Raw genomic sequence first — 144,179 nt, 5'->3', positions numbered from 1 at the left:
GCTAACATAGCTAGCAGGCCCACTGATACAAGTCTAACACCCTCAAATGTAAATGGGCGAATCAGGAGTCAGAATGACCCAAATTCAGTGGATAAATGTGGATTTTCTGCTTCATGTCCACGTTAGAAGAGAGAACAGGAATAAAAGAGCTGCACTCCAGCAATTTTGTCTTTCATTTGTGCTACACGCTGCTTAATTAACACGGTGACACTGTGTGGGGTCTGATGGAGGGAAGGGAATTTAGCAGAGCACAGCTCACCACTGAAGTGGATTCAACTCCTTATTTCATCACAAGAGCTCTTACTGTGTTAAACGATCAAACAAAACTGCTTCAAACCAACCAGATGAGAGTGTGTGTGTGTGTGTGTGTGTGTGTGTGTATTTATGTCTTTGTGAAGTTTGAATCCACCCTAGCACAGGTTTCATAGCTGTGGGGACATTTTGCATAAGGAAAAACACTTCCCCCCCCCAAGAAAAAAGCAGATTGATCAGAAAAAATATGTGCATAAAAATGTTTGCAATCACTTCTCATGTTTATAATTGTTACTTAATAGTAACATTAACAGAGTAGATTAAAATATTATTAACTTTTCCCCAAAACGAGAACAGATTATTTACAAAATAATAAGGTGTAGTTTATTTATGGTAATATTTTGTCACTAAATTACAAAAAAGTTTTCCGAAAAAGTTGGGACTCTGTGCAAAATGTAAAGAAAGACAGAATGCAATGATATGCAAATCATTTAAACCCTATATTTAATTGAGAATAGTACAAAGACAGCATATCAAATGTTGAAACTGAGAAATTTTATTGTATTTTGAACAATATATGTTTTAAAAAAGTTGTGACGGGAACATCTCACAACTAATTAGGTTAACCCCTTCAAGTGTCAGGCTTACTACATGCTAAGGCTTATTATTCAGTAACTACAGGTACTTTAAACGGGGAGTTTAATAGCTATTTGAACAGCAGATGCAGTGGATTCTTGTGTAATATTATAATATTACCACATATTACAATCTTTGCATGTATCTGCAAATAAATTGCCTTTATGTTATTAAAAACAGTGATTCAAAATTGTGAACTTCAGTATACATACATGTGTGCAGTCTGAGGTGGCCAAAAGAGACCCATAGCAAGGCTTCAATGTGAGTCAGATCATGAATATGTTCACTTAATAACCTAAATTTAGATAAATAACATAAATGAGCTATGCATACTAAAGCTTAACTAACAACAATGGAAAATACACTATTAGCTACTTTGTATTAGGAAATATTTTACTTCTAGGTCTATATTAACAGCTTACGGTAAATATATACTACGTACCATCTTATGCAAAAGTTTTGGCACCCCAAGTTAAATTACGTATTTTGTTGATTTGCTAAGTGAAAATAAGAGAACACATCTTTTACAGAAAATGCACTTCAATATGAGATTTTTCTGCAAATATTTGTGCACAAATTCTATTTATTTGTGCAATTTAACATATTGGGAAGGAATAAACATAAGACATAAAATGTTTCATAAGACGTATGCTAAAAAAATAATCTACATTTGAGCTCCACATATGAAAATCATACCAAAACATAATTAAATGGGGAAATGAAAAGATCAGAAATCTTTTACTTTTAACTGTATATTAAGCTGTATTACAGTAATATAATGTTAACATTGTACACTTTTAAATATTGTATGCAGATCTGTGTAGATTTGTATAAAGCCAAGCCCGGTCCCCGAGCGTGTGCGTGTGCGAGTGTGACGGTTCCCGTGGTGACGGGGTGACCATGTTGCGGCACGGTGACATTCCTCTCGGTGACAGTCGCCCTGGGTTACGAGACTGATACGCTGGTGCTCTGCTATATTCGGGTCTGATAAAATCTGTCCCCTCCAGGATTCCTCAGGTCAGAGAGAAGGAACAAAGGAATAAATAAGAGCATACGGATAAAAAGAGAATGAAGAAAGAGAGAGGGGGAGAAAGAGAGCAGAAAAAGAATTCAATAAAGTCAAAAACAGAGACCAAAGGCATGTGTCAGAGACATACCACACCGTTCTTCATCACTACTTTGGTTATATTGGATATATATAAAATGATATATAGTATATTAGAGTGTGTGCATGTAGACATTGGATATTGGTGGATTCAACACAAATAATAAAGCATTCATAGCACAATAAAATACAGAAATTTCATCACAAACATTGTACAACAATGGAAAAATGTGAAACAATGTGCAATGTAGCTGTAATGTAATGTAAGAGTAACAGTGAAGTATGTAAAGGGCTCATATCCTACATTTTTCTTGTTATTTTTTTCCCTGAGATATTATTCCAGGCTTATGTACCCAAAATTCAATCTTACACCATCATTTTCCAATCAATTTTAATCCTTTAGCTGTTTTTGTTAATGTCCCTTTAACACCAATTTATGTAAATGACCTCTAATCTGATTGGCTGCCATGTTTCATGCCTCGGTCAAAAAGCTTCAGAAGGTGAAACACTCCTTATATCTTCAACATTAATGGGTGGAGCTAAACTGCTTAGGTGGTGGTTTCTGTGACATCACAAAAAACATTGAATTCAAAATCGAGCTGTTTGAATAGCTGTTTATCTGGATAGTAAGCGTTTATTTGTTCAGAGAAACACTCCAATTACGGAAGATACAAATAACATTAATATAATTGGTAGTGGTTTTATGCATGTTTAACCATTTCCTGCCCTCTACTCAAGGAAGCCCAGTGTTAATTGTGGTTCATCATCCAATCTCTGCTGTATCTAATCAATATTAGATACATGTTAAAGGTTCTATATACAACATTTTAAACATTAATGTAGCAATGAACAACTATTTTCTATGTAAAGATATAGTGGAGTAATGGCATCCTGAGCAGAGAGTGAAGCCACGCCCCTCTGTGTGTGCTGTGAGTCCCACCCTGTGAAGATGTTTGCCCTCCCCACATTTTGTTTTGCCCTATCCAGTGACCGCCCACCCAGCACTGCATATGCAAGACGGCAGAGTGCAGTAGGAAACGTATTCCAAATATTCCTCCACCAAATATTTCTTGAGGGTGATGAGGCTGAAGTTGGCTCCCTATTTATATTTTCCTGTTCCACCTTAAATTTAGCAGCAATTCCATTTTGAACCTGAGGCACCTGAATGTAACTGCTGCACCATTTAAGGTGGAACAGGGAAATTTGAACATGAAGCTGGTGAAAAAGAAGCTGACTTCAGCTTCATGGAGAGTTAAAAAGCATGAAAAGGGATGAAGAGGCTGCTCTGTTTCTACTGGTCAGGTGGGCAACATTAACTTATTTTTACTGTTTCACAAAACTGATAGGTCAGTTCCGTTTTGTCTCATTTGCTAATGTTTGTGATAGCAGCTGTTTAGCTTCACAGCAGCAACTTTAGTGACAGTTTGCTAAACCACAGCCTAGCTAATGCTAGGTACATTACTTGCTATTTGGTTGTTTGCTCTAATATTATATCATTGTCTGTACAATGTTTGCGAAGGCTTTTATGGCCAAGAAGACCTAAACAAACAAGCTTGCTAGCCCAGTGTTGTTGACCTTGGCAATGTGCATCCATGAATTTGGGGGGCGGAGCTTCTGAAGGGAGGGGTGTGTTTGTCTTGCTGTTGATCAAATGGAGAAGAAATCTGGAACCAAACTTTGCTCTTCAAACCAGCTCACAAAATTTCTTTTTTTTGAAAATAAAAGATTCTTGTTTATTTTTAGTATATTGATATCTATTTGTATGTATTCTAATGATATGCAGTGTTTTTACAAGCAAAAATGCGCTTACTGTCAAGAGAAAGGTAAACAAATTTTGAACTCCAATGGTCAAATTGCATATTTTATTGATTTTCTGTGAAAATATATATATATATATATATATATATATATATATATATATATATATATATATATATATATATATGAACACATCATCTACAGAGAACACACGGAAATTAATATGGCATTTTCCTGCATATTTTAGTGCATATTTTCTATAAATTTGCTGGGTTTATCATAGTAGGAAAACAATAAAACATAAAACATCATTGCTGTCCAAAGGAAATACATAAATCTCCAAAATAGTAACTTTACAGCAGAAGGCAAAAACATTCCTAACTTTTAATGTAAGTTAATGTAAAGAGATTTTATTGCAAGCAAATTTGGGGTATTTCTATTTGCCCATTCATCATGAAATAACACAATGTAAAGGGGAGCTGTTGTATTTAATGATGTAAAAGAAATATAATCAAAAACTGGATACACTTGTTTTTTGTTTTTGTTTTGAACATCAACAATATTATAATATGCCATAATGTTTGGAAATACTACATTACGTGCAGAATCATGTTCTGTACAGGATGTGTCAGCAACATACAACCCCATTTCCAAAAAAGTTGGGATGTTGTGCAGAATGTAAATAAAAATAGAATGTAATGATATGCAAATCATGTTAACCATATTTTTTTAAATAAAATACTACAAAGACAACATATCAAATGTTGAAACTGAGAAATGTTACTGTTTTTTTGAAAAATACACACCCATTTTGAATTTGATGCCAACAACACATTTTTAAAAAGTTGGGATGGAGGCATTAATGGTGCCTTTACAGATGTGCACGCCACCCATGCCATGTCCATTTAATCACCGCTATACCATCATGAATACTGGCTTTTGAACTGTACGCTGATAAAAAGCTGAGTGGTTTTTAGCCCAGAGGACACAGTGTCCATGATTTCCAAAAAGAATTCGAAATTTTGATTTGTCAAACCACAGGACACTTTTTCTGTTCCCCTCAATCCATTTTAAATCAGCTTGGACCCAGAAAAGGTGGCAACATTTCTGGATCCTGTTTATATATAGTTTCCTTTTGGTGTTTTAGAGTTTTAACTTGCATTTAAGGATGCAGTGATGAACTGTGTTCACAGACAGTGGTTTTAAGAAGTGTTCCTGAGCCCATGCAGTGATTTCCACTTGAGAATCATCTCTGTTTTTGATGCAGTGCTGCCTAAGGGCCCAAAGATCGTGACCAGCAAATACTGTTTTTTGGCCTTGTCCCTTACATACAGAGATTTCTCCAGATTCTCTGAATCTTTTAATGATATTATGTACCGTAGATGATGAAAAGCAAAGGTTCTTTGCTGTTTTACGTTGAGAAATGTTATTCTTGAATTGTTGCACTATTTGATCGTACAGTCTTTCACAGAGTGGTGAACCCCTCCTCATCTTTACTTCAGAAAGACTCTCTGAGATGCTCTTTTATACCCAATCATGTTACTGACCTGTTGCCAATCAACCACCAGGTGTTTCTTTTAGCATTACACAACTTTACCAGCCTTTTGTTGCCTCAACACCAGCCTTTTGCCCCCAAGCTGTCCCTACTTTTTTGGAACGTGTTGTTGGCATCAAATTCAAAATGGGCAAATATTTTTCAATAAACAATAAAATTTCTCAGTTTCAACAATTGATATGTTGTCTTTGTACTATTTTCAATAAATAAATATAAAAAAATAAAATAAATATATGGTTTAAATGATTTGCGCATCATTGCATTTTGTTTTTATTGACATTTTACACACATCCCAAATTTTTGGGAAAGGAGTTTTAGGTCATTTTATGTCACCAGGGGCGTACAAACTGTTGCATACAACTGTATATTTTACTATATCAAGATGTTGTTTCATGTTCATATTCCATTAAATTTGATAATATAACCCACCAATCTTCATCATAGACTAAATAGCACAGCTCTGAAAGGCTAATAACATTGTTTATCACTAATTTTGCATATTATTGAAATGAAATAGCAGCTATTTTAAAAATAAACATGTAACTGTCCTGGTAAAGTACTTGGCACAGATCAATACGACCCATCAACAGTGAATGCACTGCTAAGTAGTGAACAGAGCACAAATGCAGTCAAAGTAAAGCATCAGCAGAGAGAGAGAGAGACGGAGGAGAGCGAGAGATGGACAGATAGAGCTGAAGGAGAGCAGCAGCTGAGCAGTGTGTGCCCGGCGGGTGTGTGTAGAGGTTAAGTGTGGCTCTTGTTAGTAAATGGTGTGTGTGTGTGTGCGTGTGTGTGTGTGTGTGTGTGTGTGTGTGTGTGTGTGAGATCATTAGCTGCAGCTGAAGGTCAGAGTGTGTGTAAGTGTGTGTAACTCTGACAGACAGAGATAAGAGCTCGTTATCACAGGAGCTTTAATAAGAACCTGCACGTCACCACGGCCTGAAGATACAACCACCAAATTCAGCCTGTGCTGTCTAATTAACCCTTTAAAGCCAACCTGAAAACTTCAACGGATCTCTTTAGTTTGTGTTTCTGCTCATTTCATCATTTCATATCAGTTAAATGACCATTAAAATGAAGGGAAGAACTGTTCAGAGTGGTTTGGTGTGAAATGGTTCCGGTGAACCAATGGTGAACATACTGACTTGGTAAGTTTCTTTAGAACGGAACATTTCACACCAAACCACTCAGAACGACTCTGCTGACATGATTTAATGATGCCATTTTTAAATTACATCAGTTTAATGAATTTTGAAGTTAATTATTCACTCAACGATTCAATGATGTCATCAGTCATACTTGTTCTAAATGAGCTAATGTGCTAATCTACAGTGCTGCTTAAAACCTTAAAAACACTTAACTAGCTTTTATTATTGTTCTTACTTTTACTGTAATGTGACTTTACATTATTTTTATATTAATTATTGTGTCTTTATTCTTCTTATGTTTTTAATTGGCATTGCTCTCTTTTTATAGTAATTTAATCTCATTGTTTTTCTTATCTTACTTTTGTTTCGTTTGCATGTTGAGCTGCATTTTAAATGTATGAACATGTGTAATACTGAACTAGTTCAAAGTCAGAGCTAAAAACACTTTTAACTGATCTTAAACTTGAAAACCCTGAAACCCCTTTGCTCTGAGTGACTCTAAACCTTAATTTTGTTTATTTTCTTAAAATTAATTATTCAACATTTCTTTTTGTCACTTCCAAAACAATCATAACTCTATCAAACTTTACCAAATGTTTCAGTAGTGACTGTTTCAGTTGTGACAATTTTAGCTCATTTGGAGCTCAAAAACTCTGCCAGTACATGACCAGTAAACACAGGTTTGAAAAGCTGTTTACACAGAAAATCATCATATTTTTCATTAAAACACTAAAAAGTGCTGAACTGCAGAAAATGTGTCAATTTCTAATGTTCCACACTGATTTTCAGAGTTTGGACACATTTACTTCAAAACAACGGGATCTAACTGCTCTCCATGTGGCCATGACGGACAGAGATGCAGCCTCACTTCCTGCTCTAAAATGCAGGGGCGTGGCTAAAATAAGGCTCCACCCACAGACTAAAACTCTATCTTTCAGTAGTGACATGAAAACACAGAACAGCATTTTTTAAACATTTTTTTCATTTAAAATGTAAACTCCAGATCTTTCAACTTCACTTTAAAAGAAATCAAAAAGAGCTTTTCAAAAACAACATTGAAAAAAAGGCAAGTATTATTTTCAGAAGTGTAAATTTAGGGAAAGACTCCTCCCAGTAAGAAAGAACCCTGTAAATGTACATGTTTAGCTTATTACTATCTCTTTAGTGCCTAAATAGGTTTAAATAGATCAGAACATAATGCTTGTACATATATATTTATAACATTATATTATATTATATTATATTTATTTATTCATTTATTTATTTATTTAATATATTATTTATTTATTTACCGTAGGACCATAGTTGGAACTAATTCAGTAGTTCATAAAGTTTATCATTATTATTATTATTATTATTATTATTATTAATGCAGACAATGGCACGGCAATGGAGCAATGGATAATTCAGGCAGCGGCAGTGTAACGCTATCACCACAACAATGTTTACATGGCTGCATTTCGCTGTAGGTCACGTACTGTCACTGTTTACAGCAATTCTGCTTACATTTTAATGCCAACATGTAAACACAGTATAAGGCATGTAGAGGTCAGTCACAAAAATGTGGTATCTGCACTTTCCACACAGTTTCTCCTCTCGTTTCCGTGAGCTACGAGTCAGAAATAATTCGCATAAACATACAGCACAATTCTGGCATCTCCAGAGATAACCGTGACATCTAAGGGTTAAACAGTTTCCCTTTAAATGAAAGCATGTTTACTGTATTAGCTGCCTATTTCAAATCGTTTATTGGTCGGGTTTGTTTATTTAAAAGCGTAAATCGGAACTGTCACGTCGAGCGTTTTGACCTGTCATGAAATGCATTAACCTTTCCAAAGATAATGAAGTTTTCAATCCCTCTCTCTCTCTCTTTCTCTCTCTCCCCGAGACGAAATGAAATGCCAAGTGATCTGAGAGCTGGTGGTGTCTTCTATCGCCCACACATACTCGCTCTTACTGCGGGCCGTGATCATCTCCCTTCAGTCATGAATACACGGATCAAGCAGATACGCAGAACCTCAGATATTCAGGATTTCCAAATCTGAGCAGCTGCCCGCGGCGATGGAGCAAGGGTCATTCGTCAGTGACCTCCGTTCTGTTGACCTCCACTTCAACATGAAAAGAGCGATTTTTACTTTTGCTGCTTCTGCATGATCTCTGGAGAGGAAACGATTTGCATTCATTAGCAAAAAAATACAAAACTAGCAGCTTGAGAACAAAATACTCACTGGCCACTTTATTAGAAACACATACTTTGTACTTCCAATCACTGTCCACTTTATTAGAAACACCCACCTTGTGCTTCCACTAATTGGCCACTTTATTAGAAACACCCACCTTGTGCTTCCACTCACTGGCCACTTTATTAGAAACACCTACTTTGTACTTCCAGTAACAGGCCATTTTATTAGAAACAGCTACCTTGTGCTTCCACTAACTGGCCACTTTATTGGAAACACCTACCTTGTTCTTTCACTCAGTGGCCACTTTATTACAAACACCTACTTTGTGCTTCCAATCATTGGCCACTTTATAAGAAACACATTGTGCTTCCACTGGCCACTTCATTAGAAGTGTTTCTGTTATTTTGTCCACCTTATATATACACAGCGCTGGAATCTGCACTTTTACACACTCGGTGGTGAGCAGTGGCTCCTGGGATGGATATCACTCTGCAGGATTTGTGTGAATTGATTGGCTTTTCCTGCACCTCCGATCAATGTCCAGGGGAAATTAAGCTGTATTCTTTGAATAAACTCAACAAAAACACAGCAGGCACCAAATAACGCAAAAACAGCCAAACCCCAGATGAGCCGGTGTGAAAATAGCTTTCAGAGTCCCAGTTTTGTAGCAGCTTGTGTGGAGGGGTATAATTTCCCCTACCAGCAGTGATTTCTGCTTTCAGTCAGATCCCACTTTCTTCTCACACAGTGAGATAACAGTCATTTGGAGTTTTTATAATGATCACTGAAACTGTAAGCGATGAATGTTTCACTCGTTCGCCCTGAGAGTGAGTGTTTATTCAATGTGATGGTGTCTCATCTGTGTTCTATAGCAGTAACAGCTAAACTACATTTGTGCTGAGTGTGTATTGTGTTAAAGTTAACATGTTAATAACGTGTTAATGTGAATTATTAACACATTCTCCTAATTTGATCCTTCGACTTGTCTGTAGTACTTTGGGCTGAAGCCCAGCTGCAGTGCTGTATAAGCTCTGATAGAATCTGTGATTGTAGTTCTCGTTCAAATACAGCATTTAAAGGCTTTTAAAGCGAAACCTTCAGCTCCTTCAGCAGACTCACTGGACAGATGCTCGCAGGAGAACTATGGATAAATCAACCAGTAGCAAACTAACAAAAGCACTAGCAGCTTGGTGGAGCTCCAGTTCCCCTTGAGATCCTCCACTGTAAAAGGAACCCATGAGCTGAATGAACAAGTGCAAGAGGCTACACAGAGGAGCTGAACCACTGACTGTATATATGGCATACATGATACATGTACTCATTGACTATATACATATATGTGTTTGATATAGACACTCATTTATTTTACCTATGATATATGATTTATACACTCATTTACTGCATGAATAGTATATATGATATATCAACACAAGGAATATTAGATATATCAACTAGATTAATTTCTCCTGCCAAGATACCATTTTTTTGCAGTCATTGAAATCTACCAGTGTGGAAAAGGTTACAAAGCCATTGCTAAGGCTCTGGGATCCAGAGAACCACAGTGAGAGCCATTATCCACAAATGGAAAAAACCTAGAACAGTGATGAACCTTCCCCGGAGTGACCGGCCTACCAAAGTTTCACCAGGAGCGCATAGACGACTCAACCAAGAGGTCACAAAAGAACCCAGATGAATGTCTAAAAAGCTGCAGGCCTCACTTGCCTCAGTGAAAATCAATGTACATGATTCCACAATAAGAAAGACACTGGGCAGAGATGGCATCCATGGAAGAGCTCGTCTTATGTTTGCCAGTCTAGATGAGCTCCAAGAATTTTGGGGTAATATTCTGTAGACTGATGAGTCAAAGGTGGAACTTTTTGGAAGACATGGGTCCCATTACATCTGGCCTGAAGCTAACACTGCATTCCACCATAAGAACATCATACCCACAGTCAAACATGGTGGTGGTAGTGTGATGGTCTGGGGCTGCTTTGCTTCTACAGGACCTGGATGACTTGTCATAACTGATGGAACCATGAATTTTGCTCTCTATCAGAAAATCCTGAAGGAGAATGTCAGACAGTCAATTTGTGACCTTAAGCTCTAGTGTAGTTGGGTTATGCAGCATGACAATGATCTGAAGCACACAAGCAAGTCCATCTCTGAATGTTTCAAAAGAAAAGTTCTGACTTGAAACCCATTCGAATGTTGTGGCAAAACCTTCAAAGGGCACATATATTTTCTAAGCTGCTTATCCTTCTGGGTCGCTGGAGCCTGTCCCAGCAGTCACTGGGCAGAAGGCAGGAAACACCCTGGACAGGTCACCGGTCCATCACACGGCAGACACACAGATATGCACATTCACACACACACTCACACTCAGGGTCAATTTAGCGTGTCCAATTGGCCTGACTGCATGTCTTTGGACTGTGGGAAGAAACCAGAGCACCCGGAGGAAACCCACGCAGACATGGGGAGAACAAGCAAACTCCACAAAATTCCTCCACAGGATGTAAAAGACTCATCGCAAAGTTATCGCAAACGTTTAACCATAGTTGCTACTGCCAAGGGCGGCACAACAAGGTATTAGCTATATATTCGCTTTTGTTGGAAGAAAACCTTGTTTCTCCAAAATGGTAACTTTACAGGGGAAGGAAAAAACCTACTTTACTTTTAATGTAAGTCAATAGAGCCAGAACTTTTTCACAAGTCATTTTGTGTGTTTTTTTTAGTCTATTCTTCATGAAATTAACACACAATGTAAAGAGCAACAGGCTTTTTCACATTATGTCAAAAACTGAAAATCGACAAAAATATATATATAGGTATATACACAGGATGGCACGGTGGCGCAGTGGGTAGCGCTGTCACCTCACAGCAAGAAGGGCCTGGGTTTGATTCCCGGCCGGGCGACCGGGGTCCTTTCTGTGTGGAGTTTGCATGTTCTCCCCGTGTCTGCGTGGGTTTCCTCTGGGTTCTCCGGTCCAAAAACATGCAGTCAGGCCAATTGGACATGCTGAATTGCCCCTAGGTGTGAATGTGTGTATGACTGTATATGTCTGTCTGTCTGCCCTGTGATGGACTGGCGACCTGTCCAGGGTGTATCCTGCCTTTTGCCCAATGACAGCTGGGATAGGCTCCAGCACCCCACCGCGACCCAGAAGGATAAGCGGTTTAGATAATGTATGTGTGTATGTATGTATATATACCAATCAGGCATAATATTATGACTGCCTCCTTGTTTCTACGCTCATTGTCTATTTTATCAGCTCCACTTACTATATAGGTGCACTTTGTGGATATTTTGGTTGGTGGACTATTCTCAGTCCAGCAGTGACACTGAGGTGCTTAAAAACTCCAGCAGCACTGCTGTGTCTGATCCACTCAGGCTAGCACAACACACACTAACACACCACCACCACGTCAGTGTTACTGCAGTGCTGAGAATGATCCACCACCCAAATAGTACCTGCTCTGTGAGGGTCCATGGGGGTCCTGACCACTGACGAGTAAGCAAAGAAACAGATGGACTACAGTCTGTAATTGTAGAACTACAAAGTAAAGTAAATATAGTAAGTGGAGCTGATAAAATGGACAATGAGCGTAGAAACAAGAAAGTGGTCATGATGTTATGCCTGATCAGTGTATACGCATGGCTTTAGTGAGCACGGCAGGAGAATCACTCCTCCTTGAGCCAGCAACAGAGATTTGAGTCCCATTCATACCAGTGGGAAATTCTGACCAGTTCACCGAACTTTAGCAATTATGCCCCTCTTTACGATTACAGAGAACTTTTGCCCATTTTTTGTAATTGCGCATTATGAGCATTAAAACACATTGCGCATCATGAGCATTAAAACACATTTTCCGCTGAGCTGAACTTAAGAAAAAGCTGTTTTGTTTCGGGTTTGTTCAGTTCGCTGCCCGGTCTTTCATCACAGACTACTGCTGTTGCCCTGAGAGACGGGGGCCGGGTGAAGCGGTTGTCGCAAGACTGAAGGCTAGAGCGCCCTGACAGGACAAACACAGGCAAGGAATGTTTACACTTGAACTTAGAATGCTCAGAAAAAGAACTTACAAGTAGAATGAACTGGAGTAAATAGGAAAAGAGTGCAACATGGCATACCAGCCAAACGTATGTATTTGTTCCTGTTTGTTCCCATTTCTCCTATCAGTGTGCTCTGGCCTTTATGCTGCGTTCATGTTTGCTTTTAAAAAAGTCATTCCACACCTCATAGCTGGACGTGGTCAATGGCGGCATCAAACTACACAAAAGTGGGTGTGGTGATCGTGATGCCAGCAAAAATGGATGATTATCAAAGGGGAGGTTTAAAATGTTGATTGTTTATTTCTGGTGATAGGCAGGAGGCGCTCTGCACTCTTCTGTTCTTGTTGTGTAATACTGGGTTCACCTGGAATTCAACAATAAGCTGCTGCAGACAATGGTAAAATTTGGGAAAACTGAACCCCCTTATGGATTGTTCCGCTGTGAATTGCGAAATGCTTCCACTTGCGGTGGCAGAATTTTCCGTCATGGCTCAGCTGAAAACAGTGGCATCTTCAGTGATATTTAGAGTTCCCTCTAAAGCCTGACTGCTGGTGTTAACTTACTTGCAGTCTACCAGACATTGACATAGCTTACTAGCTAGCTAGCAGTAGCTAACACAAATGCTACTAGCTAAAGTTACTTCAGCCCACAGTATTAGCTGCAGACAGGCTGTTCATCACTGTTCATGGGCATTAGCTAGCAAACCAGCTAACATTAACATTAGCTATTTGGCTATGTCAGGTACACAGTTTGGAATGAAATGTGGTGTGCAAAATAATTAGCTGTCAAACAGACAAAGAATACACTCTTTAAAAAAAAGATGGTTCTTCAAGGGTTCTTTAGTAAAGACAATGGTTCCATATAGAACCATGAACACTCAAAGTGATGGAAAATGTGTTGTATATGGTTCTATATAGAATCTTTAAGAAAAGGGTTCTATAAAGCACCAAAAAATTTCTGCTATTGTTACGATGTCAAGCTTGTATACAATAGAAGAACTCTTTTTGGTCTTATATATAACAACATGCTAATTTGTGATCATTTTAAGCTTCCATTACTTGTTAGCTACATTACTGGGCTAACTACAAGGGGGAAACTGTGCGAAATATGCTTTTCGGTAAATCTTTCCTTTAAAAAGCAGACATTTTCCATTTTTAGTCCACAGTATGAACACTGAACACAGCGGCCACTGATGGACTGTTTTGATGGTGGTGTAGAAAGTTTCTGCTAAAAGCTCTCATGCTAACAGGCCTCTACACGCTGGGCCACTGTGGGGACGGACGTTGGGCTTTCAGACAGATGAAAAGCTGTCTGGCTCGGTGTACGTGTAATAGTAGTAGTAATGATCTCTCTCCAGTGTAATGGAGTTCTCTCTCAGATAATTACCGCAGAAAATGGAAGCAATTAATTAATTACAGAAATTATCCCATCTCTTCTGATAAGAACCCTCAAAACACACACATACTGTGAACATACACATACACACACACACACACACACTGCAGCACTTCACGGCTACAGCATTTTTGAGTTGTGCTGGTCAAAAAGAAAAAGTGAACTAAATCTCCACAAATTAGTTTCTCAGTCGCTAATGCTTTGAACTTTTTAATGGAAGTAGAGAAAGTAAACTTCTCCTGATGGAACTCTAAAGCCAGGGGAATTAAAATTACTTTCAGTCTAAAACCTTAAAGCTATAGTTCAGCATTTAACAGGTTTCCCTATAAATGTAGTCGATCAACCAAGACATGTTTGGTGTCTGGAGTTTAGCTTTTTTAGTTTTAAAAAATATTAACATCACCAGCTAGCATGGTGCTAACAACTTACCTTAAACTGTGTGGAAGTGTAAGGAAATCTCTAATAGACTTGATAATGTGTGCAAAATTCAGGCTCCAAGATGGCTACTACTGTTTTTTAGCTATGCTAACATACTTTAGGCCATTTTTATAGAGTTTCATACAGTGTCAGAAATCATATAATCAAATCTATTAGAGATACTGAACATCATACAGTTTGAGATGAGCAAGGAATGACTCATGCAGTTAGCACTATGCTAACTTCAAACTTAGCTACATTAGCCTCATAGTTCCAGTGCTAAAACTAAAGAAACAAACAACAATGCAATGTTTTATACCGCAACATTACTTTATTTGATTTTTGATATGAACTCACTCCACCAGTCACTGTTGTCTCTGTGGTTGGTGTAGCAACTGCTAAGCTATCCTGAGGATTGTGCAACTTATAACAAACGTCAAAAGGATTGTAGTTTATCCTCTGCATCTCCAACTCAGTCATGAAAATCAGAGCTGTGATAAGAGCTCATAAAGGTTCAGCTCCTGAATGAGGTGGAGAAACTCTCCGCTTTTTGTTAGCATTTGCAAAAAAAGGAAAGTAGCCGTCCCAAAGTTTTGTGAGAGTTTTTTCACTTGAAAACACTCTGTGTTATGAAGTCAGCACAAATCAGACGTACACAGATTAAAAAAAAAAACAAAAAAACAAGGTTTAAGGTTACTGGACAATTTGGGATTGTTACAAAGAGCATAGTCAGAACAGGCCAGGGTCAGTACCAGAGAGCAGGATAACCAAAACAAGAGGGACATCCAGAGATAAACCAAGAACCAGTCCAAGATCGAAAACCAAGAGAGCAAAAAGTACACGGGCAAACACGAAAGGGCAGGTCAAAAACACAAGAATACAGGTCATACACAGAAACAGACCACTCAGTACACAACAGAAGAAGTTATCAATACTTCACAATGAACTGAACTAAAGCCCGGGCTTTTATAGCATTGGAATGAATGTTCATTGGTAGACGACAATAGGTGGTGAGTCATGTGGTCTCCCACCGGCTCATGGGAGTTGAAGTCCTCTAGATCAGGGGTGTCTAATCTTATCCACAAAGGGCCGGTGTGGCTGCAAGTTTTCATTCCAGCAAAGCAGGAGATCACCTGATCACTCATTTGATGAATGGAACCAACTGATTAAACAAGTGGAATCAGGTGAGCTCCGGCTTGTTTTGAGTGAAAACCTGTAGCCACACTGGCCCTTTGTAGATAAGATTGGACACCCTTGCTCTAGACAGTGCATGGACTCAACTGATCCTGCAGGGGAAAGTGAACAGGCAAAGGAGGTGTCCTCGGCAGGAAGTGAAACTCTGCTGTTTGTTCTTTTTTTTATTATTATTCTTTTTTTTTTTACTACACTAAAATTCAAATATATAAATAATTGTGTCATGTCAGGTGTGCATATTTCTGGCAGACAACTGCATGTCACTAAATATCAATTTGTCTTTAGTTAATCATGTGGCTAAAAAGACAAGAAGTGGAAAGTAATCAGATCATATTCGCTGAAGGTACCTTTACAGGAGAAGTGAAAAATATATTTCAATTTTAATGTAAGTCAATGGAACCAGACATTTTCCCAAGTAATTTTGGGCTTTTTCTTTTGGTCCATTCATCATGAAATTTACACACAATGTAAAAGACAATAGGTATTTTTAAATTACGACAAAAACTGAAACATGATAAAAATGTAGATACAAGGTTTTGTTCCGACAGCAGTGTTATGTTACTTTAATATAGTAATCTTTTGGATTAGGTTATAAATTACATTTTTAACGATTCAGTCAGTAGTCTGTACCAGATTACTTTAAAAAACCGTACATTTTTTCTTTAAGGTCTTTAATGTCTTTGTAGTTGTTACTGTCAGCATTAACTTCTGCTCTAATGACACTTCCCATGTTAATTTCTGACCCTCTGACTGTTGCTGTCCGTAATGGATGCTCTGCCTGATTATATGCAGGAGAAATCACTGGAGTATAGACTAATGCATGAGCTAAAATATGGGCTAATATACAGAGTAATATATGAGTGGAGAGACTTAGTGTAATTCCCAGTGTGATCATGGTGTTTAGAAAGCAGTAAAATATGTTGCTCATAAAAACACTGAGAGTCGTCCACCGAGCTGTAAAAGCAGGCAATTATTACAGCTCTAATAAAACCCCAGTGTGTGTGCTCACTCCTCAAACCGCCTCTGTTCATATCAGAAAACCACAACACATACACACCTACACACAAACACACACACACACACACACACACACACACACACACACACACACACACACAAACAACACTATAATCAGCCACCATAAAATCACTCCAACAGCAAAACCACCAGCGCACACCTGATACACCGCAGTGCTACTTTACAGATGACTAATTACGTCTGTCAAACTGAACGAGATTATTTACTACACTCTGAAAAAGATGGTTCTTCAAGGGTCTTTAGTAAAGAAAATGGTTCTATACAGAAGCATAAACACTCAAAGAACCCTTTGCATTGTTAAAAGGTTCCTTGCATGGTGAATCGTTCTTCAGTTTGATGAGGAATGTGTTATATATAGTTCTATATAGCACCAAAAAAGCGTTCTTCTATTGCTACAAGCTTGACATCATAACAATAGAAGAACCCTTTTTGGTGCTATACAGAACCTTTTTCAAAAAGATTTTGTATAGAACCATCTACAGCACATTCTCCATCAATCTGATGAACACTTTCATGATTTAAAGAACATTTATTCATGCAGTGGGTTTTTTTGAGTGCTTATGTTTCTGTATAGAACCATTTTCTTTACTAAAGAACCCTTGAAGAACCATCTTTTGTAAGAGTGTGCAACACATTCTCCGTCAATCTGAAGAACCATTTCACCATGCAAAGAACCATTCAAGCATGGTGCTCTGAGTGGTCTTGGCTCTATACAGTACCATTGGCTTTTTTACTAGAGAACCCTTGAAGAACCATCTTTTTTGAGAGTGTAGAAGAACGCTTTTTGGTGCTTTATAGAACCATTTCAAAAAGGTTCTATATGACGGTATTCTATGGTTCTATAGAACCATGTACAACACATTCTCTATCAATCTGGGGAACCATTTCACCATGCAAAGAACCATTTAAGCATGAAATGATTCTATATAGAAGTCATGGTTCTCAACAGAACCATTTATTTTATTAATAAGAACCATCTTTTCTAAAAGAGTACATTACTAATGAGTTTACTCATTACTTTACTTCTAAGATGCTTTAAAACCCAATTACACTGGCATCCCTTAGAAGGTACAAGGAACGACAACCAGTAATTCACTATTTATTGTTAAGAAACAGTCACTGTAAACATAATTTAAAAGGTGTTAATAAGCACAAAAGCTGCCTCTAATTAGGATAATTATGTATATAATTATGCTTATCACAGTTTTATGGTTCAGCAATGGGTAACAATGCGTTAACTGCATTACACCTGTGGCATTTTAAACATCTGAATAAAAATAGGTTTGTTTGTTTTTAACCTTCTGTGGTCTGAGGTCATTTTCTCAATGTGTCCTTCTTAAACTCTCCTTTTAAGGCTGTTCATATAACATGATCCTCATATGTTTCATATCAAAATGCTCAGTTATCTTCATCACTACTTCCCAAAACCGCTGCAGCAACTTCAGCAGCTGTAAACTCTCTGCACACCATTTCACATGTGTCTCCGATATGGACTGAATGAAGAATGAAGGGTTTCCGGTGTGATGGGTCAGTCCTTAGTGATTTCCTCAGAGTCTATTGATCAGTTTCACACAGAATGTAGACGGACACATGAATCCAGCAGTTCCACATGGTGAGAGGCAGATGACGTGTATCTCATGCCCCTCTTCATAGGCTCATAACTCCGGATGTGAGTCATGTATGATCTTGTGATAAGATGGAATAGAAAGGGCGACTCTACAGATTCAGGAAATGTTTGAACTGGATTTCTGTGCTGGATCATCACAGAGATACAGAAACCGATGTAGAAACATAGAATTTTGTGCATTGGTGAGTTTGTGGACCCTAGAGAGTTAAGATCAACAGGGGTAGATAACTGATTGGGCCGGTGGGGCCAGTTCCCATGGGCCTCTGCCTGCCAGGGGTCTCTGCCTAGCAGGGGGCTTGGGGGAGCTTAAATCACAAGGCTAATAATTATTAAAAATGTACAAATGACTACATAAATGAAATAAAACAAGAAATGTTATCAGTGTTAACAGATATGTCAACTGTTACAATGTAGTCATTATAGGATATTATACATTAATCATTAATAGGGCCAATTCTGTTCATTCTCACAACAAAATCAATGAAAATTTGCTTTGCTGAATTTGCTCTGCTGATAGCACATAAACAGCACAGCTTTTTGGGTATTTTTGATAAATATTGATTGATTGGTTGATTGATTTATTGATTGATTAATTGATTGATTGTCATCAGTCAGTGTACAACCTGCCCTGTACTGACTCAGTATTAGGAGCATTGATGAGTTCAGGTTTTGAGTTCACCTGCTGATCCAGAGTTTCTTCTGAAATGAAGGTGTTAATAATGAGTCTGTGCTGCAGTTACAGCCTCTACTCTTCTGGGAAGGCTTTACACTAGATGTTGAACATTGCTGTTAGGATTTGAGCATTAGTGAGGTCAGTACTGATGTTGGATGGTCAGTTCTGGATCACTCCAACTCATCCCAAATGTATTGGATGGAGCTCCATCACTCCAGAGAACACAGTTCTACTGCTCCACAGCCCAGTGCCTGGGGGATTTATACCCCTCTAGCCCACAGGGCATTGGGCATGGTGTCCTTAGGCTCATGTGCAGTCACCCCAGATCGTCCCATTCTATTGGTTTATGCTTTTGTTATGGCCGAGTTCGAAGGTGTTAATCCACAGTGAGGCCAAATACAACATACAAACACCACTGGGCCAAGATATTGCATGAAAATATATAAGTATATTGACATATATGTCTTTTTCTTTGCAAGTTAGCTTCCCCTTTATGTATCAGGGTCACATACTAAAGTTTGGTGGTCTCTATAGTCCCTCCAGATCAAAAAACTCTCTCTTAATTAACAGATTACAGCTCCGATCACTGTAGGCAATGATTCATTTGGTTGTCTCTTAAAATGTACACTTTAATCAATAATTCATGTCAGTTTTTGGGCACTTTATTCAAATTAGGTGTCCAGGGAAATAATAATATACATTCGCTGAGAGACGGACAGACAGAACTATGCAGAAAGAAGAAAATGCAGAAGAAGAAAAATATGCTTCATTTTTATTCAGGCACCAAGGGGCAGCCCACATTAAGGCTTTTTGGTCAGAACCCTGATTAAATCCTCTTGGGTTGAGATGGATGAATCATTGGCTCTGATGGGGTCCCTCAGCAGTTACATAACAAATCAGAAATCATATTTAGCCCAACAACATGCAGCAGCATTGATTAAGTCTCTAACGCACATCTCCAACAAAACACTGGAACATTTTCAGCTTGCCAAGCCAACGGCTGATGTGCTTTGAACTCAAATTGCATAACCTGCACTGCTGTCAGAGCTCAAAACACAACGCTTTCAGATTTTTAGCAAAATATTTCCATTAAAGAACATTTCCAATAAACCTCTGCTTCATAGAAAACACAGATGAGTCAATCTCATCTTTCAACACTTTTGGAAAAGTTTTGGGGGATTGTGTGTTGCAGTTGTTGAGGTTTTGTTAGTGTGTTTTGTGTTTAGGCTTTCTTTTCGGGGCAAAGGCATTTTACTATGGTGATTTTTTGATGATTTTACTGTGCTTGTAGTTTACATTTCAACCTTGTATAAGTAGGGATGAAACTGCCTTTTCACCATTTGCCCCCTCTGGTTTATCATTATCATGGATGATGTCATTGTTTCTGACTGTCCGTCACGATCAATTATTCATCACACGTCACTCAAGTGTCAGCAAACCAAAAATGGAATTGATTTCCAATGATGGAGCAGAAGCTGATTTTGGTCTCAGCTGTTCTTCAGTACTAAAATGGTGGATAATTATGCTGCAGCCGCTACAGAAACTCCGTCAGAATACACAGCCTCATCTCCGCTGGACTCCAGCAGTTTAGAGGCAAACATTTATTACTGGTGATGGTTTCTTGGACTTGTGCTGGCAAATGTGCAGTGGTGGATCTCTGGTTTGCATTACATTCTTATGTTCAGCGTAAATGGGAAATCATAACACATTTAAATGTGATTTATTACAGAAATGAGTGATTCATTATGTAGTTACTTATAAGTAATGGTATATAAGATATGGTACAAATGTGTCCCATTATACTACACTATACTATACATACTATTCAATTTAAATACCCCCAAAAATGATATAAAGAGTGAAATTCATTATATACATGCAGTCTTATGCAAAAGTTTGGGTGCCCCAGTCAAATTGTTGACTTTTTAAGCGTAAATATATGAACACATTCTCTCCATTTTAATGACAATTGCTGTTTATTTGCTAAGTCTAGTATAACTGGCCTGCCTGCAGACCAGACCTGTCACCCATTGACAACATTTAGCGCATTATGACACAAAAAACACGACACCACACCCTGAAATGTTGAGCAGCTGAAATCTCATATCAAGAGATTTCACTTTTTGAAATGTGCTGCTGGATCAAATTTAAAATTTGCATATATTTTTTAAAATTAAAAAAAAATTCTCAGTTTAAACATTTCATATGTTGTCTTTGAACTATTTTCTATTGAATATTTGGTTTAAATGATTGTCACATCAGAGCATTCTTTTATTTATTTACATTTTGCACATGTCCCATTTTTGGAAATGGGGTTGTATATAGAACTGTGAACTCTTGAAGAACCATTTGCATGTTTAAATGGTGCTTTGCATGGTTGAAATGGTTCTTCAGATTGATGGCGAATGTGTTGTATATCTATGTGGGTTCTGTCTATATACAACACTTTCTCCATCAATCTGAAGAACTATTTTACCATGCAAAGAACCTTTTAAGCATGCAAATCGTTCTTAGAGTAGTCAAGGTTCTATGTAGAACCACTGTCTTTATTAAAGAACCCTTGAAAAAACATTTTTTTAACAGTATACACAAACCCACACACATCATAAGTGGACTGATAAATATTAAACATAATAAAAATAGGATATGCACCCTCCAAAAAGACTTTAAAACGTGAATGAGTGGGTGTGTCCATCTGGAGCAGTAGGAAAATTTAAAATATCATGACCATTATTATGCAAGAAGGTAAATTGTAGTTTACCATGATGATTATATTATTGCTAGTGTTATTGTTATTATTTTAATTGGGTAATTGTGGCAGCCCTAAACTTAACCAAATATTTGCTCTTTTCAAAAAGCTCCAGAGTCTCAACCACCACCCCCCACCCAGCCCCCACACGCACAGACCGAGACCCCCCACCCCGCTGTCCCCTGTGGGCTCTGGTTGATTGAGCTGTGTGCGGGTGGATGGCTGATTGGGCAATAGCCAGATTCACACCAGAGACATTTCCCAATGATAGAGCATAATAGACTTAACACGAGAGAGAGAGAGTGAAAGAGCGAGAGAGGGAGACACACAATTGCTTTTAATACCCTCCTGACCCCTATCAGTAAGCTGACATTTAGTAAGACAGAACTCTATTACTCTGTTACTTCCAAAAAGGAGAGAAAAGAGCAACTGGACATAAAGCTATTAGACCCCACCGTTACGGGCAGACATACGGCCCCCACGTTCAATATCTACAGACAGACCAGCACCTATTAGACTCCGATGCTGCACACAGGCTTTGTGATCTGGACTACAGCGCCAGTGATTACTCTATTACACTCAATTACTGCTTACGTGTGAGTTAAATTTACTTTCTGGATGGATCAGCAGGGATTAGCTGCCAATGTTTATGATGATGGTGCATGTTTGAAGTTATCCAACTGCTTTCTCTTATAGTCAAAAACAGAGCCTGATGGACATGCCTATTTACGTTGTAGTGCTGGGCATTCGGGCGTATTGAAAATAGTTGCCGCTGTCAAGTTACGCATTAAGCATAAACTCACATGCAGAGACATGCACATACGCAGTCTACATACAGTTAAACTTAAAATCAGTTAAGCATAAAATCTTGAGTGGCCTGCATACCATACTGTAATCTTTGCATTGTGAAATAGTAATTCAGACTGGTGGAGTGTGGTGTGTATGGCTCTATATATAGAAACTTTTTGGAAAGGGTTCTAAATAGCACCAAAAACGGTTCTGCTAGTGTTATGATGTCAAGCTTGTCTAGCCTAATCCATTCCTTATAGGTGCCTGATTAGTTGCTTATACAAGTCTGATTAGTTCCTTATATGAGACTGATTAGGGTGGCATGGTGGCGCAGTGGGTAGTGCTGTCGCCTCACAGCAAGAATGGCCTGGGGTCGATTCCCGGGTGACCAGGGTCATTTCTGTGTGGAGTTTGCCTGTTCTCCCCGTGTCTGCGTGGGTTTCCTCCCACAGTCCAAAAACATGCAGTCAGGCTGATTGGACATGCTAAATTGCCCCTAGGTGTGTGTGTGACTGTGTATGTCTGTCTGTCTGCCCTGCGATGGACTGGCGACCTGTCCAGGGTGTATCCTGCCTTCCGCCCAATGACAGCTGGGATAGGCTCCAGCACCCCACCGCGACCCAGAAGGATAAGTGGTTTAGATGATGTATGTATGAGACCGATTAGTTCCTTATACAGGGTCTGATTAGTTCCTTTTTTGGGGTCTAATTGGTTCCTTGTATGAGTCTGATTAGTCCTTATACGGGTGTAATTAGTTCCTTATATGAGTCTGATTAGTTCCTTATAGGGGTCTGATTAGCCCTTATATGGGGTCTGATTAGCTCCTTTCACAGGTCTGATTAGTTCCTTATACGAGTCTTATTAGTTCCTTATAGGCGTCTGATTAGTTCCTTATTGGGGTCTGATTAGTTCCTTATACGGGGTCTGATTAATTCCTTATACAGGGTCTGATTTTTTCCTTATACAGGTCTGATTAGTTCCTTAAACGGGTCTGAATAGTTCCTTATAGGGGTTTGATTAGCTCCTTTTAGGGGTCTTATTAGTTCCTTATACTGGTATGATTAGTTCCTTATATGAGTCTTATTTGTTCCTTATAGGCATCTGATTAGTTTCTTATAGGCATCTGATTAGTTCCTTATAAGGGTCTGATTAGTTCCTTTTATGGGGTCTGATTAGTTCTTTATACAGGTCTGATTAGTTCCTTATATGAGACCGATTAGTTCCTTATAGGGGTCTGATTAGTTCCTTATACAGGTCTGATAGTACCTTATACAGGGTCTGATTAGTTCCTTATACAGGGTCTGATTAGTTCCTCATAAGGGTCTCATACGGGATCTGATTAGTTCTTTATACAGGTCTGATTAGTTTCTTATACGGGCCTGATTAGTTCCTTATGGGGTCTGATTAGTTCCTTATATGTGCCTGATTACTTCCTTATGGGCATTTCATTAGTTCCTTATAGGGGTCTGATTAGTTCCTTATACGAGCCTGATTAGTTCCTTGTACAGGCCTATTTTATGTCAGCTCTTCTAGTGTAAGCTAGCTAAGAAGTGTTTGTCTAGAACATTTTCAGTGTGCTTATCACAGTCAGTGCTGCAGTGAAAACGGAGAATGGGATGATACGTTCCTCCAGTGCAGTCAGTCTCAGTGACGGTGATGGAGAGATAAACAGAGGCTTAGCAACAGTAGCTGAGGGAACGCACTAGTGGGCGGAGCATAGACAGATCAATTTTCCGTCTGTCCCTGAATAGTGCCACACCCACCATCTTCAGAGTATTATAGGATTCCTTAAAACACACACACACACACACACACACACACACACACACACACACACACACACACAAATAGGGAGGAGACAAGCTGAATGGATAACACGCTCTGTATCGATTCCAGCTCTATCTGGCACTCTCATTAACTTTCTCTCTTTCTTTCTTTCTCTCTCTCTCTCTCTCTCTCTCCCTCCCTCCATTCCTCCTCCTCTCTTTCTGTCTATGACCCACTGGACCTGACATTTACAGATTTCTGCACCTGCTCCCTTCGCATCTCTCTCTCTTCCCTTTCTTTTTTTTCATCTTTTCTCTTTCTTTTTCTTTCTTTCTCTCATTTTCTCTCTAATTTCTGTCTTTCTTTTCTCTCCATCTCCTTTCTTTTTATCTTTCCTCTTTGTCTCTCCTTTCTCCCCTCTCCTCTTCACTTTCTTCTCTTTCTTTTCACTCTCTCTGCTCCCTTTCCATACCTTGTTCTCTCTCTCTTTCTCTCTAATTTCTATTTCTCTTTTAACTCTCTCTCCCCCTTCCACTCACTCTCTCTTTTCTGTCTCTCTCTGTTTGAATCTCCCTTTTTCTTTTCCTCATCTCTGCTTTTCTGTCTTTCTCGTTTCTCTCACGCGCCTCTTTGTCTGTCTCCTTTGTCTTTTCACTCTCTTCCTTCTCTCACTCTTTTCCCTCTGTTTTTTCTTTTCCTCTCTTCTCTCTGGATCACTTTCTCTCTTCTTTTTTCTTTATTTTTTTCTCTCTCTCTCCCTCCCACCCTGCATTCCCTCTTTTCTTCTTTTTTTCTCTTTCCTCTCTCTCTCTCTCTCTCTCTCTCTCTCTCTCTCTCTCTCTCTCTCTCTCTCTCTCTCTCTCTCTCTTTGTCTTCCTCTCTCTGTTTATTTTCATTTGGGAGTTCATTAATATAGCTGTGTAATTGTGTTAGAAGTGCTGTTGTCTGAAAGTTTCAAAATATATTAAAATGATTTATTGCGGGCGTGTAAATAATATAAAATACAACAATTTAATATTTTTCATTGCTGAATGGCTTTCTCAGTTATTTTAGAATAACTGAACAGCTCTCTTCATCTTTCTGGATGCATTTTATATTCCTTCATTGTTTCACCATCATTTTGGTGAATCTGCAGCAGCTCTGATTTTGTATTATTGAAAACATTAACTGTGTTTACGTGCACACAGCAGCCTGATTAAGCTCTCAGACACAGGACTGAACGAAGCTGTATATGTATACATAAGCTCAAAACAGCTCAGTTTATATCACAATACCTGTATCATTGATGTGACTACATCTCAGTGTCCAAGTAAATCATTTCCCAAAAATAATCTAATAAATACATTTTATTATAGAGTTAGAGTTGTGATTTTAGAGTTGTGGTTAGAATGGTTCTCTTTACCATGCCAGGTGTTCCGACCTCAGGAGAACCATGAAAACCAGCATAGTTAAATAACTGAAACAGGAAATTAAAAGACTTGATAACACTCACAATATTTAAGATAGTAAATGCACACAGATATAAATGCAGATATAAAAATGCACATCAGTTGTGATTTTGAAAAATCATTTGTCATTGACGCACATACATTTAGAAGCAGTTATTCATTCAACCTAATGAGAAACTGTAGAACAGACTCAGTTTATATCACAATACCTACATTTAGAGTCAGTTATTCATTCAACCTAATGAGAAACTGTAGAATAGACTTAGTTTACATCACAATACCTACATTTAGAGTCAGTTATTCATTCAACCTAATGAGAAACTGTAGAACAGACACAGTTTATATCACAATACCTACATTTAGAGCCAGTTATTCATTCAACCTAATGAGAGACTGTAGAACAGACTCAGTTTATATCACAATACCTACATTTAGAGTCAGTTATTTATTCAGCCTAATGAGAAACTGTAGAACAGACTCAGTTTATATCACAATACCTACATTTAGAGTCAGTTATTCATTCAACCTAATGAGAAACTGTAGAACAGACTCAGTTCATATCACAATACCTACATTTAGAGTCAGTTATTCATTCAACCTAATGAGAAACTGTAGAACAGACTCAGTTTATATCACAATACCTACATTTAGAGTCAGTTATTGTGTGAGTAGTCACTGTTAGGATAGACAGGGTTGAGTTGTATTGTTGTGTAATCTCATATTCGCCCAAATAAACAAACAATCAGGTGTACATAAACCCACACACATACACACTCACATGAAGGCATGTTCTCACACACACACAACTCCAGTATCACTATGGTGATGTATTTCTGCTGTTAAACTCTCCGTATGGCTTTAGGAATGCTGCACTGTGCACGGACCCTCTGAAGAACAGACCTCTGAGTCTTTTCAGAGAAAAGAGCAAAGTGAATGAATGAATGAATCCTAACAACAAACACACATACAGATCTATGTAGAAAAACATTTATTTGAGTGTTTAAAGAGATAGATCAACAGCCATACTTTCGTCGATGTTTACAGATAACAGAGAATCATAAAGTCTCAAAAACCACAAAGACAAGTGATTACTTAAAGGAGAAAGCTTATTTCTTTACAGTGGTGCTGATAGGAACCAGGGGTAACCATGACTACAACACACATATAGACATTTTATTTACCCTCCAAAACCACCGGTGAACCTACACGTGTCTTCTGAGTTTTATATGGAATGTTAATGATGGGAGAATAGTGGAAAATCTGGAATAATACGTTTTCTTTGGGCACTATTTTGCCTCAGCATGTATCCCTCCACCATGAATGGAGTTTAAGTTTTCAAAACTATCATGAAACAGCGTCTCAGACATCAGGCAGCGTATTCACAACCATTTCATGTAACAACTTTCTGTGAGGGAGCTTTTAGAGGTGGATGTCTGGTTCCTATCACCACCACTGTGAACAATTCTGACTTCGTAAGTTTCTGTAGAACAGAGCGTTTCACACCAAACCACTCTGAATGACTCTGTTCACGTCTTTACTATTTAATTATAGAACTAAAATAAAGAAAATGGTGGAATTCCCCTTTAAAAGGTCCTACAGTCAGCAGCAATAATCTCATCTGTCCTTTAATTATACATTTCACTTAATAATTACCCTCTCTCTTTCTCCGTCTCCCTCTCTCTCTTTCTCTGTCTCTCTCCAAATTTCTCTCTTTTTCGCTTCCAGAAATATATTGCAATATATATCTTGCAACAGAGAAAGAACAAAATAAAGAAAGAACAAAAGAACAGAAAAAGAAAAAAGAGAAAGAATGAAGGAGGTGCATGAGTTTGTAAATGTCAGGCCCACTGCATCAGAGAAACAGAAGAACAGAGATAGATAGATAGATTGAGAGAGAGAGAGAGAGAGAGAGAGAGAGAGAGAGAGAGAGAGAGAGAGAGAGAGAGAGAGAGAGAGAGAAAGAGCAGAAAAAAGACAAAGAGAACAGACAAAAAGCAGAACAGTGATACTGTGAGAAAGGGAGAAAACAGAGAGATAGAAAGGGACAGAGATATATGGAGACAGAAAGAGAGAGAGAGAGAGAGAGAAATGAAAGAGGGAGAGAGAGAGAAACCAAGAGTGAAAGAGCAGGAAAGGGAGAGAAAAGAGAGATAGAGTTAAACGGAAACAGAGAGAGTGAGAGACAGAGGACAGAGAGAGATACAGAGAGAGAGAGAGAGAGAGAGAGAGAGTATAGAAGGAGAAACAGAGAAAGAGAATAGGGAAAGAACGAGAGAGAGAGAGAGAGAGAGAGAGAGAGAGAGAGAGAGAGAGAACAGTGGGACTGTGAGAAAGGGAGAAAACAGATAGATAGAAAGGGAGAGAGATATATGTAGACAAAAAGAGAGAGAGGGAGAGAAGGTAATGTTCTTTATCTAATGAGACAGGCAGCAGATGTGAATTATTCCTCTATATTTATCATGTCTTTCGTAAAACTGCACACCGACACTGATTTATCCACAAAACGCTTCAGCTTTGCTATGCTCTTTTCTCCTTTTGCTCTCTTTTTCTCCTCTCTCTCTCTAAAGTAGCACAGAACGTCTCCTGACTGTTTCCACTTTCAATAAGGAATTGACACAGCTAAGTTACCGGCAGTCTGCAGTCTGATCCACCCGTTACCGGCCCGGATCATCCACTGGGTTCTATAGCTGTGTGCCCAGGGGCCTGGGCCACTAGAGGACCCACACAAGCAATTATGAGAACATCTAAACAGCTATTTTGACTTACAATGGGAACTTCACTACACACTTAAAAAAGATGGTTCTTCGAGGGCTCTTTGGTAAAGAAAATGGTTCTGTATAGAATCATGAACCCTTAAAGAACTCTTTGCATGCTTAAATGATTCTTTGCAACAGTGAAATCGTTCTTCAGATTGATGGGAAATGTGTTGTATCTGATTCTATATGGCATCAAAAACAGTTCTGCTGTTGTAACAAGCTTGACATCCTAACAATAGAAGAATGCTTTTTGGTGCAATATAGAACCCTTTTTCAAAATGTTCCATATAGAACCATGTTCTTGAAGAACCACCTTTTTTAATAGTGCATGCTTTAGGCTACTCTCTTCGAAAAAGATGGTTCATCAAGGGTTCTTTATTAAAGACACATGGTTCTATATAGAACCATAAACACTCATAAAGAACCCTTTCCATACTTAAATGGTTTGCATGGTGAAAGTGTTTTTTAGTGTTCTGCTATTGTAACAAGCTTAACAATAGAAGAATGCTTTTTGGTGCTATACAGAACCCTTTTCCAAAATGTTCTATATAGAACCATGTTCTACGGATTCTCCTTCAATCTGAAGAACACTTTTATGTAGCAAAGAACCCTTTAATCATGCAAATGGTTCTTTGAGTGCTCATGGTTCTAAACAGAACCGTTTTCTTTACTAAAGAACCCTTGAAGAGCCATCTTTTTTGAGAGTGTACTAATTTCCAAATTTGTCATTGTTTTTGGGTCAGTCATAATCTGAATGCTCTCCTCATCTTTCCTGACCATCCAATTCATTTTTTTCCCTGTCACACTATCTGATATTACCTTAGTCAAGCTTTCAGGTTTTTAGCAGCCAGCTAATGTTCCTGTGAATGTACATTAAATTTGAAGCTCTTGATATTTGAAAGATTTGCTTGGAGGATCTGTAAAAGTGAGATCTGATGCTAACAGTAGAGGGCGCTCATTTCCAAAGCCAAGTACAAAATGTTAGTCACTCGAGTTAAAGGAAAAAGTTGCTTCATTGTTGTTGGTGGTGATCTGTGTCATCAAAGGTAAGATATAAATGGAAAAAAAAATTCCACACCTGCTGTGGCTTTTTCAAGGGTTCTTTAATAAAGACAAATTAAACCTAGAGAAGAAACACTCAAAGAACCATTTGCATGCTTAAATGGTTCTTTGCGTGGTGAAATGGTTTGTGCTGTGCTGTATATGGTTCTACATATAACCTTTTAGGAAGGATTCTATATAGCACCAAAAAGGACGTTGCTACTGTAACAAGCCTGATCGTAACAATATCATCGTAATAATTTTGATGCTATATAGAACAATATACAACACACTTTCCTTCAATCTGAAGAACATTTCACCATGCAAGAAACTTTCTATACATACAAAAGGCTCTTTGAGTGTTCATGGCTCTATATAGAACCATTTGTTTTTACTAAAGACCCCTTAAAGGCCCATCCTTTTAAAGATTGTAAGATGACGTAAAATTTGTTGCTTTTTTCTGTTTCATGTACATTTCAGCTGTGAGATTTTAGTCTATGTCATCTTCACTGGAGTAAATGTGTTGCTTGTCGAGAGTGGACGCATGCTTTATAGTGGGGTGGGGAACTCCTGGTGGGCTGGATTCCTTGGTGATTTTCCTGCTCAAGCACACAGGATTCAGCTCATCAAGTAATTTGCAGGTTTAGTTTGGAATTCAGCGAACTGTGCTGGACTCCATCCTCAGTTCCCACCCCAGGTTTATAAGCAAGTGTTGCATTTGTTATTGGGTTTGTGTTAACCTGTGTTCTCTTTAAGCTGGGGTTACACTACATGACTTTTACTCCAATTTTAGCCCCGATTCTCAGACTGGCCGAGTCTGTGCTCGTCAGCCGTAGTCTGAAAAATTAACAGTTGGAGAGAGAATTGAGTGTGTGAGGAGCGCAGACTCAGATTTTTGGCCTCCTGATCGCGCTTCAGACTAGTCGGAATTTATCAAACATGCTTGGTTTGACCCGTGTAATCTAGTATAAATTGGTCAATCTGAATGGACTCCTGCAACAGCCAATGAAAACTGAGAGTGCCAAAGAAGAAAATACAGCAAATAAACAAAGAAAATAGCTCTCATGTGTGGAGTGAACCTTTTTAATGAGCTGGGTTTAAGGTACAATCAAGTTTATGTACATTTAAAACTCTAAAAAATACCAAACTGTTCACATTTTTAAATCCATGAGCCATGCTGGTGAGGCTATCACCATGGTAACGTTTCCATGTCTGTATACCACCATCAGTCATGTACTGCTATGAGACACGGAATGGAGCACAATCGTTAACACAAACAAAACAAGCTAGCTAGCAAAAGGCTATCATGAGCTAATGAAAGTAATGTTTATTAATGTGTTCTCCACTCACACAGCTCATATCTACATGCTTAATAACTTCAACACGCTTATATACCAACATCAGCTACTCAAACTGCAGTCTGAAACTGCCAAAAACTACTACACTGGACAGAGCCTGAAGCTTTGTGTGGTTCAGTTTTATGATGTCAGTAACAGTAACAGCAGTGTTAGCATGTAGCAATATTCATATTTCAGGTGAAGATATCCATACAGCAAAACGCTGTTCATTTTTCCCATAGAGATGACCAGCGTACATCTGGACTTCTAACACAGACATGACGGCAACTACACAACGATGCACTCACTCAGTTCAGAGGGGTGTGTGATGTGGTCTGAATACAGATACTTCATTTCTGCGATGTATGCAAGAAAAGAACTGAGAGGGGCGACACTTCTGACAACAAGGACACAAGAGTGTGTGTGTGATTGGCTAATAATGCCTTTCTGCTCTCTTTTGTGCTCCCTTCACTCTGAGGGTCTCTGACTGACAGAATATTGTTCCTCTCTCTCTCTCTCTCTCTCTTTCTTTTTCTCTCTGATAGCATCACTGCCCTTCTTTTCAGCTGTACACCTGAGACACACCAGTGCACCTGCTCTGAGTCTGTTTTTCAGCATCTGCCACAAACAGTCCCAAACAATACTCTCTTCTCAGTGTGCTGATTAATGAATAATGAAATTCTACTGACACAACTGAATTTTAGTTAAATGATATTGAATCAAATCGTTAATACAATTATCATTATCATATCTGATTCCACATAGGTTTCATACAGGTTTACTGTTAAATAAGGATCCACTTCAGGAAAACATGTATCATATATTTATATTAGAAGTTAATACTGTAAAAATGCTCTGTAAAAAGGTCAATCTTGCAAAAATAATGGAAAATTTAAGGACAAATTATTTAAAGAAAGTGTAAAATTCTTTAAAAAACGTTTTTTTCTGGATATGCAAATAATCGTGCTAATAATAAAACCTCAAGACACTACCATTACCACTACCACCACATAGCTATTTTTCAAAAAGTCTCTGGGTTTCTTCACCAAACACTGTCATTTTACATCAAACACCATCCTTCTCCACCAAACAACATCTGTCTCCAACCAAACACCATCATTCTCCACCAAACACCATCATTCTCCACTAAACATCATTTTCCAACCAAGCACTACCCTTCTCCTACTAAACACCATCATTCTACATCAAACACCATCATTCCCCAACCAAACGCTGTCAATCTCCAACCAAACAGCATCGTTCTACATCAAACACCAGCGTTTTCCACCCAAACACTGTCATTCTACAACTAAACACCATCATTCTCCATCAAACACCATTATTCTCTACCAAACAACATTCTCCAACCAAACACCATCATTCTACAACCAAACACCGTCATTCTCCAACCAGTATCATTCTACATCAAACACTAACATTGTCCACCAATCACATACGTTCTTCACCAAACACCAGGATCCACCATTCAAACATCATATTTCTCCAACCAAACACTGTCATTGTTTCAACATCAAACGCTAACACTGTCGACTGAACACCATCATTCTCCAACCAAACACCGGCAATTGTCCCACCACACTCTGCCATTCTCCAAGCAAACACCGCCATTTTTCAACCACACACTGCCATCTCCAACCAAACCCTGCCATTCTCCAACCAAACAGTGTCATTCTACACTGTCCACTAAACACCAGCATTCTTCAAACACCAGCATTCTCCAATCACAGTCCATCATTTTCCATCTAACAATAACATTATCCAGCTGAACTCCTACAAAGTTTATGATGTAGAGAAGTAAATGATTTATCTGCTGTTTGAGTTTTTCTCCAGCGGTCAGAGATTTGTCCTTCAGCCCGACTATTGTAGCTCACATATGAGAGGTCAAAGGTCAAACTAGAGGTTAAATACCTTGCTCAGGGGTACAGCAGCCATCTGCTGGGACCGGACACATGACCTCGGAGTCGTGTCCAGGTTCTCCGATCTCTAGGTAATACGTACTGCAATATGCACGCATGGAAAACACAATTCACTTAATTTATTTCTCTGATTATCTCACACACTGGCTAAATTGTCCATTAGCAGCTCTGAGAAAAGTGGAGCAAAATTGAAAATAATTGAAAATTGTTCTAGGCAGCACCAAAAAGGGTTCGTTTTGAGCTTGACATTGTAGCAATAACAGAGCCTTTTGTGGTGCTATAGAACCATACACAACACATTCTTCATCAATCTGAAGAACAATCAGTATGCAAATTGTTCCTCTTTGGGTGTTCATGATTCTATATAGAACCATTTTCCTTAAACAACCCTTGAAGAACCATCTTTTTAAAGGGTGTAATAAAGGCAATGAGCCACAAGCTCTATGTAGAACCATTTGCATGCTTACATGGTTTTTTGCATGGTGAAATCGTTCTTAAGGTTGAAGAAGAACGTGCTGTATGTGATTCAATATTGCACCTAATTGAAAACAGTTCTATATACTACCACAAAGTGTTCTTCTATTGTTACAAGCTTGACATCATAAAAATAATAGAATCCTTTTTGGTGCTATAGACCTATACACAACACATCCTCCATCAATCTGAAGAACCATTTCAGTATGCAACAAACCCTTTCATTATGCAAGGTCTTCTTTGAGTGTTCATGATCCTATATAGAACCATTTTCTTTATTAAAGAACCCTTGATTAACCATCATCTTTAAGAGTGTAATAAAGGCAATGAGACATAAGCTCTACGTAGAACCATTTGCATGCTTAAATGGTTCTTTGCATGGTGAAATTGTTCTTCAGGTTGATGGAGAACGTGTTGTATATGATTCTACATAGCACCTAATTTAAAATAGTTCTATATAGCACAAAAAAGGGCTCTTCTATTGTTACAAACTTGACATTGTAACAATAACAGAACCCTTTTTGTTGTTATATAGAACCATATACAACACATTCTCCATCCATCTGAAGAACCAGTTTACCATGCAAAGAAGCAAGCAAATGGTTCTTTGAGTGTTTATGGTTCTATGTGCCCTTACTAAAGAACCCTTGAGGTGCCATCTTTTCTAAGAGTGTATTAAAGGCAATGATTTTATTTAAAACCTTGCTTAATGCTTAAATGTTTCCTTGCATGGTGAACAGGTTCTTCAGGTTGATGGGGAATGTGCTGTATATGGTTCTATATAACATAAATGGTTCCATGTAGTGCCTGCTCCTACCTAAGTGTGTAGCAGTTAGCTCACAAGCTTGTTGGCTTACATTAGCCTAGCTAGCTAAATTAACGTTGTGCTCTTACATAAATATAACGTTAAATTTGACCAAACGTCTGTCGTTTCTGTTCCAGGTTTGTTTTTTTTTCAGTAAGGAACTGATGGAAAGACTAGTGTTTGGTTGTCTTGTCTACATTTGTAAGCACAGCGGTTCAGTTTGAACTTCTCACCCTTAGCGTGAGGTAACAAGCGCTGGGGGAATAAGGCTGATACTCAGGCTATTAAAGCACCTCTACTGCCACAATCCATAGAACTGTAACTGTGATCTCATTTATTGATTGTACCATTGAAATATTTTCTTTGTGTTTAGTGCTCCAACCCCCAGTGCATTCTTCTCCCTCTGAGTGTGTCAGACTCGTCCGACTGTAAAATAATTAGACAGGCCCAATGCGCTCCACTATCTCTCTGATTGGTTGACTGCTCCTGGAAAAAGCTATTAAGTTTTTGAGGGGTTTTAATTTGAAGGGGGAGTGAAACAGTGTCTATATCGGACTGTTAGAGAGAGAGAGATGTAGAGAGAGACATGTAGAGAGAGAGGGGTACAGGTTCCTCTTCAGGCCAGAGGCCTTTATGCCTGTTCTAATCAGTTCCGTAATTAGCTTCATTCTTTTCCTGATAAAAATTAATGTGCATGACTGAGGATCATGTTTTCCTCTGAACTGAACTAACCCAGCCTCGGTTAACTGGGGTCCATCTGAAAGAAAGAGCCCGAGTTAAAGGAATAAAAATATGGCAGAATATAAAATTTCCTCAAAGCCACACAGCAAGCTATAAACCCTTATGGACACGTATGTTTATATATTTGAAATACTTTGGAAAACACTAAAATGTATTTAAGAAGGTTTTGCCATATTAACCAAATATATTTTAAAATGCACTTATTTTAAAATGTACGGGGAAATATTACACATAGAAATGTACCATACAAAAATAAATGTGTTTATCAAACCCATTTAAAAATGTATGAAAATATCCAAAATCCTGTCTGATGCACTTTAGTGTTTGACACCTTTAGAAATTTGTATTTGTATTCCAGTGTCTTAATTTTAAATATGATCAAATGAACCTTTAACATGACAAAAGCGAGTGTTGTGGGTATTGATACTCTGTGAAAATGCAGTTATGATTTAATATCCTGTTTATTTGGAATACATTGTGTGTGATTGTCTTACTGCATACATACATAGTTAATGTAAAGTACAGTGCAGATCAGAGTAGTATATATGTATCTTCTCTTAATACTATTGTTTTTGTATTTTAATATTGACATATAAAGCATTAGGTATCATTAAAATATGATTGATTATTATATTTGTATTGTCTTATGCATGAAATCTGTGACATATCAGCATCAATGGGGTTTCAGTATCAGGCCAAAATCAGCAGAAAACGGATCTGATCATGGGTTTGACTCACCGGTGATGCCACAGCCGTCTGTCTGGGAGGATCTGTGACTCTAGCAAATGCAGGCATCTGTTAGCTGACAGAAGATAACTAGCAGTTAGCATCTGTTAACTGATGTGACAGAATTAGTGGTTAGTATCTGGTAGACGACGTGACAGAATTAGCAGTTAGCATCTGCATTAGCTGACAGAACAGAACTAGCAGTTAGCAACTGTTAACTGATATGACAGAAGTACAGGTTAGCATCTGTTAGATCATGTGACAATTAGCAGCTTGCATTTGTTAGATGAAGGGATACAATTAGCAGTTAGCATTTGTTAGCTGATGTGACAGAACTAGCAGTTAGCATCTGTTTGTGGATGTGAGAAAATTAGCAGTTAGCATCTGTTAGCGGATATGACAGAAATAGCTGTTAGTGTCTGTTAACTCATGTGACAGAATTAGTAGTTAGCATCCATTAGATGATGTGAGAATTAGCAACTGGCATCTGTTAACTGACATGCCAGAACTAGCAGTTAGCATCTGTTTGCGGGTGTGACAGAATAAGCAGTTAGCCTCTGATAGCTGACAGAACTAGCAGTTAGCATCTGTTGATGTGACAGAATTAGTGGATAGCATCTGTTAGCAGATGTGACACAATTAGCAGTTAGTGTTCTCTTCCAAGCGTGTTGAGCTCCAATGATGTGACACATGCTAACATTTGACCCTCCCAGCTTGGTAGCATCATGTGTGGGGGGAAAGACCTGAGCTGGCGGAGGGAACTGAACATAATTAAGTTAAAAAAAAACAAAAAAACAAAAAAGCACAGCTGTGATTATTGCTTTTCTGCATTTGTCTGTACTTTAGTCCTTGTTTATCAGTAGCAGTGTGTACAGTGTCTGAAACCACGCAATGCTAGTTGGTGTACATAATCTTCCATTACTTGTCAGCTACATTAGCCTCTTAGCTCAAGTTCAAAATTGAAGAAGCACCAAACATGTCTTGACTGATCAACTACATTTGGGATACATTTGGGAAAACTGGCCACATCTGCTTTTCCTTTAAGACTGTCATCCTAGAATGTGTTCAGAACTGCTAGGTGAAGAATGCTATGAATGTGTTTGCTAATGTGCTATGTGGATGTACAACTGGGACAGCAATCCCAGTGAGCTGTCTGACAAATTTGTAGTCTACAACAAAACCAAAAGTGCTGTGAGAATTAATTTGGTGTGTTTTAAAAGCTCTGAAAATGGGCTGGAATTGAACGTCAAACTCACTTACGCAGAACAATAAAGGGAATAAAAGGGAAGGCGTTTTGAAAACAGTCCTGAAAAATATGCACACTCGAAGGGCATGAATTAATTACGGATTGTGTCTGCATAAAATCTGCGATATTGTGCGAGTGACTGAGTGAATGTGTGTAGAATGAAATCAGAGTTTGTTCTGATAAGGGGGCTCATTAGAGACGGACACACTCCACCGATCCAGTTCATTAAATAAACCCGCGAGTTAAATAAGAGCAAGATGACTCATACGCGTACACACAAAGCTCTGTCTTTACCACACATCAGCCCATATAGACGAGTCAGAGTCCAGTCTAGGCCTACACCCGCTGATGGTTTACCGCAGTTAATGTGGTTAGAAACTCATTTACCGCCAGTTTAAAATAACACCTTTATTGTACTGAACATAAACGGGATCGTTCTGTACACAATGCTGTTGAACTGCAGGCAGATGCCTGTACAAAAAACCTGTGTTACTTTACCCACTAAACATTATCATTCTCCAACACACACCAACTTGCTCCAAAAACTGTAAACACACTTCAACAGAAACCATCATTCTCCACCACACACCATTATTCTCTTACAAATGCCAACTTTCTCCAAAACTATAAACACTGAAAAAAACATCATTCTCCACCAAACACCATCATTCTTTGACAGAAAACATCATTCACCCCCAAACACCATTATTCTTTGACAGAAAACAGCTGTTCAGCTTTCTCCCAAAACCATAAAAAATCAACAAAAAACATCGTTCTTCAAAAAACTCCATCAATCCACCAAACTCTAGCATCCTCTAACCAAAACAATCAATATTCAATACCATCATTCTCCACCAAAGACCAACATCCCCTTGCAAACACCACCATTCTTCACCAAACACCAGTACTCTTCAACAAACACCAATACTCTTTAATACCACCATTCTTCAGCAAACACCAATACTCTTCAACAAATACCACCATTCTTCATCAAATACCAATACTCTTCAACAAACACCACCATCCTTCAGCAAACACCAATACTCTTCAACAAATACCACCATTCTTCAACAAACACCAATACTCTTTAACACCACCATTCTTTACCAAACACCAGTATACATTAACAAACACCACAATTCTTCACCAAACACCAATACTCTTCAACAAATACCACCATTCTTCACCAAACAGCATCATTCTCTAACACCCCCCATTTTCTACTTCCATTCTAACACCCTGATTCTCCACCAAACACCAGCATTATCCATGTTACTGTAAACATTTTAGAACATTCTCAGACCAATCGTCAGGTTTCAGATGTCGGACAAAACGGCTTCAGGTCTCAGGAGAAAAAAGCCAACTTTCAACTCTCATACAGTTTAAATCACTGTCTCAAAATGATCAGAGCACATTATTATTATTAGTAGTAAGAGCACGTTAGTAAGTACATCTGCTGATGCTACTGGACACATCTGTTCCTGGACACATCAGCAATGATAGTAATAATAATAACAATAATAATAATAATAATAATAATAGCATTAGTAAAAATTTCGTACTGTAGTTTCAAGACTGTGAACGTGGGATTGATTTGAATAAGAGGATTCTGTTACTGCACAGGCCAAGTCAAGCTTTTTATGCTATTTGTTGTAAGAAGGTGCTTTCAGAAGTGAGCCGAAACTCCTTCTGAAAGCAGCAGGGAGCTTCCAGTGCAGATACAGAAGCGACTTTAAACTTGAACACCTCTTTTTACTTCTTTAACCACCACCATCAAAGGCCTCATTCATGAGGGAAGTCAGGCCAAATGATCCTCCATCAGCTCTAGGCAGTCGAGTTTAAGCAAAGGAGCTTGAGTCAGGCCGATAATGGGAGTGATATAAGACCTCATATGAAAGGAGGGATGGATGGGAGATTGGTTTCAGTTGATTCTGGTGAATTGAACTGTGACTGGGCCTTAGATGTTGGTGCAGCTGCATCACTCGCATCCTCTCCTCCATGTGTGACGGGCCAGTTAGTAAAAGATGGGGCTTACTATCCCAAGGCCTTTCCACAAAGATCAAACACCAACAAATTCCCAACTTTCTGAAGCTCATAACACACTAACTTCAAGATTCAACCAAAATAAACTCTTCATTCTCCAACAATTGACAATATTATTCACCAAAACCCACCATTCTCCACTAAACATGAATGTCCTCTAACTGTTGGATCTACAGCAGATGTGTAAAGAGTTCTATCTGGGCCACAGCTCCACAGAGATTAGCATTTCCCCTCTGCTAACATTCAGAGTTCAATTTAAGGCCTTGTTAATTAGCTAACAAGTTGAATCAGTTAGCACCTGGACAGAACTCAGTTTGACACCTCTGGTCTACATTGTTCCAGAAAAAAAGAACTGATAAGCCAAATGAACCAGTGTGAATGAGGAGAACATTCTAGAGAAGGAGTGTCAAATGCTACAAGGAGAAGATTAGCTAGATTAGTGGACTGGAGTCATGTAGCCTGCATTTCTTCAGAGTTCAGAAAATTCCAATCAGTGAGATTTTACAAAAACTAAAAAGTATCTACCAAAACTGCCAAAGCTCTTTAATAATAATCTCATACACAGATATAGAGCTGAAGTAGCTTCTTCACCAGCTTCTCATTTGAATTTTTTGTTCTACCTTAAATGGAGCTGCCGTTACACTGAGGTGCCTTAATTATAAAATACATTTCAAAAGCTGGCAAACATGAAGCAACATCAGCTTACCTCAATAAATGTGTTAATTTACCTCAATAAATATATTAATTTACCTCAATGAATGTATTACTTTACCTCAATAAATGCTCCTTAATCAACAAACCCCTCAAACTTTCTCTTGGAGGTGTTTAATGAGAACAGCTGTTGGCTGATCTAACGCTGCATCCCAAACCACACACTTCTGTACTTCACCTACTACACTAATGAGTGCACTTCTAATGGGATATGCACTAATTTTAGACACTATTTATTGAGCTAGTCTGCGGTTTGGGACAGAGCGCTAGTAACACAGCGGGAAATCTCAGCCATTTAGATTTTCAGCTTTCATTTGTTATCACTACAGCAACAAATAAAATCAAATCAAGGTGGTACACTCAAATATAGCACTTAATATGCTTTAAAAATGAGATTTGAGAAAGTGATAAAAAAAAAAAAAACGTTTTACTGCCTTTGCTGGATCACTTATGTCTTTATCTCATTACAAACAGACACAGCACTGCAGAGTGAACTTGATGTTACTGACCAAAATCGTGGCAGCGCGGTTGTGATGTCATCGGAATACTATCAGTTGCGGGTTTCCCATCGACCTCTGAATAGCAAAATTTGAAAATTTGTATAGAGAAATTAAAAAATATTGATGCTTGGATGAGGTGGAAAAGTTGATTTATTGATAAAGGAGAAATGTAAAAAACTGTAATGGAAACAGATTTTTTGAATCAGAGTTGATGTAGCAGGAACAAAAGTCAAAAGTCTGCTCCAGTGATGTTCCTGGGAATTAATCTATCTCTGGGAATATGCTCATAACCACAGCTTATGGAAGTTAATTCTTGTTTTTTCTTTCCAACTTTCTGGAAATCCGCATTACATTTGTGGAACATTTGAGCAGAAACCTGCTAAAGACACTAAGCTTGCTGTCTGCGTGTGCCGCGTGGTTCTGGCTAAAAGGACCACTGTTCTCCTACACGCTATGTGGACTCAGGTGAGGAGCTCGTAATCGAGGGAAGATGGGGTGGAAAGGTGTGTGTGCGCACGTTATCAGCAGAGACACACAGCTTGCATTTGTTTGTCTCAGCTAATTTGGTTGAGAAAATTCTATTCATCAGCTCTAATTCCCCCAGTGCATTGTGGGTGGTGAGATTATCCTGACGGACACCAAACATCTGCAGGACAATAACTCAACCGGAGAGAGGGAGATGGAGAGAAAAGGGAAAAAGAGAGAGAGAGAGAGGTTTTGATGGATCTCTGTGCTCTTGTTTGAGTTGCTACTCGAGCGTGTGGTGGGGTGTAGGGGGTGGGGGTTGTGAGGGGGGGGTCGTGGGGGGGTAGGAGTCTGCTAATGGATAGAAGGCCTTTTTCAGACAGATGAATTCCCCTCGCTGTCACTCACTATTGCAGTAGAGAACCGGTGAAGCTGCTAAAGTCCCAAAACCCCCCCAACACCTGCTGCTCTCCATCTGCTCAGTGCCACCATCACACACACGTTCACCTTCACACACATACACACACACATGCACCCACACACACACATGCACACACACCAACGTTGTGCTCTGGTAAACTCACACACTATAGTCAAACAGCCTGTCAATAATCATCACTCCGCTATTCTGTCACCTCTCACAGTCGTTCTGCAATATCACTTGCTGATTCACTCTGTCTCTCTGTAACCTCAAAACTTACTCATTCAGCCGTTCTGTAACCTCAGTCACTCAGTCAGTCAGTCTGTAACATCATTCACTTACTCAGTCATTCTGTAACATCATTCACTCTTTCACTCATTCTGTAGCTTTACTCATTCACTCAGTCATTCTGTAACATCACTCACTCAATTACTCAGTCATTCTGTAACCTCACTACATCAGTCAGTTCTATAATCTAACTCACTCACTCACTTACTCATTCAGTCATTCTATAACTTCACTCACTCATTCACTGAGTCATTCTGTAACCTCCCTCATTCATTTAGTCAGTCAGTCTGTAACCTCATGCACTGACTCATTCTGTAGCTTTACTCATTTACTGTCATTCTGTAACCTCACTCACTTGATCACTCAGTCATTCTGTAACCTCACTACCTCAGTCAGTCAATCTATAACCTCACTCACTCACTCACTTATTCACTCAACCTCATTCACCCAGTCATTCTGTAACCTCCTCATTCACTCAGCCATTCTGTAACCTTACTGACTCAGTTCACTCACTCAGTCATTCTGTTACCTTACTCACTCATTCACTCATTCTGCAAACTCACTTATTCATTATTTAACCTCACTTACTCATTTTGTAACCTTACTCATTTACACATACTATAACTTCACTCATGCATTCATTCTGTAACCTTACTGACTCACTCTGTACGGTCTCTGTAGTGCTGTTATCACAGTTAGGCTGGTATTACAGCTGTAATCAGTCTGAGTAAAATATGTTCAGGAGTAAAATGTGAAACACTTAATTGAAATCAGACTTAATTACTACTCGAGTGCAGTATCTAAGCAACGCTGTAATTTTTCCACCATTGTTTTTCTCCCAAACGATTAGCCGCACAATGTTCTTAATGAGCTGGTAATCTGCGAAGCGCGGCGAGGAAGTCATCGCTTCTCCGTTTGGAGCGACACCCCACTTCCTCGGAGGAGGACGCCTTCATCCGCCTGATTCAATCAGACTGCTGCTTTGATATGGTTTGAAGCTGTTGTCATGGCAACCGCAGTCTCGGGTGGTTTGGGGGTGGGGGGCAAAGGCTCAGCCACGGAGAAACCAAAAAACGAACCAAACGGCGGAGGACAGACGGAGAGACGTCTCGCTCTGAGGGAAATAAATAAATAAATAAACACCCTATTTACAGTGAGACTTCGGAAAGCACAAAGCTGAAAAAGCAAGTCCTGTTTTAAAGGTCTGAACATTTAATTACAGATATTTTTCATTTTACTTTTTTGTTCAGTTACAAACAAAGACCAGGTGATCAGCGCCTTCAGCCAGCCTTGATTACCTGGACCAGGTGTTCATTAGGGCTGGAACTGAACTCTACAGCAGCTGAATGTCTGATTAGTACTACTCCTACTACTCCTACTTTTACTACTCATACTACTGCTACCACTACTACTCCTACTACTCCTACTTTTACTACTCATACTACTGCTACCACTACTACTCCTACTACTCCTACTTCTTTTACTACTACCATTTCTACTTTTTCTACTACCCTTACTACTACTACTCCTATTACTATTACTACTCTTACTATTACTACTGCTACTACTACTATCACTACTCCTACTACTACTCTTACTACTACTACTACTACTCTTACTACTACTACTCCTATCACTATTACTACTCCTACTACTATCACTACTCCTACTACTACTACTCTTACTACTACTACTCCTATTACTATTACTACTGCTACTACTATCACTACTCCTACTACTACTCTTACTACTACTACTCCTATTACTATTACTACTGCTACTACTACTATTACTACTCCTACTACTATCACTACTCCTACTACTACTACTCTTACTACTACTACTCCTATTACTATTACTACTGCTACTACAACTATTACTACTCCTGCTTCCTCTACTATTCCTACTACTCCTACTACTACTACTACTACCCTCATCCTCCTCCTACTGCTGCTACTGCTACTACTACTACTAATAATAAAAATAATAATACTACTAATAATGATATTTGTTGAATGAACTGCAAACTACAAATGCTTAAAATAATGAGCCTCACTTTTCTGTGTTTTTGTTATACTGTACATGTAATCATACCAATAAAGATTTAATGAAATAAAGAGAGAGATATATCATTTTATTTTTGCTAGTTTTCTTTCAGCTGCATTTCCAGAAGGTTGGATTTTCTGTAACAGCTTTGATTTGTAAAAAGCCTGCATGTCTTCATAGATTCATCTGCTCACTAAAATAATAAAGAAACAACTGTTTCTCAGCGTTTTGGCCAGAATTGTTCTGGACTGAATGACACACCAGCTCAAACACAGCTTAGTATAAAGTAACAACAAACGGAGCAGCAGTTAATTCATAGTGTAGCAATGACGTCATGTAATCCTGCTGAAATCATGTTGGTGGGCAACTTGAATTTTACTCGGCAGCGCAGTGGAGATATATTATGAGATAATAAAATCATAACCATTTAGCGAAGGCCGGAAAAGTTTTGGTCTTGGTCTAAAGCTCATTTTTAAAGCGCAATAAACTATTTTGTATTTTAAATTATATATTTTATTTCATTTGTTGTTGCAGTGACAGCAAATTAAAGCTGCAATCTAAGTGGCTGAGATTTCCTGCTGTGTTATTAGTTCCATGCCTCAAACCGCATACTAGCTCATACTGTAATCATTTTAGTGAGTTTATTTCATGTGAACTGTTTTTATTTACTGTCAGCTCAGTTTTGTCCTACAAAGGTTTTATAAAAAATAAAAGTGTATTTGATATATCATCTAGTTTTCTTTACTAATCTTTGGTTGGTCTCACTTTATTTGGATAGTCCACTATAGTCCCTTATAGATTATCTACAGACGGTTAAACTGTTAACTAACTGTCTGTTGAAACTCGGTTGATTCTAAACAGTGGTGGGGTTAGGGTTAGGATTTGGACCAGGGTGAGGGTTAGGTTTAGGTTTTGGGTTGAGGTTAAGGTTAAGGTTAAGATTAGAGCCAGTTTTAGAGTTAAAGAAAATTATGGTCAGTTTGGTAGATATTTTGTTAAATGTTACTTGAAAGTAAATTAAGAATCTTCAAAGCATCTAAAGTGGACTATCCAAATAAAGTGTTACCATCTTTTTTAAAGGATCCACATACTGCTCTAGGAAAAGTTGTTTATGTATGTTATTGCTGTAAAATCAGCAATATTTTTTGACATTTTTATTAATTATAATGAGCAAAAGTGCTAAACCAGTCTACATCTGCACTAGAAATCTACAGTTCATATAGTCTTGTGAAATGACTATAACAAAGCTTAGACCATAAGATTAGCAAAAAAGTGCTGATAACTGCCGCACATGGCAACAGTGGAGTGACTGGTGTGCAGCTGCATTTAGCCAGGGAGCTAACTTATCAGTTAACTTGCCTACCACAAACATTTCTGTGTTTATTTGGCATTACATTTTGAAGGCAACACTCTTAGCCACTGCTAAAATTTGCATTTTCTCCATGTTGGATCTTCAGTGCTGCTATACGAAGACCCCCTTCTTCAGAAGTCAGCAGAGCAAAGCAGCTGTACTACTGGCTGAGGTTGGGGTACTTGTTAGCCTACATTCTACGGAGAAAGTTTTCTAAGCTTATACCAAACCAATTAGCATGGTGCTAACTTCATACCTACACATACAGGTGTTCAGTATCTCTAATAGACGTGACACTGTATAACTCACTGTTATCTGTAAACATGAGTACATTAGCGTAGGTTAAAACAGTATTAGCCATGCTTGGAGCATGAACTCTGTTGTCCATGTTCATAAATAACAGTATGTCCTACAGTGACAGAAACCACAAATCACCTGCACCAGGTAACAGACACCTGCATATATGCACATTACCTGGCTCAGGTGTGCTGGAGCTGGACTGGCTCCGCCCACTCACTCACTTATGGTTCAAATCTGGCGATGATCCACACCAACGTTTACACATATCACACTGCTCCACTGTCTACCTCATGCACCATGATGACTGAGTACATAATTAATTAATTAGTGACAATCAATTAAGCAGCTAACTAATTACTCTTGCTAACTCAATCAGGGACTGTAAATGAAAGTTGGAGCTTATTAAACTGTTTAAACTGAGTTTATTAGAGTTCTTCTCTAATCTATTTTCACGCCTCAGTTCACAGCTAATTAATAAAATATTACATCTATTTTTTCACCGCGTGTCAGTGCTGTGAACATAAAGGGGAATCTAGGAGGTGTGGTGACACTGCAAGGGCTGATGGGTAAATAGCTCTCTCATTCTGTCAGCAAACTCATCTGACCCACAAGGTCATGTGTGTGTGCGTGTGAACTCTAGCTGTATGTGCTAAGCATGATGTAACCATATTGCTAAATGAAACTACTTTACTTCTAAGTTGGAGCAACAGCAAAATCCATACTTTCGTCCATGTTCATAGATAACAGTGTGTCATACAATGTCAGAAACCACAAATCACCTGCACCAGGTAACAGACACCTGTATATATGCCGATTACCTGGCTCAGGTGTGCTGGACTGGCTCCGCCCACTCACTCACTTATGGTTCATATCTGGTGTTGATCCCCACCAATGTTTACACATATCACACTGCTCCACTGTCTACCTCATGCACCATGATGACTGAGTACATAACTAATTAATTAGCGACATAAACTGTCTCTGGGGCCGTACCCCTCTTATCACTGGGGTGGTACCCTCAAGGGTCCATCTCAGTACCTTCAGTCAGGGAACATAATTGTTTCATAATCCATTGAAATGATATTGTCTAAGTTTTGACTCCAGTATTGACTCCACACACCCTGACTCGTCTGCCAGGCTTTTTATTCTATTGTTCTGTTTTAAAACATTAGGTCAGGAAAAGGTAAAAACTGAAATGGAATTAAATGTTGGAAGTGTGCCAGTACCGGTGCAGTGATCTAGAAAGGTTAAATGGGTCAACAATGAGGAATCAGAATCTAACACGTTACAAATCATCTCAATGGTAATGAAAATGATAAACAGTGATTAAAGTGCTGTCAGCACAGAGGCATTCAAACAGTTTGAGCAGCAGTGGATCAACAGTGAGAATATCAGCCATGTGTAACTGCTGTACAGTTTCTACAAAGAACATCAGACAGGTTTATAATCTCTGTTCATGTGGAGCTTTAAAGCATCCAAGAACTTCTGCACTGCAGGTCTGACAGCTCCTGAAAACACGGCTTGATACACAGAGCACAGCAAAACAGAGGCCGAAAGGAAAGTCCCTGCAAGAGCTGCAGCCATCTATGCACTCAGTTTATCAAAAGATGAAAACATTCACAAACCACAGACACAGAGCAAAAACCACTAACAATAATGGAGTTCAGTGTGTTGGATGATCAGCTGTTCTCTGTGGTCAAAAATTTCGTGGCTCATTTTGTAGCTACATACTGTATAAGGGAGTTTATTTCATGTAGACTGTGTTTTTTTTTATTGTCAGCTCAGTTTTGGCCCATTAAAAGCAGGTTTAATAAAAATAAAAGTGTTTTTTATTTGTTACTGTAGCATGGCCTGTGCTCAGGAAAGACACTGGAGGCAGGGTTGAGCATTGCAGCAGCCATTTTATCTTTTATCTGACTTTTACACCTGACCTACTACCTAGCTCTTAGGTTTAGTATGTTTAATCGAAAGCATGAATAAATTACATTAGAAAAAGTCTGTTTTCAACTGGCTTAAATTGCAGTTTTGGTTTCAGCTAGGAATTTTTCATTGCTTCATTAATATTTACATAAAAGATTTGGTGACTATTGACTTCTAGTGTTAGCTACATTAGCCTCATAGCTCCAATGCTAATTTAAAGATGCAAACATTTAGGCACCAAACAAGTCTTGGCAGATCCACTAAGTCTGGGCTAAATGGAAAACTGAGTAAATGTGATTTTTTTGTTAAACTTTTCCTTTACGGGTTACCACTGGGCTTCAGAATCAACAGTTCCAGACACTCTTTACTCTGCCCGTTAGACAGCAAACCACATTCAACTGTGTTAATTCATAATTCAACCATTCTCGCTATCTCTCCTATGAACTGCTACCTCTCTCTCTCTCTCTCTCTCTCTGTGTCTCTCGCTCATTAATTGTGCAGCAGTTTGGAGGGTGACAGGCCCTTTTTGTCTTCATTACTCTGAGAGAATCCAATACAGCCTGTAAAATAGATCCATTTATGTTTTCACTTTGCGGAGTGTGTGCTGGATTATAGTTGGGGTCAGGGCTGCTGCAGGCCGATGATTAAAGAGCCCGTCAGCAAGGTGTTCACACCACCTTACAGCAGGCCCACACGCACACCGTCCATCCTGCAGAGAGAGAGAGAAAGAGAGAGAGAGAGAGGGAGCCAGAGCTCTACTAGCTCTACACAAATACAGGTTAAAGAAAATAGAGGACTGTGTAAAAGATGTGAAAGGCTGGATGTTACGTAACTTCCTCCTTCTAAACAGCAACAAAACAGAGGTTCTTCTTCTGGGTCCAAAAGTGGCAAGAAATAAATTACCAGATTTACTTTTAAATCTTGCTGACTTTCCAGTTATACCTGGTTCAGCAGCAAAAAACCTTGGCATCATAATTGATCCAGATTTATCATTTGATCAACACATAGGCAATATCACTAGGACAGCTTTTTTACATCTTCGCAACATTGCCAAAATAAGAAATGCCTTATCGCTGCATGATGCAGAAACATTAGTACATGCCTTTATTACTTCAAGGCTAGACTATTGTAACGCATTACTGTCAGGATGCACCAGCAGGAATTTAAGTAAACTTCAATTAGTTCAAAATGCTGCAGCCAGGGTTCTCACTAAAACCAGAAAATTTGATCATATCAGTCCAGTTCTATCATCACTTCACTGGCTGCCTGTTAAATTCTGTATCGATTACAAAATTCTTTTATTGACGTATAAAGCCCTACGTGGGCTCGCTCCTGAGTACCTGCAAGACCTTATTTCCCATTATGAGCCACCACGATTACTCAGATCACAGAGTGCTGGCTTTTTAACAGTTCAAAAATTCAGAAGGTTTCAGCTGGGGGAAGAGCCTTTTCTTATAAAGCCCCCAAACTCTGGAATGATCTTCCAGAAAATGTTCGGGACTCAGACTCAGTCGCAATCTTCAAATCTAGGCTGAAAACTCACTTGTTTAGTTTAGCTTTTGGTAGTTAATGTTCCCCCTTAGATAAAGGCAGCAGATCCAGGGGTCCATGGACGCAGGGAATTATAGTAAACTGAGACGCTGGTGCTGTTGTCCCGCCGCTCGCACGCGATCACTCAGGTTTGTGGACGGTGGAGTGGAGGGATGCCAGATTGTTTCAGGGTGCTCCCGTGTCTGTGTGCCCTTTTGGTTCTCTCCTTTTAGTTAAGCTGTTATAGTCAGATTTACCGGAGTCATTAGCCACACTCTGGAAATGTTCACATTCTCTGTTTTACATACACTCAAACAAAATAAAACTAATTCCATCTCCCTTCCTTTTTCCGAGTAAACGACTACCCACCTGCCGGACGGACACTGATGGATGATTGTCTGTGGAGCTCTCCTGCTATCCGCTTCAGACCAGTTGCCCACGCCCCAGTCGCCGCCACTTGCCCAGCTACCGCCACTTGACTTGGACTAGCTGCACACTCCCACTCTACACTGAAGTTTTTCATGGACTCCTAACTACTACTACTACTACTACTACTATTAATATCAGGAGTATAATAATTTTGTAGGTAGTTTGACCAGAGGAGGATGGGTCCCCCCATGTGAGCCTTGGTTCCTCCCAAGGTTTCTTCCTCAGCTCTGAGGGAGTTTTTCCTTGCCACTGTCGCCCCTGGCTTGCTCACTTGGAGGATTTACATTTCATGTTAAAACTTTGTCTTTAATGGATTTCTGTGAAGCTGCTTTGTGACAACATCAGTTGTAAAAAGTGCTATACAAATAAATTTGATTTGATTTGATTTGATACTAGCACAACCATGCAATAACACAAAAAATATACACATTGTCCATTTCATCAGCTTCACTGACCATATAGGAGCCCAGTGCAGTTCTACAGTTACAGACTGTAGTCTGTTTCTCTGCACCCTGTATTTCAATGGTCAGGACCCCACAGGAGCCCCACAGAGCAGGTATTATTTGGGTGGTGGGTCATTCTCAGCACTGCAATGACACTGACATGGTGGTGGTGTGTTAGTGTGTGTTGTGCTGATGCGAGTGGATCAGACACAGCAATTTTTAAACACCTCAGTGTCGCTGCTGAACTGAGAACCAAAAACATCCAGCAAACAGCCTCCTGTGGGCAGCGTCCTGTGACCATTGTTGAAGGACTAGAGGATGACCGCCACAGACTGTGCAGCAGCAGATGAGCTATCGTCTCTGACTTTACATCTACAAGGTGGATCAACAAGGTAGGAGTGTCTAATAGAGTGGACAGTGAGTAGACTGTGAAAACACCAGCAGCACTGCTGTGTCTGATCCACCCGCACCAGAGCAACGCACACTAACACACCACCACCATGTCAGTGTCACTGCAGTGCTGAGAATGACCCACCACCCAAACAATACCTGCTCTGTGGGGGTCCTGTGGGGGTCCTGACCATTGAGGAACAGGGTAACAAAGTATGCAGAGAAACAGATGGACTACAGTCTGTAACTGTAGAACTACCATGTGAAACCATGTGGTCATTGGAGCTGAGTGTAGATATAAGGAGCTGGGTTTAGTGTTGTGGTTAAACAGTGTACATTTTGAGCTCTGTGCTGTCAAAAAAGTGTGCTGAATCAGGCTAAAACTTCTGAATTCTGAAACTTTACCTTCTTTGTTTCCTCCGTTAGGTTCTCCGCAGTGACGAGTGCGCTCCTCCACATCAGCATAAGAAGAGAGAGGCAGTATAAATGTGTAAACGCATTGTGTGCCATGTGGGAAGGTCGAGCAGAAGCATTTCAGCTTTTAGTGAATAACGCCGTTCTCCCAGCGGGTTTTAAGGTGAGAGTTAAAACAGCAGTATGTGGGTGTGAATATAAACACGGTGGGTTTTTTTTGTTTGTGGGTGTTGGGGAATATAAAATCAGTCGAGCCAAATGTCGAACGTTTCCCACAACGTTGTGTATTCCAGGGAAAATACATCAGCTGAAAATTGATTTTCCGGCTGCAGGGGAGCATCCAGGTGTTTGTCGACGTTAGCTGGAGGCTCAGAGCGTCTCAGCGGAGGGTGTGTGGAGCTCTGTGTGCTGCTGTTCGGCGTTGGTGTTTCCTCCTGTAATCTGAAGCAGAGCAGGACCTAGGAGAAAACACCCAGACCCTGAGGAAGTGACCTGTGACCCTTTTATAAATATATATATATATATAAATATATGTGTGTACATACATATATATGCGTGTGTGTGTACACTCTTAGGAAAAAAGGTTTCTACATAGTCCCAAAAAAGGGTTATTTGACTTGTAACAATAGTGGAACCCTTTTTGGTGCTATGTAGAACCCTTTTCAAAAACCATATACAGTACATTCTCCATCAATCTAAAGAACCATTTCATGACACAAAGATGCAGTTAATCATGCAATGAGTTCTTGGAATGTTTATAATTCTATATAGAATAATTATCTTTACTTAGGAACCCTTAAAGAACTATATACCAGAGTGTGGGCTAAGACAGAGATGGTGAGTGAAACAAGGTGAAAAAAACGAGAAAAATGTATATATATATATATATATATATATATATATATATATATATATATATATATATATATATATATATATACATATAGTGAGAGAGAGAAACAGAGAGAGAGATAGAGCAAGAGGGAAATGACGCTGACGTCACTATAGTCATTGTGAAGTGAAGCCACTTGCCTGCCATAAAATGAATGCTTCCCCGTGGATGCAAAGTTATCATTTCATCAAAAAAGTGCATTTAGAGCAAAAATGCTGAGGTGAACTGAAACAATTCCCAATTTATAGGCCATGAAAAGACATTTAAGATGTAAGTACCTGTGCAGAAGTCTGTGCAATGGCATTTTTACCAGTGTTCATCTTCACAACATACTCAGGAAACATACTTGTCCCAAACATTAATCAGCCAAAGTCCAAAGTCAAATAAAAGAGAATTTATTGTTTTTCCAAATCTGATGGAATTTCCACCTCGAATTATAAAACACACACCCAAATAAATGAAGTCTGTTGTGCTTAAAATAGGAAACATCTCATATTGAGTTTGGGCAACTTTTTTGAGTTCTTGTATTTGCAGATTGTTTTAGCTTCTGGATCGTATATTTGCATAATGGGCATGTCTTTCCCCTTGTTTCACTTACCATCTCTGTCCTAGGCCATACTTTTAAAAGATATGGCTCTTCAAGGGTTCTTTAGCAAAGATAATGCCATAAACACTCAAAGAACCATTTGCATGCTTTAATGGCTCTGTGCATCATGAAATGTTGAAGGGTTCTGCTGTTGTTGTGATGTCAGGATTGTAACAGTAGCAGAACCCTTTTTGGTGCTGTTTAGAACCACATACAACACATTCTCCATCCGTCTGAAGAGCCATGCAATAACCAGGGGCATGGTTCTGTACAGAACTGTTTGGCATGGTACAATATAGAGCTCGTGAGGAACCATAATTCTTTAAGAGTGTATCTTCTCTTGGGCGTAAATACTATTGGAAAAATTGGCCAACAGTATTTGGAATACTATTACATATTGGCCAAGAAAGAGTTCTGTGTTCTCTGTGTTTTGTCACTGAATGTGGCTCTAAACTGATTGGACACTGCAGTGACCATTTTTAAAAACAGCTCTAGCAATAAAAGACCAACATAAGTAAATTAACACTAGGAAATTTGCGATCTCCCAGCGATGGGCCATCACACTATAAAGCCGTGGATGTTTATGAAAGGCCATTCTCCAAAGGTTGAGGAGAAAAATATTTTTTTTGTTCTCTATTTCTGGAAGCAGTGTGACACAATAATGACTTATTCCCTCTAAATATTAATAATCATTAAGTAATTTCATTCTTGAAGTGCGGTACTGCATTCTTTTGACATAGTCTGTCAGAATTTTCTCTGCACAGCTCAAAATCTTGAGAAAATAAGTGATTATTTCTGAACACTACTTAAATATTTGGACAGAATCAGTCTTTATTTCAGGACCCGTTTTCAGTGTGGTGAAGCTGGCAGAAGAAAGAGAAAAAATACTGTTTTTAATCCTCCACCAGGCAGGAATGGGCTTCCATAGAGGTGCTTGTATCTTTGACAGTCTCTCTCTCTCTCTCTCTCTCTCTCTCTCTCTCTCTCTCTCTCCCTCTCTCTCTCTCTCTGAGAGGATGGGGTCGTTTTAGATCATCTTTCTCCTCCTCCTGTAGAGATTCTCTGCTCTGTTCGGCTCTTATGAGCTCTCGGCGGTGTGGAGTGAGACACGGCTGCTTCGCTCTGTCGGACGGTTGCTAGGCTAAATCCTGCATCAATGCTTCCTTTATGGTCGTTCTGGCTCTGACCACTGACCGGCCACAACAGGCGCCAAAACACACACACACACACACACACACACACACACACACACACACACACACACTAATCCTCTGAGTCCTTTTCTCTCTTCAGTTTACTCAATAACTCTCCCTCTCTCTCTTATATAGTCACACATACTCTCTCTCTCTTTTTCTCTTACTCTTTCTCATACTGTCTCTGCTCTACTCCTTTTGTGATCTCTTTTTCTTCTGCCTCTTTTTCTCTCATTTTCTCATACTCTTTTTTTTCTCTCATACTCTTTTTAGTGTTGAGAGTTTATCTGCATCTGAATGATTGTTAACAGAGAAAACCTCACTGGGAACTTTGGCCAGGAAATCATCATGCTGTTTTATTTTTATTTATTTATTTATTTAATTATGGCCACTTTATTAGAAACACATACCTTTTACTTCCACTAACTGGCTACTATATTGGAAACATCCTTCTTGTGCTTCCACTAAGTGGCTACTTTATTAGAAACACCTATCTTGTGCTTTCACTAACTGGCCACTTTATTAGAAACACCTACCTTGTGCTTCCACTCACTGGCCACTTTATTAGAAACATCCTTCTTGTGCTTCCACTCACTGGCCACTTTATTAGAAACACCTACCTTGTGCTTTCACTCACTGGCCACTTTATTAGAAACACTTACGTTATAGCTCCACTGAGTAAGTGTACAGTTTCAGACAGTTGAGTCAGATGTGTATTGAAATGTGAACATATGGATTACACCTGTTAATACAGACACTCTGTAATATTAGAAACATTATTAGCTCTGCTGTGTTTATGTAGCTGAGCCTGCAGTCTACTTGAAGAGCAAAGGTCACTCACCCACTAGTCTTACATTTAAAGGTCATGATATAATTTAATGTAATCTCTCATTTTTAATATTAGAAAGCAGGATTACACGTTCTACATAAGCCGCAATGCGTTAGCGAGCGTGAACATCTCAGTACAGAAATCATGATACAGATGAGGAAGGGTTTAAATCTGATTCCTTTATGTATGTATTTATATTAATTTTTCAATGCTGTGTTTACCATCAATAATGGAGTATTAAAGATATGAGAATAAGGGAAGACAAGAAAGACAAGTTCCAAAACATTGTTGCTAATATTAAAACTGATTTCAGGGAGCTGTAAATTAACTATAACTGATAATACCAGCTGATATAAATGTATATTTTATTGTATGCAGTACTTTACTGACTGATAATGATGCTCAGTTCTCAATTATGACACTTTTTAAATCAAGAAAACAGCAGAGGTTCTGAAGTTCCACCTTAAATTCTGTGCCATCGTAAATTTAATGATATGTTAGTTGAAGTTCCACCTTAAATTCTGTGCCATGTTGAATTTGGTGCTATGTTAATTGAAGTTCCACCTTAAATTCTGTGCCATCTTAAATTTAGTGCTATGTTAACTGAAATTCCACCTTAAATTCTATGCCACCTTAATTTTAGTGCTGTTTATTGAAGTTCCACCTTAAATTCTGTTCCACCTTAAATTTAGTGATATGTTAACAGCAGTTCCACCTTAAATTTAATGCTATGTTAATTGAAGTTCCACCTTAAATTCTGTTCGACCTTAAATTTAGTGCTATGGTAATAGCGGTTCCACCTTAAATTTAATGCTATGTTAATTGAAGTTCCACCTTAAATTCTGTGCCATCATAAATTTAGTGCCATGTTAATGGAAGTTCCACCTTAAATTCTGTGCCATCTCAAATTTAGTGATATGTTAGTAGAAGTTCCACCTTAAATTCTGTGCCATCTCAAATTTAGTGACATTTTAATTGAAGTTCCACCTTAAATTCTGTGCCATGTTAATTTGGTGCTATGATAATTGAAGTTCCACCTTAAATTTAATGCTATGTAATGATAATTCCACCTTAAATTCTGTTCCACCTTAAATTTAGTGATATATTAATAACAGTTCCACGTTAAATGTAATGTTTTGTAATGATAATTCCACCTTAAGTTCTGTTCCAACTTAAATATTGTGATTATTAATAGCAGTTCCACCTTAATATCAGTGTCAGTGTAAACTCAGTGCTACCTTAAAAGAAGTTCCACCTTGAAATTCAGTGCTACCTAAGTGCAATTCCACCTGAAAAGCAGTTCCACCTTAAAAAATCATTATGTGTGCTGATACTGCTGATAATTAGGCTGAGAGCATGTGAGATATTGGGCTCCATGCGCGAGTTTGTATGGGTGTGTGAGAGAGGTGGCCATTGTGACATCACATGTGGCATGCTGCCAACATTCCGCCCATTCATTCCCTATGGGAAAAAAAACGTCCGTTTATCGTCCGCTGTATGAAAACCGTACATTGGATTGCTTAGAAAAGCACAAGCACACTATTCAGGTATAGGATCTACAATCCTGCAAAATTTCGTGGCTCTACGTTGAAAAATGTAGGAGGAGAAACTGTTTAAATTTTGAGTGCGGAATAAAAATAATAAGAAGATTACGAAGAACAGTAAGTTGGCTTTTTCAAGCCAACTTAATTATATTTATTTTATTAAAGCTAATTACTTTAATTTTGTCATCACCAAAACAATCATAACTTTACCCAAACTTTACCAAATGTTTCAGTAGTGACAATTTTAGCTCATTTTCAGCTCAAAAACACAGCCAGTACATGATCAGCAAACACAGCTTTGAACAGCTGTTCACACATAAAAACACTAAAAAGTTCTTAACTGCAAAAAATATGACAATTTCTAATGTTCCCGATTTTCAGACTTTGGGACACATTTACTTCAAAACAATGAAATCTAATTGCTCACCATGTGGCCATGAAGGACAGGGATGCAGCCTCACTTCCTGCTCTAAAATGCAGGGGCGTGGCTAAAAGAAGGCTCCGCCTACATACCAAAACTCTGTGTCATGACTGATATGAAAACGTGGGACAGAGAGAGAGAGAGAGAGAGAGAGAGAGAGAGAGAGAGAGAGAGAGAGACAGACCTGGAGAGAAAGGAAAGGAGAGAGAGAACAACAAGAGACCCAGAAAGAAAGAAAGAGAGAGAGAGATAGAAAGAAAAAGAGAGAGGTAAGAGAGAAAGACAGTGGAACAGGAGAGAAAGAAAGAAAGAAGGAAAGAGAGAAAGTGAGAAAGCAAAGAGGTGCAAAGAGTAGAGTGCAAAAGAGAAAGAAAGAAAGACAGTGGAAGAGACGAAAAAGAGATAGAGGGGAGACAGAAAGAGAAATAGCATGAAGAGAGAGCAAGACAGGGGAAAAAGAGCAAAAGAAAGAGAAGAGAGAGTATCTGAGTCTCTCTCTCTCTCTCTCTCTCTCAGTTTGTAGTGTCATTCAGTTCTATAAAGTGATTCAGTTACACACTCAGACGAGCCGCTGCTGAAATGTGACGTTTCCATGGCGATGACTTGAGCGACGGGAAACCCAGTCAGGTGTGTTAGATCAGATATCTCACACACAAACACACACACACAAACACACACACACACACACACACAAACAGTGCGAATAATGTGAAATAATTATAAAATTACATATAAATGATTATATAATGTAAACATGCAGAACAATAACAATAACTACAGGTGTCTAAGGATTAAGGCTGATATAAATCAAATATAAAAACAATTAACAACAATTAACAATTATGTAATAATATTTGTTATTACGTAGCATTATAAACATTATGTAATTTACTATGTACAAATCATGTAATTACAAACAAAAAATTGTCTAATTTTGCCTAGTAATAATAACTCTAGACTTCTCAAAACTTGTCGTGATGTAAAATAAAAATGTGCTTAATTATGTGATTAAACTATGTAATTATCATGTAGTTACATTTAAATAATATAATAATATTATAATGCAATAAAATATAAAGCACAAGACTTCTTTTTTTGTGAACATTTTTCTTTTTATTTTCAATACTAAACAGAAACAAAATATACAATGACAACACAAATACAAATAAATGCATCATGAAAATAAAATAACCACTTTCTACTATGCAACATATGAGGGGGCATCCAACACTGAACTGGTCAAACCAGCAAACATTTTACGCTGTTTCTCATTGTGCTGTAGTTGTGAATTGTTATTCAAAAGCAAATAAATTGGTTGAAGGGGAATGTCCTTTTCTATAAGTTTAGAAAGTATAGCAGTCACCCTCTTCCAAAATAAGTAGACCCCTGGACAATCCCAAACCATATGTTTCAAAGAACCAGGAACCCCTAAAGAGCAAAACTCACAGTTAAGATTTGATGTCAATTTAGTATGAAATCTTGATAGTGGCGTCCAGTATGCCCTATGGCAGACCTTAAAGTGAATCATTTGGTGATTAGGATTTTTTGATGCCTTAAAGATATTTCTCCAAGCCACCTCCCAACTCACAGACTCAGCTTCAATTACCAAATCCTTTTCCCACTGGTTTTGTGTACTAAGACCAGAATCGTATATTCCTTGCAGCCATGAGTATATGTATGAAACAAAGCCCTTGGAAGGGCACTTCAGTATCTGTTCTATAACTGGATGAGTTACCAGTCCTGATCTCCAAGGAACCCCATATGCTCGGAGCGCCGATCATAGCCTCAAATACAGAAAAAATGATGTTCCTGGAATATCAAACAAGAGACAAAGGTCTTGAAAACTGTGAAGCCCATCTGAAAGCACAAGACTTCTAAGGATTAACAGAGATGTGAATTAAATTTGTATGTAAATGTATACAATTAAACTATGTAATAATTGTGATATTACATTTGTTTAGCAAAATATTTATGCTAGACATCTAATGGTTTATTTCTAACATTGAGGTAAATAAGTTAGAGCTATTAATTAATAAACTAAATAATAATTTTGAAATTACATTTAAATAATTACAGTATAAGTAAAAAGCCAGTCTGATCACTGCAGGTGTGTGTGTGTGTGTGTGTGTGTGTGTGTGTGTGTGTGTGTGTGTGTGTATGTGATCGATCAGTGTGTCTGAAGCCCATTAGATCACCTGTCTGCTCATCTCAGCCAAACACGACTACTGACCATCACTGAGGACAGATCAATACAGAACTGACCCTCAAACCAGAACAGCAAGGACAGAGAGAGAGAAAGGGGGAGAGGAGAGAGAGAGAGTTCAGAGAAAGAAAAAAGATAGAGAGAAAGGGAGAGAGAGAGAGAGAGAATGAGAGACAGAGAGAGAGAAAGAGAGAGATACAAAAAAGAGTGAGATTCAGAGAGAAAAAGGAAGAGAGAGAAAGATAAACAAAGAGAGAGAGAGTCAGAGAAAGAGAGGGAGAGACAGAGAGAGTCATAGAGAGAGAGAGAGAGAAAAGATACAGAAAGAGAGAAAGAGAGATGCAAAGAGAGTGAGAGAGGGAGGAGAAAGGTACAGAGATAAGAAAGAAAAGAATAAGAAAGAAAGCACAGAATCGAGATAACAAAAGCAACAAAAGCTATAGAAAGAAAGAAAGGAAGACAAGAAGAGAGCAAAAACAAGGGGGAGAGAAAAAGAAAATAGAAGGGCAGAGCAGGAGAGAAAGGATGAGAAAGAAATGAGAAAGAGAGAGAGAGAGAGAGAGAGAGAGAGAGAGAGAGAGAGAGAGAGAGAGAGAAACTCCACAGGTGTGTGAGGGTTTGTGTTCACAGGTAAACTGTCTACACTCGATCAGTTCAACTTCAGTCTGTGAGTCTCTGTAACATCAATGAGATCATTACCTTTTTAAATAAACACTGAAAACCCACTGCAGTATTTACAGTCCATACTAAACACTCTGACACTGCGGCCAAAACACCAGCACTGAGGAACACACGCTGATCTTATTTCACTCAGATGAACCAGAGTCTCCTTACTGACACCTCACACTCTTCAATACACCCTCACCACCACGCTCACTCGTTCACATTCTGCTGGAGAAGAAAGAACATTTCATATGTCTGAATCAAAGCGGAGCTTTGACTAATTAAAACACAGTGTGTTAAGGAGTTATGGCTTTTTTCAGCAAAAGTGCGAAAACCCACAAAAAAAGTGTTTTAATTTCCACTTAGCAGAGAAAACCTCCCACTCAGACCCAAATCACTGAGATAACACATCTACAGCAAACGTCCACACATCCGCGTCCAAAAACATACGTTCAGACACAAAAACATGAGAAAAAAGCATACGCTCACAGATAAAAACATAAAATCACGGATAAAAACATACGCTCTCAGACAAAACACACGCTCACAGACACAAACACTCGCAGACAAAAACAAACACTCACTGACAAAAATATACACAGACACAAACACTCACAGACAAAAACAAACACTCACATACAAAAACATAGACTGGCAGACAAATACATAGACAGATACAAACACTCAGACAAAAATATATACTCAGACAAAAACAAACACTCATAGACAAAAACTCACATACAAAAACAGACTCGCAGACAAAAACAGACTTACAGACACAGTCACAGACAAAAACAGTCACAGACAAGAACAAACACTCACAGACACTCAGACAAAAACATACATTCACAGACAAAAACATACTCACAGACAAAATCACTCCCAGGCAAAAACAAACACTCACCGACAAAATCAATCACATACACACTCACAGACAAAAACATACACTCACAGACAAAACAAACACTCAGACACAAACTCACAGACAAACACACAGACAAAATCAATCTCATACATAAACACTCAGACAAAACATACACTCAGTCAAAAACAAACACTCAGACACACTCACAGACACAAACACTCACAGACACAAACATACTCATAGACAAAAACATACACTCACAGACACAAACGCTCATAGACAAAATAAGAACATTTAACACCTCCAGCTAGAACACCCATCACTTTCAGCTAGTACATCCAACACCCTCCACCAGAACTTCCTAAACCTTCAGTTAGAGCATCCAACACTTTCAGCTAGTACATCCAAAACCTTCAGCTAGAACTTCCATCACCAACAGCCAGAACATCCAACACCTTCAGCCAGAACATCCAACACCTCCAGCTAGAACTTCCAAGACTTTCAGCCAGAACATCCAACACCTTCAACCACAACATCCAACACCTTCAGCTAGTACATCCAAAACCTCAGGCAGAAATTCCAACACCTTCAGCGAGTACATCCAACACCTTCACTCAGAACATCCAACACCTTCAGCCAGAATATCCAACAACCTCAACCAGAACATCTAACACCTTCAGCTAAAACATTCAACACCTTTGGCCAGAACATCCAAGACTTTCAGCCAGAACATCCAATAACTTCAGCTGGATGTTCCAACACCTTCAGCTAGAAGTTCCAACACGTTCAGCCAGAACCTCTAACACCTTCAGCCAGAACATCCAACACCTTCAGCCAGAACTTCCAACACCTTTGACCAGAACATCCAACACCTTCAGCCAGAAGGTTCTACACAGTCAGCAAGAACAGCCAACATTCTCTGCAAGAACTTCCAACACCTTTAGTCAGAACATCCAACACCTTTAGCCAGAACACCCAACACCTTCAACGAGTACATCCAACACTTTCAGCTTAAACCTCCAACACATTCAGCTAAAACATCTAACACCTTCAGCTAGAACATCCAACAACTACAGCTAGTACATCCAACACCTTCAGCCAGAACTTCCTAAACATTCAGCTAGAACTTCCAACTTCTTCAGCCAGAACATCCCTCATCTTCAGCTAGTACATCCAACACCTTCAGCTAGAACATCCAACTCTTTCAGCTAGGATGTTCTAGCTTGGATGTTCTAGCTTAAGGTGTTAGATGCTCTGGCTGAAGCTTCCTCAAGTGTAAAATGCTGTCCGTCATCTATAGCAGGGCTGTGTGTGTTTAGGAAAGAGAACTGCTATCATGGTAAACAACGCTGCGTCCTGTCCAGCTGCTAACAGCTAACAGACTGCTTCAGCTAACAGCATGCTAATCTCCAATGAGGCAGCCGCTGTAATTTCCACGTCATTTCCAGAGCGCAGGTAAAGTAGAGCTCTGTGTAATTGGGGCTCCATTTGTCGTCTGTGTCCCCGCGGTGCACTGGGATAAATATAGTTCACTGCAGGGGTGGAAGGTGACTCACCGATAATTGTCGGATGCAAAAAGCTTGCGGTAATTGGTTTCTGGGAGAACCATTCCGCACGGCTTTAAATCGAGTTAGAAACCAGATCCATCTCTGTAACGACTTTGCAGAGAAACGGAAAAATATTAACATATTGCCTCGGCAGCAGAAACCCCGAGCTCAGCCTTTATCCTTCATCTGGCTGCACTGCTTTTAATGGACACGTTAATCAGACGCACCAGACGCCGCAAATTCAACATTAATAGAACAGGAAATAGCATTTATTCCAGTAATTAGCCGTTAGCATCCACCCACAGCTAAGGATGGAAGAAGCTAATGACTGGGCCCGTTTCCAGTTGTAGCATGCTAGGCCTGTCAGCTATAAGCAGAAGGAGGACAAAGTCTACTGACTTGTGACAGACTTTATTTTTCCTCTACATTTTAAATTCAATTTTGTCGGAGTAGCACTTTTCACAGTAGGTGCTGTCACTCGGCTGCTTTACAGCACTCAGAGCTCCACGCTGCAAGATAGTAGCATGAAAAAAAGGTGAAAACACAACCTATTCTGCCCTCACTAGCACAGAACTGAGAGAATAGTGCTTAGCATTGGTCATAAGCAGGGTTGGGATGTAACTTATAACTATATAATTTATATCTGCAAGTATTGGGAAAATGCATTCAAAATACAGAAAGTACACATTCAGAATACAGTTAGCCTTACATTTTTAGGAAAATACAACAATCTTTAAAAGAAACACCAATATTTGGTTAACCGTTTTAGAATCAGCACATGGCATGTAGCAAACATGCTTATTAGACAAAATCTAACAAGGACCTCAGTTAATGGCTTCTCTAAATGGAACATAGAAGTTCCAACTAAAGCCTGAGTAGACTGATAAATCAATGTGATCAGTTATTAATCTCAGCGTTACTGAGCTCTGCTAAAGCCTGAGTAGACTGAAAAATCAATGTGATCAGTTATTAATCTCAGCGTTACTGAGCTCTGCTAAAGCCTGAGTAGACTGATAAATCAATGTGATCAGTTATTAATCTCAGCGTTACTGAGCTCTGCTAAAGACTGAGTACACTGATAAATCAATGTGATCAGTTATTAATCTCAGCGTTACTGAACTCTGCTAAAGCCTGAGTAGACTGAAAAATCAATGTGATCAGTTATTAATCTCAGCGTTACTGAGCTCTGCTAAAGCCTGAGTAGACTGATAAATCAATGTGATCAGTTATTAATCTCAGCGTTACTGAGCTCTGCTAAAGACTGAGTACACTGATAAATCAATGTGATCAGTTATTAATCTCAGCGTTACTGAACTCTGCTAAAGCCTGAGTAGACTGATAAATCAATGTGATCAGTTATTAATCTCAGCGTTACTGAGCTCTGCTAAAGCCTGAGTAGACTGAAAAATCAATGTGATCAGTTATTAATCTCAGCATTACTGAGCTCTGCTAAAGCCTGAGTAGACTGATAAATCAATGTGATGATCAATTATTAATCTCAGTGTTACTGAGCTCTGCTAAAGCCTGAGTAGACTGATAAATCAATGTGATCAGTTATTAATCTCAGTGTTACTGAGCTCTGCTAAAGCCTGAGTAGACTGCTAAATCAATGTGATCAGTTATTAATCTCAGCGTTACTGAGCTCTGCTAAAGCCTGAGTAGACTGACAAATCAATGTGATCAGTTATTAATCTCAGCGTTACTGAGCTCTGCTATAGCCTGAGTAGACTGACAAATCAATGTGATCAGTTATTAATCTCAGTGTTACTGAGCTCTGCTAAAGCCTGAGTAGACTGATAAATCAATGTGATCAGTTATTAATCTCAGTGTTACTGAGCTCTGCTAAAGCCTGAGTAGACTGCTAAATCAATGTGATCAGTTATTAATCTCAGCGTTACTGAGCTCTGCTAAAGCCTGAGTAGACTGACAAATCAATGTGATCAGTTATTAATCTCAGCGTTACTGAGCTCTGCTATAGCCTGAGTAGACTGACAAATCAATGTGATCAGTTATTAATCTCAGTGTTACTGAGCTCTGCTAAAGCCTGAGTAGACTGACAAATCAATGTGATCAGTTATTAATCTCAGCATTACTGAGCTCTGCTAAAGCCTGAGTAGACTGACAAATCAATGTGATCAGTTATTAATCTCAGTGTTACTGAGCTCTGCTAAAGCCTGAGTAGACTGATAAATCAATGTGATGATCAATTATTAATCTCAGTGTTACTGAGCTCTGCTAAAGCCTGAGTAGACTGATAAATCAATGTGATGATCAGTTATTAATCTCAGTGTTACTGAGCTCTGCTAAAGCTTGAATAGATTTATGGTCACCCGCAAAACCAGTACATGTTGTGTTTTGAATGCTTGTACGCTGGTCAGCTGCAAAATTAACTGGAAATTAATATGCTGGTCAACATTAAAACTAACATATGTGGTTTGGATGTTGGTATACTGGTCAACCAGCATGAACATGCTGAGTGACCAGCTGAACCAGCACCAGACCAGCACTAGGCCAGCATAAACCAGTATAACTCAGCTTGAAATGCATGCTGGTCTATGGTGTTTTTTTTTTTCAGCAGGAATATGTCAAGTTTTGTTCAAACTCCTTCGTCATTATAGTCTAAATATTCAGTTTATTTCCATGTAATTTGAATTTTTCCGGCATTTGAAGCCCACTTAGAATGTTTGTGTGGTTTTGTCATAAAATAATTTGTCATAATTAATTTTTACATGCCCATTTTCCAACCTCTCTTCATCCCTTAGAAAAAAACAGCCTGCTGTTACTGTTTCATTAGGACAGATATATGTAAATGAGCTCTGTTCTGATTGGCTGCCCTCATTCAAAAAGCTATCTGGGCTGAAACACTCCTTAGAACTTCAGCTTGCAATTGAACTTACATACATATATGTACTTTTTGCTTCATTTTTGAATATGTTGTGGAGTTTTAATAATCTTGAATGTAACAAACATTTACTGAAAGAATAAATTATGGAAATTAAGGACAGTCAGTGTGAAGTGAAACACTCCTGCTAGCCAGCTATGATGCTAATTTGCATCTAATAAACAGAGCTAGCCTAAACTATTTGGGGACAATTTCTCTCTCTCTTTCTCTCTCTCTCTCCGTCTTGGGCTGTTGACTCTCTGTAGGCTGCCCAGGTGTGCGTAGCAGGGGTCCTGCTAAGAACAGCATGTGCTAACACTGTTAGCCTGAGAAGCTGCCATTCAGAGCTGCTAGCATTCAGGTGCTGCAGCATTCTCCACAGTACAGTCATTCATGCAGGACTCTAGTTGTAGAAATCAAAAGCATGAAGCAGTAACTATGCCAGAGTAACATTACTTTCAAGTGTAAAAGTCAGGCTAGCATTTCTTCAGAGAGTGCTGCGTGTCTGAACTCCTTTAGCCATGATCTTTAGATTCACCTCTTCAGGCTGATGATTCTGCTGCTGCACAGACTCTAACTATTTAATCACAGACACTGCTTCACCTGCCTCACCATATACTGAGCTCTTCTCATATTCATGATCAGCTCTAACAATCACTGACGTTTATGGTTTCTCACTGTCATGCACTCCTAACAGCAGCCACTGGTTTCACTGCTGACAGTAACTCAGAGATCTGTTTCTCAGTGTTACTCTGACTGGCCTCTATCAGTTATCATTGGTTAATCTAAACACATATGTCCAGTCTGTCTAGTTTAGGCTAAAAAAATAGAATATAAACAAGAATGCGGAATTTTTTTTGCTCTGCTTTAAGCTTTGTCTCAGCTATAGCCACTTTTCTCGCATCTCTGGCAGGAAACTTTTACTCAAAAGTCGAACAATTTCTTGTAAAATGTCTCTCAGTGTACTTTTTACAAGGCTGAAGTCAGCTTCTCATTCATCGGCTTCTTGTTCAAATTTTCCCATTGCACCTTAAGTGGTGCCTGAGCTGCCAGAATGTAACTGCTGCGCCATTTAAGTTTTTCAAATTACCATGTTTTTCTGCTCAAAGTGCTCACTGCAGGGTTATGTTGCTTCCACTAAAACAACAACAGTAACAACAATGGCCACGTCCATCAAGCTTGAAGCAAAAACAAACTTGTTTCAGTTTTGCAGGCTCCTTAGCTGACTATTAGGAAGAACAAATGAATAAACTTTGTCATACGGAGGGGAGGAGCCTTTGTGTCAGTATTTCACAGCTGCTAACTTTACACTGAAGGTAGCTCACACTTTAAAGTTGGTGCTGCAGACGCTTTCAGTGGAATAGTTTTCATTCACTTAAAAAAAATTTGAGAGAGCGAGTGCTCAGCGGTGAGTAGATGTTTGCTCACAGGAGCTGGCAGCAGTTTAGAAAGTCCACAGTGGCGTTATGGGCCATGACTATGCTGCATGGCCCCCTGCTGGTATGTGTGGGTGTACCCTTACAACTAGGTTATTGGTTGCAAGCTGTTTCAACATCTCCAGCCAACATGGCTAATCTAGTGCTGAGTCCAAAATGATCTAATCACTAAATCCTACTGGAAAATCTCTATATAGTCACTATAGTACACTATTATAGGGAACAGAATTGGTGATTGTGGTAAATACTTTCAGACACTGCACCATACAGGTGCTCATTACTGTGCAACATTGCTCTGTTGCATAAATGCTATAAACATCCTGCAGTCAGTGCGCTATAATTGACTGTACACAAGAGAAGAGCTGACTCACATCTGTAACAGGTCTGCAGAGCTCTGTAGAGATGCTTCCATTGTAGCTGAGCTCTCTAATCCTACTCAAGGAAGATGCACATGAATCTTGAAACTAAACATAGCAAAGCATTATAGGTGTCCACTATCCACTAGGGTACATCGTTTGTATGCTACTTATTGTGGTGCATTGTGGGATTGTTTGAGTCCACTGAAAATTCTGCACTATGTTTTCAGACACCACTACGAAATGGTGGAACACCAAAATAGCGCACTATATAATGAACAGGATGCAGTTCTGGACACAGCTTAGCTTTTTGATTACAGGTATTTTCACCTATCCACCGTTTTATCACTCCGCTGTAAACCTCCGCTGATGTTATTGTGCTCTGTTAGCTGTGAGATTCTTACATGGAGAATTTATATCCTTTATTCAGCTTGGATTCCCACATTGTTGTGAGTTTGGTTCTCCAACCATTCTGGGCAAATCCTCAAATTTCAGTCTTGGCAACTATGACAAAGATGAATTGACATACCTTTCCGATATTTGCTTTACCTGGCGTTTGCGTCCTTCGATTTTTTTGTAAAAGCACCTATTTGTCCATTCATCATGAAATGTCCACAGCTAAATGTAAAGGACAGCTGGCATTTTCAAATTAGGCAAAAAAGCTTTAGCTCAGACTGTGACCATATAAGTATATTCACTTTAATTGCTAATGCACTTAAATACTTTAAGTTGCACTCATAGCTTGTATAATATCCATAGAAAAGCACTGACCAACCGAATGGAGCAGCTGCACATGAGCCTAAGGTCTCCATGCCTAATGCCAAGAGTGAGCTAGAGGGGTACAAAGCCCCCCAGCATTGGGCTGTGGAGCAGTGGAACTGCGTTCTCTGGAGTGATGGAGCTCCATCAAATATCTTTGGGATGAGTCGGAGTGATCCAGAACTGACCATCCAACATCAGTACCTGACCTCACTAATGCTCAATCAAATCCTCACAGCAATGTTCAACATCAAGTGTAAAGCCTTCCCAGAAGAGTAGAGGCTGTTACTGCAGCACAAACTCACTATTAACACCTTCATTTCAGAAGAAACACTACAAACCTCTGGACATGCAGAGTACATAGCTAAAATATATGAATCTGATTTAAATTGCTAATAAGCAACATAGTTGGGATACTCACTCATTTTCATGGTGATTGGCTAAGTAATTCTAGAATTTCTTCACGTTTTGACTTGCGCAGACTCGCTTTTTCCACTGTGGACATCCTTTGTATTACGATGTGATGCTACATTTGGACCTTCACTTGATCTCAGGACAAATTGTTAGACTCTTTATATTTAGGTCAGAGGTCCTGTGGTACCCCTGTGCTGAATATTTTGGTGCTTTCATACCTCTAACATCTTATCCTGAATGGGATATTTATTCATATATGTATTTGTATTCTATACTTCACTGATGTTCTCTCAGGGTTTGTCTATTTGTTGTTTTTCCTGTCCTCCTGTTGGTATTTGTGTTGTAGTGTAATTACCTGAGCTTCACCACAAGCATTTAAATGTACACGTGTCCTTGACAAACTGTGCATATGATAAACAAAATACTTTGACTTTTCTGACTTTGATTCAACTAAACAGCTAATTAACAAGCCCTTCCTGAGCTGAAGTGGTGTGTTGGAGCAGAAAAACATTGAAATGTTCAGGATGGGGGCATCTAGGGCCAGGGTTGGGAGACACTACTTTCTGTTCTGAAGGTACTGTAGATAAGCATGCATGTCAGGAGTAAGAGCTGTGAGAATCCAGCTCTTACTGGATTACAGAGAAGGGAACAGTGGTAAAAATGAATTTCAATCACTGACTTCTTTGTTCTACCTTTGGTGGAGCATACAAAGGAGATTTCCCTTCACAACGAAGAACACAGCGTCTTCTCCGCACGGCTACAACACTGAACACACTCTTCTTCCTCTGCTATCTGCTGTGCACTGTGTGAGGACGTGCCAAGCTCGCCAGTGGGCGGGTAATAAGGACTGCGTTGCGAGATGTTGTCATCTTGTAAAAATGGAAAATGGCTGGAATTCTAATGAGGCGTTTCAGGCAGCTGAGAAAAGTTTCTCCCTCTGTAGGGAACTTTACAGACTGTTTATGTGTCATACATCCCTTCGGTTCAGACTTCTGGTAGACTCCGATTCCCAGAAACCTCTGGGAGAACACATGAATGTGACGTTATCTGAATCCACCTATCGATGATCTGGCTCTCTGGATTACTGACTCTGGTTGCCTGTTTTCTGATCTGGTTAGGTTAGTTTATGAGCCCAGGCTTTAGTCATTCTTTGCGAGGTATTGCTTCTGTTTAGAGGTACTAAGCGTTATTTCTCGTGTGTTTGTTTTCCCTTCGGCATGACATCACACTATATAGTCTATGCCATTTTGAGAACCAAATCAGGGAGTTACTGCACTGCATGATGCCTTCAATTTGCTGTGTTTTATGAATGATTCACCTGCAAGAGGCGACAGAAGCCGAAAATGACGAGAGACACACAAGCCTTTAATTCAGTGTTTTCAAACTCCAGGCTTGGAGCCCCTGCACTGTATAGGTTAGTGTTTTTTCTGCTGTTCACACCTCGTTCAGCTCAAGAAGGGAATAATAAGCTAATAATATCAGGTGTTTTAACCAGGGAAATAACAATTATGCAGTGCAGGGGTTGCAGTACTGAAGCTGGGAACTCTAACTGCACTAGTAAACTTACAAAATCACGTCTGCCGAAACACAACATAGTTTTCAGACCCACGACATTCAGGCTTATATTTAACGTTTATGTTTCTCCATTCAAATGTGATTTAAATCTCCAGAAACAGAGAGTAAAGTTATACCTGGCTGTTTGCCGCTCAACTGTTCATCTCTTGGCTGTTAACATTAGCAAAGTTTATCTAAAGACTACCATTGTTCACACCTGTGTTAATGAGCTGATGTCGTTACCCTCCTATGATGACAGAGTTTTTTCTCCTCTTTATGCAACACCATGGGATCGTTTACCCACGCTGACGTGAAGAGCCGGTGGGCTTCTGTGCTTTTAAATGCTTTGAGTGACTCTCCAGAACAGGGAGAAGGGTTGAGTATGAGATGAATATAAACATCAGGAAAACACAAATATGGACAGTTTAAGTGGGACCAGGAGTTCAGGGGAAGCTGTTGCACCCTATTTAATCGACTTTGTCGGGGTAACGTTTTTTTCTCTTCCAAAGTAAGGTCAGTAATTTTAGCCATCTTTCACCTCTAGTTATGTTCATGTGGAGCAGCAAAGCCAGAAATGTGGTCCCAAATTTAGTGGCCACAATAGAAAAATCACATGACTGAAACCCGAGGATATACTCTGTTTTTTGACTTTGCCTTTATGCCTGTTCCCTTTTGGATGTGGTTGCCTGATCCTGTTTGCTATGTTTGCCTATTTTTGTATTTTGTCTTTGTTAGATTTGACCTTTGTCTGTTTACTGACTATGACTTCAGGTCACAAACTGTCTAGTAAAGCTTCTTGTGCTGTTTTTATCTGCGAGCGTCTGACTGATTCTGTCCCGTTACAACATGCACAAAATGGAGTTATGGAATAACTGAAGTTTGGGGGGAGGAACATGCTTGAAACCCCTCCTCCTACCAATCTAACGCTTCACATTACCTTCCCTCTTCTGTGACGAAGTTCTCGCAATCCCCACCACCTCCCTATCTCCTACCTGTTCCTCAGTCCTATTACAGTCCTACCTCACTTACAAGGGGGGTCCGGCCTTCTAGCTATAAGCAGAAGCCGCCCAGAACTCCAGCCCAAGTTCTCTCCCCTCCATCAGTCAGTCTTCCTTCACTACCACCACATGTCAAAGGCATGGTCCGAACTCACAAAAACACACTAAGGAAAAGGGGAAAACTGGAAAAGTATAGTAGGTCCTCTTTAAAAAAATGATTAAAAACTGGTGAATAAAAGGCCAAGTTCAGCCTTGTAGAAGTTCAGACACAAAACAGAATTTAGCACCATTTTATGGACCCATGAGGTCAGCATTGGAGAGCACTACTGACATTATTTACTTATTTACTTATTATTTATTTAAATCCGGTTGGTTCTGACTGCTGACAACCAAATGGACAGCGTTCCTCCAGAACATGCAGTCTTCTGTTTGGGTATTCAGGCTTCTGAATGACTGGTTCACAATCCCTCTGATTGTCCATCCATCTTGTAGCTGGTCGTCCTCTTCCTCTTTTACCTTCAACTCTTCCAGGCAGAATGGTCTTTTATTTTGCACTAATTTCAGATTTACTTTGGATGTTAAAAACGGGTCTTATTAAAAAGTAAAGAGAAATCATACAATAATGCCACTTATATCTGACAAAAATATGTTTACGAAAGCATCTAAAACGTTTTTTTTGTGAAAAATATATATACCATGAAATCAACATTTGTCCCTTCCAGTCAATGCTAATCTATTGCTTGCTTTCTGGTTATTGCAACCAACAGCACAGTCATGTGAAATGCGAGGATTTCTCCCACTCCAGCTATAGAAGTGATGAATTTGGTCCCAACTCACAGACAAAGCACTTCAGCCCAAACTAGCCAAAGGGAAAAAAGGCCTCTCCTGTTGATCCCAGCTGCTTTGAAGAAAAGTAAAGCAGAAAGCAGTGAGTTATAAATCTACAGCAGGTGTGTTTCTTTCAGTTTGGTTCATGTGCAGGTCTACAGGAAACCTGCGGATCAGCGCTGAGAGACAGCAGAGCGCTGGAAATATGATCTCCACCAGACCAGTGAGAGCAAGAGAGAGAGAGACCCTCAGTCTGCTAGCTGTCTCCTGCTCTGTTGGCTGTGTGATTCAGCAGGAGAGAGAAAGAAGCTTAGGACATCAAAGCGTGATACACCGCCCCATTCCCTCACACACACACACACACACACACACTCTAATTCTCTTTCTCAATCTTTCTTCCTTCCCTCGTCCCTCCCTTCCTCTCTGTCTCTGTCTCCCTCATTCTCCCCATCAGCCCTTTGCTGTTATCTTGCTCTGCTGGATAAGTGAGATTGCCCTTCAGATTGGGTAATGAAGCCACTTCATCAACACCCTTTATGCCCGTCACACACACACACACACTGAGATGGAGATAGAGACGGTGATGAGGAGGACGAACAGCCGCTTCCGAAGCAAACGTCCTTTTGTTTTCCTATATTTGTTCATTTCCACAGACATGTTCCAGAAAACATGTCCTCCAAAATCATTGAGAAGGTCCTTGAGTAACTTTATGAACAGTGAACTTTATAAACAGTACAGCCCAATGAGACATTAAACGGGAGAACACACTTGTAAATGTGTTTTATTATTAAAAAATAACCAAGAAATGCTTTTTGGTCACGGTGGATTGAAGATTAATGACACTGAAACAGTAACAATAAAGTAAACAGTAGAGCTAAGAGCAACACATACAGCATCTTTTGTAAGTCACTCTGGATAAGAGCATCTGCTAAATGCTAGAAATGTAAATGTAAACTACAGTAATACTACAGCTAATGCTAAAACATAGTAACATAGCCAACACCAATGCTAACACTAGGGCTAAGAGTAGCATTAGAGCTTACACTATAGAAAACAGTGACATTACTACCGACACTACAGCTAACTCCAGGGATAGCTGACAGTAGGGATCATGCTAACATTATAGCTAACACTTGAGCTAATGCTAACCATACAGCTAACAGTAGAGCTAACAGTAAACTTTGAGCTAACACCTAACAATACAGCCAACACTACATCTAACCCCAGATTGCAAGCATATCAGTTTGCTGGCTTGATAAGGTTGGCACCCTACTGATTGTATGCCACTGCTAGTCCACCCTCGGACCACCCAGATTACTGTCCTGCATGCAAGGTCTAGTAGACAAATGTTACAAACAAATAAGGGAAAAAATTAATGACTAGGCCTAATATAAAATGATTTTGTTGAAAATGTTGGTGCTGACACTGTGCTGGATTAAAATATTCCATTTACAATGTAAGTGAACTAACTAACACTAGAGCTAACAGTAAAAAAACAGCTAAAATTATGCTGACAGTAAAATTATTGCTAACACTAGGGCTAACAGTAGCATTACAGATAACACTACAGCTAACAGTAACATTACAACCAACATTAGTGCAAACAATAACATTAAAGCTAACACTAGGGCTAACAGTGTTACATTACATTACATTACATTACATAACACTAAAGCAAACTGTAAGATTACAGATAACACTACAGCTAAGAGTAACATTTCAGCTAACACTAAAGCCAATAGCAAACCTGTCTGTATCCTAAAATCTAATACCCCATAAATTCAAATTTAGTGTATCATACAGTGTAATACATTGTTATGTTAAATTAAGTCAGGTATGGATTTGAAACATGAGATGAAGGTTGGATCAGGTTGGAATTTGTGGGTTTGATCTAAATATTTCAGGCCTCATTAAAGTGCTAATCCAAACTCCTGTAACCTGCTGGTCTGCTGGTTGTAGTGGAAGAGCTGATAAGTCATGTGATCTGGAATTGTTCTCCCTGCCAGCTCTCTGTAGTGCTTCAGTAAACCCTGACCAATGGGGAGCAGCACAGTCTGTGATTGACACTTGAGGGAGGAGCCATATGGCCAGGGCTGGGATAACAGGGATACAAGAACTGACAAACTGAAGAACTGAAGAACTGAAGCGTACGGTGGCACAGATTGCACGCACATGCACACACACACACACACACACACACACACACACAGGCACAGACTGCCAAAGCTCGGTCCAGAAAGAACTGGCAGATTCCACAGAGCCGTCAGATCCTGGAAACCCCCACTCTCACACTCCTCACACACAGCGCCTCCTAATTAACCTTCTCAATCAGCCCATCAGAGACCTGGAGGAGCAGGTGAGGGGTAAGAAGGGAGGGGTTAAACAGAGGGGCATAAGATTCAGGATTAATAGTGGGGTATTAATAAATTGTTAACATAAACAGAGTTATGTACAGTAAAAGCATGAGAAATACTGACTGCAATAAAGTTAAAAATACTTCTTCCATGAGTGTAAAAAATTGCTGCAAAAATCTACAAAATATGATTTTCTCAAAATTAAGACTTATTATGTCAAAATAATGACTAATTTTCTGATCGATTTTAAAGATGCAGTATGTAAAATCTGGTGACATCTAGTGGTGACACTGCAGATTGCAGCCAGCTGAATCTCCTCCCTCACCCCACCCTTTCCAAGAGTGTAGTAGAACCTATAGTGGTCGTCAGGTTTTCTGCCGTTGCCTGTCCTGATTTTGTTTTACTTCTTCATGTTTTCTCTTCTTTAACAGTAAGGATTCACCCTCCCTCGCTTTTTCTTGTGCTAAATAATAAGTCTGATCCTCCATTTTGTCAAAATTTGGGTTCTCAAACTTCTCACAACACAGAATGCTTATTCAGCGCCGAGAGCAACCACTGATTCTTATTTATTCTACATCTTCTAACCAGAGCTACAGCGCCACCAAATTCAAGCTGCCACTTCAGCGTAAAAGCGTGAAAAGCTCCCTCTAGAGCCAGTGTTTGGTTTGTCTGTTCTGGGCTACTGTAGAAACATGGCGGCACAACATGGCTGCCTGTGTTGGAAGTGGAGCCGCTCCCTATGTAGATACGAAGGGCTCATTCTAAGATAACGAAAACACATTTCGTAGTTACGGGTGATTATACACTAATGAAAACATAGTTTTGTTTACTGTTTTCAGTTTTTGCTAACAGATCCTTTTAAATCTCACACACTGCGCCTTTAATTTATATCCTTGAATAATGATTTATTTTTCTTTAAATTTTGAAAATTTTGTCACGAAATGATGATGAATAATCCCAAAATAATTACTTACTCTGGAAATTTAATTAGTTGACCTAGCAAAACAAAATATAGAAGAAAAGTTCGACGTTGTAAGTAGTTTATTTTGAGGTTCTTAGTCAAATATTTGATTTACTTGGTGGGAATATGCTTGCATACTTTTTGGATCCTCTTGGTCTAAAAAAATATGAAACACTAAAGCTCCAAAGTGAGAGGAGTGACCACTCAAATAAAATGAACCCCTTAAAACCCCTTATGACATACTAAGGCTTATTCAGTAACTACAGGGACTTCAATGCAAACTGGCTGAGTTATTCTTAGCTTACAGAAGTGTATAATTAAACTTTGGGCCCGCCGGCAGTTCCTGACCATTTAAGGGGTTAAACATGAACTTATGATGGAAATGGAACAGAGAGAACAAATACCAGATCTATCAAAACTGGAATTCAGTGCACTGAACTGTGTAAGAGGAAGTGGTTACTACACACCCCTGAATATGAGTGATTATTATAGCTCCATATAAACAAATAAATAGTGTTTATAATTACCAAAAATAAAGGCTGGGGGCAGTTTGGGGGAGGTGGGCTTGCTGAGAGCGCCTGTAAGAACAGATTTTCTGAAATATTTTCTCACTTTTACACCCCCACAGAACTGTCACATTTCCTCCCTCTCTCTCTCTCTCTCTCTCTCTCTCTCTCTCTCTCTCATTCGCTCTCAGTCTTCTCTACTGCTCCACTTACCCTAAATGTGTCCGATCAGCCAAGATGTGTGGTTTGCGTCTTTAGCTTTAGCTCTGGAGCCATGAGGCTAATGTAGCTAACAAGTAATGGAGGCTTATTAGCATCAACAGTTGGTGCTAACTGCATGCTCAAATCTTTAATAGCCTTGATTATGTAGTTTCTGACATTGTATGACTCACTGCTATCTATACACATGGACTCAAGTACATTAGCATAAAGCTAAAAACAGTAGCAGCAGCCTGAATCCTAAATTCTGTCTGCATTTAGTCCATTTTTATAGATAACAGTGAGTCATACAGTGTCTGACCACATAATCAAGACTATTAGAGATACTGAACACAGACATGCAGTTAGCACCATCCCAGACAGCGAGCATATATCGGTCCGCTGGCTTGATAAGGTCGGCAGCCCGCTGACTGTCTGTCACTGCTGGTCCACCCTCGGACCACCCAGATTACTGTCCTGCATACAAGCTGCAACTAGTTTTATTCTCCTTTAACAGATTTTAAATGCACATAGACTTTTATTTTAGAAAATAAACTAAGACAAATATTACAAACAACTAAAAGAAAAAAAAATAATGACTAGGCCTATATTTGCTATACTAATTTACAAAGTATACCTAAAGGAAGGAGAAATGAGTAAATTGGACTGTGAGTGGAAAATGAGCAATGATAAGTGGAATTTTGTCTAATTCTCTGCTTAAACGCCGGTAGGCCACCTGGAAAATGCAGAGCCAAAAATTGTTCGCAGTGGTGGTGACAGAAACCAGACGTCCACCACTAAAAGCTCCCTTACAGAAAGTTATTACATGAAATGGTCATGAATACACTGCCTGATGTCTGAGACAATGACTATGTTTACATGCACTCAATAATCTGATCACATTCAGATTTCTGCAGTTATCTGATTATTCAAATTGTCATGTAAACAGCACACTCTGATTTCTTAGATCGGAGTAAGGTCTAGAAATCCAATTAAGAAATCCGATAAAGAGAGCTTTTTAGCTCAGTAATCAGATTTCTCAGCACATGTATACTTTAACTCAGATTGCTTTCGGATTTGTCAGTCATTTGCTCATGTGTGAATACAGACCGCAGTACCAGGAATAAGCAAGTAGCATTGATAGATGGCAGCAAAACAGTTTTGGAGCGACGCTGAAACCAAACACATGCTAGATGATGTTATGTTCATATTTTAGGGAGAGTGGCATGATGTTTATAGAAAAAACCTGCAGCATGAAGTTTGAGTTTTACGTTACGTTTACATCTTATTCTGTGAGTTGCAAGGCAGAAATCCAATTACTGTCTGAAAATCGGAGTTTCTGCAGTTATCAGATTATTAAGTGCATGTAAACGCACTTCTTTCCTTATGACAGTTTTGAGAAGATTTTGGTCTTAAATTCATTTATGGTGGAGGGATACATAATATGCAGTGTGCTGTCAGGCAAATAGTCCCCAAAGAAATCATATCAACATTCTATATAAAACTCAGAAGACTCGTGTAGGTTCACTGGTGGTTTAGGGTAGTAAATAAAATGTCTATATTTGTGCCGTAGTCCTGGTCACCCCTGGTTCCTATCACCACCACTGTAAAGACATCTAAACTATTTCACACCAAACCACTCTGAATCACTTTGTTTACATTTTAAACACTGAATTTATGCAGAGGGTTTTCTTTTTTTTGTACACCACGTCCTCCTTCTTCCCTCCCTGCAGCTGATGCATATCTACCTCCGCTGCACGTATGATCTCTTTCACACACTGTCGAGCTGAAATCGTCTCTTATGAAGGTGTTTTGGCAGGCAGTGCTGGTCCAGACCCACCACACAGGATCCAGCTACACGAGCCAAAAAACCACAACCTGGACCAAACAGACACACACACAGTCCTTCCTGGCAGAGATTTCCCTCTCTCCATCACTGGAGCTGACAGAGAGAGAGAGAGAGAGATGATGTAAGATGTTGAGGTTAGGGCATCTCTCCACAGTCGAGAACCCGTTTATGTGTAACGCTTTGGGATGTTTTTGTGTTGTTGTTGTCGTTTGCCATTATGCAAATGAGTTTGGGGAGCTGATGCTTTCGTCTTGCGTGTCACTCGTCACAGAGGGAGTTACGGATGATCTTAAAAAGTGGTAAAATAAATAAAAGGACATGCTAGCATCTGCGCATTGCTCCCTTTGTAAAAGAAAAATGTATTTAAGTATATATTTTTTAAAATCTATTTTAAAAAGTCTATTTCACATGAGAAGTACATACATTTAACATTTACACTTTAAACATACTTTAATGCATAGTACATTATTATTTTGGAACAACTTTATGACAACAAATGTGTATGTAAAATGTAATTAAGTCATGGTTAAATATAATTTAATGCATTTACTTGTACCTTTGAGTGCTTTTCTTAAACAACTTAAGTAGCATTTAAGTATATAAGTATGTTAGAAGTAGATTTAAGTATGTAATGTGTAGCCATGTTACAACACTTGGAATATATTGTAAATGCACTACTGGATGATACACATCAGTACTATTTGAGTTCTCCTGCGAATTAAATTCACTTAAATGCATTTTAAATGAAACTGAATGAATAACTGACTCTAAATGTAGGTATTGTGATATAAACTGAGTCTGTTCTACAGTTTCTCATTAGATTGAATGAATAACTGACTCTAAATGTAGGTATTGCGATATAAACTGAGTCTGTTCTACAGTTTCTCATTAGGCTGAATGAATAACTGACTCTAAATGTAGGTATTGCGATATAAACTGAGTCTGTTCTACAGTTTCTCATTAGGCTGAATGAATAACTGACTCTAAATGTAGGTATTGCGATATAAACTGAGTCTGTTCTACAGTTTCTCATTAGGCTGAATGAATAACTGACTCTAAATGTAGGTTTTGCGATATAAACTGAGTCTGTTCTACAGTTTCTCATTAGGTTGAATGAATAACTGACTCTAAATGTAGGTTTTGCGATATAAACTGAGTCTGTTCTACAGTTTCTCATTAGGCTGAATGAATAACTGACTCTAAATGTAGGTATTGCGATATAAACTGAGTCTGTTCTACAGTTTCTCATTAGGCTGAATGAATAACTGACTCTAAATGTAGGTATTGCGATATAAACTGAGTCTGTTCTACAGTTTCTCATTAGGTTGAATGAATAACTGGCTTTAAATGCAGGTATTGTGATATAAACTGAGTCTGTTACCAGCGTAAATTTTATCATAAGAGCAGCTCTGAAAGAGCACATTTGTGGGTGGAGCCTGGAGAGGTCAGCTGTGTCCTCCACGCTCATCAACAGTTGCGTTAGAGGACCGAACAGCGGCTGTGGAGCGTTCAGCTCGCTGCTTTCCTCCCTCAGATGTTTTTCTGGGCGTTTGGTGGGGAAGCTGACAGATTGCAGCTCCTGGTTGGTGTTGGAGATGAGAGGGTGGGTGGGGGGGGAGCAGATGGTCTGTGTGAGGGAGAAAGTGTGGTGTGCTAGCATGTGTGTTAGCATCGTGTTGTGTGCTAGCTTGTGTGATAGCAATTTTATTGTTTGTGAATTAGTGTGTCTGTTGGTGCTTTTAGTGTGTGACAGTGTGCTAGCATGTGCTGTTCTAGCACTGTGTGTTAGCACTGCGTGTCACCTTGTGTTTGTTATCATGCTAGCATTTACATGCACTTAATAAGCTGATCATTATCAGATTTCTGCAATTATCTCATAATTAAGTGATCGTGTAAACAGCACACTGATTTCTTAGATCAAGATTAAGGTCTATAAATCTGAATAAGAAATCTGATAAAGAGGCTGGATCTGAGCTCAGTAATGGGGTTTTTCAGTGTATGTAAACCCTCACTCTGATTTCTTTCGTTTCTCTTAGTCTGAGCATGTGTGAAAACAGAGTGCTGTCCTGCAAACAGCAAGCAGCTTTTAACACAGCACCCATGAGAGTGCACAGCACTTTTGGAGCGAAGCTGAAACCAAATACATACTCGACGAAATTAAGGATTTATATATTCTTCATCTTCTAGATGATGTATGTTCATATTTTCCACTAAAGTGACTTGATATTTTTTAAAAAAAGCCACTCATGTTATTTGAGTTTTACGTTACGTTTACGTCACATCTTAATCTGTGAGTTTATTGGCTGGTTGTAAAGTAGAAATCTGATTACTGTCTGACTCACGTAGATCCGGAGTTTCTTCATTATCTGATCTGATGAACACATGCTGAACCAGTTACTGACGCAATCTGATTTTCTGCAGTTATCAGATTATTAAGTGTAAACACACTGAACCAGTTACTGAAGTAATCTGATTTTCTGCAGTTATCAGATTATTAAGTGTAAACACACTGAACCAGTTACTGACACAATCTGATTTTCTGTAGTTATCGGATTATTAAGTGCATTTAAACACACTCATTGTGTTTACATGATTCACCCAGTCACAATGAAGTCAAAAGGAGTGTTTCAGCCCAGACTGTTTTTTTGAAAAAGACAAAATAACAAGGCAGCCAATCAGAACAGAGCTCCTTTAGATACATCAGTCTTAAAGATACAGCAACAAAAAAGCGTGTTTAAGGGATGAAAAGAAGTTGGAAAATGGTCATGTATGAAAAATCAAATTGTTAGCATGTGAGTGCTAGCATGTGTATGTCAGAGTGTGTTAGTATGTGTATTAGCATATGTATGATAATGTGCTCACACTGGTGTGTGTTTATTAGCATGTATTTATTAGCATCTGTGTGCTAGAATGCGTGTTAGCAGGTGTATGTCAGCACTGTGTGTGTATGTGTGTGTATAAGTGTGTTGGTGTGTTAGCACTATGTTTTAGCTGTGTTAGCATTTGTATATGTTAAGTTGAGTGATGCCGGCAGAGTCTCTGGCTGGCAGCCTGATGCTCATTCTGTTTCACTCTGGGGGTACAATGCCAAATAGAAGGTCAAGAAGGAGATGAACAATGACCTTGTGTCCAAACTCACATCAGAGCAAATTTATTAGCATAAGCGTATTAAGTTACTGTAACTGCAGGCTCGTTATAGTTATTTTTTTAAGATTTACTTAAAATCTAATATGTATGGTCTAAAATGTACCATGTGCATTATATGCATGTACGTCACACATGTCCACTCACTGTCCACTCTATTAGACACTCCTACCTCATTAGTCCACCTTGTAGAAGTAAAGTCAGAGACAATAGCTCATCTGCTAGCTCATCCTCTAGTCCTTCATCAGTGGTCACAGGACGCTGCCCACAGGATGCTGTTGGCTGGATGTTTTTGGTTCTCAGTCCAGCAGCTACACTGAAAAACTCCAGCGGTACTGCTGTGTCTGATCCACTCACACCAGCACAACACACACTAACACACCACCACCATGTCACTGCAGTGCTGAGAATGACCTACCACCTACCCTAAGAACAGGGTAACAAAGTATGCAGAGAAACAGATGGACTACAGTCTGTAACTGTAGAACTACAAAGTGAAACTATACGGTCAGTGGAGCTGATAAAATGGACAATTAGTGTAGCTAGTAGGAGGTGGGCTTAATGAAGTGGCCGGTTGGTGTATATGTAAATGCCCATATGTAATAGCATCATGCTCCACAGGCCCCATATTAACATTCGCTGAGCATTTTATTAGGAACGCCTGTTCACCCACTAGTTCATGCAATTATCTAATCAGCCAATCATGTGGCAACAGTGCAGCACATAAATTCTTCAGGTAATGTTCACATCAACCATCGGAATGAGGGAAAATGTGATATCAGTGATTTTGATTGTGGTGTGATCAGACGGGCTGATCTGAGTAGTTTTATAACTGCTGATCTCCTGAGATTTTCACACTCAGTAGCTCTAGAATCACTCAGAATGGAGCAATAAAGAAAAACATATTCAGTGAGTGTCAGTCCTACAGATGGAAACATCTTGTTGATGAGAGAGGTCAGTGGAGAATGTCCAGACTGGTTGGAGCTGACAGAAAGGCTTCAGTAACTCAGATAACCACTCTGTATGATTGTGGTGAGCAAAAAAGCATCTCAGAATGCACAACACATCAAACCTTGAGGTGGATGGGCTACAACAGCAAAAGACTATGTCGGGTTCTACTTCTCTCAGCCAAGAATAGAAAGCTGAGGCCACAGTGGACACAGGCCCACCAAAACTGGACAGTTGAAGATTGGAGAAACGTAGGCTGATCTAATGAATATCTATTTCTGCTGGGACACACAGATTGTAAGATCAGAATTTGACACCAACAGCAGGAATCCATGGAACCAACCTGCCTTGTGTCAGCAGTCCAGGCTGGTGGAGATGGTGTAATGGGGTGAGGAATGTTTTCTTGGCCCTTTAATACCGATCAATCATCGCTTTAATGCCACAGCCTGTTTGAGTGTTGTTGCTGACAGTGTGCACCGCCTCATGGACACAATTTACCATCTTCTAATGGTTACTTCCGGCATGATAATGCACCATGTCACAAAGCAAAGGTAGCTCAAACTGGTTTAATGAACATGACAGTGAGTTCAGTGTTCTTCAGTGGTCTTCACAGTCAATCTGAATCCAATAGAACGCCTTTAGGTTGTGGTGGAAAGGGAGATTCTGAAAAATCTGCAGGAATAGTGTGGTGCGCTTATGTCAACATGAGCCAGAATCTGAAAAGAATGTTTCCAATATTGGGTGGAATCCATGCACTGAACAACTACCGTTTTTGGTGCTACACAGAACCTTTTTCAAAAAGATCCTATATAAAACCATCTACAGCACAACCTCTATCAATCTGAAGACCGATTTTATGATGCAGAGGGTTCTTTGAATGTTCATGGTTCTATATAGAACCATTGTCTTTATCAAAGAACCTTTGAAGAACCATCATTTGTATGTTTGTGTGTGTGTGTGTGTGTGTGTACAAATATATATCTATGTTCATATAATATGCTATTGCTCTCTCCATCTGTTTCTTTCTTCTTCTCTTTCTTCTCTCTCTTTTTCAACCTCGCCCCATGCTTACCTTTCCTCCCATCCATCAATCTTCATATCTTCCACACCACCACAAACCCCTCCTGTTCTCCTCTCCATCCATCCATCTGCCCCCACACTGTTCCTCTTTCTGCCCATTGCTGACCCACTGCTTTCTTCCTCTCTCTCTCTCTCTCTCTCTCTCTCTCTCTCCCTCCCTCTCTCTCTCTCCCCCTCTCTCTCTCTTCATGAATACAGAACACAGGATCAGCTCTTGTATTTGCTGTCTCAAAATACAAGCCTGTCGTTCTCTTCCTGGAAATCAAATGACCACAGATACATAACAAGCCTGGATTTACTGCCATCTCTCTTCATGCACGGTGCATTCAGCCAATCCAGACGCCTCTCAGCTCCTCAGTGAGTTTGTAGCAAATACATACATCACTGTAGAGCCGCTGTCGGCCGGGACGTGACGAGACTGGCACCGTCTTCCTCTCGTCTCTCGCCTCCGAAGGCCTGACGCTCCGTCTGTTTGAAGAAATCTTCACCGCTCCTCAGAGATCAGTGGGAAATAATTCAGTGTAAATGTTTACACCGCTCTGTGTTGATCTCAGAAAGATGTTCACTCTTGGCAGCATTCGACCATCAATAAACAGCATGGTGAAGTATACTGACTGTCGCACGTTAAACAGAGAACATAGCGTAACCTTGTGCGTAATAACATCACAACATTACACATACACTCTTAAAAAAATATATGGTTCTTCAAGGGTTCTTTAGTACAGGCAATGGATCTATATAGAACCATGAACACTCAAAAAAACATTTGCATGCTTAAATGGCTAATTGGAGGTCAAACTAATTAGCTTTCACAGTCAGTGACGTATCTAGAACTTCCCGAAGGACTAGAGTGACATTTTTCTCACAAAATTGGTCTCAATTTAAATCAAAGTGTGATTGGTTGATTCCTCTATCACTTCCTAATTATGTTGCTAGTTAATCTAATGTGAAAGGCCTTCGGTTCAGCTCCTGAAGTCCTGACCAATGGGAAAGCAGCTTGGCTGTATCTGCCTCTATACTGCAGAGAGAACAATCCTGATTGTATCATTTTCTGTTGGGGCGTTTCAGGGTTTTAACCACTTTGTTTCCAACCAAAACAGTAAAAAAAGAGTTTTACTATAATACTTACAGAGTTCAAATACAAGACCCATAATTATTCTATTAAATAGAAGTTAACTGAACATTCAGTTATGGGTTTTTAGTTCCCAGACGATATTATAATACAATACTATAAAAACAATATTGCAATTTTTTTTAGATCTGTTTATGATCTTTTTAAAGATCTGAATATTTTTCAGGTTTTTCATTTGTTGTAATATAATAACAAACATGAGTAGTGCTTACTGTGCAGTTCTTACATTTTTTATTTTATGCTTCTGTTTTTATGCTGCTTTTAATTTATAGTAGGTCTGCCACTGTAAATGAAGCTGCAGTCTCAGTTGAGTATCACTGTATAATTGAAAGGCTGAACTGAATTAAATCAGGGTGGTATGTATATACAGCTCATCTGATAAACTTTATGTATCTATGAACGCAAATTAATTTGGCAACAAAAAAAAAAAACACGTACAGCTAATCACATTATCACATTATTAACAAACGATGATAATCACACAGAACGCCTACAGACAAGCTCCTCCGAGGGAGAATGAATTTCCAGAAAGCAATTACGCTGAGTTCATTCTTTTTCTTTCCACAGGAGTGGAAACATTATAGTTGGCTGGCTGATTTTCTCATCATTAGTGATACGTAATGGACAAACCAACTTATAGAGAACATCACAGAGGTTCATTAGGCCACTTTCCAACTCCTAGACAAACACATACCCACTGTCCTCTTAATTAGAAACACCCACCTTGTACTTCCACTCACTGGCCACTTTATTAGAAACACCCACCTTGCACTTCCACTAACTGGCCACTTTATTAGAAACACCCACCTTGCGCTTCCACTAACTGGCCACTCTATTAGAAACAACCACTTTGTGCTTCAACTAACTGGCAATTTATTAGAAACACCCACCTTGTACTTCCACTCACTGGCCACTTTATTAGAAACACCCACCTTGCGCTTCCACTAACTGGCCACTTGATTAGAAACACCCACCTTGCGCTTCCACTAACTGGCCACTTTATTAGAAACACTTACCTAACACAAATGTGCATCAACAGATGAGCTACAGTCTCCAGCTGTACACCAGCTAGGTGGAGCTACAAGGGAGGTATTTTTGATAAAATGATGTCATTATATAATAAATATACTGTATGTAACATTTTTTTCTGTCATAAGAAAATCATATCTTCAACATGTTAACTTTATAAAAGGAAGAAAAAAATGCCTTACTGTCCATTAATGTAGCTCAGGGTCCAATTTTGTGAAATCTTCATACAACGTAAAGGGTATTTTTATAACAGGCACAAATATATTCTATCAAGTCTCGTAGGATTATACATCTATATGTTACATATCCATATCATATGATTGCATATTAATATCAGACAGATGTAGCTGCATTGTCTTTCCTTTATTTCCCTTTGTGAGCTCCTCTCCCCCATTACACTCGCTCACGATTAGAGTCATAACCTTTCAGAAATATCTGACATTTACATTACAGTTCATATTTACATCAAACAGTCTGAATCTCCCCATGTTATTATGACATTTCATATGTGCTTGATGGATTCCTTTAAATATTTAATGAAGGCGCCGGAAGGGGGACTCGAGTCTCTTTGTCTGTGACGATTTTGACGGCTAATGCTAATATTCCTCCCTGCAGTCCGCACCAGGCTCCTCATTTATCAAATCTGCCCAAACGTCTCTCTAAATTCCAGCCACACATGGAACTCATCCTGTTTCAGAAGGGCAGGACGAAGGAGAGCGCTTCTGAGAGATGTTTTATTTCTCTGTTAGATTAGTTTTGATATGAAGCTAGCTCGTACTCTGCAGAGCTTATGCAGACTGAAGGGAATAAATTAGATCTGTAAACATCCTCTTTTTATAGCAAAACTGAAACGAGCTGGAGGAAAGACGAGATGTCCCCTACCCCCTACAGCGTCGTTCTCGTGCTTAATTTTTTACATCAGAAGAATATTTGATGATTAACTTGATTAATTCCCACCATCATCCCTCCAGCAGTACTTTGTCCTGTAATACTCATCAGAACAGAATGACTGGAGTTTATTAGTCTGTATGAGGCCACATAGAGGCCCAGTACAAGTTTCAGCTTTCAAGTTTCAATTCTTTGTCATGTCAGTCAGCGACAAATTTTCACAGTCTGAAGCGATTTTCCAGTTTGGTTGCTGAATCGGAAGCGACTGATGGCGCAGATGATCTGTAGTGTGAGAGAAGAAAAGAGTGAATCTTTAGCCATCCGATCAGAGTGATGAAAGACCCTCAGATATTATCAAACATGTTTGATATTTATGACTCATAACGTTCATGAGTCCTGCAGTTTGAGGCTGAATGGGTGGGGCTAAACTGCTGTGGACTGAATGGGTGGGGCTAAACTGCTGTACGCTGAATGGGTGGGGCTAAACTGCTCTAGGCAGAATGAGTTGGACTAAACTGCTTAGGCTGAATGGGCAGGACTAAACTTCTTTAGGCAAAATGGGTGGGGCTAAACTGCTCTAGGCTAAATAGGTGGAGCTAAACTGCTGTAGGCTGAATGGGTGGGACTAAACTGCTTAGGCTGAATGGGTTGGACTAAACTGTTGTAGCCTGAATGAGTGGGACTAAACAGTTGTATGCTGAACGGGTGGGGCTAAACTGCTTAGGCTGAATGGGTGGGGTTAAACCGCTGTAGGCTGAATGGGTGGGGCTAAACCGCTGTAGGCTGAATGGGTGGGGCTAAACTGCTTAGGCTGAATGGGTGGGACTAAACTGTTGTGGGCTGAATGGGTGGGGCTAAACAGTTGTAGGCTGAATGGGTGGGGCTAAATCGCTGTAGGCTGAACGGGCGTGGCTAAACCGCTGTAGGCTGAATGGGTGTGGCTAAACCGCTGTAGGCTGAATGGGTGAGGCTAAACTGCTTAGGCTGAATGGGTGAGACTAAACTGTTGTAGGCTGAATGGGCGGGGCTAAACTGTTCTAGGCTGAATGGGTGGGGCTAAACTACTGTAGGCTGAATGGGTAGGGCTAAAATTCTATAGGCTGAATGGGTGTGGCTAAACTGCTGTAGCTTGAATTGATGAGATTAAACTACTATAGTCTAAGTAGGTGTTGCAAAACTATGGCATCCTCAATAGGAGGGGCCTAAATCCTATAAGACGTATGGGCGGGGCTAAACTGCTTTAGGCCAAATGGGCGGGGCTAAGCTGCCATAGGCTGATTTGGTGGGTCTGAAGTCAAGCTCTTTTTTGACAGAAGTGGAAAAGTTCTGTAGTTTTATTTTCCAAGACATGGTCCTTTACGATGCACCCGCTGAAACTTCTGTAGGGAACCAAAAGTGATTCTTCTTTGGCATCGCTCCAAAAAACCCTTTCGGCACCTTTATGTTTAAGAGTGTGAATTTCCATTCTAGTTGTTATTTCAGTCACCAGTAGAAACCCGAGTGAGCGAGCCTTTCTCAATTCTCCCGAATTCTCCTAATAGGTTTCCTAAAATAAACGCACAAGGTTTCTGCGTAATTGTCCCGTTCCTCCATCCCTCGCTTCGTTCCTGGAAGCTGCTGTCATTAAGTCATTACGGATTCTGAGTAGAACTCTTCCTCCAATCCTTCAGCGCCAGCTGTGCGCTCCAGTAATGTGCAGAAATTAGCTTTCTCTCTTCATGAATTATTCCCCCTTTCTGCTCCGTCTTCCTCTCCGAGTTGGCCAGAAAAAGGAGAGATAAAATGAAAATGCTAAAAAAGTGTTTGCTAGCATCTGCTCTGTGCAAATGTTAACTCCACAAATGGAGACGTCACCTGCTCATTCAGAGTTAACCCTTAAAAGTCACTGTCATGGCACCAAAATCAAGCTGTAGTTTTATATGAATTATTTCAGGCTCATAGCTCATAGAAACAAGAGGAGAAACTGTGTGGAAAGTGCAGATTCTAAACGATCAGTCCAGACCATGTTTGTGTTTGAATGTAGAATGTAGATCTTTCATTATGATTTGACTCTGGTGGGAAGTTAGAAGGAGACTTAAAATTGTTTGAATGGAAGTCTAATGTAACTGTAATTAGTTGCACATCCAGCACCCAATTACAATGCAATTCTGGTGTAAGTTAAAGTGTACAGCAAAACAACAATGACACTGACAATTAAGGGTTAAAGGTGCAGTAAGCAGACCATGTCCCAACTATAAACTACAATCTTGTGCAAAAGTTTGGGCGCCCCCGGTCAAAGTAGATGTTGTGTTGATTTTCTAATTGCAAAGTGAACGCGTCCTACAGACAGCAAACATTTTTGTGCTGAAGTTTGTGCTTTACTTTTCTTCCAATATGTTACATTGAACAGATACATAATACTTGTACATTAAAATCTGCAGACAGCAGATTTATAAGGCGTAAAAACCCTGGTAAACAGGGGATGATAATCTCAACATGAATGGCCAACAGCTCCTTCATTTCTGAATTGTGCACAACAGTACACTCTCGTAAAATCTAGCAAAACTCAAAATCTAAAAACACAAATCTTCTACTTCGCGGGTTGTGTAGAATGTTGCGTGAGGAAGCTCAAATATTAATATTAAATTTTAAGATGCGATGATAATGAGGATGAGATGTTAAGATGAGATGTTACTGGCATTAAATAAGACATAATAACCCAAAACTAAACAGCTCTTGGGCATTTTACACATCTTTGTTTATAAACATCTGCATTTGTTCTCTACCGTTTGAATTACCTGATTGACTATAACTGCCATAAACACTTGAACTGAACCTGCGTCACAGTTCGCATGACTCACCTGGGCAGGTGGGAAGTGTTGTTTGATATTGCACACAGCATATTTTTCATTAAATTATGACTTTTTTACCCAAATGAATGGGGTGCAAATGTTTGTGCACCCATTTTATGTCATGTTGATAGAAGTCCATTAGTGACACCCTATTAACCATGTCGGGAACCATCACAACCACTTATCGATAGCTTTACAACTACCTGGGATACCATAGTAACTGTTCAGCAACACCCTAGCAACCACCTAGTAACTGCTTAAGATGTGCAATGCCCTAGCAACCATTAGGGATACCATAGCAACCACTTACCAACACCCTAGGAACCAACTGGGATATCATAGCAACAGCATAGCCAGCTTTAAGCTGTACAATCACTGATTTTGCATATCATTGCATACTGTTTTTATTTACATTTTGCGCAGCATCCCAAATTTTTTGGAAACAGGGCTGTTGACTGTACAGCAAAGTTATAATAACATATCTTGAGGCAGTTAAATTGATAAAAATGTAAATAAATAATTACAGTATTTTGTTTAACATTTTATTCTGTTTTTGTTCAGAGAGTTCTTAAAATATTAAATAGTGGTACTTAAATTAACCAGTGATAACCGATGACTGCTGTTAGAGGCCTCACAGAGTGAGAATGAGGAATAGATCTGTGTAAAGCCATGATGTCGGTTAGAAGCGCATCACAGCGAGGATGAGAGTTTAGTCCATTAAAAACAGTGACGACTGAGCAAAGTCTATAATGAGAACAAGTTAGTATGAATATGTACTCGGTACAGTTTGAGGAAGGTAAATAATGTCTAGGATTGAATACAGTAAAAGATCCACTCCAGCATCAAAACACTGCAAAATATACAGCCATATAAGGACCAAACCCCTACCTACTCTCCCCCCCAGACCACACAAAAACACAGATATATCATCTCCCATTAGAGGACAACAGCATGTCAACTCAGCCCAAACCTGTAAACAACAGAGAACAAATACACCCAGCAGACGCACAAATCACACAGTAAACACACACCATCCTCCCAACATGGTCATACACACACACACACACACACACACACAGGACCAATAACCATCTCCAAACAAAAAACACCGTAAAACAGCCAGTGACCAGAGAGAGGAAGAATATGCTTCCAACAGGACCGTTCTCAGCCATACGGTGGACAGTCACTGGGGGCAGTGGTATGATGATGGCGGGGCTGAGGTGTTTTACAAGGGCTTTTTCTGAAAGAGTTCATATCAGTTCATGCCAGTGTGTGAAAATGCCATTATAGACAAATTCTAATATTGTGTGTAATAATAAGTCTGTGTATAATAATGTTTAGACCGGTTTCATCTCTGCTGTGTAGCTTAAGCCACTTCTTATCCACGTTTATACTGCATGGTTCCGGTTCGACCTTTTTTGGTTCTTCAGACAAACCTGGTACCTGGTGCTATTTAGGTACCTTAGATACCAAAAGGTGACATAAAAGCACTGCAGCCTGCTGAGTAGTCAGAGAAAATCGCTAAACACATATGCTAATGTTAGCTAAGAGGTTAGCATAGTGACTTGTGTCACCTTTGAGCACCAGAATTTTCTTGTCGTCTGAATTCTGATGTAGATTTGTCCCAAGCTCACTTGTTTTATGTCTTGCTGCCATCAGCCTGTTCTGAACAAAATTCATCTCCTTCACGTCACAGCAGTTTTATTTGACATCACTATGACAACCAGCTACATTGAGTGGAACAATATCTGCAGTGGAAAACAAAGTATCTGGTACCAAAAGTGAGTAGAGTCAAGTGAAGTTGAGCCATACCATGCAGTGGAAAAGCTTCTTTTGTCAACGGCTCTGGCGCTTTTTTTGGTTAAAAGTAAGGGGAGTCGAAAAGTCCATTGGCAGGACTCATGAGTCAGAGTCGACTCCAGTAAACCCAGAGTTGTGTATCACTATCAATAATTTTTCTAAGGCATGTGATTTGATGATTGCTAACCGAAGGGTTTCCAGTATAATGGGTCAGTCCTTAGAGATGTCCTGAGTGTCCACTGGTCAGTTTCACGAGATGGACACACGAATCCAGCAGTTCCACATGGTGAGAGGCAGATGATGTGGGTCTCAGCTCCTCTTCATAGCCTCATAACTCCGGATGTGAGTCACGTACGATCTCGTGATAAGATGGAATGGAAAGGGCGACTCTACAGATTCAGGAAATGTTTGAACTGGAATTCTGTGTTGGATTATCACAAAGAGGGAGAAACAGATACAGAAACGCACAGTTTGACGCACAGGTGAGTGGAAGCAAGCTTTTTTAAGCTTTTATTTTCTGGCAGGAGTCGGACTTTGAATCAGTGTAAGATATCAGATTATTAAGGTTAAACCAGGAGTGACTAAAGTTAATTTCTTCCTCATCAGCTTCTTATCCGAACTTTCTGTTCCACCTGCACCATTTAATGGAAAAATCATATAAAGACCTGTTGACTAGGAAGCCAACTTGTTGCCACAGTGTTTGTGACTATCGCAATAGGCCCTTTTCAAATTTTCACATTTTTTCTGCTGGAAGTTCTCGTTGCAGGGTAACGCTGCTTCCGCTAAAGCAATAACAAAAAGAATGAGGAGTAAAGTGTGTACGGCTTACTCAAGTGTTCAAGCTTGAAGCAAAAAACAGCCTTAACTCAGTTTCTGTGGTTTTCAGCTGATCATGAGCAGAAGAAAATGAGCTTGTGCAGTTAATAAAGGAATAAACTTTGTCATACCGAGTAAAACAACCTCTATGTCAGTATTTCAGTGCTGCTGACTAATGTTAATGTGCAGTTTGTGCTGTAAAGTTCTTGCTGCAGCCGCTTTCAGAGGAACAGTTTTCATTTTCTCCTCAAAAGCTGTCAGTATCTGAGAAAGTGAGTGCTCAGTGGAGAGTAGATGTTTGTTCACTGGAGCTGGTGTTTGTGTAAAACGTCTACAGTGGTGCTATGGATGCTGACGACCTGGCGGGCCCCCTGTGGGTACATGCACATGTTTAGCTTTTTGCCAACTATTTTACTATTAGTGAGCTGTTTCAACATCTCCAGCTAACATAGCTAATCTAGCCTTTTAATTATAGTTATTTTCATATCCATTGTTTTATCATCCCATAGACGTTAGCTGACGTTACTGTACTCTAACAGCTGTGAAGGAGTTTTCCAAGAAGCATTTATATCCTTTATTTAGTTTGGATTCCACATTGTTGTGCGTTTGGTTCTCCAACAGTTCTGGACATGTCCTTGAATTTCAATCTTGGTAACTATGACAAAGATAAAGTGACACACCTTTCTGTGGTGGCTGAAGTGATATGAACGCCTGCATTTCTGAGGTTAATAACTGTCCATAAGACAATAGTAGAACTTGTTTTACCAATGTTTATACACTTCAGTTTCTTGTGAAAAGGGTCTATTTGGTCAATCATCCAAATATTATCTGCATTTAAGTATAGCAGTGTGGCGAGGTGGCTATGATACACAATAAATCTTATTTCTCTTCTTTCTTGGCGCACACATGTGCACAGGACAATGACATACTGCACGCCAGTGCCCGGGGGGCAGATGGTGTGTGTGTGTTTGTGTGTGTGTGTGTTTGTGGTTCAGATGGTCGCTGGATGCTGATCTGCTCTGACCTTCACTTTCCATCTCTGATGCACAGCCAGTGAGAGGCGGAGTTTTCTTTCAGTGTAGTCACACACTGAACAGCAGTGCTTTGAATTTATTACAAATGTGCCACTTTATTGAACAAAACACAGTTCTTATCAATTCAATCATGTACACTAGCATAAAAGTAAAACATTTGGTTGCAGATAAATGTATAAAGTGATGCTAAAGTGCTCAACTTCAACTTCACAGGTTTCAAATCATCAGTAGAACCTTTCTCGACAAATGAAGAAATGTGCCCAGAATGATGAACAGATCTGTAAGAGATTCTAAAATGACTGTAAAGCAATTAGAATTAGTTATAATAAAATTAACTTCCAGAATTCATCATATTTGAATGGAGGAGATCAAATCTCAAGCTGGATAAATTGACAAAATTAATGTAAAATGTCATTTAATTCACTTCTTGTACAAGTCTAAAAATACATTTTGGTGAGTATAATAGTTAAATTTACATTGTATTATTTATTATTGTATGTAAAATAACAAAAATATTACTATACACTTTTTAATGCTAGTGTAAGTACCATTTTTTTGCATGCACACACACACAAAACACACACACACACTCATGCACACACACACACACCTAGTATTATGACCCTCCTGTGTCTCAGGGCACAAAGTCCTCTGAGACGGACAAGACAGGTGCTCCATGGCAACAGAGCAGGACCATGAGGACCATCTTCTCACCTCCATCATCCATCTGTCCTTTACTGTGTGCTCTTTTCTTATTCTGTTTTTCTGTTATTCTTCTCTTGCTTTTTTCTCTTCTCTTGTCTTTTCTTCTCTTCTCTTGTCTTCTCTTCCTTTCTCTTCTCTTCTCTTTTGTTCTCTTCTCTTCTCTTCTCTTCGTTCCTTGCTCTTCTCTTCTCTTCTCTTCTCTTCCTTTTGTCTCTTCTCTTCTCTTGTCTTCTTTCCTTTCTCTTATCTTCCTTTTTTCTCTTCTCTTCTCTTCCTTTTATTCTCTTCTCTTGTCTTGTCTTCTTTCCTTTCTCTTCTCTTCCTTTTTTCTCTTCTCTTCTCTTCTCTTCTCTTCTCTTCTCCTTCATCATCCCTGTCCCTTTTCTTCATCTTTCCTCTCTGCTCCTTTCGTTTTCTACGTGTTTCTTCTCTCCTCTCCTCTCCCCTCTTCCTCTTTTCATTCTTCTATTCCCTCATTTTGTTTTACCCTCTCCTCTCCTCCTCTATTCTCCTCTCCCCTTCTCTCCCCTCCTCTCCTCTCCAGTTTTTCATCCCTCTATCCTCTCCAGTATGTATTATTCTCCTAGTGTGTGGATTTGATTATCATATTTTTCTTCTTCACAGTCACTAAAATCCATCTGTTGAGTCGTCTGTGTGTGTGTGTGTTGTGTATGTCCGGTCCAGTTCGAGTCCCCGGTGTGTTTCTAGGCTCTGTACCCTCATAAACACTGGGTCACTTTAATTAAAGGGTGAATGGACAGTGTCTCTGCGGGTTCTCCTCTCAGGCGACGGCTGGCCGCTGCACTGGCCGATTGGATAATCCTGGCAGAGGAAGCAGCAGCAGGTGGCTGAGTTAAAATTCAGAAATGAATCCGAACCCCATCGGCCTGCGGAGAACAGAGATGGAGGGCTCTCTGCGGACACTACAGCCGTTAAACACACACTCACATAAAAATGGAGAAGGGGAGAAAGAACAGAGAGAATGAGAGAGAGGAGGGAGACACAATAATTCAGCAGAGGTACTCACACTGCAGCAGGTCCAAGTGACTGTGAGGGCTGACCATTCAAGGTCAAATTTAACCCACTTAGACCTACATTAAAGTGCAAGACCAGGGGGCTTCACAGTGGGGCAACCATCTAACAACTGTCCAACAACTGAAACGTAATCACGGTGAAATTATTCCATTTATTGTGTTCAATAACTATGCGAATGCAAGTTATGTTAAAACTTTATTGCTTTGGGCTCTTGTTATTTTGTCTTGTTCATTTAAAAGGTTGCTGGTAACCAAACCAAAAGCATCTGCTGTGGCAATGATCAGTCTTTTTGAGATCTTCTTTTAAGAGCCCTCATCGATGGTAATCATACATAAGGACTTTTCTAAAAACTGTGACTGGCCATCATTTCTGTTCTGCTACAAAGCTTAATATTGGTTAGTCAGTGGACTTTGATGAACATTAATTGCAATTTAATTTGTAGATGCTCCTTTAACTTTCAATTTGTTTCACATTTCACAGAAATCAACAGTTATTAAGTTATTTAAGTTAAAAAAGCTACTAATTTCACACAAATTATGATAATATGTGCCTTTTGCACCCACCATGTCAGAGGTATTGAGGACAGAAATCATTCATGCGAAAATTAAACCAACTTCATGAGACTTCACTTTTATAGTTTGGGACTTATACACTCTTAAAAAAGACGGTTCTTCAAAAGTTATTTAGTAAAGACAATGATTGTGAATGAAACCATGATCACTAAAAGAACCATATGTATGCTTAAAGGGTCTTTGCATCATAAATTGATCTTCTGATTGATGGAGAATGTGTTGCATATGCTTCTACAAAACACCAAAAAGGGTTCTGCTACTGATATCATGTCAAGCTAGAAACAATAGAAGACCCTTTTTTAGTGCTATAGAGAAGCATACACACAATAACTGACCACCCTGCTGGTCTAAGCTGGTCTATGCTGGTTTATGTTGGACTGCTGCTGGTTTAACTGGTCACCCAGAATGGCCACCTGGCTGAAAAGCATACCAGCATCCAAAACAGCATATGTTGGTTCTGCTGGTAACCAGCTGTGCTGTTCTTTAGATAACATTAGCTACATAAATGTATCATTGTATTGCAGATAAACTGTTAAGCAGCCTGCTAACATGCTAGCGAGCCAATTTATTCCAGCTAAGTGATCTGTGAGGCTACATATATTGAGGTATAAAAATGACTATATTTTCCTTTTAGATAATGCTAGTTGCATATTTTTTCATGAGGGAAGATGAAAGTAGCCTAAAGATGGCTTTACGTGGTAAAACTTTCATTCAACTTCATTTGCAACTTGCTTGAAACCTACATGAAACGACAATGTACTAGAATGGTGGTTTCAAGTAGGTTTCAAATAAATGTTTCCATGAATCCTCCTCTCAGGCGACGACTGCCCACTGCACTGGCCTGCTAACATGCTAGCAAGCCAGCTTATTCCAGCAAAGTGATCTGTAAGGCTACGTTCTCTGAACTAAGCTATAAAGATGGCTGTATTTTACTTATAGATAATGCTAGTTGCATATATTCGTGATGAAAATAGCCTAAAGCTGGCTTTACGTGGTGAAACTTTCATGCAACTTAATATGCAACTTGCTTGAAACCACATTGCACTAGAATTGTACAATATAAAGCATCCTGCAACTCATTTGAAACTTTGTGGAACAATTTCATGAAACAGCCATTTAAAACGCCAGTAACACATCACAGCAAACGTTCAAACAATTGATTTTATCGGACCATTGGACAAGAAAATGAAAGCCGGTTTATTGGGCAGTTGGGAAAGAGTGGAGGGTCAGTTCACACGAAAGTCCAGTGCTTGATTGATATTCCATCCCTGCTGAGGTTCCTGAAAGCTGTGCAGGTTCAGACGGACGGTACAGGCCGCGCAGCTTCGTCAGGATACAGCGACTCGCATTTTTCATCGCAACCTCTCACGCACCATCACTCAGCCCGCATCAGCATCCTTTTCAAAGAGAAATGAGTCCATAAAAAGGAGACGGGACGCGAGTGCACAGACAGACGGGGGGGGTTGGGGGTTGAATAAAGTGCCTTGCTCCGGAGCGCCACAAAAGACACCGTCGTTTGTTTTTATGAAGGAATGCAAACTCAGGCAGGACGGTTAGTCGTTAGTGGGCGGGGCATGACTAATTGATCTGTCTGTAATCTGATTAAATATCATCAATGTTTGATTGACTGGCTGTCGGAGCGGCTCGTGGCGGCTGAATGCACAAACGCACAGCAGATCCGTCTCAGTCAGGACCGCAGTGAGTGTGCGGTGGGTAAACAGAGTGAGGGAGATAAAGGAGAGGAGCTGGACGGATTGCAGTGGCTGAGATGATGGACAGATAGGAGAATGATTGAGGGGCGATGCGTTTGTGTATGTGTGTGGCGAGGATGTCACTGTGTGAGTGAAGGCATATAAATATACGTATATGTGTGTTATAGGAGTGTGAATTTAAATTACAGTGAACAAAATCATAAACATGTAATTTATTTCTTATAACACGCAGTTCTTGCATTTTTGTGCTAGTTTAAAGAGAACTTATCAGGCAAAACCAAAATCTGCTCACTTTTCTGACATAAGAGTTTCATATTTAGAAATTAAGCAACAAAAACATCCAGGTTTGGATTGATTGCTTTTGTGATGTCACAAAAACCAAGACATCTGTACATGTCTGCTCAACTGGTGGATTCGTGTGTCCATCTACATTCTGCGAGAAACTGACCAATGGACACTCAGGAAATCACTAAGGACTGACCCATCACGCCGGAAACCCTTCATTCTTCATTCAGTCCACATCGGAGACTCATGTGAAATGGTGTGCAGAGTTTACAGCTGCTGAAGTTGCTGCAGTGGTTTTGGAAAATAGTGATGAAGATAACGGAGCATTTTGATATGAAACATATGAGTATCATGTTATATGAAGAGCCTTTAAAGGAGAGTTTAAGAAGATATGAACAAATCGAGTGAATGACCTCAGACCACAGAGGGTTAAAGGTAGACCTCAGGGCCAGGTGTGATGTAGTGATGAGAACGTCTGCGGACAACAACTCTGGGCTAAATGTGGGTGAGAACACACTGAGTATGACATTTTAAACCAATGCATCGGCTCAGGGAGGCAGAGCTCAAAGTAGGGGGCGCTGGTGTGCTGATCAACATTGTCAGATGGACAATGAGCTTGTCTTTAGCACATGGATGTCATAAAAGTTAGCGTGGCTAAAAAAGAGCCCCAGGAACTGCACCTAAGCATGTAGACATAAGTCATGTATGCAGAGAATAAACACCGACTGACATTTAAAAGCTAGCGCCAACTACGTCCGGCAGAGTACAGAGTAAAGAATATACTGTTTGAATGTATTATGAGCTTCAAATGTTGTGTTTAAGCTGAAACAGTGTGTGAAAGTGAAATTAAACCACTGTTACTGATGCTGTGTGGGGAAAAAACAGAGGATACTCAGAAGTGAATGCTTGTACGTGAAACAATGAATCAAAGTGCGCTGTTGCACATTCATGATAACATAGCAACAAGTTAAAAAAAGTCCATGAAATGAGTATCTCATGCTTTATTTTATGTTTTATGCGTTATCAGAGCACCTTCAGAGCTATCATGTGTCAGTATTTATTCATAGCAGAATAGTTTTTTTCCTGTTGGAAGTATGATAATCAAATTTTATTCATTTAAATACAGACGATAATGGATGTTTGAATGACAATAATAGTAAAAAATGGCCATTCCCAATGCTACTTACACTGCCGTTATAAAATGAGGCTATTCTCTGTGTGTTCTCTAGAGAGCGCCGTTTTCTTATGTTTCTCTTTTTCTTGATTTTGTTTATCTCCTCGTTCGCCCTCTCTCATAGCTGACCGCCAATGCCGATTCAATGCGCTCAGCCAGAAAACAAGGACTGACGAGAGCCAATGGTGCCGTACTACAACTACATGCACCTACTATGGCCAAGTGGGCCAGTAGGCAGTCATCGACGCTCACCGACGTCTTGGCACCATCCAACAGCCAACAGTCAGCTTGGTGTGTCCTGGCCTGTGCATGCAGTGAAAATAAACATGGCCTCTCACAAGAGAGAAACACACTGTAAAAAGTGGTTCGTCAGTTCAACCTTAAAAAATTACTTCATGTAGTAACAAGTAAATTAACTAGTTTTATTCAACCTAAATAAACTAAATCAGTGTAATTGAATAAAAGCAGTTCAATGACTTGTTACTACGTGAAATATATTTTTTTTAAGTTGGACTGATGAGCCACTTTTTACAATGCAGTTCCATTAGCGACTGATAGCGTTTCACTAGCTAGCTTATTCTGTTGTGTTATTATTGTGTTATTATTATTCTCGTGTTATTGATTGCACTCCAGATATTAAAGGAGCTCGAGTCAGAGGAGTTTGGGGGTGGAGTTTAGAGGAGGTGGACCCTTGTTTATGGTGGACGTCCAGTAGTTTAAGGTGTCGTTCCCAGATGTGTACCCTCGCTACGAGGTCACATCTGGTCCTGCAAAACTAACCACACGACTAAATATGAGGTCAGCGACTGTGTGCTGTGTTTAAAATGTGTTTTTTTTATCTCTGGTCATGATACACTCTTTGGTAAAGACAGTGGTTCTATATAGAACCATGATCACTCAAAATAAACATTTGCATGCTTAAATGGTTCTTTGCATGGTGAAATGGTTCCTCAGATTGATGGAGAATGAGTTGTATATTGTTCTATATAGAACATCAAGCAACAGAAGAACCTGTTGGTTGCTATATAGAACACTTTCTGCATTAAGCTAAAGAACCCAATCTAAAGATGTTGTTTGAGTGTTCATGGTTCTAAATAGATCCAATGTCTTGACTAAAGAACCCTTGAAGACCCATTATTTTAAGAGTGTAGCTATTGTGAGTTAGATGGTCGATGGTGGTCACCAGCGGCGTCACTGTGTTATGCTGCTTGCTAGCAGCTCCACCTCAACCTGCAACAGGGAAAATCCAATTCCGGCTGGTGTGTGGAGGAAGATGGATACATCTGTCAGGAACAAATGTGTGTGGAGCTCAAACACACTGTGTGTGAGCTGCAGTCAGAAGTAATATCCCCTGTGTGTGTGTGTGTGTGTGTGTGTGTGTGTGTGTGTGTGTGTGTGTGAGAGAGAGACGGGTCAGAGCGTGTAATCTGATTCTGAGGGTTTCCGCTGTTCAAGAGCCGCAATATAGACCTCAGCATGAATGAGAATGAACATGTGTGTGTGTGTGTGTGTGTGTGTGTGTGTATGTGTGCGTGTGTGGCTGTATAGTGCTGGGTTTTAAACCTTAAATGAGAAATGTAATACTTAAGTTCCTTTTCCTCCGTTTTCATTGGCTCATAAACAGTGGAACAGCTAGACATTTAAGAGCTCCTGTGCAAAAACTAATGTCAAATATGACTTCCAGTTAATAAAACACAATAATGTAATTTGCTTGTTTATTATTGTTAGGTTTCAAACAAGTTGTTGCTCTCAAACAGAGATGTTCAAGTCACTTCATGAAAGAGTAAAACCATTAAAAAAGTTTGACACGGATTCAAACAATGAGTTTCATTATGGAAAACCCTTCAGTCTGAAAGACAGAAATTAAGCGCTACCAGCAGTAAACGCAGAGTTTAAAGAAAATAAGGAAACCTGAAACAATATGCGCGTATGCTAGCTAGCTAGCTTACAACTATATACGCTAACCAACCATTTCAAAACAAACTGAAAATGGCTTCTTGTTCTTCTCATTCTGGTATGTGTACATGTGGCAGAACGTAACTGCTGCATTATTTAAGGTGGATTGGAAAATTTAAAAAAAGAAGTTGGCAGATAAAAAGCCAGTATTAGCTTGGTCTGAAACAGTCGGTTAGTCTGTGGTTTACATAGCAAGTAAGCTAGCTAGCTAGCTAGATTTGCGGTGCAACCAGATTTAGTAAAAGGACAGTTTGAAACTAACTAGTGTAACTGAGGGCTCAGTAAAGACTTTACACACAAACCCAAGTATGATCTTATGCACACCTGGTGCAACCCAGCCCAATCATGTAAGCTACTCAGTGCATAAGTAGTTTTTTCTCAGCTGCTGCTTTCGTATTTCAAGTTTAAGGGCCTCTTTTTATTGCTGTCATTATTTAACTGCAGTAATGATACCTTTACTAGCGGGGGGGTTTAACACACCTCTAATCTAATTTTCAGTTTACCTACATGTCTACTAATGGTTTATGAAGTATAAGTGAAAAGACTTTTATTGCAAGACTTTTTGTCACGTTTTACTTATTATTCCAGTCCTACGCTCATGCACGCCGTTAGTTCTGGCTCAGTGAATGGTGAGCGAGTCTGCGGAGACTTGCTGTCACACATCGGCTTCCAAAAAAAACAAAAAAATTTTATGAGTCATGATCATCAGACAGAGACAGATAACAAATATTATTATTATTATTATTATTACACAAATCATTTATTTGAATAGAATAAGATGCATTATCTGCTATCCTGCTATGAGAAAGGAAGATTCTTTGATCTTTTCTCAGTGTGTTTATGACAGTAACACTGTAAACACGACTGTCCTTCTGTTCTTATGTGTATATTAACAATAATACAGTAATGTACAGAACAGGATTAGTGACCTGAACTGTATTCTCTTTAAATCTCTCTCTCTTTCACTCTCTCTCTCTCTCTCTCTCTCTTGTTTCTTTCTTCTTTCTTTCTCACACACCCTCTTTTGTCTCCTCTGTTCTCTCTGTCTTTGTTCTGTTCTTTTTTCTGTATGTTGAATAAGGAGTCACTCATCATTGTGTCCGTGCTGCAGGTTCATTAGGAGACGCAGGCGGCATCCTGATTATCTGACAATGAGATTCCAGAGACATAACGCTGCCTCCTCTCTCTCTCTCTCTCTCTCGCTCTTTTTCTCTTTTTCTCCTCCTTGCTCTCTCTGTCTCTCTCTCTTTCCCTCTCTCCATCTCTCTATCCCCCTTTCCCTCTCCTTCTCTCTCACTCCCCTTGTGCTTCCTCCTTTCTCTATCTCCCTCCTTCACTCTTTCACCCTCCTTTTCACCTCCTCTCTCTCTTTATCTCTCCTTCTGTCTCTCCTTCTTTTTGTTTTCTTCTCTCTCTCTCACTCTTTCTCCACTCTCTCTTTATCTCTCTCTCCTTCTTTTTGTTTTCTTCTCTCTCTCTCTCACTCTCTCTTTCTCCACTATCTCTCTATCTCTCTCTCCTTCTTTTTGTTTTCTTCTCTCTCTCTCAGTCTCTCTTTCTCCACTCTCTCTTTATCTCTCACTCCTTCTTTTTGTTTTCTTCTAACCTCCCTCCTCTCTCTCTCTCTCTCTCTCTGATCTGTATTGTTACTGTGTGGTCAGTACTGATGAAAGGCTGTAAGTGAGTAGTGTGTGTTTGTGGGCGTTAAAGGTCAACAGGTCGTGTATTAAAGGTCAGAAAAGGATACAAAGCTGCAGGAGTCTCTCTCTCTCTCTCTCTCCCTCTCTCCCTCTCCCTCTCCCTCTCTCTCTCATATATGCTTAGTATGTGTAGAGGACGATCAGGTCAATGAAATTCTGTTGGTGGAGGAGCTGCCCTCTCCAAACCCCCCACCAGCCCCCCACTGTGTGTCCTTCACTGCAAACAATTAGAGCTGTCCTGAACAGCAGGACGAGACACACACACACACACACACACACACACACACACACAACCAGTCTTGGCCCCTCAGCACACAAACCAAACAGCTTCTCTCAAACCTCCACCCACACAGGACAACATCAGCTGCCCCATTCACCTGCAGCCTGATAATCTGCTAACAACCCGACTAAATCGGAATAGAATATGTCCATGTAAACACCTCAGTCGGAATAGTCTAGTTCGACTGAGGCCATTCGGAATACAGTTTCTATCTGATTGATCAAGATGAGTAATCCTGTAAATAATCTGTTAAATAGAAGAATAATAACCGTGCAAACGCCTGTATTTGATTACATTCCCAATCAGAAAGTTTAAGTACATTCTGTGCTTGTTCGTTCACATCATAGTGAAAGTTTATAATGTTCAACATTGTGGGAGCAGAAACTGGTCTGCAGAGGAAATGAAGGTTAAAGGACTTAAAACTCATCAGCAGGACGGACGACCACAAAGCTCACAATAACGAGCTGATCAGACGAGAACATGAGCAAATCAACGAGACGAACTACAGAACAAATTAAACACAAACTGAAAACTCAGTAACTCACTGCTGCTCATCTCACTCTGACTGGCCTCACGTGATGCTGGTTGTCATGCTACATCTACACTATGTGGTACGCTATGTATGTGTGTAATTTTGGAGCAGATTGGTTGTACTGTGCTTGTAAACAGAGATTTTCATCAGATTCTTGAGTATAGTGAGATATAAACACCTCAGTCTGAATCTGTAATCAGAATAAATTCAATTATATATGAGAAAATCTTTGTATGTATACACAGTCACTGACAGTGCATCAAAACCAGGGCTGGAGTGGCAACTCAAAAATAATCTATTACAAATTACTAATTACTTCTGTTGGAAAGAAACAGCCAATCACAATAAACAACATGTAGCTTGTAAATGTAGGGTTATATCATAGTTCCTACATTTAGAGTCAGTTATTCATTGAACCAAATGAGAAACTGTAGAACAGACTCGGTTTATATCACAGTACCTACATTTAGAGTCAGTTATTCATTCAACCTAATGAGAAACTGTAGAACAGACTCGGTTTATATCACAATACCTACATTTAGAGCCAGTTATTCATTCAACCTAATGAGAAACTGTAGAACAGACTCGGTTTATATCACAATACCTGCATTTAGAGTCAGTTATTCATTCAACCTAATGAGAAACTGTAGAACAGACTTGGTTTATATCACAATACCTACATTTAGAGTCAGTTATTCATTCAACCTAATGAGAAACTGTAGAACAGACTCGGTTTATATCACAATACCTACATTTAGAGGCAGTTAATCATTCAGCCTAATGAGAAACTGTAGAACAGACTCGGTTTATATCACAATACCTACATTTAGAGTCAGTTATTCATTCAACCTAATGAGAAACTGTAGAACAGACTCAGTTTATATCACAATACCTGCATTTAGAGTCAGTTATTCATTCAACCTAATGAGAAACTGTAGAACAGACTCAGTTTATATCACAATACCTACATTTAGAGTCAGTTATTCATTCAACCTAATGAGAAACTGTAGAACAGACTTGGTTTATATCACAATACCTATATTCAGAGTCAGTCAGAGTCAGATCAGTGTGAGATCATAACTGAAGCCTGTAAGATCTCAAACAAAGGAAGAAACACACACATACACACCCACACCCACGCACGCACGCACACACACACACACACCTGTGTGAACAGTAGAATACTCAGATCAGTGCAGACTTTATTAAATGTCAGCGTTCCTCTCTCTTTCTCTCTGACGGAGAGATTACGTCCCACTGCTGATCCGCAGGACAGTGTGTGTGTGTGTGTGTGTGTGTGTGTGTGTGTGTGTGTGTGTGTGTGTATGTGTGTGTTTGTGTATCAGCCCAAACCACAGGTGTGTTTTTAATACCCTCTTTTGAGTTTGCAGAAGAGAATTCGTCTCTATTTGTCCCTCCACTCCAATTTCACTTCAAAACACATTCAATTACGTCTGTGTGTTTCACACACACACACACACACACACACACGCACACACACACACACACACACACTCATACACACACTCGTGCTGTTCCTCACCCCTCCGGTTGGAGCAGATGCCCGTTATTTCCTACAAAACCCTATTACTGAATTCATCAAAAATTAAGCAGCACACAGAGAGACGGACTGCAGGAGGCAGAGAGAGAGAGAGAGAGAGAGAGAGAGAGAGAGAGAGAGAGAGAAACATATGAATCACTGTTTTATACTCTTCCACAGTCTTTGGCTCAGATCTCTTTAAAACGCTGACAAACCTCTCTGAATTTTGGTGGGAGACCGCGGTCAGGAGATGTGGTAATGTGGCCAGAAGCTCACGCTGCTTGACCTTCTATAACAATGTTAAATGTCCATGTAAAATTGTCCCGTGTTGGGTTGTTCCCCGTGTCGCCCTGCCGTATTGAAATGGATAATGAATTTTGTGAATCCCCCCCCCTAACATATCACTGTCCAAACAAAACCTTTAGACTGAAGCTAATGGGAAGTAGTGCTGAAGTAGTATAGTGACTCTTTTGCTCCCATCATCATTAAATGTTCACACAAAGTAAAGAAAAGCTGGAGTTTCAAATTATGTAAAAATTCAAAAAGGACAGAAATGGAGATGAGAGGTTTTTGTTCTGACGGCGATGATATTATACACAAACACACCGCTGTTTCCTGCTGTTCCACAGAGCAGACTTTTACACAAACACACACTGACACCGGACCACCCTCCCCCATCCTCCCAACCCCCCACAGTCCCCCCGATGATGAATATTAGCAATAAAGCTTATAGATCTGCAGCAGCGTCGCTCTTTTTCTCATTTACACTCACGACAGAGACGAATACTCATACTGTACTCATACAGAACACAGCAATAACTCCTCCTCTCCTCCACTCCTCCTCACATTATCTTCTCTTATGTAAACCTCCTTTCCTTCTTTCCACTCCTCCTCCCTTCTCCTCCACTCCTCCTCTCCTTCTTTCGTCCTTACATTATCTTCTCCTCTTGTATAAACCTTCTCTTCTCTTTTCCACGCCTCCACCCTTCTCCTCCTCTTTCATTCATCCTTACATTGTCTTCTCCTCTCATCTAAACCTCCTCTCCTCCTTTCAACTCCTCCACCCTTCTCCTCCTCTCTTTCGTTCATCCTTACATTATCTTCTCCTCTCGTCTAAACCTCCTCTCTTCCTTTCTACTCCTCTGTCCTCCTCCTCCACTCTTCTTTTCATCTTTACATTATCTTCTTCTCTTATCTAAACCTTCTCTCCTCCTCTCCTTCTTTCCACTCCTCCACCTTCTTCTCCACTCCTCCTTTCATCCTCACATTATCTTCTTCTCTCGTCTAAACTTCCTCTCCTCCTTTCCACTCCTCCACCCTTCTCCTCCGCTCCTCCTCTCCTCCTTTCATCCTTATATCTTCTCCTCTTGTCTAAACCTCCTCTTCTCCTTTCCACTCCTCCACCTTTCTCCTCCACTCCTCCTTTCATCCTTACATCATCTTCTCCTCTTGTCTAAACCTCCTCTCCTCCCTTTTACTTCTCTCTCCTCCTCCTCCTCCACTCGTCTAGTCCTCTTTTCATCCTTACATTATCCTCTCCTCTTGTCTAAACCTCCTCTCCTCCTTTCTACTCCTCCACATTTCTCCTCTTCTACTCCTTTCATCCTTACATTATCTTCTTCTCTCATATAAACCTTCTCTCCTCCTTTCCAATCCTCCACCCTTCTCCTCCACTTCTTCACTCCTTCTTTCTTTGGTATATTTTCTTCTCCTCTTGTCTAAACCTCCTCTCCTCCTTTCTACCCCTCCACATTTCTCCTTTTCTTCTCCTCTCCTCCTTTTGTCCTTCCATTATCTTCTCCTCTTGTCTAAACCTCCTCTCCTTCTTTCCACTCCTCCACCCTTCTCATTTTCTTCTGTCCTCAGTCGTTCTCTTCTCCTCTTAATATTCTTAATATTCTTCTTCTCCTCTGCTTCTTCTCTCTCCTGTCTTCTCCTCCTCCTCCTCCTCTCATCCACCACTACTCTCTTGCACTCTTCTATTTGTCTCCTCCTTTTTTTCTCTCAACTTTTTCTTTCCACCACTCACTCACTCCTACTCTTGTTCTTTCTTCCACTCTTTTTCTCCTTTCAATGATTCCTCTCATCCACTCTTTTCTTTCTCCCATCCACTTCTCCTGTTCTTTACTCCTATTTGCTGTCCTCCTCTCCTCTCCTCTCCTCTCCTCTCCTCTCCTCTCTCCTTTCATCTCCACTCCTTTTCTTCTCCTCCTCTCTCCTCTCCCTTGCCCTCCTCTTCTATCCTCTTTCTCTACTGTTCCTCTTCTCTCTTCTCCTTCTCTCCGCTTTTCCTGTCTTCTCTTCTTCTCTGCTCCTCCTCCTTTTCTTCAGTCCAGAGAAATTTAAATCACTGTAACCTGACGAAAATAAGAGAAACTTCAAACTTTACTTCTTAATGTTGTCCTCGAGATAACGTTCAATATCTGATCTTCAAAGCACTGTAGATCAGCGGAGAAACATTACAATGAAGCCATTAGAGCATGATGTGGACTTTCCAACAAGCCCTGGATTGCAATGGTAGTCCTCAGGAAACAAGAGATACGGACCCTGGAATTTTGCAAATTTGTATCCAACTTAGACGCACCCTGAGTGGCTTTGCCGAGACGCTCACCTGCGCTGGAGCTCTAAAAAGCCAGAGAAATTTAGAGCACCATAAGCGAAAATACCAGTAACCAACTTTTAACTTTACAGGATTACAGGGCGTTATGTGCTCCCTCTTCAACCACACAGGACTTTTACTTTAGTCTTCAAGATAATGTTTAATATCTGATATTTAAAGCTCTTTAGATCAGTGGAGAAATGATAGAACAAAGCCAAACTTTGCAGGTCAGTACAGCGAGAACCAGAGATACAGACCCTGAAATCATCAGGCTCCTCACCTGCTGAGGTGTTCATCTTGTTAATGTCATAATCACATGATCAGTCTTTGAACTCCTCCTGTCCTTCACTCCTCCTCTCTTCTTTCCTCTCCTCCTCTTATATTCTTCTCTTTACTCAATAAACTAAATCATGCTACAGTATGGACAGTAACTCTTGTTTCTAAGCTCCTTTTCTTCATCTGTTTGGAAGGAAATGGTTCTTTTCCTTTTCAAGTTACCAAAAAAAGGAGAAAAAGGTGGAGAAGGGGAAATCCCCCATCAGGATATAACATTATTAAACCATATTTCATCTCAGTGCTAACATTAAAGTTGCATGTTTTGGAGGTTTGGTGCATTATTTACTTTGCTTAGTTTCTGTAAACAGAACATAAATGTCAGGTATTTGCGGCCGAGCCTGTGGGGCACATGCACACCAGTGCAGCTGCTGGACTGAGCGCTCATTTATCTACAGCGGCTGCAGAAATGCTGGCCGTCTGACAGCTAATCTCAATACTGAATGAGGCCTGTCCAACACACACACATTCCTCAACTGATGGTGGGAGAGAACTCGTTAACTGGAGGGAAAGAGGCAGGAGCAGGAATAGAAACAGGAAGTGGGGAACAGGATATAGAAAGAGGGGCAGATGCAGAGTATATGTAAGTATATACATGAGAAAGTATGTATGTGAATAAGTATGTATGTACATAAGTATATATACGTACATGAGTATGTGAGTATGTGCGCGTCACGTACATAAGTATGTGAGTATGTAAATGAGTTAGTATGTAAGTGTGTAAGTATATACATGAGAAAGTATGTATGTACATGAGTGTGTATACACAGGTAAGTACGTATGTAAGTATGTAAGTACATGATTATGTGTATATATACACGTGTGTATCTGAATGAGTGAGTGAATAAATATGTACCTATAGCAGTAATTCAGTATGTATGTAAGTCAGTATTTAAATGAGTATGTAAATGTGTACGTTTCTCCTCCTACTGTAGTTCTGTCACTGATGTGTCCCTCAAGACTGCATTTCCCATGAGGCCGTGCTGCATCAGCAGGGCAGCTAGAAGTGCTGAAGCAGGAGACAGCAGGTCACACACACAAATGCACACACATACACACACACACACACACACACACACACACACACACACACACAGTACACAAGTTAAACAGAACACAGCAACAGTAACTATGGAAACTTCATAAAGGGTGGGGCTCAGAAAAAATGATCATCTTCACTGGCAGATGTTCAGGACTCACACACACACACACACACACACACTGCTCATACACATGTGGAGAAGCCATCAGTGATAGCTCATCTCTCTCTCTCTCTCTCTCTCTCAAGTCACTTGCTGATCTTTGGAGACCATCACATGCCCCAAGCACACACACCCACACACACACACTGCCTGCGTTTGCTGAGACACTGGAAAAGAACTGTTCATCTCGCAGACAGCAGAACTCATCTTTAATTCAGTGCACTGTCACACACACACACACACACACAAAGATAGAGAGAGAGAGAGAGAGAGAGAGAGAGAGACGACCCCCCTCAGTTTGTCTGTAAAGGAGTGGAGGTGTTGTTTACCTGTGGGCCTCTCACTGCTCCATCACAAACACCCTCTAACACCCTCTCTCTCTCTTTCTCTCTCTTTCTCTCTCCCTCTGAGAGACACATCAGTACGTCCTAACTCATTTATGATTATGGATACAATTTGTAGTATTTCTCCTGAGCGTCTTTAGAAAAACTTTCACAAAAAACGCTCACAAAATGACCATCATATCGGGTGGATGAGTGGATATGGACAGATATATAGACGGACAGATATATTGACAGACAGACAGACAGATAGATAAATAGACAGACAGACAGATAGATAGACAGACAGACAGACAGACAGACAGACAGACAGATAGATAGATAGATAGATAGATAGATACATAGGCGGACAGACAGACAGATATATAGACAGACAAACAGACACACAGATAGATAGATAGATAGATAGATAGATAGATAGATAGACAAACAGACAGATAAATTGATAGACAGACAGACAGAGAGACAGACAGATAAATTGATAGACAGACAGAGAGACAGACAGATAGATAGAAAGAAGAACTGACAGAGAAAGACAAACAGACAGACAGATAGAGAAGAGAAAAAAGACACTGTGCTTTTGCCAAGGCCTCAGCAGATGGCTATATTTAGCGAGACTGAATGGAGCTGGAAAAGTGGAAGCTGACCTCCTCCCTCTCTCCATTCCTCACTCTCTCCATCCCTTACCTTCTCCATCCCTCTCTCCATCCCTCCCTCTCTCATCTCTCTCTCCATCCCTCCCTCATTCACTCACTCCTTCACTGTAACATCATACGCTGAGGTGAATTAAGCTCTACCATAAATGATACAGAGCAGGAGGCTGAGGCTGAGCTGAGTGCGCTTCTGTGTGTATATTTGTGTCTTTGTGTGTCTGATTCACGGTTCTTCAAGGTTTCTTTAATAAAGATAATGATTCTATATATTTCCATGCTTAAATGGTTCTCTGCATGGGGAAATGGTTCTTCAGATTGATGGAGAATGGGTTGTATGTGGTTCTTTATAGCACCAAAAAGGGTTCTGTTATTGTTACAATGTCAAGTTTGTAACAATAGCACCTAATACCTTTTTGGTGCTATAAAGAACCCTTCTCAAAAAGCTTCTGTATAAAATTAAGACCACTGGAAAGAATAAAACATGAAACCAACAAAATGTCTTAGTTGCCTTCAGATGGTAGGATGATGTGACTGTGTAGTGTGGCTATTTTACTCAACTTCACATATTTGAACAGTGTATTATTGCAGTAAATGACGCCAGCTGTGTTTTGTATTGTTTATTTTGTGGGCGGAGTCAGTACAAAACTAAAGCACAGTGTAATAGAAAGGAAGGTGGAATAGTTGCAGCATTTATTCATATTAACATGCGTGTAAAATAGGTACATCCTCTTTTGTACCGCATTGCCATCTGCATAAATTAATAGTATTTTTGAAAATAAATCAAGCATTTTTTTCAGGCTGTTAAATGAACTCACCTGTTGTTTAAGTTGGGTAATATTAAACCCCGTGTGGGTAAGTAAACATTCACCATCGTTAGCTTGGTGCTAACATAACAATGAAAACCCCTTAGACAGGCAAGCAGAAATTAGCATTTTTTGCAGCAGTGGTCATTTCTGGTTTGAATAGGCAAAGAAAGCATATTCCATAGCCTCATTTATTACAGTTTGTGATACGTCATGCGTGCCTATAGCAGAGTTGAACCAGAAGGGGCGCTGCAGATGCTGAACTTACAGTTCTGGTGTTATGTAGTCAGTTTAAAAACCTAGTGCTAAAACTTTAACAAGACTGATGTTATTTATTATGGCAAAGCAATAAATTTCACTTTTCAATGAAAATATCAGCTTTATGGTGTGATTTGGTTTTGGTAGAGCACAGCAGCTTTTACCCACACACACATACAGACACAGAAGACCATGGAAACACCACACACACACAACAATACACAGTATGTGTGTTGAGTGTGTGTGTGTGGTCTAACATGAAGGCGTTATTTATCCCGATAGCGTCTTCTTTTTTATCACATGGGGTTGACGTTAGCGTCTGGCACCAGCTCAGATGAGTCCTGAGGGATGTTTTCTTTTCCATCATTAATTCAGTCTCAGTGATTAAAAACTTTCCACTCAAGGGCTGTTGTTTCCCTTTGGCCGGGGGGTCGCAGGGATCAGGGTGTTACCCCCCTGTGCCATGCTGGACGGCGAGGGATGCATGATCTACAATCAGCTTTATCCCTGCACTGATCTAAGAGAGGTGTGCTTCATTGCTGTCCATAAACAAAAAAAAACAAGCATCTTCATTTTTGTTTTTCTACATCTTTTGAACACAACAGCTGCCCTTCATATTTTGTGAAAAATTCTTGATGAAATGACCAACAGAAACACTCCAAAACTGCTTGGAATCAGTTCTGTTTACATTCACTTACATTATAAGTAAAGAAGGTTTTTGCCCTTCTCTGTAAGGTTACCATTTTCATGCCAAATCATGCCAAGTCAAGTCAAGTTAAAGTTTGTTTATATAGCACTTTTTACAAGGTGTCGTCACAAAGCAGCTGTATAGAAAATCCAGGTCTGAGCCCCACCGAGCATCGCCAAGGGCTACAGCAGCAAGAAAAACTCCTTCGGAGCAAGAGGAAAAAACCTTGGGCCTCATTAACCAGCCGTTCTTAAGAAGAAACTTCTTCTTACAATCTTACAAAGTTTTCACAAAGATTCTGACATTCACCAATGTTTTCTTCTTCGGGATTTGTTCTTAGGTAAGAACAGAATCTGCACACACTCAAGAGCACAAAGGTGAGAACAGTTCTGCGCTTCAAGAACACGTCATGAATCTGACGTAGACTTTTTCTTTGGATCTTTCTCAAGAACACATTTAAGTCAGACTTAGAGGGATACTGGTAAATGAGGCCCAGTCTTTGTCCACACCAACAGCATTTTTGAAAATCTCTCCATCCACACAACAATACAAAACACTCACATGAACATGCCAGCACAGTAGAGTGTGATAATACCTGTCATACCCCTTGAAAAGAACATATGTGAGCATGTGCACTTCACAAAATATAGCATGTGAACCTAAAGTAGAGCTTTTCGAACAAAGTGATGGTGACATCACAAACACAGTAGGCTTTAAATTGCAGATTGCAAATTGCAGACACTCCATAATTCAATATTCTACACAGATTGAAAGTCTGATTCCTGCCAGAAAATAAAAGCTTAATAAAGTGAAAGCAGGCCTACCGCTTGCTTACATAGGGTTCTTGAGATTGCTGTGGTCAAGTTCACACTATATTTAAAAGGACTGATCACAACATTCTGACCTGAAAAAGTTAAGCTAATTTCAGTTGTAATCATGCAAACATAAACCTAATAATCAGCCATATTCTGCATGCAACAAAATATCCAACCTTTCTCAAGAACACACTTTAGAACAAACTTAGGAGGATATTGGTGGATAAGGGCCCTTGAGAGGAAACAAGACTCAAAAGGAAGCCCAGTCCTTCTCTGATCAACACTGGATATTAAAAAATAACTCAATAAGAGCAATATAAACAGAAGATTTTACAATTAATATAAAAGACTGAATATACAGAAAAAGAAAAAAGAAACCGGCCTGTCATTTTACAGAAGTGATTAGATTAACCAATGATAACGGATGTTTGATTGAGGCTGATAAGAGTCGCACTGAGAAACAGATCTAAGAGAATCAGTCACTGTTAGCAGTGAAACTAGTGGCTGCTGTTAGGAGCGATTCACAGTGAAGAACCATGAATGTCAGTGACTGTTGGAAGCCAATCATGAATATGAGAAGAGCTCAGTGTGTTGTGAGGCAGGTGAAGCAGTGTCTGTGATTAAATAGTTAAGATTCTGGGCGGCAGCAGAATCAACAGGAGGGTCAGTGCTGTACAGGTGAGGCTTTCTCCACAGCACCATGGGGTTTGGGGGTTGGGGTTTTATTGGATGTTGTGCAGGTATACAATATAGACTCACTAGGAAACCACTGTGAACCTGTTTACACCTCGCATTAGCTGGATTACATTTACACCTTTCCTTAAAATGCATGACTAGAAGAGAAAAAGCACATCAACGCATGCATCATTTCCATTTTGTGTACTCCCCTGTTACGATATGAATCAACAGTTTTGGTTTGGACACTTTTGTTGGTCCAAAGTGAGAGAAGCTCTCGGTTCCTCTTGAGATCCTCCACTGTGACAAGAATCCACAAGCAAAAAAAAACAAGAGCAAAAGGTATAGATGTATATGATGTATACACTCACTGCCTGTATATATGATATATATGATGTATACACTCATTGACTGTACACTGATCAGGGATAACATTATGACCACCTCCTTGTTTCTACGCTCATTGTCCATTTTATCAGCTCCACTTACTATATAGGTGCACTTTGTAGTTCTACAGTTACAGACTGTAGTCCATCTGTTTCTCTGCATAGCCCCCTTTTACCCTGTTCTTCAGTGGTCAGGACCCCCATGGACCCTCACAGGGCAGGTACTATTTGGGTTGTGGATCATTCTCAGCACTGCAGTAACACTGACGTGGTGGTGGTGTGTTCGTGCGTGTTGCGCTGGTCTGAGTGGATCAGACACAGCAGTGCTGCTGGAGTTTTAAACACTGTGTGCAGAGAAACAGATGGACTACAGTCTGTAACTGTAGAACTACAAAGTGCACCTATATAGTAAGTGGAGCTGATAAAATGGACAATGAGCATAGAAACAAGGAGGTGGTCATAATGTTATGCCTGATCGGTGTGTATTCATTCATTCACTGTATATATGATATATATGATATGTATGATATGTACACTGATTCACTGAATTTGATATATATGATATGTACACTCATTGTATATATGTTATATTTGATGCATACACTTAGTGATTGTATGATAAATATGGTATATACACTCGTTGGTTGGAACATGCAGATACTGTACACTGATGAAAATTGAAAACTGCGAAATCATGTGATTTTCATATCCAGGTTCAGTGATCACACGATCAAAATAATGTTACTGAATTACTGAAGTAATGAACACATTCTGATGAAGCTTATTTTGTAGCTTATTTTGTTTAATTTGAGCAAATAAACAAATGTGAGTAACTGCGATTAACTATGCAAAATTCAGACAATTAATCACAAATTATTATTTAATAGTTTGATGCATGTTTCATTATTGAATCTAGTTATTGAACTTTGGCAATATTGCTTGTATAGCAGAAACCAAACTTAACAGAGAGACAGAGAGAGGAAAATACTGAAAAAAGACAATAGAAGGTAATGAAGGTAAATGAAGGTAAAAATCTGCATGTTTGCTCATCCTGTATGACACTGTAACTCCACACTGCTCTCCTTCTGCAGAATCTGCAGGCAAAGGGGTTTACCCTGCCATTCTATCCCATTATAAGCACTCAGAGTAACCCGTACAGGCCGCTTTGGGTGAGCTCAGTCAGCACCTCCGGGACTGTGTGTGTGGATTCACAGCCAGGACCTACAAATACAGCACAACACTACGATCACTACCTTTATTAGTGCTGCTTTTCTGGAGTGTACAAATTTAATTATAGCCAACACTCAGGAGGAGCTTCAGCCAACACTGCAGCAACCTGGAGAGAGAGAGACAGAGAGAGAGAGTTGTATTTTGGCAGTGCATAATGTATAGCATTGAACGAGAATAAAATGCTCCATTCTAAAGAAACTTAGCGAGTCAAAATTGTTTATAGTGGTGGTGATAGGAACCAGACGTCCACCTCTAAAAGCTCCCTCACAGAAAGTTATTACATAAAACGGTTATGAATTCACTGCCTGATGCCTGAGACTTTGTTTTACAATAGTTTTGAGAAGATTTTGGTCTTAAAATCCATTCAAGGTGGAGGGATACATGCAGAGACAAAATAGTCCCCAAACATCAACACTACATACAAAACTCATAAGTACTTATATCAATCCAATAACATTTTTAGTCACAAGAATACAGCTTAAAACATTGTCCAGGGTGGATATTTTTTCATTTTATTAGATGCAGAATATGGCTAATGATTAGCTTAATGTGTGCTCAGCTATATTGGGGTTACAACTGAATTTAGCTTTACTTTTTTTGTTAAAATGTAGTATAGAGGGGTCAGAATGTTGTGCTCAGCTCTTTTAAACATGGTGTCAACTTGAGTGGAAACAACCACAGCAATCTAAAGAACGCTATGTAAACAAGCAGTAGGCCTGCTTTCACTTTCTTGAGCTTTTATTTTCTGGCAGGAATCAGACTTTGAATCTGTGTGGAATATCGAATTATGGGGCATCTGACACCCTGCAAATTAAAGCCTTCTGTGTTTGTAACATTTCCATTACTTTGTTCGAAAAGCTCTGCTTCAAATTTGCATGGTATATTCTGTGCAGTGCACATGCTCACATATGTTCTTCTCGAGGAGTTTGAGAGGTATTATCACCTCTATTGTGCTGGCATGTTCAAAGTGGTTTTGTATTGTTTTGTGTACAGACGAAGACTAATATCCCCCTAAGTTTGGGCCTCATTTACCAACCGTTCTTGAGAAGAAATTTCTTCTTAAAACCCACAGCTTTTACGAAGATTCTGACATTCACCAGTGTTTTCTTATTTGAGGTTTGTTCTTAGGTAAGAACAGAACCTACACACACTCTAGAGCACAAAGTTAAGAACAGTTCTGTACTTCTGTACAATTACTTTGTCTTAGGACCTTTCTCAAGAACACATTTAAGAACAAACTTAGGAAGATACTGGAGAATGAGGCCCATTGTTCTTAAATGTGTTCTTGTGGCCACCATATTAGGGACCGAATTTCTGGCTTCGTTTCTCTGCACGAATGTAACTAGAGGTGAAAGATGGCTAAAATTACTCGCTTACTTTGGAATAGAAAAAACGTTACTTTGACAAAGACGATAAAATAGGCTGCGATTCTTAAACAGTTTCCCCCTGAACTCCTGGTCCTGGAAAGCTACCAGATTTGTGTTTTCCTGACATTTATATTTATCTCATACTCAACCCTTCTCCCTATTCTGGAAAGTCTCTCAAAGCATTTAAAAGCACAGAAGCCCACCAGCTGTTCACGTCAGCGTGGGTAAACGATCCCATGGTGTTGCATAAAGAGGAGAAAAAACTCTGTCATCATAGGAGGGTAACGACATCAGCTCATTAACACAGGTGTGAACAATGGTAGCCTTTAGTTAACTTTTGCTAATGATAACAGCCAAGAGGTAAACAGTTGTCCCCCTAACGGAGCTGCAAACACAGTTTGCAAATACAGTGTGATGTCACGTGATACGAGAGGATAAAGTAACACTAAATGCAGTAATACACAAAATAACTGCCTTACATGTTGAAACAAAATGGGCTGATTATACAAGCAATGCATCACAACCCGATGGACAAAAGAAATCAATTTATTACGATTAATAAAGGGGAAAAAAAATTATTCCATGTAACAGTATCTATGAAAGAACACATCTGTGGCTGGAGTTTGGACCCATACAGTCACATGACACTTAGGGTCCAGGTCACTCTTGGCACTACAGCATGCAGTAATGTAATCGACATTAGCCGGTGTAATCCAGGCTGGAAGTGAGCCTGCTTTAATGATGATATCAGCAGGAAAAGGGTGAAGCACTTTCGGGTTTTCCTAAGTGGACTGATCAGTATTCCTTAAGGCACTCTGCTCCCCATGCATAAATAATTCAGAGGATTCATTAAGCACGTCTGATGTATGGTAATATTGTGTTTGTTCAAGTATGAAAATATCAGGGTAATTACTCTTCAGAATAATTTGTTATTGATCTAAATCTGTGCAAGAACACGAACAGAAGCATACTGCTAAATTTATGGTTATTATGATTATGGTAATCATAAGAGATAGAGGTCATTCTGTGCGGGCGTGTAAACTACAGAGCTCACACGTTCAAGTGCAGATACGTACAGTATTTCAGGGGGTCCTGTGTTGTCTGGCTGCTAACTCACTCACCATGGGCAGGGCTGATGCTTCACTGGCAACAAAATGTCTGTTTCTCCTTTGTAAAGTCTCTGTTCTAGTGTGGTGATGCGCTCTTCCTCACAGTCACTGAGATCTTACTCATCTCCTCTTCTGTCTTCAGTGTGAGAAATGAGGAACAGTCACTCTTTACACCAAACTCCTGGGAAACTGGGTGAGTTTTCAGATGTTTCAGAAGTTTTTCAGAGGAATCCGGGCAGAGTTACAGGTTCTAGACCAGTGATCGGCAACATGTGGCTCCTTTTACTGCTTGTTTATTGCACGTGGCTACTTTACTGCTTGTTGCGGCTCCACAGCAGAATTAGATTTTTAGGTAAAAATAAACGCTGGAGTTAAGGTAGAACTGCTAATTCAACCTTTAACCCTGAAGGTTGGTGTTTAGACTGCTGGTCACCATGGCAACACAGACAACAATCTGGCCTAGCTAGTAGCTAACAAAAAGGCAAAGAGAAAATTTTAAGATGAACATCAATAATTTAGAGACGAATGGACTTATTTGCATTGATAATCACTCCAGATGGTTTCCTGATACATTTAATCTGCAACAAAAAACTGCCAGCTTCCTGTTCAAATTTTCCTGCTCCACCTTAAATAGTGCAGCAGTTACATTCTCACATGTCAGGCACCATTTCAGGTGAACTGGGCAAAATTCGAACACGAAGCTGGCGAATGAGAAGCTGACTTCAACTTCGTAAAAAGTCAAACATTGAGAGACATTTTACAAGAAAATTCTACTTTTGCGAAAAGGTTTCCTGCCGGAGATGTGAGAAAAGCAGCTGTAGCTGAGCAAAAGCTTAAAGCAGAGCAACATAGGTCTGCATTTTCATTTATATTATATTTTTTAGCCTATACTAGTACATTCACACATACTGAGGCATATTTACAGCAAACATGGTAAAATGAACATTAAATGTTGTGGTTCTCAAGGTAGTTTTATTTTTACTGAAATGACAAAATGACTCTTCTTAACATTTGTGTTGGGCCCCTGTTCTAAACTATGAAGGACCTACTGGGTGAACCAGTCTGCTACAGCGCCACCCTGAGGCAGAGCAGTGCTGCAGCTCTAGTTAGTTCAGCATACCAAAGACAGAAGCCCTGTTTCCTGAGTGAAGCAGCTAAAAAATAACTTTACCTTGAATTTGTTTTTTTTTTTCACTAACTGATAGCATAATATCATAATTGTCAGAGTCACCCTAGAATTTTGAGTCATTTAGGGGGTCTAAGAAGTTAATTTCTAGCAGGATTGATCACTGTAATGGTCTCCTAACTGGACTCCCAAGAAAGACAATCAAACCCATCCAAATGATTTAAAATGAAGCTGCCAGAGTCTTACTAGGAGTAAAATTCTTAAATCCTGGCTACCAGTCTGTTCCAGAATAGACTTTAAGGTGCTGTTACTGCTCTATAACTGTCTTAATGGTGCAGGAGAAGCATATTTATCTGATCTGCTTCAGCGATATGAGCTGAGCAGAACTCTCAGATCATTAGGAACTAGTTACTTAGTCCGGTCGAAGGTGAAGACTAAACATGGAGAAGCAGCATTTAGCTACTACGCTGCTCTTAAATAGACCCAGTTGAAGAGCCCAACACTGGACACTTTAAATCGAGCCTAAAAACGTTTCTATTAGAGCAGCTTTCAGCTCAGTTTAAACACTGTTAGTGTTTCTAGCCACTTTTCCCCTGTAATGGCACTTTAAATTTTCATATTTAGTTTGATCTTAATTATCCTACTTCAATTTCTAATTTGATTTTTAATTTAATGATTTTCTCTTTTAAATCTATTGTTTTAATCATGTTTTAATTTCTATTCTCGTTTACTTTTTTAAACAACTCTGTATTTTTTCATTTGTAAAGCACTCTGAATGACAACAGTGTATGATATATATATATATATATATATATATAATAATAATATATAAATAAAACTTACCTTGCCTAGGGGGCCCCGCATCCCCCAGGGCCCCCTGTATTTCTCACCTTGGTAATCTGCTACAATCAATAAATTAAATCTCTCAAATTGTAATGTGAATACTGATCACTGCCTGTAAAGACTAATCTCACTACTCAGTACTTTACTTCTGAGTTACTCTCCAAATCTCAAACACATCTGTACCAGCTGTACAAACACAACAGTCCTTTCAGTGCTTTACAAACAGCCAATCACAGTAAATGTCACTTAACTCAATTTTAGTAGCCATTAAATGCAATTTCTGCCTGTTTTGAAGCTCCTTTATTTGAACTGTACAATTTCAATAACGCTGAATAAAAACATTGTCACTGTCCAAAGAAAATACACATATTTACAAAACAGTAACTTTACAGGAGAAGACAAAACTGCTGTTTACTTTTAATGTAAGTTACTGTTAAGATAGGGAGCAGTTTTGGAGCTTTTCTATTCACCTTTTCATCATGAGATTTTCACACAGTGTAAATACTTCTAAAAGATCATTCTTCAAGGGTTCTTTGGTAAAGGCAATTGTATTTATATAGAACCGTTTGCATGCTTAAAGCGTTCTTTGCATGGTGAAATGCTTCTTAAGATCGATGAAAAATGTGTTGTATATGGTTCTATATAGATCCTTTTTGAAAATGGTTCTATAAAGTACCAAAAAAGGGTTCTTCTATTGTTAAAAGCTTGACATTATAATAATAGTAGACCCCTTTTTGGTGCTATATAGAACCATATACAACACATTTTCCGTCAGTCTGAAGAACATTTCACCATACAAAGAATCATTTAAGCATAGAGTTGGTTTTTTGAGTGTTGATGGTTGTACATAGAACTAACATCTTTACTAAAGAACCCTTGAAGAACCATCTTTTTCATGAGCAAATTAATTTTTTGAGTGCTTTCAATACATAACAAAAGAGTTCTTCTATTATGATTAGCTTGGTATCATAACAATAGAAAAACACTTTTTGGTGCTTTATAGAACCCTTTTCAAAAAGGTTCTAGAGAGAATCATCTACAGCACATTCTCCATCAATCTGAAGAAAATTTTATGATAGAAAAAAACCCCTTTAATCATGCAAAGGGTTCTTTGAGTGTTCGCAGTTCTGTATAGAATCACTTTCTTTATGAAATAACTCTTGAAGTACCATCATTTTCAAGAGTGTAGAGCCATTTTTGGTGTTATATAGAACCCTTTTCAAAAAGGTACTGTATAGAAACATATACAACACATTCGCCAAAAAACTAAAGAATCATTTCACCATGCAGAGATTCTTTTAATCATGCAAATGGTTCTTTGCTTGTTTATGGTTGTATATAGAACCATTGTCTTTACTAAAGAACTCTTGAAGAACTATCTTTTTAAAATTGTAGCTGTTTACTGGTGTGCGTCACTTACTGGGCAGTAAATTCTACTTATCAATTTCATGACTGTCATCAATAATTAGCAATAAATCTATAAATCCTACTGCAATGTTAAGTTTGATTTGTTTGCTGTCAATCAATTGACTGTCATATAAAAGTTTATTCCTCAAAAATATTTTTGCTTATTTTACATTTATGTTAAAAAGTGTGTGTTCTTTGCACTGGAAGTTAATCTGTGCATCTGACTTAAAAAATGAAAATCAATGGTATGTTAGGAATGTGTTCACACTGTGAAAAATGTACTGCTGTATAATTATAATGTGTTCTGTAGTGAGAAATGTTTAATAGGCTGATATATAAAAGCAGAGAGAGAGAGAACCGGCAAACAGAGAAATGAGAAAGGCTTTCCGGGTCCACACAGACCTGAATCCATTAAAAGCGATGTGAATCGGGCCGGTTTGGGGAAACGCTGTTTCCCGAAGCTGCAGGCTGATGTGGCACTGGTCTAATTAACAGAGTTCGATAGTGACCGCTGCTCGCATCTGCTGATAAATAGCACCGCATTTATCTCAAAGCTATTTTTACCTAATTAAATCAACAGAGCCATTGACTTTCCTCTCCTGCTTGAACACCAGGTTCGATTGAACTGTGGCGGCTGATGCAGCAGTCTGGAGGCGGAGGGAGGCGGGGCAAGAGATAGAAGGCAGAGCAGTTTAATTCAGTTCACTTTTATTCACATTGCTTTTTACATCAGATGTCACAAAGAAAAACTCATTAAGAGCACGATGAAGAACGACTGAGAGGAACCAAGACTAAAACAACTCTCTAGGAGCATGAAGAAGAACCACTAACAGGAACCAGGACTCCAATGATGAAACTCCTTAAGAGCAAGAGGAAGAATGACTGAGGGGCCCAAAACTGGAGAAAAGTCCCTAAGAACATGAGGAGGAACCACTAACAGAAATCAAGACTCAAAAGGAGAAATTCCTTAAAAGCGTGGCAAAGAACCACTGAAGGGAACCAAGGCTCAAAAGGAGAAACACTCTAAGAACATGACGAAGAACTTCTGATGGGAACCGAGACTCAAAAGGAGAACCTCCCTAAGAGCATGAGGAGGAAACCAGACAGGAACCCAGAGTTAAAAAGGGAAAGTCCCTAGGAGCATGAGAAAGAACCACTAACAGGAACCAGGACTCAATAGGAGAAATTCCTTAAAAGCATGGTGGGAAGCATGGGAAGAACCACTGAAGGGAACCGAGACTAAAAAAAAAATAAAACCTCCCTAGGAACATATGGAAGACCCAAGAAGAACCCAGAGTCAGAACAAGAAACTTCCTAAGAGCATTAGGAAGAACCACTGAAAGGACCCAAAACTGGAGAGACTCCCTAAGAGCATGAGAAGGAACCACTGAGAGGAACCAAAACTGGAGAAACTCCCTAAGAACATGAAGAAGAACCACCGAAAGGACCCAAAATTGGAGAAACTCCCTATAAGCGTGAGGAAGAACCACTGAGAGGAACAAAGACTCAAAAGGAGAAACTCCTTAAGAGCATGAGAAAGAACCACTGAAAGGAACCAAAACTGGAGAAACTCCCTAAGAGCATGAGGAAGAACCACTGAAAAGAACCAAAACCAGAGAAACTCCCTAAGAGCATGAAGAAGAACCACTAAAAAGAACCAAAACTGGAGAAACCCTCTAAGAGCATAAGAAAGAACCACTGAAAGGAACCAAAACTCAAAAGGAGAAACTCCATAAGAGCATGAAGAAGAACCACTAAAAAGAACCAAAACTCAAAAAGAGAAAGTGCCCAAAATATTATTCACTCCAGGCTCCGCCCACAAATGTGTTCTTTTGTATGTACTATTGTGAAATTGCATAAGCTGAACAGAATGTTGTAAGTGGTAATGCAACTGCTAGTGTTCTGATGATGTCACAATCACGCTGCCACCATCTTGGTAGGAAACATCGAGCACAGCAGTGCTGTGGTGGTTAGAAATGAGATAAAGCCATAACTGATCCAACAAAGGCTTTTTTTGGATCACTTTCTTAAATCTCATTTTTAAAGTGTATTAACTGATATATCTGATTGTTTATTTGACTTATCTGAATCTAAATGGCTGATATTTTCTTGCTGCATTACTAGCACCTTGTCCCAAACTGCACAAACAGGTTAGTGTTAGGCCAGGGGACAGCAACATGTGGCTCCAGAGCTGCATGCAGCTCTTTTACTGCCCTGTTGCGTCTCCACAGCAGAATTAGATTTGTAGGTAAAAATTAAATAATCATCCTTTGCAGTAAAATAAAGCTCTGCTGATCGTTCAACACTAAATGGTCTTATATGCTGGAGTTAAGGTAGAACTGCTAATTCACCCTTTCACCCTGAAGGTCGGCGCACAGACTGCTGGTCACCATAGCAACGCAGACAGTCTGGCCTAGCTAGTAGCTAATGAAGCAGCAAAGAGAGAGATTTAAGATGAACATGGATAATTCAGAGACGAATGGACTTATTTGCATTTATAATCACTCCAGCTGGTTTCCTGATATGTTTAATATCTGCAATGAGAAACACTAAGAAGTCGCTGAAGTCAGCTTTTCATTCACCAGCTTGTTGTTCGAATTTTCCCATTCCACCTTAAATGATGCAGCAGTTACGTTCTGCCGCATAAGAATGTAGTCGAATGCTGAAAGATGTTTTACAAGAAACTGATCTACTTTTGAGGAAACGTTGCTGCTGGAGATAAAAGCAGCTATAGCTGAGCTAAAGCTTAAAGCAGAGCGTCTGCATTTTTGTTTATATTATTTTTTTAACCTACACTAGGACATCAACACATACTGAGACATATTTGAGTTGTGACCCCTGGGTTAGGCTAAGGTTAAGGTTAGGGTTCGGTTAGTAGTAGTTCTGGTTAAGGTTGGTTTCTCCAGGAAATGATTAGAACTCAATTCAGTGTGTGTGTGTGTGTGTGTGGAATCTTGAGCGTGAATTTGTGTCTCCTTGCCATCGCTACAGCTACCGCATCCCCTCTGCCCCTCCCAGAGTCACACGGAGCAGATCGCAATCTTCCACTTCACATCCCACCACCAGCCGTGCGCACGTGTGTGTATGTGTGTGTGTGCGCATGTGTGTGTTTGTGTGTGTGCGGTAGAGTGGCAGTGCCAGGGCGGCTGCAGAGATAATAAAGTGGGGCAGAGTTAATAAGCCTTCTGCTCTCTCAGTGCCACATTAAGCACTCGAACACTGCTGAACCACCGGGTCAACACCTCTACTGAGAAAGAGAGAGAGAGAAAGGGGGGGAGTGATAGAGAGAGAGTGAGAGAGAGGGATGATGGAGAGAGAGAGACAGAGAAAGAAAGACAGAGGGATGATGGAGAGTGAGAAAGATGATGGAGAGAGTGAGAGAGAAAGAGAGAGAGAGAGAGAGAGGGATGATGGAAAAAGAGATGATGGAGAGAGAAAGGGATGACAGAGGGGGAGAGAGGAGGAGAAAAACAGGGGAATAGAGAAAGACGGTGTGATTAACTGGCGTATTCGTGGCTCATTTTTGAGCTCGGAACGCCGCAGAGGAAAAAAATCTGGCTGAACTGTTTATTTCCGCTGTAAATGTTTCGGGAAGCGGTGCAGATGGGGAAGCTTCAGAAATCCAAACAGCACCGAGTCTGAGAGAGGATCTGTAATTAGCACTGAGTTTGGAGGAGGGTGATGGAGTGAAGGTCCATCGGCATCACTGAGAGAGAGGGTGGGTGGGGGGGCAGGGAAAGAGAAAGAGAGAGCAAGGGGGGGGGTGGGAAGAGAGAGAGGAAGAGAGAGAGGAAGAAAGAGAGAAACGATAAAAAAAAGGTACAGTAGGCAGATAGAGAAATAAAGAGAGAAACAGAAAGTAGAAAGAGAGACAAAGACGTAAAATAAAGAGAAAGAGAGATGTTAGAGAGAGAGAGAGAGAGAGAGAGAGAGATATTAAAGAGAGAGAGATGATGTTAGAGAGAGAGAGAGGTGATATTAAAGAGAGAGATGATGTTAAAGAGAGAGGTAGAGAGTGATGGTGTTAAAGAGAGTAAGGGATGATGAGAGAGATGATGTTAAAAAGAGAGAGAGAGATAGAGAGAGAACGAGAGAGAGAGGAAGAGAGAGATGATAAAGAGAAAGAGAGACATGATGAGAGAGAGGGAGAAAGAGAGAATGATGATGTGAAAGAGTGAGAGAGAGAGACAGAGAGAGTGAGGGGAGGGATTGGTGAGTGTGGATAACAGGATGTGTGATGAAGGGGTCTGGGGGGGGTCGGGGGTGTCTTTGCCCCCTATGTGACTCTGATAGACAGCTGGTACCCCCACCAACCACCCACCACACACACCTGTTCTCTTTCTCTCTCTCTCTCACACACACACACACACACACACACACACACATCCACACACACACATACACTCTCACACACACACACACACATACACACACACATCCCTCCAAACAGACGTTCTTATTACACACACCCCCACACTCACACAGCGCAGTACACGCATTATTCTACAGCAGTCCATCAATAATTATTAATAGCTGCACATTTCCAAGCATATGTGAGGAACACCAACTGTTCCGGAGTTCTAGTGTAGAACAGAGCAGATTTGCAGAATATAGAGTCTGAGACTTTACAGCAGTAACTGTAAGTGCCATATCCACTGCTGACAGGTGTGTAACATCAAGCACTTAGCCTTGCAGTCACAATAGATAAACACTGGCAGTAGAATGGGTCGCACTGATGAGCTCAGTGACTTTAAACATGGTACTGTCATAGGATGCCACCTCTGCCAAAGTCAGTTTGTGAAATTTCTGTCCTGCTAGATCTGCCCCAGCTGACTGTAAGTGCTATTATTGTGAAATTGAAGCTTTTAAGAACAACAACAGCTCAGCCACAAAGCAGTAGACCACACAAACTTACATAGTGGGGTGTAAAAATAGCCTGTCCTCTGTTGCTTCACTCACTACAGAGTTCTAGAAGCAAGATCAGCACAAGAAATGTGAGTCGGGAGCTTAATAAAATAGGTTTCGATGGCTGAGCAGCCGCACACAAGCCTGAGATCCCTATGCGCAATGCCAAGCGTCGGCTGGAGTGGTGTAAAGCATGCCACCACAGGACTCTGGAGCAGTGGAAATGTGTTCTCTGGAGTGATGAATCAGCTCCGCTATCCGGCAGTTTGATGGACGAGTCTGGGTTGGGTGGATGCCAGAAAACATTACCTACCGGAATGCATAGTGCCAACTAGGGGTGGGAATCTCTAGGCACCTCACGATTCGATTCGATTACGATTCAGAGGGCTGCGATGCGATTATAAAACGATTATCGATGCATCTCTATGCATCTTTTTTTTTTCTATACATGATTTCTATTTTCCTACTGTCTGAGGACTTAGTAGTTTTAAAGCAAAGTATTTATAATGATCCATAATTTATTTATGACCAATATCTTTTATTAATAAATCAAATGGAAGTGATGTGGCAAGTGAACTGGAAGGCTCTTATTCACTGCTCTTGTTTGAAGACGGTGCTGCCACTCATCTGCGATAAAATGTGCTGTTAGGGTGAAATAAGATCCAGTGTCAGTGGATAACCACGCAGCACATTATAGCCGTCCTACCCGTTTTCTTTAGTGATTTTATAACTTCGGTTTTGGTCTCGTGGTAGAGACGGGGGGTCGCTGTGTCAGTAAAATAGCTTCGAGAAGGGGTGTGTGCAACATAGCGCGGAACCCTGTTTCTCAACGACTGAGCATTGGCGCGCAGGTCACCTAGCAACGAGGTTTCGCCTGGCTAGTAGCGAACGAAAAAGGAAAAGAGAAAGACAGACGAACATTTGGACTTTGGCATTTGGGCTTATTCGCATTTATAAGCAACGTAGTTGTTTCCTGATATATGGAGTTAGTTTTGTGCCAAAATGTTTGAGAGAAGATCCTGATGTTTGAGAGAGGAATGTCACGGTTTGAGAGGACAGCGGTGCTCTGAGCGCGCAGCTAATGAACTTGAACGCACTTGTCAGCACGACGTGCGCATGTAAACACCTTCGGATTTGCTCAACAAAACACTCTGGTTTCATTCAAAACTCTAAAATCTGCACAACAATGTTTTTCCCTCTCAAAACTCGAACGTGCAAAACATTCCGGTTTTCACTCAAAACTGGAAAACCTGCTCAATCATGCTCTTTACCTTCAATACTCGCACGTGCGCTCAAATCATTTCTGCTCTCAGCTCCACAGCGCGTGCTCAACTTTCACACCTGCTCGCTGTAAAATGTCTGAACGTTTGTGCCAAAACTCCAGCCAATCAGAGCTGCCGAGGGGCGGTTCCTGCCAGCGCACCAATCATGGCGTCTTTTCTTAAGCAGCTTTATGCCAATTGGTCAAGGTCCGTTCATGGCTGTGGTATTGAGTCGTCTAGTGTGCTTGTAGCCTCGACATTAGCTAGATGGTTTCTGGCTTTCTAGTAGCAAATGAATAGAAACGATTTATCAGTAATGCTTTGTCATAAATAATAACGTTTTAGTCTAACTAACATTGGTAGCTCGGCCATTTGTTTCCTACCAGAGGCTTAACGGTAGCTAACTTCAAATAGCTTAACATTAATCAACTAAGCTGACGTTAGCAAGGTTTCTTTGACTGTAGCTAACAGTGTCTAACAGTATTCTACTGAACTATAGTGCTTGTCTTCATAGGCTCATCTTGTTAATCCTGTATATTTATCTTCTATAGTGGCGTCATCAAAAAACAATACTGATGCTGTGCAGTTTTATATGGACAAAAAAAAACTTTTCAGTGAGTACAGGGAGTAATATAGTTCATCCTACTTTGTTTACTAGACATGTTTTTTCCTCTGTTTGGTGTTCACACATCGGTTACTGTAAATCATTGATAAAAATATCAAGCACACAAACTATAAATATAAGGGATATTTCTTCTCATTCTCAGCTCTTTGCTACCCTCTCTGGATTTCCACCATTCCCTTTGAATAAGCAGTATATTTCTGAAACTCTCTGTTAAAAGACTTATTGACTGACTGATTTCACAGCGTTAATGCAGTTAATATCCTGGACACCAAGTGGGCCTTAGAAAAGAAGTACAGTATCATGTCTAGTAAACAAAATAGGATGAACTTTATTACTCCCTGAAATTTTTTTGTCCATATAAAACTGCACAGCATCAGTATTGTTTTTTGATGACGCCACTATAGAAGATAAATATACAGGATTAACAAGATGAGCCTATGAAGACACGCACTATAGTTCAGTAGAATACTGTTAAACACTGTTAGCTACAGTCAAAGAAACCTTGCTAACGTCAGCTTAGTTGATTAATGTTAAGCTATTTGAAGTTAGCTACCGTTAAGCCTCTGGTAGGAAACAAATGGCCGAGCTACCAATGTTAGTTAGACTAAAACGTTATTATTTATGACAGAGCATTACTGATAAATCGTTTCTATTCATTTGCTACTAGAAAGCCAGAAACCATCTAGCTAATGTCGAGGCTACAAGCACACTAGACGACTCAATACCACAGCCATGAACGGACCTTGACCAATTGGCATAAAGCTGCTTAAGAAAAGACGCCATGATTGGTGCGCTGGCAGGAACTGCCCCTCGGCAGCTCTGATTGGCTGGAGTAAGACATTTTACAGCGAGCAGGTGTGAAAGTTGAGCACGTGCTGTGGAGCTGAGAGCAGAAATGATTTGCGTGCACGTGCGAGTTTTGAAGGTGAAGAGCATGATTGAGCAGGTTTTCCAGTTTTGAGTGAAAACCGGAATGTTTTGCACGTTCGAGTTTTGAGAGGGAAAAACATTGTTGTGCAGATTTTAGAGTTTTGAATGAAACCAGAGTGTTTTGTTGAGCAAATCCGAAGGTGTTTACATGCGCACGTCGTGCTGACACATGCGTTCAAGGTTATTAGCTGCGCGCTCAGAGCACTGCTGTCCTCTCAAACCGTGACATTCCTCTCTCAAACATCAGGATCTTCTCTCAAACATTTTGGCACAAAACTAACTCCATACTGATACATTAAATCTGCCACGAGAGACTGTCAAACACTAAAAAGTTGCGAAGATGAAGTCGCTTCTCTTTCTAATTTTCCCGTTCCACCTTAAATGGTGCCGCATTTACCTTCGGTGCCTCAGTCAGAATTTAAGGTGGAACGGGAAAGTTCAGCAAGAAGCTGGTGAATGAGAAGCAACTTCAGCCTCGTAAAACAGCCGAAAGCTGAAAGACATTTTACAAGAAACTATTCAACTTTTGAGGAAAAGTTTTTGGGCGGAGATGGGTATAGCTAAAGCTTAAAGCAGAGTAGAGTAAGTCCGCGTTTTCGTTTATATTGTTTAGTCTATACTAGGACATTAACACATACTGACACATACTGGACATTAAATGTTGTGGCTCCCAAGGTGGTTGGATTTTGTTGAAAGGGTGGAGGAGGGATAATGAGCTGGGGCTGTTTTCAGGGTTTGGGCCCCTTAGTTCCAGTGAAGGGTGATGTTAATGCTACACCATACAAAGTCATTTTACACAAATATATGCTTCCAGCTTTGTAGCAGCAGTTTGGAGAAGAGCCTTTCCTGTTCCACCATGACTGAGATTCTGTGCACAAAACAAGCTTTATAAAGACATGGTTTGACCAGATTGGTGTGGAGGAACTCCAGTGGCCTGCACAGAGCCCGGACCTCAACCCCACTGAACACATTTGGGATGAATTGGATTGTCGGTTGTGAGTCAGGCCAACAAATACTCTTTTGACTCAAAGTCCCACAGACACACTCCAAAAGAGTGGAGGCTGTTATAGCCACAAAGAGGGCAACTCCATATTAATGGGACATCCAACAAGCTCATAAAGGTGTGATGATCAGGTGTTCACATACTTTAAGGGATGTAAAGTATTATTAGATTTACTCACATACATACTATAACTATACACACATTAGCAACCACCTGGAATACCATAACAAGGCCTATCAAAACCTTAGCAACCACCTGGGACACCATAGCAACAGCGTAGTAACATCTTAGCAACCACTGGGAGGCTGTTATAGCCACAAAGGGGGCAACTCCATATTAATGTTTTGGAATGTGATGTCCAAATAGCACATATAGGCATAATGGTCAGCTTCGGACTGAATTTAGGACAGTAGCTATTAAAGAATAACAGTTCATAACTTCATCATCTTATCATTAACTCCGGATAAGAAAACCATATTAGGGTCATTCTACAGTCCATTTTTGTGTCCCTAGCATTTACAGATATATTACACTTAAAAACATGTTAGGGTTGCAATTTATTTATATTTTAAAATAAAACAATATGTTTTTTTTAACAGTTACACCCTCTTGAGCCATCAATTTAGCAATATTGGTTTTTAAATCAATTATCTAGAATTTCAAGCACCACAGAAGTGCTTGTCCCCACAGTTAGGTGTAAAGGGTGAGGCCATATTTTGAAGAAAAAACATGTTTTTCTGCAATTTTAGCAACGATGATCTATACTACAATGGAATACATACATATATGTATATATATATATATATATATATATATAAATATTAAATTAAATGTCAAATAAATATTATACAATATATAATGAAAGTGTGGTCCCCAGGAGTCATGTCACTGGTGTTACCGCATAATCGCATACCGCATACCGCATAACCGCATAACAAAAAATCTCTTATTTTGAAATAAAAATCACACTGATGACATCACTTGACTTTTTTCTGAAGATTTATGATAAAAGCACATGGTAAGTCCACTTCAGTTATCAGAATTTTTCTCATTTAGCTAGTTTTAGTTGATGTCATTGGTATGACCTACTTTTTTTTGGAAAAATTACATATTTTAGTGGATATTCCATGATTGACGTGGTTTGATGCTTTGTAGCCGTCATTTTGTAAAACGTTTTTTTCATCAAAAATGTCACTGGTGTTACTGTCACTGGTGTTACCGTTACCAATGAGGATAGACTAAATCTCCTAAATACTGTCCTAACTTAAAGACATGTAAGTTCTTCAATCAAGATCTGATTTGCTTTCGTAATACGAATTTGTGAAAAATCTTATCTTGACCTGTCTGATCTTAAGTTAAGACAAAATGATAGGAAGTTTCTGTAACACGGCCCCTGTTCTAGAACAATACTAGTATTTCCTTCTGTTCACATATCTTCCTTTTTAGGGCATTTACATACACCTTCATTAAAAACAATGGTTTTGAATTTTTGGATGCTGCACAATTTATCCAGAGTTGCAGTGCCTTTAGCTCCAAAGGGAGAGGAGTGATTAACAGTAAGGCAGAACAGGAGCTGAACCAGCACAACAGAATGAAATTAAACCCAAAAAAACAAACAAAATGATGATCTAAATGTTAACGACTAAAATAGAGCTGAGGAGAAAGTAAAACAGTGATGAACAGAAGTGAATGTGTTATCATCTGAAAGCACCAGTGCATCAGTACATACCAATGTAAGTACAGGGAGATTCACTCGAAAGAGGCCCTGAATATTCTGTTGTAACTCCCGTTGGAATGAAGCGATCAGAACCAAAAAAATACGCTACATATCTTGACATATGTGTATTCGATTGCATTACATGCAGTGCTGGAAGTGATCTCTGTTTTCTGCCAGACAAATGAAGGGGTATGGGTGTATGTACGCGGAAGTTGCAAACGTTGCAATGGCTGTCCAGCGCCTACCTCAACACTCCGACGCAAGGGCATCCGGGCTTGTTTGAAGCTCCATATACCAAGGATTGCACCAAAACATTGCACATTGTTTTGTTCAGAGAGTTATTACAGAATATTCGGGGCCTCTTTCGAGTGAATCTCCCTGTACCTTTTATGATGACCATGTGGGTTTGCCATGGACGTGACATGAACAAAAATCCAAAAAATCAAAGGTTTTATTCAGTTCTGTCCAGATTTCAAAAGTAACTGCACTCACACTTGTGTAAAGCTGCATCTCATTAGATCTGACCACTGTGTTTGTAATATTACTTTGTAATACTGCATTAAAAAGACTCCTGTTTCCCCCCCTCTGTAATGCACAGGTTCACTGATTTAATGATTGCAGGTCTTCATTTTGTGTTCGATTTATTTATTTATTCATTGAATTTAAATCACAATATCTAAAGAGTTTGTCTTCATTTGCTCATTCATAACTGTGAGGAAAAAGCCATATCATAATTATTATTAATTACTGTTAAGCAGGCAAAGCCAGTGTGTTCTTCTTTGTTATCTTCTTCTTATTATTAGTATTGTTCTAGAATGATTAAACTTGTCATAGAGCCTATAAGAGATTAGTGCACTCGTGCTTTGGGACCAATTCAAACATTTCATTTGATTTTTTTTTCTTATGAGAAATGAATGGTGGAATGTTGAGAAAGTTTTAATCTAGCTGCCACAAATTATGTCACAAAGGTCAGCTCTCATACTGCTCACTCACAGACATTACATACAGACTGTAATTATACATGTATTGCTAACTGCCTGGAATACCATAACAATGGCCTAGTACTGCCTTAGCAGTCACCTGGGACAACATAGCAATGGCTTAGCAAACCCTCAGCAACGACCTGGAATAACATCTTAAAGGCTTAGCAACCACCTGGGTTTTCATAGCAATGGCCTAGCAACACCTTAGCAACCACCTTGGTTTCAGTAATAACAGCCTAGCAACACCTTAGCAACCCCCTGGGTTTCCATAGCCATGGCCTAGCAACACCTTAACAACCACCTGGGCTTCCATAGCAATGGTTAGCAACACTTTTACAGCACAAATACTATAACATGGACAGGGGGACTGGTGTGACATGACAGCTGGTCCTCAGAAAAATGAATTCTTTTAAGACAATGGGGGCGCTATGGAGCAAACAGATTCAAAATTCATCTTGATTTCTTTGTTTAAAGGGGATTTCCACTGCTTTTTCAAAAGATTCGCATAATTAAATAGTTAAGTCATTCAGAGTGGTGTGGTGTTCTAAAGAAACTTACAGAGTCAGAATTGTTCACAGTGGTGGTGATAGGAACCAGACGTCCACCTCTAAAAGCTCCCTCACAGAAAGTTATTACATGAGAAAGATATTACAGTTGTTATATGTAATTACATGATCTTTTCATGGTAAAGGAATACATGCAGGACAAAATAGTCCCCCCAAAAAAACCTATAATTTCATATTTTCCATCATCAACATTCCATATAAAACTCAGAAGACTCGTGTAGGTTCACTGGTGGTTTTGGATAGTAAATAAAATGTCTATATCTGTGTTGTAGTCATGGGGACCGCTGGTTCCTATCACCACCACTGTAAAGACATCTGAACCATTTCACACCAAACCACTCTGAATCACTCTGTTTACATCTCACACACTGAATTATGGAGGAATTTAAGAAGCATCAACTTTATGGAACATTTAGCTCCACCTACTTTTTTCCCCAAAGCAGTTTATAGGAACGCAGGGGAAGCAGAATCTTCTCTGTCTGACACATTTACAGTCTCATTCTTTTCTGTCTCCTTCTGTCTGTCCTCTTTTCTTTCTTTCCCTCCTAGCCTGTTCCTCTTTAAGCCTTCTTTTCTACTCTTTCTCTCTCTCTCCCTCCCTCTCTCTCTCTTTCTCTCTGTCTCTCTCTGTAAGTGAGGGGACATGAATAAACGTGTTATGGAGCTTTCATGCTTATATCTCTCTCATGTGGTCTCTTTGCTCCCTTTGACTTACAGTAATCACCCAGTGGATTCAGTACACAAGCTTTTGTGTCTAAAACCACATTTAAAGGGGAAGTGATGAATACGCTGCCTACGGCTAATCAGCTTTGGGCCATGTGTATGTGTTTGTGCATGTATAAAACTTTGTGGGGACCAAAAACATAAGAAATATGAACATCATGTGGTTGTGGGGACATCTGGCTGGTCGCTACGACAAAAAATACTTTTTTCTCCCCCAAAATAGCTGCAGCTTTTATTAGAAAAAGTAAAAGAGGGCGAAGCTGATGTTAAAGGGCATATATCATGAAATTTGCTTTGCTTTTTTAAAAAATAAGCGTTTGATGCCTTTTAAGTTTCAAAATGTTTCAAAACACATCAATTTGCTTCCCAGTCCATGCAGATCATAGGGAAAGCTTTTTTGAAGCCATTATTTTGTGATGTCACAAAACTCAGAAAATTTACATACAACCTACAGCCCATTCACACTGAAGTTATAAGGATTGTTTTATCCTGGACAGCTTTTTGAATGCACTGCAGCCAATCCGATCAGAGCTCATTTACATATATTAGTCCTAAAGGCACAGTAATCAAAGGCTGTTTAACTGTAAAGATGAATTATGGCTGTTTTAAGCACATAAAGACACACAAATGTCATAAATAAATATCAGGAGGAAAACAAAGGTAACGCTTCAGGACATATAATGCGCTTGTAATGCACTTAGTAACACTTAACAAGCCAGTAGCTAGTTGCATTGTTGAGCAGTAACTACAGTGAATTAAACATTTTCCACTTTTTTGCACTTTTATTTGTGTATAACACATCATCTTTTGCACAATATTATAGGTGTCCATTATTGTGCCCTTATTAACCCTTATTAAGACAACAGCTACTAATTAACTGCCTGCCTATAACTAATTTATTAAGTAATAACTCATGAGAATTTATTATTTTCTATTGCTCTTATTTTTATTATTAAGTAAAAAATTATTATTAAAATAAAGTTATGAAATTTTGTTGCAGTGTGGTTCTCAAACATTATTATGATCAACCTTATAGTAATTAATTAATGAATGTTATAAGTCTGTTTGTTTTAGTTCAGCTGTGCAATTTGGGACTTGGGAGAATTTGGGAAACCATAGCAACTGCCTAGTAACACCTTAGCAACCACCTGGGATACCACTGCAGTTCCCTAACAATGGCCTAGCAACACATTAGCAACCACCTGGGATACCACTACAGTTACCTAACAATGGCCTAGCAACACATTAGCAACCACCTGGGATACCATAGCAACAGCCCAGAACCATCTTAGCAGACATCTGGGATATCACAGCAACAGCCTAGCAACACCCTAGCAACCACCTATGATACCATAGCAACACCTCAGCAACCATCTGGGATACCATAGCAACACCTTAGCAACCACCTGGGATAACATAGCAATGGCCTAGCAAAACCTTAGCAACCATTTCGGATATCAAAGCAATGGCATAGCAACACCTTAGCAGCCACCTGGGATAACATAGCACGATCCTAGCAACAACTACGCAACCCCCTATGATACCATAGCAACAGCCCAGAACCATCTTAGCAGCCATTTGGGATATCACAGCAATGGCTTAGCTACAACATAGCAACCACTAATGATACCATAGCAACACCTTAGCAACTATCTGGGATATCACAGCAATGGCCTAGCAACACCTTAGCAACCACTTATGATATCATATCAGCCACTTGGGATGCCAGGTGTTCAGCTGTGCAGTTTGACTTTGGAAGCAAATGATGGCTAATTACCAGATACTGGCTTGATAAAGCTTAATAAGAGCATTACTCATACTCCTAATTCACCTCTGTTACTGCTTGATAATGTTGTAATAAGCAGCCAGTTCATTGTCAACTGCTGATTTGTTAAAGCTTAATAAGCACATTATATTGTATCTCTATGCTGAGGTGATACTGAAATTAACATCTTACAAAAATTAGGATACGGGCCCTTTAAAGGAACTTTTAAGAAAACCATACCATTTATATGTAAACACTGTACAAGCTTCAAATCATATGCTCGAATCTAAATGTCTATATATGGAGATTAAGCTGCAAAATCAGCCCGTTTTGAATATTTACTTTTGTCTATTCAGCCTACAACAGTTTAGCTCCACCTACTCATGCTGGAGTTACAGAGTATTTGCATATGTCAGTCTCACAGTAACAAAAACAGCCTGTTAAATTCAAGGGGATACAAAAAGGGGGGAAATTGGTTGTGTTACTCTATAAATTGACAGTTCTTCAAGGGTTTTTTAGTAAAGACAGTTGTTCTATATAGAACCATGACCACTCAAAGAACCATTGTATGCTTAAGGGGTTCTTTGTATGGTAAAATGGTTCTTCAGATTGATGGAAAATATGTTGTATATGGTTCTATATAGAATCTTTGGTAACACTTTCTATGAATGTTATGTCTATAGGAACCTATGAACACATACTTAATACATCATAATGCATTCATAAGGCAACAGAAACACGGCTATGAATATTTTTAAAAATGTATTACATGTTATAGCCATGCTTATTACACATTATGAACTGTTAACATAATGCATTGTAAGTAGTGTTTATAACAAATTATAAGAGCTGGGAAGTTGCATTAGTCCACTCTAAGTAAAGTGAAGCATACTGAACTAAAAACTCCACCGGTATTACGAGTGAGGCTTCAAGTTGAAGTATTTACTGAAGGATTTACTGAAACATTGCAACATACAAAGTACAGCACATTACAGGCTTCAAATGTCAGATTTTAAACTAGTTTAAACTACTACTAGTGCTATCAATAGGGTTTTACCCACTGTGGGAAAGTAAGTGTACACCACTGTTAGCTTGGCACTAACCTAACATTGCATATCCAATAGAATGCTAGCAGAAATTAGCATTACTGTAGTGCAGTGTAGTGGTGTTACATTGTGAAAGTTTCTAGTGCTTGACGTTAGAACCAGTGACGGAACAAATTACAATGACAGCACTACTATCTCACCTCTCCCTCTCCAGGCTTTATGCTCAGTGTGATGTCAGAGGGGGTTCAGGGGAGGGGCTAATGGGTACTTGGTTTGCTGTGATGTAATGTAACATTAAAGTGAGAGCACTGGGAAAGGAAAGCACATTGTAGCAATAATTCTAAGATGGACAGCCTGTTTGGAGCGTCTGAATATTCAGGACTTTGGCCCCAAAGATGCAGCTCTAACAGAACCAGCGATGAGAAATAAAATACTGGAAATCCCATGGTGTCCATAAACTTTGTGTATTTGTCTTTACTTTACACTCTCTAAGTTGGGACTGGCTTATTTGGCACTGATAACATAACATATTATTAACACCACTTATTATGCATTATATTAACAAGTCATAATATATAATAAACATGGCTATAAAGTGTAATTCAAGGTAATTCATTTTCATAACCATGTTTATAATGCCTTATTAATGCATTATAACATGTTATGAATGTGTTTATAGATGCTTCAAATCGTGACATTCATAGAAAGTGCTACCAAATCTGTTCAAAAATGGTTGTATATAGTACCCAAAAAGGGCATTCTGTTGTTACAAGCTTGACCTTATATTAATAGCAGACCCCTTTTTGGTGGTATATAGAACCACATACAACACATTCTCCATCAATCTTAAGAACATTTCATCATGTAAAGAATCATTTAAGCAGGCAAATAGTTCTTTGAGTGTTCATGGTTCTATATAGAACTAACGTCTTTACTAAAGAACGCTTGAAGAACCATATTTTTATGAGTGCATTAATTTATGACTTCTTTATGTACATAAACCTTCACAAAAGCCCTGAATGGATTTTAGGGAAAAATTAAAAAATAAAAGAAAAAAGTAGGATATGTGCCCTTTAAAGTGAGATCTGGAGCGCAGCAGCTCTTACGCTCTAACAGAAGCACATGGAACCGCTACAGCAGACCTCGCGTGTGAGCCTCTGGCTTCTCCGGGTTCTCTCTTCGGCCTCTTAAACTGCAAATAAACAACAGCAGCATCAAACACGCAACCCACTGACCCAGATTTGCCAGCCGCTACCACTCCAATTATGCCCAAGTTTTAAAAAAAGAGGAATAAACAAGACCGTTTCTCCAATTACCTTCTGTGTTAACAGAATTTCTTCATGTGCGCTTGAATACTACAAACAATTAGAGCCATGGCCTTTGATGTAGGCGCAGCACCGGATCAGAAGGAGAAAACAGCGGCGCTGCAGCCACGCTGTACCTGATTAGAGCGGGTTAAACACAGCTGGGGCAGAGCGCGCAGGGCAGGGACGCCAGGATGTGTGCTGAGTCTCCATATTTTCCATATTTCCCTCAACAACAACAACAACAACAACAGGCTTGTTTTGAAGCTTCAGTAAACACACTCTGGTGTGTGTGTGTGTTTTTCCACGATCGTCTGTATGAGTGTGTGTGCTGTGCTACTGAGTGCTGGTGTGTGACACTCCAGAGGGGCAGCAGTGTAAAAATGAAAGGCACCTTTTAGGGGTTCCTTAGCCTGGCACACTGGAACATAGTCTCCAGGAACTCATTTAAAAGGGGCAGTTTTCTGAAGAACTCTTCAAAAAGATGGTTCTACACTAAAATAACTACAACCCCATTTCCAAAAAAGTTGGAACACTGAGCAAAATGTAAATAAAAACAAAATGCAATGATGTGCAAATCATTTAAACCCCTTTATTTCATTGAAAATAGTACAAATATGACAAATCAAATGTTGAAACTGAGAAATTTTGTTGCTTTTGAAAAACATATGCCTATTTTGAATTTGATGCCAACAAAAGATTTCAAAAAAGTTGGGACGGGAGCATATTTACCACTGTGTTTCATCATCTTTTCTTTTAACAACACTCTGTAAGTGTTTGGGAACTGAGGAGACACTGCTATTGTTTTAAAAGTGATATGTTTTCCCATTCTGCCTTGATAGGATTTCAGCTGCTCAACAGTTTGGGCCTTTTTATTGTATTTTTCATTTCATAATGCACCAAATGTTATCAGTGGTGGCAGATCTGGACTGCAGGCAGGCCAGTTTAGCCCCCGGACTCTTTTAAAACAGATCAATGCTGTTGTAATTCATGCAGAATGTGGTTTGACCTTGTCTTGCTAAAATAATCAAGGCCTTCCCTGAAAAGGATGTCATCTGGATGGCAGCATATGTTGCAAAAACATATATATATATCGTTTAGCATTAATGGTGCCTTCACAGACGTGCACGTCACCCATGCCATGTGCTCTAATGCACCCCTATACCATCATGAATACTGGCTTTTGAACTATGCACTGATAACAAGCTGAGTCCATGATTTCAGAAAATATTTTCAAATGTTGATTCGTCAGACCACAGAACACTTTTCCACTTCGCCTCAGTCCATTTTAAATGATCTCAGGCCCAGAGAAAGTGGCAGCATTTCTGGATCCTGTTTATATATGTTTATAAAGATCATGGCCAGTAAATACTCGGTTTTGGTCTTGTCCCTTACATACAGAGATTTCTCCAGATTCTCTGAATCTTTTAATGGTATTATGTTCTGTACATGAGGAAAAGAAAAAGTACTTTAACATTATTCTTGAATTGTTGCAGTCTCTCAAAGAGTGGTGAACCCCTCCTCATCTTTACTTCTGAAAGACTCAGCCTATCTGAGATGCCCTTTTTATACCCATTCATGTTACTGACCTGTTGCCTATTAACCACCAGCTGTTTTAGCATTACACAACTTTACCAGCCTTTTGTTGCCCCCGTCCCAACTTTTTTGGAACGTGTTGTTGGCATCAAATTCAAAATACGTAAATATTTTTCAATAAGCAATAAAATTTTTCAGTTTCAACATTTGATATCTTGTCTTTGTACTATTTAAAATATAAAAATTAAATGATTTGCACATCATTGCATTTTGTTTTTATTAACATTTTGCACAGCATCCCAACCTTTTTGGAAATGGGGTTGTTTTTTTGTGCTTAAATGGTTTTTTTACATGATGGCACCTTTTGGGGTTCCTCAGCTTGGCACACTGGAACATAGTCTCCAGGAACCCTTTAAAAAAAGGTCCGTTTTCTGAGGAACTCTTAAAAAAATATGGTTGTATTTACATGCTTCAGTAGTTCTTTGCATGATGAAATGGCTCTTCAGATTGATGAAAGAATGTGTTGTGTCTGGTTCTATAGCACCAAAAGCAGTTCTATTAGTTCTATTAGTTCTAGCTTCTATTCTTATGATGTCAAGCTTGTAACAATAGGAGAATGCTTTTTAGTGCTGTATAGAACCTTTTTCCAAAAGGTTCTATATAGAAGCATTTACAACATATTCTCTATCAGTCTGAAGAACAATTTCACCAGGCAAAGAACCATTTAGGCATGCAAATGGTTTTGTGAGTGTTCATGGTTCTTGTCTTTACTAAAGAACCCTTGAAGAGCCGTCTTTTTTAAGATTGTATCTTACAAGGTTCCTTGAGGAACCATTTTATGCAACATGGTCTAAAAACACTTGCTCCAAGGAGCCAGGTTCCTAGTCTTTTTTGCTAGGTTCTTCAAGGACCTTTATTTGGGTTTGGAGCCTACTGCTACTATTATGGGTACAATTACAATATACAGCAGTGCATCTGAAAAATTAAGATGACCAAACTCACCACACCTTCTGGTTAATCATGGAACCTACTAGAATATAAGAGAACTTGAGGAACCACAAAAAGTTTAGGGTTCTTAAAATTACCCCTTTTGGCATATAGGTTCTTCTAGGACCCCCAAAAGTGCTCAAAAGAAAAGAATTCCTTGAGGAACTAAGAGTTGAAGCTCTGAAGTGTTCTTGATGGAACCCAGTGAGGTAGTTCAAGGTTCCTGCAAGAGCTTGTATGTGACTGTCTCATTATGTGGGAATGTTTTGAGGCCCTTAAAATGTATTTTTAGTTCTTTAAGTAACCCCTTGAATATTTTACCCCTCTGGTGTCTGAGGCCATTCTCTCGATTTGTCCATATCTTCTTAAACTCTCCTTTAAAGGCTCTTCATATAACATGATCCTCATATGTTTCCCATAAAAATGCTCAGTTATCTTCATCACTACTTTCCAAAACTGCTGCAGCAACTTCAGCAGCTGTAAACTCTCTGCACACCATTTCACATGTGTCTCCGATGTGGACGGAATGAAGAATGAAGGGTTTCCGGCATGATGGGTCAGTGCTTAGTGATTTCCTGAGTGTCCATTGGTCAGTTTCACACAGAATGTAGATGGACACGCAAATCCACCAGTTCCACACGGTGAGAGGCAGATGACGTGTATCACAGCCCCTCTTCATAGCCTCATAACTCTGGATGTGAGTCACGTACGATCTCGTGATAAGATGGAATGGAAAGGGCGACACTACAGATTCAGGAAATGTTTGAACTGGATTTCTGTGCTGGATCATCACAGAGATACACAAACAAATATAGAAACAGAGAATTTGACACGAAAGATGTTTGTGAGTTAAATCACAACCCAGTCGTCGTCTTCTAGGCGAGTTAAATTATTTTCCACTTAGTGAATTATTTGAAAACACTTTTCTAAGTTCAGTTAGCCTAGCCACACTCATTCAGACCTCTCAGTTGTGTCTGTGGTGCCTTAAGGTCGTGTTTCATAGTAACATTAGCAGAGTAAGCTAATGTATAGACCTCTCATTTGCCATTTGAGATGTTCCAGAGACGCAAAATGCTTAAATATCAGGTTGCTAGGCTATAAACTGAGATGGAACACTTTTCAGCATCAACATTTACAGTTTTATCTATGAGTTACTCGAGATTCTGGCAGCATCAACTTTTCACATGTAAAAAATATAAACATTTAAAAATTCACATCAAAAAAATGACACCATAAAAATGCTACTTCTCAGGTCTGAACCTAGCAACCCATTTTCATTACACTGCCAAAACTAATCCAGTTCCAGTAGCACTAAATACACAAAGACTGTAGAATCAGATCCACTCTCTACATGTGGTCAGTCTGTGTGGACTGTGAATTGGAGTGCATGCTAATGCATGTGATGGTAACACATTGAGTCGTTTCATACAGAGGTCACCTAGAGGTCAGCAGTGATCGTCTCGCAGCAGCTAAAGACGCTAATTCCTGCGGACTGCTGCAAACATCCTGCTGGATTACTGTAATCCAGGCTTTCAAAAAATAACATTCGCATCTGCAGACCCCCCCCAATCAGTCAGACCTGGAGGAGAGCTTTAATAAGTTTGCAGCTAAGCAAAGTGCTCTGCTTTGGGAGCAACAAGTTTAGCATCATCATCATCATCGTCGTCATCGTCATCCTTTCTGTGCCTTAGTAAATAGTTTAGCACATGAGGAAGAGCAGGATAGTGAAAATTCCTAAATGAGTCCCCAAATGTAGCTGATCAGCCAAGACATGGTTTAGCACTGGAGCTACGAGGCTAATGTAGGCTCATGTTTCCACTAATGGCAAACCATGACTATTAGTGTTGGGCATTCGATTTGGGCTGTAAATGTCAAAAGTTGGTAAACAAATGAGGAAAAATCCACCTCTATGGTAATGCTAACTTCTGCTAGCGCCCCTATGGGATTCAAGTAGTATGTTAATGCTAAACTAGTACCAATTAAAATGAACGTTTTTTGGTCACCTTGGTTTAAACAGATATTTAATATGTGTAATAGACCCCAGTTAGGACTCCAGTTAGGACCCTAGTTAGGACTCTAATTAGGACTCCCCCAATCACACGATACTACCAGCACTAGGAGGGTGAAGGCTAGCCCAGGCTTCTGTGATGTCACGAGAACCCAATTTGCATATAGCAAGCAAGCAAGCAAGCAAAGTTTATTTATATAGTGCTTTTTACAACAGGTGTTGTCACAAAGCAGCTTTACAGAAAAATCCGGGTCCAAGCCCCCATGAGCAAGCCAGTGGCAACAGTGGCCAGGAAAAACTCCCTAAGAGCAAGAGGAAGAAACCTTGAGAGGAACCAAGACTCAGAAAGGGAACCCATCCTCCTCTGGTCGACACCGGATAGCAAACATTGTTAGTATAAAGTATTATAGTACAAAAAACGGGGAAAACAGGCAGAGCAATGGTAAATTAGATTAGTTTTAGTGTATGCAGCAGCAGCATCATGGGGAGGGTCAGTTCATGAGGGTGAGGTTTGCACAGGGTTGTACAGCATGAAGTTCAATGGTGGTCAAGCTGGAAGGCTGGCGAGCAGTGGGCACCCGATCAAGGCAGAAGAAGCAACAGCATCAGACGCACAGGATGGGCAACAGTTCAACTCGGCAAAGAAAGGAAAACACACAGAGAGTCAGTTCTGTATAGAGTGACTGATCACAGATTACAGTGTTAACAGAGCAGCAGAGACTCTGGCAGGTCTAGATATTACAGCCCTTTACTAAAAGGGAGAAACCAGAAGTTAACAGAGACATGAGGCTCCCTAAGATGTCGGCGCCTCTCCGTTCATCAGCAAACTTGAGTGAATGCGTGAGAGCAGCAGGACGACAACACCAACACTCCCAGTTTACCATTGTACTCTATGACCATGAACCCACAGATCTGCACTTTTTATCTGACAGGGAAAACTAATTACCAAAGGTTTGAATAAACAAGTAACTTTTTAGCCTAGACTTAAAGACTGAGGCTGTGTCTGAATCCCGAACATTAACAGGAAGATTATTCCAAAGCTGGGGGGCTTTGTATGAGAAGGCTCTCCCACTGATGTAACTTCATAAATTCTAGGTACTAATAGTAAGCCAGCACCTTATGATCTAAGTATGCGTAATGGTACATAGTAGGAGAGGAGTTCTCTCAGGTACTGAGGGGCGAGTTCGTCTAGAGCTTTATAGGTCAGTAAGAGAATTTTATAATCAATGTGAAATTTAACTGGTAACCAGTGTAGGGTTGATAAAACTGGGCTGATATGGTCAAATTTTCTGGTTCTAGTAAGGACTCTGGCTGCAGTGTTCTGGACTAGCTGAAGCTTGTTAAGGCTTTTACTGGAACATCCAGCCAGCAGGGCATTACAGTAATCCAGCCTACTACTGCATCCTGTAGAGATAATGCATTTCTTAATTTAGCAATATTGCGGAGATGCAGGAAGGCTATTCTAGTAATATTCGTTATATGTGCATCAAAGGACAGATCGGGAGCTATCGTAACACCAAGATTTTTTACAGATGGGCTTGATGCAACTGAGAAATTGTTAAGTTTAAGTGTTAAATTAGACAGTTTGCTTCTGGCTGCTTTTGGACCAAGACGCAAAACCTCTGTTTTATCCGAGTTAAGTAGGAGAAAGTTACTCGACATCCAGTCTTTTATGTCTTTTATACAGTCCTCAATCTTGCTAAGGTTAATTTTATCATCCAGTTTGCTTGCTAAGTATAACTGGGTGTCATCGGCATAACAGTGGAAATTTATGCCGTGTTTACTGATAATGGTGCCCAGTGGTAACATATATAATGTGAATAATACAGGTCCTAAAACAGAGCCTTGTGGAACACCATACTTTACTTTTGCGAAGACAGATGATTCACCGTTTATATTGACAAACTGATAGCGATCAGAGAGGTAGGACCTGAACCAGGAAAGTGCTGTTCCTGTTACCCCTACAAGGTTTTCTAGTCTATCTAGTAAGATAGCGTGGTCTATCGCGTCATATTCCGCACTAAGATCGAGGAGGACTAGCAAAGACACATTTCCTTGGTCAGAGAATAATAAAAGATCATTTACGATTTTTACTAGTGCTGTCTCTGTACTATGATGAGGCCTAAAACCAGACTGAAATTTTTCATGTATATGATTCCTATACAAATAGGAACTTTTTCCAAGATCCTAGATTTAAAAGGGAGATTCGAGATAACTGAGCCCAATTGCTTTGACAAAAAAAACAGCCTGTTTAATTGTAAAGCATAAAAAGAGAAAATATCATGTAGAAATGAATTATGACCATATTTGGTACATAAACCCACACAAATGTTGGGCTTTAAGGGAAAAAATAAAACACAAAAATGCAGGATATGGGCCCTTTAAATATGCTTTCTGCTTTTTTTCTGATGCTGAAAAATGAGTAACTAGAAATAGATATATACCAAAGGGTGATCTCTGATTGATGCACAGTACTGTACAAATAAATAAATACAGTAATATATATATTGCATTTATTTATCTTGATTGATTATTTTGACGTGTTGATCTCTTTCGTCTTGTTTGAAGCGATGTTGCATCTGGCTTCGTTCGGTTCGTGACCTGCCGCACTCTGACCTTCTTCTTTATTTATGAGAGTATTTTATGCTGAAAGGCTGCCAGGTCAAGCGAAAATCTCCATACATGAATATGTGAGCATGGCTGAGGTTTAGCGGGTCACGCTTTTACTGTAGATCCGTCTGTTCTGCTAATATAAAGCGCAGAAACTCAGACAGGGTTACTGTACGCATGTTTAATAAACACAGCTCTGCATCTCATTCTGTAATAATCTCAGCGAGAAAGAGCTGCTCACTGTGAGAGCTGAGATTCAGTCTAATGTGTAAACCAGCCTCTAAGGTGAAAAGGAAGTAGTTAATCAGATCTCTGTACTCGGCGTCATGTCCATATAAGGAAATCTGATCTAAGCCAGTTTTAGCTATGAGAAAAATGAAGGCCATGTTCCGAACCTGATACGTTTTGTCCTACGTGGATCTTCCCTTCGAGTGTCACTACTGGATCCTCAATAAAGGGCTGAATACAGAATTAAAATACCCATATATATATATATGTAATGTATAATAATATATAATGTAGTTGTATAAAGGGTTGCAGATGTAACTAAATGGTTCTGACTTCTGTGATCTGCACTGTACTTTACATTAACCATGTAGGTATGCAGTAAGACAAATAAATGTATTTTAAAATATATACGGTTAATAAATGTAATAAATTTATAAAAATGAATAATATATATTTAAAAATGTATTCAAATATATAAAAATACATGTTCACATATATTTTTTTCCCCACATGGGTATGAATAGTGCTACCTGCTATAAGCTAATGCTCCTGTACACTGGAATAATGCTGTATGAAATTGAGTCTACTGTTAAACTTCTGGCCACTGCTTCATTTTTCCTACAGACATTACTTCGGATGGCTGTGATAACTTTAGGATCTTTTCAAACCCAAGACATTAATAGAGAGAGTGATAGGCTAAATATATACATCATTTACAGGGTACTTTCTGTCAAAAAATGCTGTCCCATATTTTCATATAATAAAATAAACATAATTAAGGTTGAGAGTCACTCAAAGCAGAAGGATTTTGTCCAAGATCATTTAAAAGTCCCAAATGTGTTTTCAGCTCTGAAATGTGTTTTCAAGCACAGTACAATCACCCCTATATATATATATATATATATATATATATATATATATATATATATATATATTTACAAAATGACGGAAACACCACATGAAATACTCATACTCACTGGCCATTTTATCAGAAACACCTACCATATAGCTTCACTTTGTAAGTGTACAGTTTCAGACCGCAGCCCGTCTGTTACTGCACAGTCTACGCCATTCAAGGGACCACCAGGACCCTTTTTAAAGGTTTGAACATTATAAACAGACAAACTAAAAAATACTGGTTGTATAATCACACTCTTGGGCTTTTCACGTTCAGCTCAATGTAAATGTTGGAAAAAATCAATGCGGCCAGTGAGTTATGGATGTTTTACCATGTTAGTGATGGTGGATGTGTCTGTCTTTACTGTTTCAGGATCTTCAGGAGAAGAATGTGAAAAAAAAACCATAAAAACAAACTGCAGGAGGATAAAGTTCTTACTTAGTGGTAGAACAGAACCAGTGCATTAATCAAAAATTGGGGTACTATCAAGTACTGTCCTGACATTTAAAAGGTTGAACTGACTGCTGAACATAAACCTGCTGTGGATTTATTTTATTTTAGATCGAGACTTGTACTTTCTTTACAACCTGCATGTCTCAGATCTTAAAGGTGCCACAGAATGCATTTATTTAGTATTAAATTGTTTTCTGATGACATGACTTTGGTCAGGGTGAAAAACATCCATTCTAAAATGGAATGTTGCATCAGTTTTTAATAAAAATAAACATAATTAAGATACAGGGTCTCTCCATAGATATACATACCTAGATGGCGCATTGGGTCCAGCCAGGCACGTCAACGGCGCTGCCATTTTGAGGTGGTCAACATCGCTGCTGGACTGCATTCAGTACCACTACGGAGTGGCAGTTTAAGAAATATACTGCCCAAAATTATACTATTTCAGGAATATTGCACCCAGAAAGCAGGATAGGATTATATAACGGAGGGAACACAGCGATCCATGCCCATGTTTGTGTGATGTGTATTGTCTGTGTGATGTTTATGTGTAGATATGGTCGTGTGGTTGGTGATGCACAAAGAACCTGTTGATGTGACTGTTTTTCCTCTGGTTTTATATTAAGCTTATTTAATTTAATAGTCTGTTCAGAGGACCTTAACTTC

The sequence above is a fragment of the Colossoma macropomum genome, unplaced genomic scaffold, assembly GCF_904425465.1.
Source record: "Colossoma macropomum unplaced genomic scaffold, Colossoma_macropomum, whole genome shotgun sequence".
Classification (NCBI taxonomy): Eukaryota; Metazoa; Chordata; class Actinopteri; order Characiformes; family Serrasalmidae; genus Colossoma; species Colossoma macropomum.
Note: the sequence above shows the minus strand (reverse complement) of the source record.